This window comes from Brachionichthys hirsutus, chromosome 6 (assembly GCF_040956055.1).
Source record: "Brachionichthys hirsutus isolate HB-005 chromosome 6, CSIRO-AGI_Bhir_v1, whole genome shotgun sequence".
Classification (NCBI taxonomy): Eukaryota; Metazoa; Chordata; class Actinopteri; order Lophiiformes; family Brachionichthyidae; genus Brachionichthys; species Brachionichthys hirsutus.
The window spans coordinates 8,916,896-9,052,353 of NC_090902.1; the positions used below are offsets into that span (position 1 = coordinate 8,916,896).

General features: G+C 44.1%; 18 protein-coding genes across 19 annotated transcripts in view; 13 read left to right on the plus strand and 5 right to left on the minus strand.

Moving 5' to 3' along the window:
• Positions 1-7,342: 7,342 nt before the first annotated feature.
• LOC137895375 (homeobox protein CDX-1-like) lies at positions 7,343-10,375 on the plus strand. The gene is made up of 3 exons (XM_068740860.1): positions 7,343-7,679; positions 9,186-9,334; positions 10,190-10,375. Exons 1-3 carry the CDS (start codon positions 7,343-7,345, stop codon positions 10,373-10,375), a joined length of 672 nt encoding a protein of 223 aa, XP_068596961.1.
• Positions 10,376-16,749: 6,374 nt separating this feature from the next.
• Positions 16,750-18,995, minus strand: LOC137894940 (arylsulfatase I-like). Its single transcript, XM_068740415.1, has 2 exons — positions 18,685-18,995; positions 16,750-18,145 (listed from the first exon to the last, which is right to left on the minus strand). The coding sequence occupies exons 1-2, from the start codon at positions 18,993-18,995 to the stop codon at positions 16,750-16,752; spliced, it is 1,707 nt and encodes a 568-aa protein (XP_068596516.1).
• A 5,270-nt stretch (positions 18,996-24,265) lies between these two features.
• LOC137895297 (uncharacterized protein DDB_G0286299-like) lies at positions 24,266-29,892 on the plus strand. Its single transcript, XM_068740778.1, has 10 exons — positions 24,266-24,373; positions 24,997-25,049; positions 25,122-25,189; positions 25,585-25,661; positions 26,720-26,813; positions 26,903-26,958; positions 27,068-27,221; positions 27,973-29,106; positions 29,189-29,298; positions 29,403-29,892. The coding sequence occupies exons 1-10, from the start codon at positions 24,266-24,268 to the stop codon at positions 29,433-29,435; spliced, it is 1,887 nt and encodes a 628-aa protein (XP_068596879.1). The 3' UTR covers positions 29,436-29,892.
• A 257-nt stretch (positions 29,893-30,149) lies between these two features.
• Positions 30,150-33,903, plus strand: tmco6 (transmembrane and coiled-coil domains 6). The gene is made up of 12 exons (XM_068740310.1): positions 30,150-30,240; positions 30,754-30,860; positions 30,939-31,051; positions 31,127-31,310; positions 31,395-31,499; positions 31,592-31,683; positions 31,788-31,904; positions 32,031-32,145; positions 32,496-32,676; positions 32,850-32,941; positions 33,074-33,241; positions 33,355-33,903. The coding sequence occupies exons 1-12, from the start codon at positions 30,150-30,152 to the stop codon at positions 33,478-33,480; spliced, it is 1,491 nt and encodes a 496-aa protein (XP_068596411.1). The 3' UTR covers positions 33,481-33,903.
• Positions 33,904-34,218: 315 nt separating this feature from the next.
• Positions 34,219-36,861, plus strand: LOC137895050 (membrane-spanning 4-domains subfamily A member 4D-like). The gene is made up of 6 exons (XM_068740530.1): positions 34,219-34,466; positions 34,561-34,671; positions 34,862-34,918; positions 35,041-35,184; positions 35,313-35,426; positions 35,790-36,861. Exons 1-6 carry the CDS (start codon positions 34,347-34,349, stop codon positions 35,838-35,840), a joined length of 597 nt encoding a protein of 198 aa, XP_068596631.1. The 5' UTR covers positions 34,219-34,346; the 3' UTR covers positions 35,841-36,861.
• Positions 36,862-37,106: 245 nt separating this feature from the next.
• Positions 37,107-39,712, minus strand: aldob (aldolase b, fructose-bisphosphate). The gene is made up of 9 exons (XM_068740583.1): positions 39,628-39,712; positions 39,013-39,125; positions 38,715-38,926; positions 38,573-38,627; positions 38,275-38,435; positions 38,089-38,172; positions 37,824-37,998; positions 37,544-37,743; positions 37,107-37,328 (listed from the first exon to the last, which is right to left on the minus strand). The coding sequence occupies exons 2-9, from the start codon at positions 39,122-39,124 to the stop codon at positions 37,233-37,235; spliced, it is 1,095 nt and encodes a 364-aa protein (XP_068596684.1). The 5' UTR covers position 39,125; positions 39,628-39,712; the 3' UTR covers positions 37,107-37,232.
• A 1,859-nt stretch (positions 39,713-41,571) lies between these two features.
• LOC137895109 (fructose-bisphosphate aldolase B-like) lies at positions 41,572-44,819 on the minus strand. Its single transcript, XM_068740594.1, has 9 exons — positions 44,703-44,819; positions 43,661-43,773; positions 43,363-43,574; positions 43,221-43,275; positions 42,923-43,083; positions 42,735-42,818; positions 42,470-42,644; positions 42,190-42,389; positions 41,572-41,974 (listed from the first exon to the last, which is right to left on the minus strand). The coding sequence occupies exons 2-9, from the start codon at positions 43,770-43,772 to the stop codon at positions 41,879-41,881; spliced, it is 1,095 nt and encodes a 364-aa protein (XP_068596695.1). The 5' UTR covers position 43,773; positions 44,703-44,819; the 3' UTR covers positions 41,572-41,878.
• Positions 44,820-47,231: 2,412 nt separating this feature from the next.
• On the plus strand, positions 47,232-55,000 carry rnf20 (ring finger protein 20, E3 ubiquitin protein ligase). The gene is made up of 21 exons (XM_068740241.1): positions 47,232-47,402; positions 47,502-47,570; positions 47,650-47,748; positions 47,861-48,008; positions 48,089-48,274; positions 48,376-48,491; positions 49,015-49,161; positions 49,252-49,326; positions 49,412-49,531; positions 49,668-49,847; positions 49,950-50,085; positions 50,170-50,291; positions 50,385-50,541; positions 50,645-50,945; positions 51,710-51,827; positions 52,465-52,614; positions 52,697-52,909; positions 53,199-53,324; positions 53,471-53,611; positions 53,693-53,797; positions 53,983-55,000. The coding sequence occupies exons 1-21, from the start codon at positions 47,232-47,234 to the stop codon at positions 54,157-54,159; spliced, it is 3,057 nt and encodes a 1,018-aa protein (XP_068596342.1). The 3' UTR covers positions 54,160-55,000.
• A 171-nt stretch (positions 55,001-55,171) lies between these two features.
• si:dkey-74k8.3 (voltage-gated monoatomic cation channel TMEM109) lies at positions 55,172-57,739 on the plus strand. The gene is made up of 4 exons (XM_068740552.1): positions 55,172-55,223; positions 55,761-56,037; positions 56,910-57,012; positions 57,265-57,739. The coding sequence occupies exons 2-4, from the start codon at positions 55,771-55,773 to the stop codon at positions 57,618-57,620; spliced, it is 726 nt and encodes a 241-aa protein (XP_068596653.1). The 5' UTR covers positions 55,172-55,223; positions 55,761-55,770; the 3' UTR covers positions 57,621-57,739.
• A 7,264-nt stretch (positions 57,740-65,003) lies between these two features.
• gdf9 (growth differentiation factor 9) lies at positions 65,004-67,466 on the plus strand. The gene is made up of 2 exons (XM_068740780.1): positions 65,004-65,391; positions 66,553-67,466. Exons 1-2 carry the CDS (start codon positions 65,004-65,006, stop codon positions 67,464-67,466), a joined length of 1,302 nt encoding a protein of 433 aa, XP_068596881.1.
• A 1,372-nt stretch (positions 67,467-68,838) lies between these two features.
• Positions 68,839-70,302, plus strand: uqcrq (ubiquinol-cytochrome c reductase, complex III subunit VII). Its single transcript, XM_068740523.1, has 3 exons — positions 68,839-68,900; positions 69,558-69,729; positions 70,133-70,302. The coding sequence occupies exons 2-3, from the start codon at positions 69,576-69,578 to the stop codon at positions 70,225-70,227; spliced, it is 249 nt and encodes an 82-aa protein (XP_068596624.1). The 5' UTR covers positions 68,839-68,900; positions 69,558-69,575; the 3' UTR covers positions 70,228-70,302.
• An 812-nt stretch (positions 70,303-71,114) lies between these two features.
• hspa4b (heat shock protein 4b) lies at positions 71,115-78,367 on the plus strand. The gene is made up of 19 exons (XM_068740832.1): positions 71,115-71,379; positions 71,977-72,034; positions 72,243-72,383; positions 73,159-73,281; positions 73,455-73,554; positions 73,642-73,775; positions 73,885-74,129; positions 74,247-74,323; positions 74,405-74,556; positions 74,672-74,778; positions 74,900-75,033; positions 75,411-75,595; positions 75,701-75,796; positions 75,992-76,147; positions 76,271-76,396; positions 76,665-76,772; positions 76,866-76,985; positions 77,187-77,348; positions 77,511-78,367. The coding sequence occupies exons 1-19, from the start codon at positions 71,273-71,275 to the stop codon at positions 77,715-77,717; spliced, it is 2,538 nt and encodes an 845-aa protein (XP_068596933.1). The 5' UTR covers positions 71,115-71,272; the 3' UTR covers positions 77,718-78,367.
• An 815-nt stretch (positions 78,368-79,182) lies between these two features.
• Positions 79,183-81,372, plus strand: gnpda1 (glucosamine-6-phosphate deaminase 1). Of its 2 annotated transcripts, XM_068740270.1 has the most exons (7): positions 79,183-79,266; positions 79,478-79,609; positions 80,103-80,200; positions 80,290-80,472; positions 80,585-80,769; positions 80,931-81,105; positions 81,194-81,372. In XM_068740270.1, the coding sequence occupies exons 2-7, from the start codon at positions 79,482-79,484 to the stop codon at positions 81,253-81,255; spliced, it is 831 nt and encodes a 276-aa protein (XP_068596371.1). In that variant the 5' UTR covers positions 79,183-79,266; positions 79,478-79,481; the 3' UTR covers positions 81,256-81,372. The 2 variants fall into 2 exon arrangements, with proteins under 2 accessions (XP_068596371.1, XP_068596370.1); XM_068740269.1 differs by lacking the exons at positions 79,183-79,266; positions 79,478-79,609 and having other exon boundaries at positions 79,685-80,200.
• A 434-nt stretch (positions 81,373-81,806) lies between these two features.
• Positions 81,807-86,697, plus strand: LOC137894631 (NEDD4 family-interacting protein 1-like). The gene is made up of 8 exons (XM_068740081.1): positions 81,807-81,975; positions 83,137-83,230; positions 83,668-83,807; positions 84,079-84,166; positions 84,410-84,534; positions 84,631-84,697; positions 84,918-85,026; positions 85,384-86,697. Exons 1-7 carry the CDS (start codon positions 81,940-81,942, stop codon positions 85,022-85,024), a joined length of 657 nt encoding a protein of 218 aa, XP_068596182.1. The 5' UTR covers positions 81,807-81,939; the 3' UTR covers positions 85,025-85,026; positions 85,384-86,697.
• Positions 86,698-86,738: 41 nt separating this feature from the next.
• fgf1a (fibroblast growth factor 1a) lies at positions 86,739-91,282 on the minus strand. Its single transcript, XM_068740082.1, has 3 exons — positions 87,860-91,282; positions 87,440-87,543; positions 86,739-87,319 (listed from the first exon to the last, which is right to left on the minus strand). Exons 1-3 carry the CDS (start codon positions 88,023-88,025, stop codon positions 87,113-87,115), a joined length of 477 nt encoding a protein of 158 aa, XP_068596183.1. The 5' UTR covers positions 88,026-91,282; the 3' UTR covers positions 86,739-87,112.
• Positions 91,283-91,325: 43 nt separating this feature from the next.
• On the minus strand, positions 91,326-102,080 carry nr3c1 (nuclear receptor subfamily 3, group C, member 1 (glucocorticoid receptor)). Its single transcript, XM_068740181.1, has 9 exons — positions 101,333-102,080; positions 100,885-101,278; positions 93,913-94,070; positions 93,633-93,749; positions 93,229-93,510; positions 92,920-93,064; positions 92,507-92,637; positions 91,966-92,123; positions 91,326-91,478 (listed from the first exon to the last, which is right to left on the minus strand). Exons 1-9 carry the CDS (start codon positions 101,979-101,981, stop codon positions 91,326-91,328), a joined length of 2,187 nt encoding a protein of 728 aa, XP_068596282.1. The 5' UTR covers positions 101,982-102,080.
• Positions 102,081-105,367: 3,287 nt separating this feature from the next.
• On the plus strand, positions 105,368-113,994 carry LOC137894869 (BTB/POZ domain-containing protein KCTD16-like). The gene is made up of 2 exons (XM_068740345.1): positions 105,368-106,193; positions 113,543-113,994. The coding sequence occupies exons 1-2, from the start codon at positions 105,368-105,370 to the stop codon at positions 113,992-113,994; spliced, it is 1,278 nt and encodes a 425-aa protein (XP_068596446.1).
• Positions 113,995-125,194: 11,200 nt separating this feature from the next.
• sh3rf2 (SH3 domain containing ring finger 2) overlaps positions 125,195-135,458 on the plus strand; it is an 11,050-nt gene continuing 786 nt past the window's right edge. Inside the window, exons 1-9 of the mRNA XM_068740508.1 lie at positions 125,195-125,626; positions 127,243-127,524; positions 129,173-129,268; positions 130,285-130,677; positions 133,898-134,019; positions 134,286-134,456; positions 134,561-134,835; positions 134,935-135,221; positions 135,304-135,458. The exon at positions 135,304-135,458 is cut by the window's right edge and continues 150 nt beyond it. Of these exons, the coding sequence (XP_068596609.1) occupies positions 125,195-125,626; positions 127,243-127,524; positions 129,173-129,268; positions 130,285-130,677; positions 133,898-134,019; positions 134,286-134,456; positions 134,561-134,835; positions 134,935-135,221; positions 135,304-135,458 (2,213 nt within the window). The remainder of the gene's footprint in view (positions 125,627-127,242; positions 127,525-129,172; positions 129,269-130,284; positions 130,678-133,897; positions 134,020-134,285; positions 134,457-134,560; positions 134,836-134,934; positions 135,222-135,303) is intronic.

Sequence of the window (135,458 nt, forward strand, 5' to 3'; positions counted from 1 at the left end):
CAAATGTTGATGCATTGGTCACCGGTTCCTCTGCACATAACCAGTTAACCATGATTGTCATTAGCTACATTCTTATCTTATTATAATGATAATGATAATAATAATAATAATGAAACCGATTTTCTTCAGAGTTGTTTTCTAATGTCCTCTCTCACTGCACTGCAGCTCCAGAGCTGGCATGTTTTTGTTGGACTGGACATCTCAAACTCCAGGGAGAGTGAGTCTTACTTCAGAGAAAATTGATGGAGAACAAGAATTTCTACTGAAAATAAGATGTTTTTTTTTTTTTACTTTACTTATCCAGTCACTCAGACCTGTCCAGGGGAGGAGAAAGTAGACGGATGTTTTACTTTAGCGAAGGTATAAATATTATGTTGTAATAGATCTAAACTTTACTTACAGATTTAATAATGGGTTTTTAAGAGCGTGAGGTTCTGTCAAAAACACTTTCTTGCTGAGAGTTGCCAGACAAAATGTGTAAAGTTTTCATATCAGATTGCTACGCATTAAAAGGTAGTTAGCCTGTCTGAGGGAAATTTCTCATTATGGACAAAGAAGTGCTGATAGGAAGGTATTTCTTCATTACATTAGATATTAAATACAAACAGGCGACACAAAGTTAAAGCTAAAAAATAATATCCTCAGTTATTTGACAGGGTTTTAACACTCATCACCTCCAATCATCTGCCTGGATTATAGGTATGGTCTAATCAAATCCGATTAACAGATTGCAAATTTGTGTTTGCAGGCTTTCTGGAGTTTAACATAATGTAAGATGTAAATACTCAAGTGAAATATGGAGTCATTTTTACTCATTATGTTTGAACAGGGTCTCTCTCTGCCACCTTTGAAAAAAGGAACCTTTCTTTGCTTTTTAGAACTGATTTTGAGAATGGAGATGAGATACAGCTGCCTACTTATCGGCTCAGTGAGTGGGTGGGATAGTAGGAAGGGGGGGGGGGGGGGGGACCAGATGGACATGCAGCCGTACAGGATGCTGTATCACAGAACCACTTAGGTCCATTCATTAAAGCTACGGTACATGAGTCAAAGAAGCACATTAAAGAAGTAACAAACAGAGGGGTGCAAAGCTGACAGACTCACAAAGCAACAGCTCAGCTCAAAAGTATGAGTGAATAATTATGAATCACCCAGTGAGTGACCACCGAAGGAAGAGACTTGCACAAAAAAAAAAACAAGATCAATTTCAACAAAAGGTTAAAAATAATCATGTGACTGTGCTGGCTAGCAACAAACAGCTGTGCTTTCAGGTCAGAGAGAAAAATGGGATGAATGTGTTCCGTAACTCTCTGCTGTGTTCAAACGGTTACATTTCACCACATGTGGGCCAAGTCCGACTCCTGGCATACTTTTTTTGTATGGTCATAATGTGAAGCATATTTCTCAGCGTAACTGGCATGTGGACAGCTTGGAGAGCCAGGAAGCAGCTGATGACGAAGGATTAGGTCTGGGCCCGGGGAACGGGGCCGACTGGGCCGCGCGGTATCAGGCCTGGGTAGAAGAGCTGCGCTTCAGTGCATACCAGCAGCCTGACGCACGGGGAGAAAAATCCCCACCACTCATGGGACCAGAGTACCTCACTTGTGTTTTACAAATTCATGCCGCCTAAGATATACGCTGACAAGACTGGATGATGAAGTCTACTTGCTTTTATAAGTTGATGCTGTTCAATAAGAGGCATCCAGATGACAGTAAAGGTATTACATGAATGTAATCCCGTCGAATACCGCCGATGATAAAAATATGGCATGCATCCAGTTGCATAAGAAAATTCATGGGCCGAAATATCCATGGGGTCGGAAAAGTGTTCCAAGCGAACCTCCGCGGTGTCGAGGAGAGCGAGCTCCAAATTCCACCATTGTTTACATCTTGTGTAACTTCAGACATCCCATATCAAATAGGTCATCTTCACAAAGATGGAAGTGCAGTTAACAAATCCGATGACTAAACACCAGCACGCACAATTGGAAATGCTTTCAGGTGCAAAACATATGGCGGGATTAGAGGGAAATGACATGCATGCCAGGAATTGTTTTAGTGTAACTTATTTATGCACTAAAACCTTTTCTCGTGATAAATGTGAGGAGATGTTTTGACTGATTTTTTTTTTGTTTTGTTTGTGCGTCTGCTGAGCTCAAGACTGAATCTCATTTGCTTTTAAAGGTATGTGAGGCATCAACATTTATCCTCATACATCTTATCTCTAAAAGGAGATCCATGCTCAGCGAGACAGGCCGCTGGAGACACTGGCTGATTCCAGGTTTGACATCGCTGCAACACAGACACAACTTTTCCACGAAGCTTCTGCATGTAGTTGTGTAGAGAATATTGACTTGGATTGGGCCATTCACAGGGGAGGAAAGATACTGATGGTTCGGCGGTGAGAATCGTGGGTTCACTCAGGATGGCCGAAGAGGGCTGTATAAACAAGCCCTTTAGCAGTGAAGCACAAAGTGGAGTGCATACAAACAGCCTTTACAATGCAGCCCAGTGTGTGTGTGTGTGTGCAACCCTGAGATGCCTCGTCAAACGTCTTCTCTCGAGAAGAAGAGCGCAGATAAACACTGTTAAAGTGGCACTATGTACAAACCGAAAAGGCGTCTATATGTACAAACATCCAGGCCGTCGCCGTGTTGATGTTTGAACAGGCTCCTCACACTCTGTCACGCCGTAATTCATGTTGTGCACCCATTCAAGGAGCAAACACAAATAACGAGACATTGTCATAAACTGAGAATTCACGCAAGACAACCGACGGCTATTAAAACAAGAGGTTTTTTTTAGACGTTTTATGAATCCAATCCAGTGTTGTGAAGATGAGGTGCATCCTCAGTGCAGCGATGAAGATTAATCTGTCACAATGGACCTCATGCACAGGGTAAGTCCATTTTTACCACATTGTCCAGTTTATCTAAGTGTCGCAATGACTAAAAGTAAAATCCCTGACAGTTGGAGACAAGTAAGACAGCCTTACCTTCAGTGGCCTTACAAGCATTGACAAATCTTCTTCTGTCTTTCTTTCCGAGGAGCTTTAAGGCCGACAGTCAGTCTCCTCCTTCTGAAACCAGGCCAGCTATAGTTTCTGCTTCAGATGTACAGATCCCTCAGATGTCCAGCGTCTGAGGTTAATCTCTGCTGTCCCGGGAGTCCACTAGAGGAGGTGCCGCTCTGAGGTCGGCTGTTTGTTTAGTCAAATCACAGTGCCACGGGGGTCTCCTCTCTCACACTCTGAAAGCGCCTGCCCACCGTTCCCAAAAGAAGCGTTCCCACTGGAGACATGCACACACACACACACACACACACATGCACCCTGCCTCCCTGACACATTCACAGAGGAGAGTGGTCCAGCCCTACTGAAGCAGGAGGAAGAGTGAGAGGAGGAAGGGAGGGGGGACGTGTAGTAGAAAGCAGTTGAGGGAAGTAAAAAAAAGAAACCAATGAACAGAGGAGGAGAACAGACCAAAAGAAAACGTCTAGTTGCAGATAGTTTTTTTTTTTTTGTGAGGGTGTTTATGAAGCAGCTGAGACTCTCCCAGGCTGGAGTGATTTGCTTATGAATGGAGGTGAACTGAGACAGTCTCTATTGGCAACAGCAATCTGGACCACATCTAACCTCGCCAATAAAAGAAAAGCAGGCTCAATAAAAAGGAGGAGAACGAGTGACAGAAAGAGTGAGAGGTCCAACCATGAAAGACGGGGTTATTGGCAGAGCTTCTGGTGGCCTGCTTTGGAAACAATGGAAGTCTCAGTTTCTGAAGAAAAGAACTTGATTTATATAATCGCAGCGTTGGAATCAGGTGTGAACGAGTTTAAACAACCAGGATATTACATTCTTTTGGGAAACCGTGTTTCCTTTATGTTTACATCTCTTTTTATCTTTTTTTATGTCCTCTCTTTTTCCACTTCTCACAAAAGACAACTCGACACCTCCCCGTGTCCTCAGCCCCCTTCTGTCTCCGTTCGCCACTCATTCAGCCGTCTCTCTTTCAATTGCATGCGGGCACATGCATAAACACACCGTGCAAAATATGTCTGTTTTCTGTATTGGCACTCTCCCAAATGCTGTCCTTTCCCAGGATATGAAAGGATAGTTTGAGATTCATAACACAACTCTGCAGCTAACGAGGGTCTTTTCTTTCCAACAAAGGGCCGGGGGGAGGCAGAGGGGAGGGGAGAACAGGGGGGCTAAATTGGACAGTAAACATGTTCTCCTCTAATTGTGAAGGCAAATCTGAAAGTCCTGCCTGCAGTAATTAGTGCGCCTGTGTTATTAGATAGGAGGAGAGCAACGCTACACATGCTTGCCCCACCTTCACATTTATTTAGTTCTCTCTATGTAATCAACACCTTCATGGAAAACTGTCTAGTAGGAACATACTTCACCCAATCTACTCTTGTATATTAAATTAAAGTGTGTCCCCAAGATAATACAGCAGGAAATTATGTAGCAATGTTGGTTTCACATTATACAAATACCTCTCCACATACAAACCTTAATCATCTGGAAAAGAAAAATAATCTGCAGAAAAACACAGCCCTATCTGGCCAACAGACATTTGGTGTTGCTATCTAAATGGTAATCTAAGTGTAGATGTTTTGAATGCGGCAAAAAGAATTCAACCAGTTCTTACAGATCCATTATAACAATTTTATATCTCCCCGCCAAAACACATCTTTGAAGTTTTCTTATTGTGATGCCCCTCAGATCGTGTATTATAGGTTGCCTGTATACTCCTCTCTGTTCTGCCCTCTGGTCATAAACGGTCTCTGTGTGTCTGTGGCTTACAATTCAAAAGAGTTGACACAAGATGCTCGCCTTTCAACAGGTGTGGCTTGACTTTCCAGTGCTTTTCTCCTGAATGTGTGTGTGTGTGTGTGTGTCTGGACAGAAATAACACTGAGCACCTGTAGTCTCTGCTACCTGGAGGGGATGCAAAGCCACTACGATGTCATAGTTGGGTTTGCATCAAATCAAATTTGCTTTAAATCTGAATGGCGCTTCGCAGGAAATATTTCTGATGAATAGATCAAGCCAAAGAGCTGCGGGGTGGTTTGTTTTTAGACAGACTAGGGACGTATTTTTTGTATTTTTGTTGGAAAACCATGAAAAAATGTATTTGTTATTATTGCTTTTTTTTAAAAAAGAAGAATCTTTTATTGCCAATGCATGCATGCAACACACAGTAAACACACAAAATGAACTTGCATTTACACTCTAAGATGTTCCACTCTGAACAATGCACAAACATACATATGCAGAGATGAGACGATCGAAATCACCTCGTCTCACAGTCATAAAGGGGTCCGATATGCGCTATCATACGAAATGTATGTACATTGAAAACATTTATGGATTCTAAAATCTGTTATAAATATCACCTCTGATTCACTTTTACTTTTAATGGTTGGTGTATAAAGATACATAGAACAATTTGTAACCTGTTCATCATCATCCTTATAGATATCATCTCTGATGCCAGATGAAATAAAAGCACATAGGCAAGGAGAAACTCTCTAGAGCTAAATGTTTATTTGATTAAGTGATGCTCTATTGGAATCGGACGTTAGCTCCCGATCAGGACTCGGATATTTATGGATCGTTATTGTCATTACTTATTGTCAGATCTGGAGTTGCGCTGTGGCACAGAGTGAGACCTCTCTACTTCAGACAGAGATGGTATGTATTAAAGAAGTATCGGATCGGGACTCGGCATCGGTTCAAAATCAAATGACTCGGACTCGGACTGCAGAGTGTGAGCAACAGTGGGCCATACAGGAAGGTTGACTGTGAAAGATGAAAGTCGTGTTTGGGCACCTACAGCAGCTCTCATTCAAACACATGTGAGCTTTAAGAATCAGTGAAACGAGGCTATGAGTCTCTTATTAGTTCCCCCTCAATAACCTTGTAACAACTCCAAGGAGACTAGTGGGAACTGTGTTTATGCTGTGCTATTTAAACTATAAGTCTCCACATATGCCGTCACCCATCATTTAAGTAAAGGTTAAACATTTAAACAGCTGAGGTCTGCATTTTTAGCACACAACAGGAGCATATGCTTTAAGGTTAAACTTTTTGGAAGTATGTATATTTTGAGGCAGATAATTCTGTCAAGATTGTAGATTTTCACAAGGTCTAACGTGTACTTTAAATCGTGAAAGATTGTCTTTTAATTTTTTTTTAGACATGTTGATTGTATTTCAAGCTTTTTGTGACGTGTCTGATGTTGACATTGCACTTTGCTTAATGCTCAGGCCAGCAGCACTTTTCTGTCCATTAACATGAGCCTCCTTTATGCTAAGAGCTGATCGCCGTCATAGTGGACAGTGAGAGTTCTGTCCGATATACTAACATAAATATTTTATGAATGTTTGGTGGACTCTGACGCAGAGGAACCCACAGACAAGCTCAAACAAGTGGAAGATGCAGATGAATGTACAGCATAATATTCAGAGTGCATCAACTGATTCGGAAGTGACCAGCACATGAGGTTAAAAACATTGGTCATGTGACTGAAAACAGAGTTTGTGCTCCAGGGTTTGAGAGAAATTGCCTGGTGGTCAGGATTTTGCTGCCCTCGTGTGGTAATTAAGCAAAACATAATAATAATAAACCAAATTAACAGCTGATTTGAATGACCAGTTTCACTTTTGCAGCAGAATACGGATATAATAATATCCTCCTGGGACCCAGCTTTGGGTTACGCATGTCATCTGTAATGGACGAATGTCCACTACCGAGGACGTTCTAACTGGCTGGGTCTCAGGAGGATATTAATCACACTAGACATGCAAATGGAAACAAACAATAAAGGCCATATTCCCACACACTTTAACGGTACCGGTCCCTGGATCAATAATTTGAGTGCAATGAACAGCGTTTGTTCTTTTTTAACTTTTTGGAATGGAGTCAATCAATCTGCACTTTCAACCCACCACACATTTCTCTTTAAATCTCACCTGATCCCTGTGCACGTGCTTGCATGTTGGCGTGCGTGTCACCTCACGTACACCTTGCAGGAGTGAATACCACCGGGGGCATATTAATGACCTGAGTCAGTGCCATCACGGCGTCGAGTGGGTGGCTCTCTCAGGTAAGACGTGACGTCACCGTGATACTTTTGAACTCCTCGGCAGTAAATCTATAAAGGTGTGTTGTCTTACTGCTCAGGTAGCCGGGCAGTAATAAGCCTGAACCTTAGACTGAAGTGAAAACAGAGTGCCAGAGACAGCTGGGAATCCACAGGGAGGCCTGTCATGCGCCAGACTCTTTGATTCACCTGAGAGTCAGCCTAAGTTTACCTGTCGGAACGAGGACACCGGTATGTACAACTCACCGTCGGCCAGGTACCCGGCTCAGACGGTGTCGCTGAGCGCTCAGTGCATGACGCCTATGTATGACTTCAGTGGTTATCAGTACTTCCCTGGGCTCGGCGACCCATCTACGACTGCCTGGAACCCGGTCTACTCTCCACGGGAGGACTATCACTACGGGTCGAGCCCCGGCACCGAGCAGATCAGCTTCTTCTCCTCATCGGAGCTGAGCAACACACCCACTGCTGCTGGAGGGGGGTCGTTCACCCCTTACAGCTTTAACTCCGGGCAGGATCTCCTGTTCTCCAGGAGGAGACCGTGTGAATCCATCAGGCCGACGACCTCAGGTGGGACCCGATTTCTCTTTGCAGTAGGAGAGGAAAAGTAACATGTATTGCTTCTGAAGTGGTATGAACTCTGGATAACCAGGTAGCGTCACTGACAGCAGCTCAAACTCAGTGTAATAATTTCTTCTTGATTTTTTTTTTAACCTTTGTTTAACAGGGTAAGTCAAATGACAATTAATTCTCTTTTTCAATAACAACCTGGACCTAAGTTGCATGTTTTTGGTCTTGGGACTAAGCCGGAGAACCCGGAGAGAACCCACGCAGACACGGGGAGAACAATGCAAACTCCACACACAAAAGCCGCGAGTTGGATTTCTTGCTGTGAGGCAACGGTGCTAACCACTGTGCCACCGTGCTGCCCAAATGATGATGCTCATAATAAAGAAGGCATTTTTATTAGGTACAAGGTAGGTTCTTTGGTGCAGGAATGACATTCAGACTGCATGCCTCTACAGTTCCCTTTAATTCAATCGAGCCTTATTCAAAATTAAATTCATGGCTCTTGCTCCATTATTTCAGGTGACAGAATCGGAAACAATTTAAATGTGGCGGCTCTTCACTAAATTGCATCACCCCTATGTCTGAGTTTTGTCTTCAAGTGCTAGGAATTATTCTATAAGAATTAATATACATTGCAAACATAACTTGTCCAGATACAACAATTCGATGGGATCCATAATTTTTGGAATAACCATCCTCTCACAAAGTTTCATGTTAATCCATTCAGTGGTTTTTGTGTAATCCTGCCGACAACAAAATAAACCAACAGACAGAGCTGAAAACATAAATCCCTTGCTGGAGGTGAAGAAACCTTTGCGGTTGTGTAGGCGTAGGGCTAACATGGATAACGGTAAGACGTGCCTTCATAGACGGGAGCAATTTCAACATGCACATGGAGTCATAAAGTCAGACTGACGGCACGCACACACACATTCATCAAGCCGTTCGCCTGTCCCTTCCGGCAGAATGCTGTGAGATGTCAATGCAAAGCTAACGCTGGAGCCTGCATGACGTCTGCAGACGTGTAACTCTCCACCCTCTCTGTCCACTGGGTGGGTGCAAATGGGTGACACACTGGCTAGATAAGACAAGGACTGCAGGAAGTCTGCAGAAGCCTGACGAAATGTCCTCCGAGACAAATCATTACAGCCGTACTTAAGGCTGTGTGTGTTGGGCTGCCTCGATCGATGTTGTCACGTGCTCAAGATTTTAGATCAATACCTTTGACTCACCATTTCCGAAGAGTGTGTGTGTGTGAACATGTGTGTCAATGAATAGCTGCCTGTTTAAACACCCATGTAAACACTGCTTGCATTGATAAGGAGAACCACTGATGCAATGTAGAGGGGAGACTTTACACAAGCAGTCAGTGTGATTGATAGAGTTGATGAGGTTTTAAGTGGCGCCTGAACTTGAACATGGTGCCAGACAGCTTCATATCAGACCCCCCCCCCCCCCACTCCCTGCATGAGCTGTCTTAGTAAATCTTTGTTTTGTGTGTTTAAGGAGGGAAGACTCGCACTAAGGACAAGTACAGGGTTGTGTACAGTGACACACAACGCATGGAGCTGGAGAGAGAGTTTCAGTACAACCGCTACATCACAATGAGGAGGAAGACCGAGCTGTCGGTGGAATTGGGTCTCTCCGAGAGACAGGTGAGGGGACGCCACACCAGCTTGAGGTTCAAGGTAGAGAAGTAATGTGGAGGACTTTTAGACAACACACAAAGGAGAACAGGTCAATGTGCTTTTTGACAGCGCACAGAGCCTCGTACGTTACACACGCAAAAGGCAATGAAATTGACTGGACGGGACTTTCAGGATGGCTTCATTCATCCAAAGATAAAGCAGCCTTTAACGTTTCATGGTCATTAGAATAAACTTGAAAATCCAGTCAATATTAGAAGCTATTCTACTCAATTTCAGATGCCCCCCCCCCCACAGAATATTACACAAAAAACAAAACAAAAGGCGTATGCAGTTTTTTTTTTTTATCAGAACATGACCACTATTTCCTGTTTTTGTGAAACAGTTTCTGCCAAGACATGGAAGTTCTCTTTGGCTCAGGAAATACCAACTCTGTCCAATTAAATTCTGCTGAGTAGACATGGAGTATAAATAAATATACAGTAAGAGAAACTGTCGACTAAATCTGAAACACCGCCTTTATAGAAGGGGACTCAAATGTAGTCCTTCTGAATGAAAAAGGCACACACACAAAAGTTTAGGGATTTAATCATGCATGCTCTCTTTGCATTAAATATCACCTTAAAGTATAACTGTCTTTTCTATCAGAGAACATTTAGGTTACATTATATGTTAGTAAATGTTTCCTTGCTAAATTCAACAAAATCCGTTTGTGATTTTACAAATTGTGTTGGCGAGAGTTTTTTGTATGCTAGTGTGCTTCCCCCCCCCCCCCCCCCCCCCGCAAATGTCAAGGGTGTATCTATCTGGAAAGTAATTTAAAAAAAAACTCTCATCTCATGGTCGCATGTCTGCCTGTTCCAGGTGAAGATCTGGTTTCAGAACAGGCGTGCCAAAGAGAGGAAAGAAAGCAGGAGGAAACTGCAGCATTCCCAGCAGGCGTCCACAACGACCCCCACCTCACCTGTTCACGGTGGACCCGCTGACACCCAAGCTGCTGCCAGCCCCAACAGCAACGTTTTGTTGAATGCAGTATCGGAGGAATACTAGGTGCATTTCACAGGGAAGACTCATACATCTGGAAGCATGAGCAAAGTGTTTTATTTTTTATATACGTTTCCACAGAATATATGAAGATGATTCACACACACATGATGTTATTACATTACACCTCCTGCCTTTCTCAATGACAAGCACTTCACATCTGACGTAGTGTTCACCTCTACTGGGCACTAATAGAAGGCTGTAATGTGATCATCATCAGCAGCACCAAGATACTGATTTTATTTACTTGTGGCTTTCTTCAAGAACTGCGGGGTTACGATGACTGAAGGAATTTTGAACGTTAGCCCTTTTTTTTACATAAAGGGATGTAGTAATAGGTGTGTATATATTTGTTTAGTCTGAGTATTTTCACGTATTCTGAAGTACCTGGTACTGCATATGAACAAGGAAGCCAGTAGTCCTTCAGCTGTTTCCTGTGTTTTAACTGCGTGAGGAGATGCATCTCAATCCGAGGCTTGAGCCATTAAATGCACGAGAGAATGGATGAAAGATTGATTCTGGCCACACTGCAACAACTTGATGTTGCTTTTCATTTTCACTTTTTAGGTTTTTGCTTATCTTTTTACCGAACCATTTGTGTCTAACGCCAACGCATCTGTTTCCGTTCACACTGTCCCACATGAAGCAGATGCACCGCTAGAATGTCGAAGTTCTAATTTCAGTTTTAATCATTTTGTTGTAAAGTACTTTTCCTGTATTGTTGTCAGGTCTTTATTTTTTATTCAATCGCAAGTCGCCCGAGGCTGTTATTCAATGAAGAACGAAGAATCGACACCAAAGATCTGTCTGGAATTCACAGACAAATATACCGTTGACACAGCGAGTTTGCATCACATGAATGTGTCACGACAATCACAAAATCACCTGATATTTATGAGGGACAAAATTCATGTTTAATTGTCGGCAAACAAATCTGTCAAGCGCTACGGCTAAATCGTCTTATTTCCTTCGCTATCTTGTTTTACACTCTCTACATAAAAGTAAAAGGTTAACAGGTGAAACAATAATAAACTATTGGATATGCTATGATCATATGAGATTCATGAGGTGGCAGAATTATGCTGGATCATAGGATCAGTTTTATTGCACTGCATTTGTCCTGTGTAAATTATTTACTGTAGATTATGTCAGTTTGATATTGAAATGGGATTCGTTTGGAAGTCGTAAACATCCGGTTTACAACTCTGTGCATGGTTGTTAACCTTTAGCCTCAAGCCATCAAACCAAGCCAATCAACTTCTGTCTTTGATTAAGCTCACAGCAACACATACTGTAGCGAAACCCGAAATAAAATTAAAAAAGGATTAAAAACTCATTGATAATGAATCAGGTGGATTTACTTTTAATTAAAAATACAAATCATTCAATATACTGCCCCACACTCATTTTACAGAGCTGTGAAGATTGCGTTCTAAAGAGTTGTTGTAAATACATGTTTCCCAATGACTTGAGAAAGAAACGGTGTCCTTCCTGAGGCTCAAAGGTTTGTGTGTAAACGGGGTTATTCCTGCAAGATGTCCAAAGGAGATGCATCGATACGATTTAATGAGCATTTAAATTGCTAAGCAGTCACAAGCAGTAGCTATTTGAGTACATGCCATGTTACCTTGAAGTAATGAAATCTGTACAGAAGCTCAAGTTCTATAAGACTGCAGCTTGATGTAAAAGACATCTTTACACTAGTATTGAGCTTTGGTTCAGCGCTGGCTGTTTATCTTTACATCCTGTGTTGCTCAACACACCGTCTTCTGAGATGGGCATTTAGTCATTCTGAAAATGTTTTTGTAGAAGAAACAAGAAAACCAAATGTCTCAAGGATATTTAGATAAACTCATAAACTGGATCTGGCAAATGTTATTTCTGCTATCTCACACTCTCATTGATTTCATCGAAATGTAAGATATTTAGAAACCAAATTGTGTTCCTTTAAGTTCCTCTTTTTTGTAAAAGAGAACAAAACAACAATTCACTTTATTAAAAGACATTCCTCCTTCACAGCTGAGTCACTATAGGAAGAGCAGCAAAGAGGAAACATTTGAAATAACCACAATTATAAATGTGTGTAGGTGTGTGTGTGTGTGTAGAAGCGTTAACATCATGGAAATAAGCTGCTCTCTGAAGACTTCCTAAGAGTTTTTTTGGGGGGCCAGATAACTAAAGGAAGCTCGTTGTGCTGAATAGTAGATTGGTGCATATTAATTGATTTCATGAGTATTGACCCTCAACTGATTCATCCTCCTTGGTTTGACAAAAACACTTTTATTTAAGTAAAGACAAACTTTATAACTTTGACATAAAGTAAAGTCGCTTACGTAGATCACATGTAAACAAGCATGAACACATTGATTTCATTTAACAAAATGTTTCTTGTAGGCCTATTGTTGAAGATTTTAGGAAAAAAACAACAATGCAAAGACAATGTAATTTAAGAGTTTCATCATTATTGGAATTACAGATAGAGATTTTGAACTTTGATACGCTATAGGTCCTTGTAAATTATTAATTCATTCACCTAATGCAAAATCTTGGTCACAGGATGTGCTGGCGCCTATCAGCAGTCAACGGGCCAGAGGCGGGGCACACCCTGGACAAGCCGCCAGTTCATCGCAGGGCAACACAGAGACAGACAATCATTCACTCACACACACAGTTATGGACAATTCATCGAGGTTGCATGTTTTTGGTGGTGGGAGGAAGACGGAGAACCCACACAGACACGGGGAGAACATGCTGGATTTGTACCTGCGACCTTCTTGCTGTGAGGCAACAGCGCCACCCACTGCGCCACCGTGCCTTGCAAATAAGACAACAGCAATTGCAAGTGCAGTACATCAAATAAAAAAAGAACCCGGCTGCTCTGCCACGGATCCAAAGTCGTCCTGACAGACGCGTCCTCATCCGTCTCTATCGCTGCGGTCTGCAGAACGGCGCTGCATTACCTGGCTATACGGACCTGAGCGTACACATGGTTGTCTCTGGTTCCGTCAGCAGCCTGTCGTAGTTGATCTGAAAATTTGACCTGAGTGTACTCCACCTCCACTTCTGCTTTCTGTGCCATCTGCCGGCCCCGCTTCTCAACAATCGTAACATTGGCATACATTTCCTCCTGTTCCGTTTTATCTGTTGCAGAGCAAAAGGGCGATGAGACTTGGTTTGTAAGTTGTCTTTAAATTATGTCAATAGAGAAGAAACTGCATGCAGTGGTGTTTCAGGAAAACAGTCATTTTGTTTGTACCTTTGCCGTTTTTGTTTTGCCTCTTCCTGTGCTCATAGAGGAACGCTGCCCCGCCAACCAGGAGAATCACAAGGGCACTGAGCAAACCCGCTGCTATTGCCAAGTGTTCTGTTTCGGTAATAAAGACACAAGAGAACATGCAGATCTTCAAATCAGCAAACATTGCAGCGGTTCAGAGACAGAGAATCAAACATGGGAGCGGTAACGAGTGAATCGACTCGGTTTTTACTTACTGAACCATGCAGCACCTGAGGCTGATGTTGTTTGATTGGAGGATGTGAAATTAGTGGACACAGTGATGCCAGTCTCCTTACCCCCAATAGTGGATGTTGCTGGTTTAATACACGTGGTGTTGTCGGGTTCAGGCACCCACTGTGCTATGTTTGTCCCATTCGACAAGGTTCCGTTAATGAATATGAAGCACAAATGGAAGGCACGTGGTTAATTATCAGTGGCACGACCATCGAACTGTCTGTTCGAGTTTTCACTTACCACAGTTAGCTACGCACACTGCTTTAATCTCACTGCTGACGTGATTGCTGACAGAGCAGACCAGTCGTCCTGAGACGCCTTGCTTCAGAGTGATGTTGTTCGTCTCCTTGTCTCCCGAGAGGAGCTGATCTTCTGTCAGAGCGTGTCCATCCAGTGTCCAGCTGTAACGAGGACTGTCTCCTCCCCCAGAGGAGCAGGACTCCTTCATCTCTTCCTGGGACAGACACTCATAGTCCAGCCTGACAGAGGACACGGGAGCTGAAGGAGACACAGATGGCTGTTGGTCAATAGTACAGGTTCTAATGGATAAAGAGTCAGTGTTATACTGTCGATGCATGGACAACGTGAGACAGTCTAGATGTAGAATATGATAGGAATGTTTTTAATTACTTAATTCCCCAAGAAGCATTTACCTTGAATGGTCAACCGTTGAGAAGCTGACTTTATATTCTTTCCATCTAAATCAAAAAAATTAAGAGTATATTGACCGTCGTCAGTTCTGCTCAGATTTCTGATCAAGAATGTTCCATTGCCAGGTGTGAATGAGGATCTATGTGTTATATTATTGAATCTAAATTTATTGTTCCCCCAATCTACTATTGTAGCTTTGTTTTTTTTCCACTGGAAAACATTTATTCCCGAGGTGCTGTTCATTAGGCGGAGAACCACAGCTCCTCCCAAAGCTGCAGAACACTGATCCCCATCCTGCCTGGCATCACAGAAGGTTTCAACACCTGGGAAATGAGAGTTGGTAGTTAGTAACTTGTTAAACTGTCTCTTTCCAGCAACGCTTTGAAAGAAAGGCATCAATTGTTCTACAGGTGAGCATCACACATAAGGTAATGTTGAGCTACTGAAGTACAATAATGTGAACCAGTCAAAACATTATGAACCTCTGTGTTTTATAACAGAACCTAATTAAGAAAGGATAGTTGCCAAATATTATTAACATATTATAATGATACTAGAACTTTTTTTCATCTTAAAACTTTATTCTAATGAAATTGATCATCAAAATAATTTGAGTTCATGCTTGTAATCCTAAGGGAAATTGCACAATGGTTTGAAAGGCATTTCTGTTTTTGCCATTGCGCTCAGAAATGTACATTTTTAGACAAATATTTTTAGAAACATTTGAATAATTACTTTCAACTGCTATAGTCAGTTGATTCTCATAACTTATCAATAAAAGTGATCATTTACTCATTTACTAACATCTGCTGTTAGTGCTACTAATATTATTAATGGCTATGCCTTAGGCATGGCTACACTGCAAACAATACCTGCAACACGCCTAATCCACATAATCTTACATTTTATGAAAATGTTTGTTACTAATGCAGGAAGTTAAACTGCTCACCATGACAGACTCTAAGCAGCATCACGATCACTCCGACCACACCCTTCATGTCTCTCCTCTGTGCAGCTGAGCCAGTCAACAGTTTTATGGCAGATCTTTATGCTTCTTCCAAAATCAAGCACGCACACCCCACCTCGAGTGTCCTGAAGGGTGTCCTGTCTCAGAGGAGAATGCATGAAAACTCAAATAGAACGTTGATGGGAAGAGAAGAGACAAGGAAGTGCCATCAGTTTCACTTCCCGTTTTGGTCAGACCAGAAGGCTGGCTGGGGTGTGAGTGGAGGAGATGGAAAACATTTATCTGTCTGAAAGAGGATTTGAGAATGAAAGCTGACATTTTCAAGGTTTTAATATTTGAAAATGAACAAGGCATTGACTAGAAGTCACCCAGTCATTGAACAGCACAAGTACGGCACAACAACAACAATAGCCTTCGCCATTTGTTGTTTGTTTATTTTGCTTTTTGCTTTTTTTTGAAAGCCTTATGTAGCAACATTGAAGAAGATGAAAAATGATCCAGAATCCACATTTCAATAATCAAAATTATAACATTATCAAATGGCTTCTTGGCCCAAGATCCAAGAATAAACAAAGTTTCAACTAACTCTTGTTGACAGATATATTTATATACAATAACTGATGTATTCAATGCATAAACAAATACGACACACACATTATACGGGCTACCCCAGTAAATTATTACAATGGTCTGAATTTCTTTCTACATCATATAAACAAACGATTATACTGGAAAAATAAATTTTAGGCCGTGAAAACGACTGTAACTAACAGATCCTCTCCATGCATATTAAAACACAAATTGAAAACTAAATACGAGCCATACTTAATAGTGAATACTGTATACACAAATGTTACTTAGCTAGGACATAAAGCGAGTTAAACCCAAACACAGCCTGCAGATGTCGTCCTAACACAACATGACTAATGTGCTTCAGCATCAACGACTCACAAGCCGGACAGACGACATTTAGAGATTAGGTACTAGCCATCCACTTTAGGTCTTTAAGCAGCCAACTTTATGTCGACGTAGAGGTAGTTGTCAGTTATGGTCTTTGCAGTTGGCTGCAGGTGATTTGTTCAGCCGATAAAGTAATATTGATTGAACTGATTCCCCTGTAGAGACAAACATCTGCAGCTCCAACTTGGTGTGAACTACTCAGCTGAATCTGGAAGAATCTTGGTTCCATGTTCCAAACAGAGCAATCCTTCTTGCAGGCAGTGTCACATGACCTCTCTCTCAGCCATGGCCTTCCTATATCCTGTTGGACATGATTCGAGTGTTGAGTCTCCTGAAGAACAACCTGCTTTGAGACAGTTTAAACTTCTTCTTCCAGTTATTGTTCTTTTTGTGAGCTGTGTCCCAGCTATCTTCCTCCTCATCTCCGACCCAGGGCACCCAGGCACCTCCGTTCAGGTGGGGGTCAGCCCGTAGGTCCTCTGACGGATACCTTACTGGCACTGCAGTACGATTGTAGTACACCAGCCTGGCTAGCAGCTCTTTGACCACATCCGGTCTCTGCTCAGAAAGGTCAAATCGCTCGTAGGGGTCTCCGGAGATGTTGAAAAGCCACACAGATTTCCGGGGCTCGGTGTAGCGCTCCAGGTCCCACCAGCCACTCGGGAAACCTGGAAGCATCTGTGGGGGTATCCAGTCTCCATAGCCAGGGTCTCCCGTTAGGAGTTTCCAGTCTCCAGCTCGTATGGAGGCCTGAACAGCTGTATTCCAAATCCCATATCCTCTCTGCAAGGAGCCGCCACGTGCATGGTTATACAGAGGGTCAATATTGTGGAGGATCTCCAACCTTGGCGACTCTTTTCCCTGGCTGATGGCGTCCCAAACATTGTATCCGTCCACTCCTTCTGTCAGGGACTCATTGCCACCTGCTAATCCCACAAGTGTGGGGTACCAGTCAGAGATGTGCACCAGCGCTTTACTCACCCTCCTCTTCTTCCTTAACAGAGGGCTATGGATAAACCCCAGACCCCGGACACCCCCTTCCCAGTAGGTGCCTTTGCGCCCTCTGAGTGGCCAGTTACTGCCACCGGACAAGGGCTGGCCACCATTGTCAGTAGAGAAAATAATGACACTGTTCTGGTAGTAGCCGTACTTGCGTAGAGCGTATGTTATGTTCCGCACAGCCTCGTCTACAGCTGAGACCATGGCAGCATACTTCCTACGCGCCACGTTCTCCAGCCCTCGGTACGGATAGACGTACTCCCGAGGAGCCTGCAGAGGTGTGTGGACAGCTTGGAAGGAGAGAAAGATGAACAGCGGCTGTGACAGTGGATCGTGGGTCGCCAGGAGCTTGCGGACTCTCCGTGTGTAGAGATGGGTGGAGTATTTGCCCCTCTGGCCCCAGGCAACTGACTCCCCTTCATGGAGGTCAAAGCCACACAGCCCAGGACCATCACAGGAGTCATAGGTGTAATAGTCCACGCTGCCAGTCAGGGAGCCAAAGTAGGTGTCAAAGCCGCGCCGCGTAGGCAGGCACTCCTTCTTGTAGAAGCCCAGGTGCCACTTACCAACCATGTGGGTGGAGTAACCGAGCTCCTGCAGCCTCTGGGGGAGAGTAATCTGGTCAAAGGGCAGGCAGTTGGGCTGGCGGGGTCGAATAATGGAGTGCTGTAGGCCAGTGTGAATTTGATACCTGTAGGGTTAATGATTAAGTTATAAACCGGCCCAACTGATGAATAGGCAATTACACAAATTAAGTTGAAGATGGAAAAAAGACACCCCACATTAAGAGCTGTGAAAAGGTTTGTGTCCAGACCTTTCTTTTTTTTTTTATCTGTCTGTTTTGTTTGTTGTTTAAAAAGTGAATGATATAAGTACTAAATAAGACAAATTATCGTCTGTCTCTATTTTGATATTTTCAGGTTGATGCTAAATATTTGTAAAAACCCTCAACCTAACCCTAACATTTTTGCTTTTTCATTCAGCAACAATTGATTTGTTTTTTTTTTATCTCAGTGAGATTTCAATTGATAAAGAACTAAATAACATATATTATTTGTTTTTAAGCCATGCAATATAATCATTGTCCTTTGATTATATCAAAACTATACTATGCATAAAAAGGAATATGCACTGCAGTTTTTTTTATTAACAAAATAGAAAGGTTTACCTAGTTTACAGTATAAATCAATAGTCTAATAAATAAATCTAAAAATAACAGTAACACTTTACCTGCCAGTGATGAATTGACTGCGGGATGGGGTGCAGATGGGCTGGATGTAATAGTTCTCCAGCTTGACTCCATCAGCAGCTAGTTTGTCTAGGACCGGGGTCTTGATATCCGAGCTGTGGTAGCCGATGTCGTTGAATCCCTGATCATCTGTCATGATGAAAATGATGTGAGGAGGAAGTGGGACAGGTGACCTGTCAAACGTTCGGTCGGGCTCGTTCTCCACCCGGTTCGGACTAATCAGGTCCCAGGTCAGGTACCCGAGGCTGAGCAGACTCATCATAGAGAACCCGGTCAGAGCTGTTGTTGCCATGGATCCTGTCACTTAATATCAGTCAGACTAAAAAGTTATCAGTCAATGTCATTCAGTGAGGATGAAATGATTTAAAATTCGCCCCTTAATTACAATTAAACATACGCTTCACTCAAAGGAAACCTAAACTTCCATCCTCACTGGATCCCTAAACTGTTTGTGTCGCCCTTGAACACATTTCTCCTTCCCAAGTGATGGCATAAGCCCCGCCCATTTGCCTTGCTGCCTCACTGAAATAACATCAGCCCCCTCCAAGCAACAGCACAGAGCTGTGTTGCTAGGAGTGTTACATTAAATATCTTGTGATGTAGTTTATATGCAGATGGTGCTGATGTGTTGTTGTCTGTTTGATTGTTTGTTTGAGGATTTATTTATTTTATTTTTATCATAGGAATTTGACTTCTATTATAATTTTTGCTTTGATTTGGGAAAACTTCGTACAGCCCTAACCTTCTCGTCGTTCTTGCACCTTCTTCATGCCGCTTGGATTGCAATGAAACTTTGTGCCAAATTTACAAATTACTAGAAAGTAAAATAAAAATAAAAAACTGATTCCCCTCTGACCTGGTTTAGCGTGTGGATGACTGACTCACAGAGAAACCCTCACACAGGAAAACAAGGCGTCTGGGTGGAAACCGGAGTCTCCCGGTATGTGGTGCCCTACAAACACACACACTGTTCCCCGACTCGACTACACTGCACTCACGCACACGCTTATGATTCCTGCTGCTTCATGAGTGATGTTAGGTCAGAGGCAGGGCGGACGCTCCTGACTCTGATACCGTCTCCAATCAGGTGTCAAAGAAACACTTCACACGTCATCCAGAGGGTCAACAGATCACTGCTGGACCGCACAGACTCCGCCACCGCCGCCACCTCAGTGTGATCCTGTGTGTTACTTTACCACGTCTCGTCTGCAGCATACAGCTTCACCAGTCTGCAGATCATCTCTGAAGGGAGGGAGAGCAGCGGTGAATACCCGACTGAGAGGACTGATTATTTTTTCAATGTTTTATCTCATGTTTCATTTATGTCTTTAGAGATGGTCACTGTAGGATTCTTTGTTTCAGTGTTCACATTGTAACAGCACATATTTTAACATTTTCACAAATGTATCTTTAAATATGGCATCAGTAGTAAAAACAACAAGTATCTGTATCATCTATTATTGGGGATATTCATGAATCTAGGAGACAAGTGTTCTCATGTATTTACACAACTATTTTATCTTACTATTTTTAACAGTTTAGTTTTCATTGTTTTATATATTTCTATTTTTATTATTATGTTGTTGTTTTTTTTACATGATATTCATGCCAAAACAATATAACAGTAGTGTGTCTCTGTGCTTTCTAGCATTTCATGTGCTTATTGTGAAATAATAAGAATTTTCCTTTCCTTTTATGGCTTTGTGATGTGTGCTGCATGGACACTGTAAAAAAAATTAAGTTTCAATAAAACTTTTCAAAAATTTCAACAATCTCAAGCTTGGAGAGAAGCTATAATGTTTTTATTTTATATGTATTTATGTTTATTTGAAATAAAAAATAATTGAAGAAATTCAAATGAAATCTAATGAAACTGAAATGACACTGTCTCTGCAGCTAATCTTACCGAAATCTATTGGAAAAATATGATTCTTAAGGTGTGACATGGCCTGACAGACTTTGCTGGAATGTAAAATATCAGGCAAGTAAAAGAAGTATGTGCCAACAGAGGGGTATCGTTGGGGAAGGGTGGCAGCATTTCAACCAGGTCAAGTCAGGAAATGGAGACCAGAGGGGGGGGGGGGGGTAGACTGAGGTGCACCTGAAGTTTTATGACCTCATGTTTATTTGTGTAAGGAATGGCTTTTAAAGAAGTCCCATAAACTGAAAACCAGCGCTATTGCGCAATCAAAACTAAGGGCTCAATGTCATTGATGTATAGTCATTTTACAATATATAATATGATGAAATGTGAGAAATAAAATGAAAACATCAGAAACACTATTCTAGAGGTTTATTAACTGCAGCATCTGAACAACTCACCAACAACACAAACAGCACACGACCCAACAAAACAACTCTCACGCAAACATTGACATGATGATGACTGCTCGTCGTCTGAAGTCTGAGGCGGGCAGATACCACATACAGAGCTTGCATCACACAATCACTGAACCCGACTGTTAACAGAGAAATGGTTTGAGGGGAGCCTTTTCTGGAAACAGCGACCTTACAATAACCTGCAGGGACGTGCTTCATTGACCATTAGATGTTGCACAAATATCATAGCTGGTTTCTGAGGGTTCTTTTCAGTATTTTGTGTCTCGTGATTTATTTTTATGCTATTGCTCAATGCCAAAATAGTCCAATAATAAAGGAAAATGTTTTATTAGCATTCGTGTAAACTGCAGCTGTGTAATTCTGGCAATTCAAACAGAGTAGCAGGTCATGTCAGGTATATTAAAGAAGGTCACTCAGGTTTATTGAGGCATGCTGTAGTCATACAGAGTTAAAGTTTTCACTTCATTTTAAATCTATGACCTTTATTTCTTCCTTTTTGCTCCTTCTTCTTCTTCTTCTAAGATGCATTCAAAAAAAAGAAAAAAAATAACAAGACAGTAGAGCCTTTTCAAAATTGTCGTTTTTGTTAATCTTTTGACCTGCTTGTTTCTGAGGATAAATCTTTTACAGAGTAATTTCAATGAACTTCAAGAGAATAAGATTAAAAAATCTATAAATTCATACGCCCTTTTATCTCTATTATTGATTAAGCAACCCTCTCTGAAACGTTATATTTCTTATGTAGGTTGCTGAGCCCTTTTCTGGGACCCATGAACTACAATAATGGGCTGAGAGGGAAGCAGAGACTGGGGGTGCTGCTGCTGCTGCTGCTGCCACCAGATGTTGGCTTTGGCAAAAGGATGAGGTGCTGTTACTGAATACGGCTGCTCCCCATCACCGTGAACACTACGCCCTTTCTAATCAACAGTGCCCTGCCAGGAAACCCACACATTACCTCCCCTCCTACCCCAATTTTCTAATCTGAGTAGGACGTGACTGAGGTTTTCGTTCTTCCTGTGCACCAACCTCCGGACTGAAAAGTTTGCTTCAGTAGAACTGCATTCAGGTCGTCACCTGTCCATAACATACAATAGTGCCTTTGTACTAGAGTTTGCCCAAAATACCACTTTTCAACATCAGTTTATCAAATTACAGGAAAACACAGATCACATTTTTTTTTTTTTTTACTCTCACTTCATTTTAGTTGCGTTAGTGTAAATGCCAAAATCACGTTTACTGACTTAGAGGCACAGTTGTAACTGCACGGCAATCAAGGGGCAAAAACAGCGGAACAAAAGTAATTGGATGGTGCAATATATACACTTAATATGAGTTCTCCCTCCTTGTTGGTTCCAATAACAATTTATTTTATTTTATTTACATTCTTTCAATCATCAAGAGAAAAACTTGCCGGGGTAATAATAGTATCTTTGTATTAGGTATGAATTAACCTTAAAGAAGTTTGATTAAAATGATTTTACTACTTTCCAAAAACTGAGATACACATTAAAGGACCCCAGTAATCCCAGTCCTACTGAATGTTTTTGTAGGTAATTGCCAGCAGAATAAGTGCAGATGTGAGCAGCTGAACATATGGAATGTAGCGGTAAATGTATTTCCTGTGAAACAGAGTACCATTTACAAGAGTACTTTGTGCAAATATCCCAGTCATCTTTACTCCAAAATGTCATTGAAGCCAAGGGAAACGCTCAACTCCTTTTTCCTCGTGTACAAGGGTGTAACCATTCCCACTGTCTACCTTATATTTGCTTTCTATAATACCTACAATACACTAAATAATAATAATAAATCATAAATTACATTTCACATTTTACAAATTGTTATTCTACCATAAAACCTCGGTGGTCTATGCCCATCAACAGTCCGAGAACAGGAGATGAGTCAGCCTCAAAGCCAGTTGGCTTTGGCAAACCCACGGTGTGTGTGTGTGTGTGTGTGTGTGTGTGTGTGTGTGTGTGTGTGTGTGTGTGTGTGTGTTGAGGAAGGGAAGATGGTGAAATCAGACTTGGTGAGACCCACTGAGGCCTGATGTTGAGTTTGGGATACACACTGCTTTCCTTTCCAGGTTTTTCTTAGTGAATGAGGCTCTTTCAGGTCTCCCAGCTCCTGCTGACCTTGTGCTTGTCCAACACTCACATACAGTTTGACCGACGGTCTCACCACCAGCTGTCTCGGCTCCGCTGCCTGGCAGCCTATTGTGCCCCGGCACCTTTAATTTCTTCCCGAACTAATCAGCTTTTACTCAAACACACCTGATCAATTAGAGTTTGACTGGGCTAATTATGGATCGTTTTGCTTTGTCTAAGAATGTTATTCCAAAATAAATACATTTAGAAAGAAATCTGAGTCAAGAAAGGGCAGAGTTACAAAAACAAGATCTGAAATGGCAGCCAGAAGGAACAAGAAGAAGTGATTTATTTTATGGATAGATAACATCTGTGTTAATTCCATGTGAGACAGCGCTCTACGTCGGTGGGGGGTCTTTTCATTTGTCAACGTTCAAAAGGGAATGAAAATTCTAGAGTTCTTTTATATAATCGTAAAGATTATATAAAAGATTGTAAAATGTGGCCACCTTTTGGCCCCTTAGAACATCCCGGGTCTGTTAAAAAGAACATGTTCTTAAACTAAACACCTTTTAAGGTTAAGAGACAAATTAATCACTAACAAATCAGTTCAATAGATTTTGTGTAATTGGTTTAAAAAGACCTACCTAGCGATATTAAAGAAATGTAAAAAATAGTTCTGGATCCACAACAAAACTGATTTTGTGCTTTCATCACTAAATGTCCAATGTTTCTATAACGTTGTTCAAAGCGTGCCAGGTTGTTTATGTGCAATAGATTGATCTTTATAGGTCTATGCGGTGCATTAATAATAATAATAATAATAATAATAATAATAATTGTACTGTACTGCAATTACTTCAAAATTAGTATTTTTACAGAGTGCTATAATTCCACTTGAGGAAAAATCCCCGGGTGTAAACAACCTGCATTCGTAACCGTTTCACGGAAGCACTACAACTCCCATGGTGCATTGCAGCGGTAAACAGAACGACTTCCTGAGTTGAAAGTTAAACGTGTCCTCTCTCCACATGCGGATTTTTGCGGTCGCGCCGTTGAGCCTGTACTTACTATGTGACCCGTTTTGAACTGAAAGTTCCGTTGTTTTTGACCATTGCGTATTAATGTGCCGAGTATGTCCGTGAACGCATCAAAGCACGAGCTAATCCACTTGATCTTCCGCCATTTGAAAGACCACGGTTTCCACTCAGCTGCGGATGAGCTCCAGAGACGCAGCCCACAGGTCTACACTGTACACACGCACGCACACACACGCGCGCACACACACAGAATGCCACACTGTCTGCCAGTTTTAAATCGTGACTACGCCTTTAAACGCATCGTTACAGTCTGACAGGTGTCTTCTTGTTGTTCTTTGTTCTTTGGGGGGTTTGAGGAAACTGTTAAACTTGACTGAATCCAAACCAGTTCGTTCGTTTTATCTAAACTTCATAGAACTCAAAGTTAGAATGAGATGTGCTGCCCGCAGTACCTTTATTATTGGTTGAGCAGTTAAAATAGTAAATCAGGGATGGTATTAGTGATGCAGTCATAACAATAAATATTTTTTTTCTTGTGGATTCGGTTATTGGTTTTAATAGACAGATTATAGGTGATTTAGATGTTCCATTTAATATTATCTATCTTTGTTTATCACAGATGTAGAGCAGTCCCACAGGTTTGTAATTGTCAAACACTGTTATTATTATGTACTGTAATTAGTCAAAGTATCTCATTTAAAAGGATCTATGAAATGGATTCATGTGTTAATGATGGATAAAGTACTGTAATGTTGGCAACATTTATCGTGATTAGTAGCTACAACCAACTCTCTAATCATTCACTGGTTTGCATTGGTGCCTGCAGGTGGAGACAGAAGTATCGACGACACTATTGGACATCTATACTTCCTGGATGAAGTGAGTTACCCTTGATTTGATTTGTCGGTTGTGATGATGTGAGCGTTGTCTCTTCTCTGTCGGTGACTCCAGAAAGAAAAGGAAGCGAGACCCTGCACAGCACGCCAAGCATAAAGAGCAAGGACAGACCCGGGCTGAAGGTATGACCGGTTTGTTATTAAAACTTCAAATGCATCGTATGAAAAATCATCACTGAAGCACGGCGTTATAAACGGAGAGAATGACCTCGCCATTGCTGAAGGAGGGAGAATCGCTGATCTGGAAGCAAGGCTCTTCAGACTGATTGTCTCATGAGTCTCAGACAAACTTTTTATTTGCCTCCAACTGGACTAAGGTCGGTTCTGTTTGTTATCCAAAGCGTGTTATTGTCTGTGCTGTGCACTTCTCTGTAAGTTGAAGGACTCTGTGCATTTTTGTTTATGCCTTAAAGGTCTTTAAGTGGGATTTATAGAATACGTATGTGCCATATGATGTTTTTGATTTCTTTTTGTTTTGTTTTCTCAACTTGCTTTAACCGCAAAAATCCTAACTGCAGCTATGGCCAATCAGAATCAAGTTGGGGCCAGCAGTGGCTCTGATGGTGAGGAGCTGAGCCAGAGTCTGCTGCCACAGGTAGGATGAAAAATGCAGTGAATGCACGGCGACAAAAAAATGCTGACGTTGTATTTACTCATGCATTGCTTGAGTAAATGTGAAGTGCTTTCAAGTTGTTGTTTTTTTATGTTGATGTTACAGACGCCCTCCTCTGACAGTAGAAAGCCATGCCCTGTAACCCCGATGAAGCCAGCGGCTGCAGCAAAGCAGGAACCGGGAAGTCCATTCAGCCCTGTAGCTACAGCGCCGGGCGAGTCCAGTGAAACCACCAACATATCAGAGGGAGAAGGAAGTACTCCGGCTCTGGTTGGTGTCATCTCCACCGTTGCTTCATTTCTAATTAAACAACATTAAAAGCATGAAGAAAGGGCAGCGTGGTGGCGCAGTGGATCGTGCTGTTGCCTCGCAGTGAGAAGGTCCTGGATTTGAGTCCATCTGTGACCTTTCAGTTCGGGACTTTGCGTATTCTCATGTCTCCGTGGGTTCTTTCCAGGTTCTACAGCTTTCTCCCACCACCAAAAACATGCAGCTCATAGGTGAATTGGTCACTGGAAATTTTCCGTAGGTGCGACTGCGAGTGTGGCCCTGCGATGAGCTGGCGTCTCATCCAGGGTGTGCCCCACCTCCCGGCCGTGCTTTTCGATGTCGAAGTCTCGCTGGGTTCCTCCATCACCTCAGAGTGTGGTTACGCTTCAGATTGGAGTTTCACTTTTCTCCGTTGAAGTACAGAACAGGAAGCCGGGGCGTCGCGAACGCTCAGCGAGCTTCCTCTGCAGTTGGTTACAATAGCTGAAGATTTCTTCTCTTTGACATCCTTTAACACTTAGGCGGCAAACAGGAAAAAGAAACCAAAAGGTCGGTTCAGCACGAAGATACATCAGACGTTTCAGTTCTGCTAGATATTTAATCCGGTTTGTTTTTTGAAATGAAGATCAACACTGGAACAGATGGACTAAATGAAGCCTTGGTTCAGGCCTGCACGTGGTCATGCTGGCCTCTTCATGCTTTGTTTTGTCCTTGTTGTCTTTTATAAAGAGCAGCCATGTTCTTAATGCTTCATGCCTCTTAAACCAAAGGCTACCAAGACCAAAGCTGGAGCGTCCTCCACTCAAGTCAGAACTCCCAAGAAGAAAGTCAGCCGCACCTCTGAGCAGGAAACGCCAGCCGTCGGTATGTTCAACGGTCTTTACTACAAACACAGAAGAAGAAGAAAGGAATGACTGTGCACTTTAATACATGTTAACCTATTTTCTGTTCAGGCACCCTGAGGAAAAGGAATAATGAATCTGAGAAAAGTGAGATGCAAAAGAAGAGTGTGAGTTGTTTTTAAATCACAATGTATTTATTTTTATGTGACAGCTTCTAATTTTAGGCCTTGTCCTGATTGCTCAGTTGGCTGTGCTTCCTTTTTTTGTTCTTTTCAGCCTGCACCAGTGAAAAGGAAAAAAGGTGAAAGTAAACCTCCAGTAAACGTCATCAAGGAAAAGAAATCCAGAATGGCTGCAGGAGGAGAAGCTTCTGACTCGGACAGCAGTTTGGATGTCGAGAAATGGAAGAATCTGCTCCTGCAAATGACAGGTTGTGTGTGTGTGTGTGTGTCGCTGTTTGTTGTTATTTTACGTTACTTTTTTACATATCTATTCACAGAAGATTGATGTGATCATCTGATGAAAGTTGGGTTTAGAATTCTTTTAGTAAGCATTTGGTCCGATATCAGTTTCGGGGCTGCCTTTAGGCACGAAGCACGTTCTGATATTTTATTGAATTTGAACCACATCCTGCTCCAAGCCAGTGAGTTGGGCTTCTTTCCCATTCACAGTTTGAGAATAGGATGAAATCATTTTATCCCAGAGGACTCTAATCATTTGCTTTTTAAAATAAATCTGTTGAGATTCTAAGTGGCACTGAATTTAGTCACAGATGAGGCTTAATCTTTATTGTCGTCCTTTTGTGTTCAACGATTAAATATGGTTGTTGATGAACATAGTTCATCGTAGGTTCTTTTATATACAGCACATAAATTGGCCAAGACCAAAGAAATCAGATGACTCTTGGTCAATGGAACTGCTCGGGGTTTGGGGGGGAGGTTTCACATTGGAAAGAGGCAAAATAAACTTTGGACAGCTGGTTGAATTTTATTTTAAAGAATTGAAAAATGCAGAAAATAGATGACAAGACGAGAAAGACCCCCGAAAAACCCAACCATCACAAACAGATTCCATTAACAGCTGTTTTCAGAAGCTACCAACGAGAAACAATGAGTTTCCTCTTAAGGCTTTGTGTCACTGATGCTTGTTCTTTGTCCTCGCTGTGTTTACTCCGTCCGCAGATGCTGATGCAGCCAAGATGGACACAGTCAATGCTCTGGACTGCTCTGCGTCTCCACCTAAGAAAAAGAGAGTGAGGAAACCACGAAATAAGCCTCCCACAAAAACAGATAGCATGGTTCAACAGAACATGACAGAAATGCCAGCAAAGAATACTAGACCCAAAAAGAGCAGAGCAAAAAAGTCTGAACCTGTGACTTCCACCATCGTAAGCCAAGAGCAGAGCATCGACACTGAAACGGTCAAACAGCCAACGCAAACAGCGACTCTCCCCTCGCCAAAACAGACAATGAATGCCAAAAGGAAAGCTGTGGCTCCACGTGAAGAAAAAACTGATGAGACGTTGTCTAAACCCAAGAAGAAGAAAAGGGAGACAGCCGAAGGGAGTGTTAAAGAGAATAAAAAGGAGACTGGTGAAAATGGAGAAGACCATAAAGGGAAAAAGAAAATGGAGAATGAAATCATGGAGCAAGAAATTGATGATGAAACTGTGAAGCTGAAAAAGAAGGGAAAAGGACCAAAGGAGAAAGGAAAAGAGGCTGAAGAAGAAAGGAAAACGATCCAAAAAGAGAATGTTGATAATGAAGAAACTGAAGAGCAGATATTACATGAAAAGAAAGCCAAGAAAAAGAAGAAAAGTCATCATGAGGAATATTCAGAGCAGACAGCCGAAGAAGACAAGGGGAACAAGAAAAAAATTACTTTAGAAGCAAAGTCAGAGCAAAAGATTGAAGACGACAATGAAAATTTAGAGCTGGTGGCTGAAACTGTGAAAGAAAACACAGAGCCAGTAGTCAACGAAAAAGAAGTCAAGAAAAAGCAAAGCGAGGAAAATTCAGTGAGCAGAACTGAACAGTATGAGAGAAAGAAGTACAAAAAGACTGCTGAAAGTGAGGAACAGTCAGTGCAGATAGTTAAAGAAAAGAAAAAGAGAAGAAAGGATAAAGGTCATCATAATGAGCAGATAGTTGACGAAAACACAACAGAGAATTCAGAGAGCAGCGATAGGAAGATGGAGTTTGAGCAGAATACTGAAGCGAATGAAAAGAAAGAGAATTCTTCTTTGAAAAATGATTCAGTTCCACTATTTTCACCCAACCCTGAAACGCCAAGTCCTCAAATCCAGAAGAAAAAAAGTGTGTAGTCCCACCACTCCTGACAAACTGTAGTTTGGTTGTTTCTGTCTGTTTTTTTCACTTGTTAATTTCTTCTCCTCAGAGAAAAGCAAGTTGAAATCAGAAGAGGTTCAAGAAACACCTGTAGTTCCTATGCATGACCCTGAAGCGGCACGAACCCTGCTAACACCCTCACATGTCAGCCACAAAAAGGTATCTCCATACTTTTCTCTTACAGGTTGGCCATGTTACTGGTGTTTGAATTTTAAAGGGTGATTCTTCATTTGCTTAAGTAATTTTTTCTTTTTTTTTCACAGAAAAGGAAATCATCCAAGTGCTCCAAGTCATGAAAATCTTTGATTCTTTCACTTGAAAAACAGAAATGAGGAAAAACATTCCTTCTAGATATAAATATATCTTTTCTTTATTTTTTAAACTTTTGGTACTTTATTATATACTGTATGTCTTGCCCCACAAGGTGTGGCACACTGTGACATATCTAATTTGTTATCTGCTGGGTTTTTTTTTTTTTTTTACATGATATTTGTGAATACGTAATAGTATGATACATGCTATGTTTTATTTTATTAATTGGATGATCATTGAATTTTGTCTCAAACTGTTCGTCTTTCTAAAGGTTTTACACTATGGAGTTTTTACTATAACAGTAATAAACCTGAATTAGATAGTCTGTCCTAATATTAAAAAAATAATGTATCACCATTTTTTGAGTTTTATATATTTTTTTAAATGATGGCAAATGTTTGGGATTTTGTGGTATTCCTATGTTTGTGAAAAGCATGATTTGAGCACATTTAAATATTTTATACATGCGTTGAACATTGTGCTTTTAATACAAATACATGAATACAAATTTAAATGTGTTTGTGTTCTGGGTCAACTTGTCTGCCGGCGGTGTCTGCTAGATGGCGCTATAGCTGACTAAGGTTAGATAGAAATCCATCGAAGAAGAAGGGAAACCTGTTAAATCGTTGAGTGACGTATTACAGCGCGCGACAGACGACTGGTGGGAACGGCGTAATATTTCACCAGAAATAACCAGAATGTGGAGGCTGGGCAAAGTTGGTCACAAGGCATCTCGGCAAGGCACCAGCACGCACGAAATTAGGTCAAAGTGGCGAGAACAAGAAAAGGGTGAGTTTTTACATTTTAGAAAATGGTTTTTTTTAACATGTCGGGGTGTAAATATGCTGCACGATAAATAAACGAGCAAACGAATAAGGTACGGCCTCGTCTGAACGGTTCGTATTAAGCTCTCACGTAGAAAAGGTGCGACAATATTTGCATGAATATGAACGCCATTTAATTAAAATAGCTAGACTAGCTTAATGTTAATTTACGGTGTAAAAGTTACATTTAGTTAGCTAGGTAGCAAACCCCTAAACGTTTAAGATAGCTATCGGTACGTGTCTACTAGCTAAATATTGTGCTAATTAAAAATAAGTTATCTGCTATCAGCTAACTTGATATTCACTAACTCTTTAAGGTTGTTTGATTTTTAAAGAGTTCCAGAGACATGCATAATGGAAAATCATTAAAGGTCCCTTAAATATACATTTTACTATCTTCAAAAAAGTGTGGGAGATGCAAGTGTAAATGAAGTCGCTACACAGAGGCTGTCTAAAAGTGATGTTTATCACACTGCAGAACTGAGACAGGCATGGAGGGAGAGAAAACTTGTGAGCAAGAGACTCATTCTAAATGATGAAGACGAACATCTAGAAGAAATCATGGACAGAGAGTCCACGGAAAAGGTGATTCATTCATATATATTGCTTAAAGGGGTCGTGTAATAATTGCCATCTGAATCTGCCCCCCCCTCGTGTCCTTAGGACGTGGTCGCTTTGTTCCAGAATCTTCTACAGCGCGGGCCGGAGAGGGAGGCCTACCTGAAGGAACTGGCTGTCGCTCTCCGCAACCCGTCGGCACATCCCACGTTCATCGGGTACGGCGACAGCTTTGTTTCCCAGATCGTATGACTTCAGAGGACGTTATTGTCTTCTGTCTGTCTTGCCTCTAGGCAGGTGAACAGCATGCATGCTGTGATTGGCTTCCTCACTGGCGCTAACGCTACGTGCCGTATGGAGGCCATCAGGTGTCTCCACGAGCTGTCTCACTCGCCCCACCCCAACGTGGCGTTGGCTTGTCTGCCTGCATCCCCCTACCTGCTCACTTTCCTTTCAGGCCAGAGTGCCAAGTTCACGGTGAGTACCTGCTTTTAACAGTCAGTGTATTCTAATGTGTCCTATTTAAAGTTTTTTTTTTTGACATTACACATGTGTACGCAGGAGCTGTGTCTCTACACGCTCGGTAATTTATGCCCGGAGGGGGATCACGTGAAAGAGAAGCTCTTGGCCCAGGGACTCGTACCGGCGCTGGCCCACTGTATAGAGGTAATGTCTTGTAATGATCCTTAAACACCGACGCTGTTGCTTACTTCAGTGTTAAATGAAAAACGTGTCTCTTGACGCTCGTCTGTGTTCAGAACCACAGACATAATCATTTAGTGGTGGAGGCTGTGGGATTCGCCTTATTTCAGCTCCTCTATGCCAACGACGGAGCGGAGAAAATAACTAAGTAAGCGCTCTATTGATCCACCGAATTATCTCTCTGTATACGCTTCTGAGTATTTTGCCCCGATGAAAGGCAGTCGGCTGTATCGTCCTCCTCTGTGTCCACAGGATGGTCCTGGCGTCCAGCTTGCCTTTAATGGTGATATCGGTCCTAACTCCTAACCGAAGGTTTGCCGTGGCGCCTGCCATCGAGTGTGCGTGGTGTCTGCACTACCTCGCCAGCAGGTGGGAGTTGAGTGTCGGCGTAGTGTCTGTTATATTTGCTCCGTTGTCCTTGTATTTGATTATTCCACCAAAGGTGTGGTTCCAGTTCTGATTCTTTCTCTCTCTGGCTTTCCTTTCGCACCGAAGCGTCGAGCACGGTGGAGCGCTGCTGGCTCACGGGGCCTTGTCGCAGTGCGTTGCTCTGTTGGTGGCTCTGGGTGGAGTGATTGCTAAAGGAAAGAAACACGAAGGACTGGAGCTTGTAAGGAACGTCGTTGATCGAATCTAATACCTATTCCTTTATTAAGCCACTTGCTGTTCAAATGCTGACTGACAGATTTGAGCCATTGATTTTTCTTTATGTACCTGTAGCTGTTTTTCTGATGCGTGCGTAAATGAAGGCGTACAGATATTTGCAGCATTATTGAAGGAAACGAATCGGTGACTCTTGTACTGGAATGTAGAAAATCAAAGTATTTTCTAAACGAAGCATTTCATTAGAAAATCAGCCAAAATTCAGAACGCAGTATCCGCCTGCTGACGCAAACCTGTCGCGACAAAAATGATTTCTGGCTTCTGAACTGACATTTCCAATGTGTTCTCTCGCACTAGCTCATCTGTCCTCTGCTGAGGTGCGTGGGGAACCTCGTGTCCTCCTGCTCGACTGAAAACCTGAGCGCTCACGTGGCCGACGTTCGCATTGTGGTCGTCTTGAGCACGATCGTAAAGGTCTACCTGCAAACCCAGCCGGCGTTGGCCAAAGAAGGAGCCTGGGTGCTCAACAACCTCACAGGTTTGAGCAGTTTATTGGAAGTAGCATGATTTCCTCTCTCAATCTAAGACTAAGGTTTCTGCACCACCCTGAACGAAAGGAGAACGGGGGGGTGCAGGAACAGGTTCCACCTCTAGAGGATTTACATGTTTGTTGGGAGTTTGTTCAGTGCATGTTGTGTCTTGTTGCTGCAGCTCACTCCAGTACTTTCTGCTCTGCTCTGATGACTCACAACTTGATCCCTGGACTGATCATTCTTCCCTTCTCCCAAGACATCAATACCATGGTAAAGCCAAACACATGGTTATGATGACTCATGTGTGTGTGTCTGTGTGTGCGTGTGTGTGATCTGCTTTTTTATAGTCCATTTCTCACACCATGTTCTCTAAAGCTTGCTTGTCCTTCCTGTTGAACTTAGATAATGAGGGTTATAGCAAACATCGTCCACAATAAGAAGGAGTTCTGTGTCCAACTGGCCCATCTCGGGCTGCTGCCTGCGCTCTGTGCCACGCTGAGAATGGGCCACCACGAGATGGTGACCCTGAGTATGGATGTCCTGTTCATGCTGATAACGAGTGCGCCGCAGGTAAATTGGTGAAACCGTCACGGCTATGACGCTGCGCAAAGAAAACAAAGAAATGACACTTTACCAAACTGCTGTCAGTGTGGAAGCTTTTAGCAAAGTTATTCCTTCCCCAGGTGGCTGAGGCGTTTGTGAGACAAGGAGGGCGTCCCCATCTGGAAGCCATTCAGTGCAGCAGTGAGGGAGAGGTCCGACAAAAGGCCACGCATCTCCTGGAGCACCTACTGCCCGGCTCAGCCTAGAGCTCGCTGGGGAGTTTTGTGCAATTTGTCATTGTCGAATTTGTACTAATTGCAAATGTGTTTTTATTGCATATTTATGCAATCTGTGTAATGAAGTGAATATTGAAGGTCATTTTTTATACCTTGAATGGTGAATATTGAAGGTCATTTTTTATACCTTGAATGTTATCTGCTGCTATTTTGATCTCCTTCAGTATTGTGATCACTGGTATTTTAATGTGTATAATTGTATTTTTGTAATACCAGAGATTCGGTATGTTTTCTCACGTTGCTTGTGTAAGAGGACAGCTGCAGGATGTACGGGGGCTGGATTTATAGGAGCTGTAAATATCTGCTGGAAACACATTTTTTTATATTTATGTATTTTGAGCCAGTAATGCTCTACCTTTTATGACGATTAAATATTTATCACATTGTGTTTTTCTTTGTGGTGATAAGTCAAGTACGCTGTTATATTTTAAATTAAACTTGAACCGTGTGATGAAGATGAGGCTTGAATGTGATGGTGGTTCAAGTCTTCCATCTCAAGACATAAAAGTGAGACAATCCGGAACAAAACACTTTAAATTTAAGGTGCAGCCTTTAAATTATTTAATCCAGTTACTGATAACTCCCTTCAGATATTTGCTGACTGGGTTGTATTGAGCAATACCCCCCTGCCCCCCCCTCTCAGATTTCCCCACTTCCTTCCTTTGCCCCGCCCGCAACATTCCCTTCCCGTCATTGTTCGCACGGCTCCTCTGCACTAGCTCCGTTACTTCTACTTTAAATAATAAAACGACTATTCCGTCGCCTTGGATCTACTTGGGCTTTGTAGTTTTGCTTCCTCTCGTCCAACTTGCCAAACGTTCTCGTGTTTCCTGGCGATGGAAGGTCGGGAAACAACAACAACAACAAAGCATGGGAATCCGGAAGCGGACCAAAGGCTGCTGAATTCCAGCAAACCTCTTCATCGCTTCGTCCAGAAAGAACCCAGAAGTCTCGGGGTAACAAATCTAAAACTAAACGAGTATTAATGCCTCGGATGAGAGGAGATTCATGCACCAGAGAGCAGCTCTCATCCATCCTTCCTCCCCCCAGATTGTCATCTTGATCTTCGGCTGTGCTGAGCTGCTGATGGGGATTCACCTGGCCGGAGAAGAGCTGCAAACTTCCAGCGAGCTCTACACTCCGTTCTGGGAGGGAGTCCTGGTACACACGTTGCATTTATTCAGCCTCAGTCATGTGAATGTTAGAGAATGGAGATCGATCATCTGTCGGTGCGAAGAAAAGGACTGTTTATTTTATTAAGTCAAGTGTGCGGGGTTTAAAGTACCCACGTAATCTGTACAAAAGAGTGTATGTGATTTGTTATTTTTTTTTAATGTTTTTCTTTTTTAAGTTTCTTATCTGTGGAAGCCTGTCAATCTACACGGAGTTACATCCATCCAAGAAGATGGTAGGAAGATATATATATACACAAATACACTGTATATCCCTGTATATATCACCGTATGCTGTTATTTAGTTGTCGTCGTCCTCTCTTTCGGTCCTAATAATTCTCCACCTGTTGTTCCCCAGGTGACTGTGTGTTTATCCATGTACGTGGTCACTATATTTGGAATTGTAGTTTCAGTTGGCCACAGAATACACAGCTTTGCCGGTTACACCTACAGTAGATATAGATCCTGGGGGGAAAATGATGAATACTACTCGTACAGAGTGGTGAGTTTAAGCATGTATTTATTAAACTGAACAAAAATACACATTTTGTTTAAGTATATATTAATTTCTATAGCTCGCGGCGCCTCAGGCAGCTTCACAGTCTTACAGCTACTTCTGTCTTTCTTCAGAACCAGGTGTTTTGTGTCGAGGCGATACTGTGCACTTACTCTCTGTGCGTGTCGGTGCTCCTCATCTTCCTGTGTGTCATCTCACGTTTAGCGCTGAAGTCCACACGCACTCAGGTAAGCCTGCGTTTCACTGTTACTTCATTTGAAACGCGTGAAAAAGAGAAATTCATGAGTGAAATCTAAACCCTTGGCTCGAGGCGTACTTGACCAGTTTGCATTTTTTTTAATATTGGGATGTTTTCCTATTCAGCCTTTATTTTACAAAAAAAATAAAAAATAAAAAGCCTCTGGGAATAAAAGCAGCAACCTCAATAAGCAACATTAACAATCGGTCAAGAAATCGGTGAAAGAAATCTAAATCTAAAAACAGCGTGACAAATCTCAGCAACCCAACCCAATAGCTGAAGCCATACAAGTAACTAACTGTACTTACCGGTAGTTACTTCTGACTAGCTGTGTCATTCTGTTGATCTACAGGTGATTCTGCAGTGCATCCCAGCCCCGCAGAGTGAGGCGACGTCAAACTGACACCTTTTTTGAATAATTATTATTATTTGAGAGAGACGGAGCTGGAAGAAGGGAGAGGGAAGTCCGGGCTTCCCTGCGCCCGGTTGAAGATGGATGCATGGCTGAGCGTTCCTGCAGCACACTTACTCTGTGAAAGCCGATGATTCTGTACCGATATTCTTTTGTTACATGTCAGTGTTACACTTGGAAGCAGGAGCTCCAGCTGGGTGGTGGAAGCCGCAACATTTTACACGCACTTATAAGGGAACATTAAAACCACTAGACTTATATGCACTTATTGTGTGGGTTAGAAAACACTTTGGTACAACACTTTCAATCAAATGCTCAAGATTAGGACCCAAGTTGGTACTGATAATAATCAGTGGTCAGTTGATTAACTCTGCAGTGAAGTTATCGTCTAACCCTAATGCGCATTAAATAGAAAATAATGCGCAGTGTTTTCTGTAAAGTACGAGAGAGGCCCATCCTTTGATATTTATATTAAAGTTCATCAAAATTATATTTTCCTACTGTCCCTTTTTTTTTATTGTTGGTCAGTCACTGTAAGCCTGATCCTTATGCAATCACTATTTCTGATCATTATCTACAGTATTATTACAGTATGTGCAATTTAGACTAGCTTCCCATGATGTATACGATTAGATATTTTAGTGCGACTCTGGATGAAGAAGCAGATTGTTTTTTTTTACCTGCGAATGTGTGAAACAGTGAGAGAGACATCCTTGAATAATGAAGGCCCGGGTTGTGGCTGCTTTTTAGATCCAGCTTCAGCTTTCGCTTTATCTGGTGCAATAAATGTGATGTTAAAGTGTCTTTGTTAAAAATAAACGGAATAAATTAAATGATTCTTAGAATGATGATGTTCCTCAAAACATACCACAACACACATCAGACAGTTTGCACCTACGATAATTTAACTTATTAAAATATTGATCACATATGTACACGTTATCCTGTCTGCAATTAGATTTCAACACACCAAATTGGACATTTGCTAAATGACAGTTGAATTATTCTTGTGCTCCCAATCTAATCAGCATCAGAACTTTGCTTGCTCTGACTCACGTTGGTGTTTTAAAAATACTCTGTTTTTTTAGTGCCTCTTCTATTCTATTCCCATGTTTGATTTCCCTTTGAGTTTTTACTTTGATCATTGGACTTTGTCTTACAACCCTTCCGTATTGTATTTCCCCACAACTATTGGGTAAGCGCTTTGGCAACACTGGAGCCCAAATGGCAGAAAACCGGCAACCAACAACATTTGAGTCTTTTCATTTATTTGCAGTCACTTCACCGAGTAGACAAACAGCAGTTCAAGCCTCCCTCTGGTGTCGGCCTTAAACGGGAACTCCATGTGTGTGTGTGTACTTTAATTTTTAATGTTCACAGTCTCTAATAGAGATAGCTGGCAGTGTGCAGAGACTCCATAGACGCCTGGTCAGCCGAGCCGGTGGGCTTGTACTGCCCTTTGGAGGCAAGGCCATTGATCTGAAGAGAGTTAGGGCAAAGTCAAATGGAAATGTATAATGATTAAACCACAGTATTGCAACTCCGAATTTCTAATCATTTACAAATCAGCGGGATAACGCAAGACGAGAGACATGCAACAGCCCGTTGTGTTCACAGTTCACAACTTCATTGTGAACCAATAACTGGCTTCCATTCATGTTTAGAAATAGCTGCTCACGCCTTCTGAGACTTACTTTGGCCCTTTTGCAGAAAGCGTCCTGTGCAGCTTTCTTGTTCGCCGCTTTACCCTGCCAGGCTGCGAGAGCCGAGGCCTGGAGAGCACGGCCGTAAGAGAAGGTCAGATTCCAGGGGCGATGGAGGGACACCTGGTTGATGGCGTTCAGGTTGAGGGAGGCCTCCTCCTCACTCTGACCTCCGGACAGGAAGCAGATGCCTAGAAAGACGCAAAGCACCTTGGAAATACGGAGAAGTCCTCCCTCTGTTAAATGGAAGGTCTGGCCTCGGCACACTCACCGGGCACAGCAGCGGGGACAGTACGCCTCAGGGCTGTTACTGTAGCCATGGCAACCTCCTGAGGAGAGTACTTTTTGGGGCAAGCCTGTCCAGCAGTCACCATGTTGGGCTTCAGCAGAGTCCCCTCCAGGTACACGTGGTGGTCAGACAGAGCCTTGTACACCGCAGCCAGAACCTAAAAGGTGGACGGGCTCATTTATTGCAATGCATTATGGGCCGCTTTAAAATATTACGTGGCAGAATGACTTAAATCAGACGAACCAACCTTCTCTGTGGCAAACTGGCAGCGCTGAAGATCATGATCTCCATCCGGGAGGATTTCTGGCTCCACAATAGGCACGAGGCCATTCTGGTGAAGCACAAAACACATCGGTAACTCGCACCCAACATTTTTCACACTCAAAATGCGCGTCGTTTTTTTTTTTTTTAATTGGCACATGGCCGTAAACACCTTCTGGCAGATGCTGGCATATCTGGCAAGGACGTTGGCATTCTCGGCAATCGCAAGAGAGGATGGACAGCTGTCCGAGATCTTGAGGACACATCGCCACTTGGCGAAGTCGCAGCCATCCTTCTTATACTGGGCGCAGCGGTCGGCCAGGCCCGTAAGACCTACAGGGACGCGGTGAGACACAGATTAGTAGAGTGGGAGAACCTTTTCTGCGTCAAGTTGCTGAAACCGCCACAGAAATGTAGAGATTTGGAAGTAAATATTTCCTTTCTTCTATGCTCTGAATTGCATCTCGTACCTTGTGTGGTGGTCTCGTCGTCTGTTCCGCTCAGGACAGCCGTGCCTTTGTCCACCTGATGAAAGAGATACAGACAAAGCCCCCCAACTTAGAGAAAGTCATCAAGTAGAAGACTTCCAACCTTCTCTTACACGGTCCTCACCTTGATGCCGACAACAATGCCCTTCTCCTTGATGACCTCGGGGAAGAGCTTGCCGTTGTCTGACTTCTGATAGAGCGTCTCATGGAAGAAGATGACCCCGCCTACAGAGTCAGAGATGGAAGGATCGGAGGAGAAAAGAAGATCACGGAAGGAGCGACGGTTCTCCTCGGTGTTGTCCACGCTGATTTTCTGGAGACGCTTTCCCATGGTTCCTGGCGGTAGAGAGCGCGTGCAATTATTGATCTGCACACACTTTGCAGGCCGCCTTCCTCCATTGACGGAGAACTTGGGACCAGACCTGTGGACTCATCTGCGGCCAGGACTCCCTTTCCTGGCGCCACGATCCTCTGAGCGATGTCGGAGAGTTCCTTCTTCTCCTCCGGACACAGGTGCGGGAACTGGTGAGTCATCCTAAAAAAAAATGTAAGAGACAAGTTACTTCACAGGAAATCAGAAACGCTACAAGACTGAGGAAAGTATGCGGAAGGCATCATTCTCCAAATACAGCGAGCGAACGGATCTCTTGTGCAACGTCTGTAAATATTTGGTTCATACGATTGAACTTTGGCCCTCACACAGATAAGTCCTGCATTTATGTATAGGACGCAATAAATGTTCAGTCGACTAAAAGATACGTTCTGATTGGCTGAAAGTATATTTCAAAGTATATTTAGAGTTGCAAAAGTACATCTCAGCCGATGGTGGGAGGGTTAATGCGCCAAGTTAACGCAGTTGTGCGAAGTTTCTGCCTGCTGGAAACGTTCGGGTTTAACCCCATTACATGCTTCCAATCCCGCACGCCTCGAAACTGCAGGAATCCCAAGCGCGCAAATTGTTGCACACATGAAATGCCTCCATGCGTAATCTTCAGCGGTAAGAATATTTAAACGTCTCCAGGTTTAAAATGACTCACCTGAGAGGGCTTTGTGCAGCTGTGATGCGCAACAAAAATGACAAACGGCTTCCGTAGTCTCTTTTCTAGAGTCGGACTGAACGAGGGAGGCTGGGGACGCTGCGTAAAGCTGTATTTATGTCCTGCGCGCTCGAGTCGTGACGTGACGTGGCGGGGCGTGGAATCACGCTATCGCGGACTGAACTGGCGGTGTTTACGCGGTTTACTGCGTCAATACGCGTCTGTGTACTAAAGAAAAGTCATGTCCGCAACTTGGCCGATTAGTTGAGGACGAAGGGAACATGAATGTGTCGCTTGAGAAGTTTGAAATGTCTGAAAACAAGCGACACCTCCATTTTATTTATTTTTGCTTCATGTTGCTTCACGATGACGATAGAGATCTGCTGCGATGTTGCAAATCAGGTTCCTTTGTTTCCTTGTCCTGGTGCAACCGTTTTGTGCAACATGCTATAATAAACCTGCAAGGCGTATGCCGAATGTGTTTGCATGATTTCATAAACACGTGTGCAAATCAGATGTTAAAACACTAAAAACTAGAAAACAACAATCAGAGATTGCAGACCCTCCCTCCAATAGACTGTTCGATCTTGTGAGACAGTAAACAGGGCTTCCGGATCAGAGGAGCCAAACCTGCTCTAGCTTGCTGCTCCGGAACGTACTACAAGACTCCTTCTGGACTCTTTTTCCCATCATGCCATTGGTGTCCTTCCCTCTTAAAGTGGCAGTTTACAGCACAGGCACAATTCCAGATGTAAAAATAATTCTAGAATCTGGATCCAGATCCGGATCAACGCCATTCTCGGGGAGGACCGAGCCACGGACAGAACCTTGCTTGTGTAAAAATTTCAAGTCGATTGGGTTACTAGTTTTTGAGTTATGCGCTCGGACAGACAAACAGACAAACAGACAGACAAACGCACCCAATTGCAATACCCTCGCTTCCGCTTCGGCAAGGGTAAAAATAAATTACTGCACTAGAAGTAATATGGCAGAAGAGTACAGGCTTTCAGTGAGGGCCTTAATTTACATAAGGGCTTCAACAGATAGTGATATTTGAACCGGTGGGATTGAGAAAACCTGGTTTTGCGTAATCTGGACTATGCTCTCTGTGCAATGTATTTAGTGGAGTTACGTTTCTGTCCTTCAATCTCTTTTTTTCCCCTGACTACCAAACTTCTAAGACATTTTAAAATCGGCAAGTCCTGTAACCACCAAGCTGAACCACAAGTTAATTTAGAATTTACATAAGTGAGGACCACCACATTTTTCAAAAGGGAACCATGTAATTCTTTTATTCTCTCAAACATCAGGATCTGTTTTTTGATTGTACACTTTCATCATTTTGTTTCCTCCTGAATGGATTTACTGGGATTGTAGGCCAGCCGACCTTTAAATGTTGCGGTAAATCTACCCGGGTAGGTACGGCATCAACTCTTTGACGGACCACCATTCTGTCAGCAAAGCACTGTCAGCAAAATGAGAGCTGCATACCGGGGACCATGCTGGAGGTTGCCTGTCAGCTCGCCCGGTGTTGAACACCCACTGCCTGTGACGTTCAGGCCTTTTTGCCCTTGTTGGGGAATCTGTAATTGTGATATTAACTAATATGACCTATGATGCCACATCCTGTATTAAAGGGAACATTTTATGAAAAACTCACTTTTCCCATGTTTCTACTCTAATATTTGGTGGTTTCAGGTCATTATCAACCAGAAAACTGCTAAATTAAACAATCCAGTCAATCCTGTGTAGTTTGCGTAGTTCTGTAACCAAGTATTGAAACACATCCGACAGTACTCTCCCCCGTTGTGACGTCGCATCATAGTCTGTATCATGATATCACGGGGGGAGCATGATAGGTCTGTATCATGCTTCCCCCGTGTCTGCGTTCCGCTCTCCCTGTGGCTCGTGCACGTGTCGAAGAAGAAGAAAAACAGAGTGGATAAAGTTTATTTTTGGTGGTAATGTTCCGGTAAAAATTGCAAAAATGTCTTAGTGTAAGCTAAAACATCACCTTACCGGTTACCATGGTGGCGTGCCTGGGAACTGCGTTAACTTGTGGAAAACGGGTATAATATGTGACCTTTAATCAGTCCTTCTCTCCTATCTTATTTTTGGTTTGTCGTCAGGATCTATGGCCTTGTTCAACACTTACTTGTGAAGCGTAATGCCCATAGCCTTACTTTTATCATGCTTGTAATGATAACAGTTAATGGCGTGTGCGTACTTTAATTTTTAATGTTCACAGTCTCTAATAGAGATAGCTGGCAGTGTGCAGAGACTCCATAGACGCCTGGTCAGCCGAGCCGGTGGGCTTGTACTCCCCTTTGGAGGCAAGGCCATTGATCTGAAGAGAATTAAGGCAAAGTCAAATGGAAATGTATAATGATTAAAACACAGCATTGCAACTCCGAATTTCTAATCATTTACAAGTCAGCGGGATAACGCAAGGCGAGAGACATGCAACAGCCCGTTATGTTCAGAGTTCCCAACTTCATTGTGAACCAATAACTGGCTTCCATTCATGTTTAGAAATAGCTGCTCACGCCTTCTGAGACTTACTTTGGCCCTTTTGCAGAAAGCGTCCTGTGCAGCTTTCTTGTTCGCCGCTTTACCCTGCCAGGCTGCGAGAGCCGAGGCCTGGAGAGCACGGCCGTAAGAGAAGGTCAGCTTCCAGGGGCAATGGAGGGACACCTGGTTGATGGCGTTCAGGTTGAGGGAGGCCTCCTCCTCACTCTGACCTCCAGACAGGAAGCAGATGCCTGGAAAGACGCAAAGCACCTTGGAAATACGGAGAAGTCCTCCCTCTGTTAAATGGAAGGTCTGGCCTCGGCACACTCACCAGGCACAGCAGCGGGGACAGTACGCCTCAGGGCTGTTACTGTAGCCATGGCAACCTCCTGAGGAGAGTACTTTTTGGGGCAAGCCTGTCCAGCAGTCACCATGTTGGGCTTCAGCAGAGTCCCCTCCAGGTACACGTGGTGGTCAGACAGAGCCTTGTACACCGCAGCCAGAACCTAAAAGGTGGACGGGCTCATTTATTGCAATGCATTATGGGCCGCTTTAAAATATTACGTGGCAGAATGACTTAAATCAGACGAACCAACCTTCTCTGTGGCAAACTGGCAGCGCTGAAGATCATGATCTCCATCCGGGAGGATTTCTGGCTCCACAATAGGCACGAGGCCATTCTGGTGAAGCACAAAACACATCGGTAACTCGCACCCAACATTTTTCACACTCAAAATGCGCGTCGTTTTTTTTTTTTTTTTAATTGGCACACGGCCGTAAACACCTTCTGGCAGATGCTGGCATATCTGGCAAGGACGTTGGCATTCTCGGCAATCGCAAGAGAGGATGGACAGCTGTCCGAGATCTTGAGGACACATCGCCACTTGGCGAAGTCGCAGCCATCCTTCTTATACTGGGCGCAGCGGTCGGCCAGGCCTGTAAGACCTACAGGGACGCGGTGAGACACAGAGTAGTAGAGTGGGAGAACCTTTTCTGCATCAAGTTGCTGAAACCGCCACAGAAATGTAGAGACTTGGAAGTAAATATTTCCTTTTCTCTATGCTCCGAATTGCATCTCGTACCTTGTGTGGTGGTCTCGTCGTCTGTTCCGCTCAGGACAGCCGTGCCTTTGTCCACCTGATGAAAGAGATACAGACAAAGCCCCCCAACTTAGAGAAAGTCATCAAGTAGAAGACTTCCAACCTTCTCTTACACGGTCCTCACCTTGATGCCGACAACAATGCCCTTCTCCTTGATGACCTCGGGGAAGAGCTTGCCGTTGTCTGACTTCTGATAGAGCGTCTCATGGAAGAAGATGACCCCGCCCCCGCACTCAGAGATGGAAGGATCGGAGGAGAAAAGAACGTCACGGAAGAAGCGACGGTTCTCCTCGGTGTTGTCCACGCCGATTTTCTGGAGACGCTTTCCCATGGTTCCTGGCGGTAGAGAGCGCGTGCAATTATTGATCTGCACACACTTTGCAGGCCGCCTTCCTCCATTGACGGAGAACTTGGGACCAGACCTATGGACTCATCTGTGGCCAGGACTCCCTTTCCTGGCGCCACGATCCTCTGAGCGATGTCGGCGAGTTCCTTCTTCCTCTCCGGACACAGGTGCGGGAACTGGTGAGTCATCCTAAAAAAAAATGTAAGAGACAAGTTACTTCACAGGAAATCAGAAACGCTACAAGACTGAGGAAAGTATGCGGAAGGCATCATTCTCCAAATACAGCGAGCAAACGGATCTTTTGTGCAACGTCTGTAAATATTTGGTTCATATGATTGAACTTTGGCCCTCACACAGATAAGTCCTGCATCTATGTATAGGACGCAATAAATGTTCAGTCGACTAAAATATACGCTCTGATTGGCTGAAAGTGTGGCGTTGGGAATATGGGGCCAAACGGTCCGACCTTTGCCAACAACGCCACTTCAGGACTTGCAACCTAAAGATCTACTTAATTCGTTCCGTTGGTCCCCAGCTCGTTTTAGCAGGTTTCCCCAACCATAGGTCCGCTCAGTGACGACCAGCACGGCATTCAACAATTCCTAACATTTACCAACACTCCAAAAACAAGCTTTGCGTTAAAAACCCTATAAACACGCAAAAGAAAAGGAGAGACACGACAGTGACAGTCTACGACCAACCCGCCTCCGAGACAGGGAAAACACAAATGAGGACCTGGAACGGGAGGGGAAGCACCTATATACGCCCCCCCCCCCCCCCAATCAGTGGTAAATGGGCCACAGGTGCTCCCTCCCACACCTGCCTGCCCAATTAACTCCAATCATCCGGTTACAAAAGTATATTTCAAAGTATATTTAGAGGTGCAAAAGTACATCTCAGCCGATCGTGGGAGGGTTAATGCGCCAAGTTAACGCAGTTGTGCGAAGTTTCTGCCTGCTGGAAACGTTCGGGTTTAACCCCATTACATGCTTCCAATCCCGCACGCCTCGAAACTGCAGGAATCCCAAGCGCGCAAATTGTTGCACACATGAAATGCGTCCACGCGTAATCTTCAGCAGTAAGAATATTTAAACGTGTCCAGGTTTAAAACGACCCACCTGAGAGGGCTTTGTGCAGCTGTGATGCGCAACAAAAGTGACAAACGGCTTCCGTAGTCTTTTTTCTAGAGTCGGACTGAACGAGGGAGGCTGGGGACGCTGCGTAAAGCTGTATTTATGTCCTGCGTGCTCGAGTCGTGCCGTGACTGTTACAGGACCTGACGTAATGCTTGTCAGCACCGACACGAACAGTGACGTGGCGGGGCGTGGAATCACGCTATCGCGGACTGAACTGGCGGTGTTTACGCGGTTTACTGCATCAATACGCGTCTGTGTACTAAAGGAAAGTCCTGTCCGCAACTTGGCCGATTAGTTGAGGACGAAGGGAACATGAATGTGTCGCTTGAGAAGTTTGAAATGTCTGAAAACAAGCAACACCTCCATTTTATTTATTTTTGCTTCATGTTGCTTCACGATGACGATAGAGATCTGCTGCAATGTTGCAAATCAGGTTCCTTTGTTTCCTTGTCCTGGTGCAACTGTTTTGTGCAACATGCTATAATAAACCTGCAAGGCGTATGCCGAATGTGTTTGCATGATTTCATAAACACGTGTGCAAATCAGATGTTAAAACACTAAAAACTAGAAAACAACAATCAGAGATTGCAGACCCTCCCTCCAATCGACTATTCGATCTTGTGAGACAGTAAACAGGGCTTCCGGATCAGAGGAGCCAAACCTGCCCTAGCTTGCTGCTCCGGAACGTACTACAAGACTCCTTCTGGACTCTTTTTCCCATCATGCCATTGGTGTCCTTCCCTCTTAAAGTGGCACAGGCACAATTCCAGATGTAAAAATAATTCTAGAATCTGGATCCAGATCCGGATCAACGCCATTCTCGGGGAGGACCGAGCCACGGACAGAACCTTGCTTGTGTAAAAATTTCAAGTCGATTGGGTTACTAGTTTTTGAGTTATGCGCTCGGACAGACAAACAGACAAACAGACAAACAGACAGACAAACGCACCCAATTGCAATACCCACGCTTCGGCGAGGGTAAAAATAAATTACTGCACTAGAAGTAATATGGCAGAAGAGTACAGGCTTTCAGTGAGGGCCTTAATTTACATAAGGGCTTCAACAGATCGTGATATTTGATTCTTTTATTCTCTCAAACATCAGGATCTGTTTTTTGATTGTACACTTTCATCATTTTGTTTCCTCCTGAATGGATTCACTGGGATTGTAGGCCAGCCTAACTTTAAATGTTGCGGTAAATCTACCCGGGTAGGTACGGCATCAACTCTTCGATGTACCACCATTCTGTCAGCAAAGCACTGTCAGCAAAATGAGAGCTGCATACCGGGGACCATGCTGGAGGTTGCCTGTCAGCTCGCCCGGTGTTGAACACCCACTGCCTGTGACGTTCAGGCCTTTTTGCCCTTGTCGGGGAATCTGTAATTGTGATATTAACTAATATGACCTATGATGCCACATCCTGTATTAAAGGGAACTCACTTTTCCCATGTTTCTATTCTAATATTTAGTGGTTTCAGGTGATTATCAACCAGAAAACTGCTCAAGTAAACAATCCAGTCAATCCTGTGTAGTTTGCGTAGTTCTGTAATCAAGTATTGAAACACATCCGACAGTACTCTCCCCCGTTGTGACGTCGCATCATAGTCTGTATCATGATATCACGGGGGGAGCATGATAGGTCTGTATCATGCTTCCCCCGTGTCTGCGTTCCGCTCTCCCTGTGGCTCGTGCACAAGTTGAAGAAGAAGAAAAACAGAGTGGATAAAGTTTATTTTTGGTGGTAATGTTCCGGTAAAAATTGCCAAAAATGTTTTAGTGTGTGCTAAAACATCACCTTACCGGTTACCATGGTGGCGTGTCTGGGAACTGCGTTAACTTGTGGAAAACGGGTATAATATGTGACCTTTAATCAGTCCTTCTCTCCTATCTTATTTTTGGTTTGTTTGTAATGATAACAGTTAATAGCAAAGCACTGTGGTGCGAAAGACTCTTAACCTCTGCCATCTTTGTTATTAGCTGCCTCCCAGCATGTTCTGAATGTTTAGCAATGTAGGTTCTCCTCCAGGACAGAGGGTGGCGCTGTTTCCTCACATAGAGAAACCCACTCGGTAGGAGAACGCTTCCGTTTCCGAGAGGCAAAGAGCCGCATCTAACAGCAGCCACAGAGGGATTTCTTTTTATATTGATAAAAAAACAAACGTTTGCATTCATAGCGGTACGATTTCTGTAATGTGTTAATGATGTTGATAATATTTCAGATCAAGTGCATCGTCGGATCTGATAGGAAGTTATCTTGAGCGTCTACAGTACTTAGCAATATGCTAACGTTAGCCCAACAGTGCACTGACTAATTCAATCGGTTTGCTCAGTTTTTAAATGATATAAATACTTTTGTGTTTAATCAGAAGTGAATCACGCAGAGAGCAGATACGCAAAGTGTCAGAGTAAACACAAATGCAGTTTGGAACGCATCCCGGTAACTTCGTGAGCAACTTGTTATGATCAGAATCACCCGCGTCATTCCTTATTGTCTCTCTTTTCTTTCCAGGGATGTCGGGACAGAAGCGTCCTGCAGACCCCAGTGGTCCCTCGTCCTCCGGTGCTCCCCCTGAGAAACGCAGGGAGAGGGAGGGAGAGGACGGGGGACCGGGAGTCAGCGCTGCTGCCGGGGGGAGCACCGCGGTGGAGACTGTCATCAAGCTGGGAGGAGTGTCCAACTCAGTGAGTCCCCTGTCCCCGTCCCCGTCCCCCATTGTTCCACTATGCTGTTACGATATTTATTTTCTTTTTGTGTTCGTGGTTGAATAATGTCTTTTTCAGGAAGAACAAGACATCAAGGCTCTCCAAGCTAAGAATAGGAAATTGGGGGAAGCTCTTGATTTAAGACAGGTGAGCCAACTCAAATACTCCACAACCAAGAAGCTGTGCTTGTTCGGAGAAAAATAGAATTTTTTTTGGGGGTTCTCAGGTGATTGAGGATGAATTGCGGGAGCGAATTGAGAGACTGGAGACCCGCCAAGCCACTGATGATGCTAGCCTTCTGATTCTCAATCGATACTGGAACCAGGTAAAAGTTCAGACGAGGAAACCGAAGCCAGATTCACTTGTTAAAAGTGATCCGTCTTCTTTCCTACACAGATTAAATAGTCCTAATGTGATGCTGTTCTTCTTTCCCTTAGTTTGATGAAAATGTTCAACTTACCATCAGGCGCTACGACAGAACAAGCAGTGAACCTGAGAAATGTCAAGCAGGTGAGGGACGGAACCTCAAGCCGGACACTCCAGAGCCTGATGGAGACTCCAACCAGGAGAGGGCCAAGGACAGAGGTAAAAACTGAGCTGGACACAGGCCACAATCAAAACAGACTCGACTTAGCCCCGAAACCTCTTCTGATGGTGTCACTCAGGCCAACAGGGAGAAGCAGCAAACTCTTTCCTGGCCACGCTGGCAAGCAGCAGCAGCGAGGAGATGGAGGCCGAGCTGCAGGAGAGGGTGGAGTCCAGCCAGAAGCAGGCCGCCCACGTGGTGGAGATCTGCGAGTGTCTGAAGAGCACCGTGGACCGGCTGAAGGCAGAGCGAGACTCTGGACGCGGTGAGAACAAACGGACACGATGAGGCACAGCTGGACTGCATAACGGATTTAGTTTGTGTGATGACAGCCGTAAAGTGTGATTCTGTTGCTTTTCATTCCAGAGGGGACTTTATGGCTGGCAGCTTCCAAACTCAGTGCCCTCCTGGCCACTGAAAATGAGCGATTGCAGCAGCTGACAGAGGACCTGAAGCTGAAGCACAGTCACATGACAAGTGAGGTACAAATTCATTCGTCCTCATTCCTCGCGTTTCTCCTCGGAATTGAATGAAAACGATATATGGTTGACCAGTACAAGAGAACAACATGGCAGTGTTTAGCGACACTGAAGATCTGCCATCATTCAAGTATTTCAGGCAACGTTTTATAAATGGCTTCCAACAATAAAGATCAGCGGTTTCAAAACAAAAGAGCCAGGAGCAACTTTTATTGAGAGAGAGAGAGAGAGAGAGAGAGGTGTTGTTACTCAAAGAAATGCTGTTCTAGGTCCAGCAATCATGTTATTAGCGCAGATAAGGAAGGAGGTCGGGATCTCGCTGTTCCCAAAAACTATTTGTGGGGGATAAGACTGATTGCTACTCCCCACTGAGTGCAAGCAAAAACAAAAAACGTCAGAAAGAGTCAGAAGTGAAAAGTTCACTGGATGTCTCGCGCTGGGCCTCAAACTTAGCGAGTACATTGTTCAGTATTGCTCTGTGAGCGCCTTAAGAAGCGTAACGCGTCTCCGTCACTGCCTCGTCCAGTCCCGGCCTCTGGGTCGTGCAGCCAACAAAGCGGACCAGCGCGTGGGCGAGCTTCAGGTCCTGATCGAGGAGCTCCAGTGGGACACGGAGAAGATCCGCCGGCGGGAAAACCGACTGAACGCACACCTGATTGAGATCCTGGAGAGGGTGAGGACGTGTTTTCTGTGCGTGTCATGAAAATGTTCTCACGTTTGCACCAGAGAATGTTGTACCCACTCACCTGTAATTCACCCTCAGGTGAACAGCAAAGGCTACAAGGTGTGTGGTGAGGCCAGCAGCGTGTGTGGGACCATCACCATCAACAAGAGAAAGGTAGATCTCTTGGTTTGAAAGATTTGGTCATGAAGTTGTTACATTCTACACTTGCAAAATTGCCGTTTTATCATCTCCTTTAAAGTTTGAAGAAATGAACAGTGAGATGGAGGAGAATCGAGAGCTGGCAGACAATCGCCTCACTGAGCTGCAGAAACTCCAGCAGGACCTGCAGAGTGTGCACCAAGAGAACAACAGCATGAAGGTTCTTCCCTCAGTCCTCTTGACTCGAATACGTAGAAACAAACTCAAATGATCCGGTTTGTCTGCGCGCGTTCATCAAACGTAATCACTCTGCATTCATCCGAGGGACTTGATCGCTCTCCTCTCTGCGCTCTCAGGCGGAGCTGCTGAGTCGAGCGGAAGGCTTGGTCAAAGACACGTCCGAGTATCGCTGTCTGCAGTCGCAGTTTTCCGTCCTCTACAACGAGTCTCTGATCCTCAAAGCCCAGTTGGATGAGACACGCGCTCGTCTCAACACCACCAGGACAGCGAGGCTTCGACAGCTGGAGCACATGGAGGTAAGTGTGTGTGTGTGTGTGTGTGTGTGTGTGTGTGTGTGTGTGTGTGTGTGTGCGCGCGCTTCACCTTTTGTCCTCTTCTTACCCCCCGTCTTTGTGCAGAACGACGAGGTGGCTCTGCAGAGGAAGGTCCGTACGGAGGTGTTCCAGCTGGAGGACACGCTGGCTCAGGTCCGGAAGGAGTACGAGATGCTGCGCATCGAATTTGAACAGACTCTCGCTGCCAATGAGCAAGCAGGTGACGAACGGCGTTCCGCCGCGACGGCGCCTGGATCCTCCGTGCGGCGTCTCTTTGATCCTGTGCTTGGCCTCGTTCTCTCAGGTCCCATTAACAGGGAGATGCGCCACCTGATCAGCACGCTGCAAACGCACAACCAGCAGATGAAGGGGGAGGTAGTGAAATACAAGATCAGACTGAGAGAGGCTCAGTCTGAGTTGAGCCAGGTAGCTCGCCGAGTTCCCCCCTCGCCACGGTAAACGGAGTTTTAGTTTGATTTAGGATTAAATGGCCGCGACACTTCTCTGCCGCCTCTCTAGGTCCGTGCCTTTAAGGGCAGCGCCATCCTTCAGTCCAAGTCGGGCACGGAGATTGACGCGAAGAATGAGACGACGTCTCCGACGGCAGCCGCGCCGGGGGAACCTGCGATCAAAACCGAGCCCAGCGACAATGGCGCCCCCACACCCGTCCGCCCCGGTAACCGGCAGCAGCCGAGATGTTCTGATGGTGGTCGCTGTGATATCCGACTGTTCTGGTGGTGGGGGGCCCCCTCACTCACTTTGGCTGTGTATGTCCGCAGGAGCCGCAGTGAAAATAGAGCCCGGCGTGGAACCTGAAACGACTGCAAGAGTAGAGGAGAGGGAAGAGAAGAAGGAGAAGGAGGAAAAGAGAGAGAGGGATGTGATTAAGAAAGAGGAGAAGGAGCGGGAGAGGGAGAGGGAGAGGGAGAGGCCGACCCGCAGCAGCGTGATCAAGGAGGAGAAGGAAAAGCCCGGCGGCAGCAGCCATCCCGAGGAGTCGGTCGCAGAGCGTCCGTCTGCGGTCGGTGGTTCAAAGAGGAAGGAGATGGAGCAGCTGAAGATCATCAGAGCAGAACTCAAGTACGTCTGATAAATAGAGAAAGGAAACTGGTGTGTCCCCGACCCTGTTCCTGCCACAGACCGGTTTCATTTCCACAAGGGGGGGGGGTAAATAAAAAAATAAGATAAATGTAAATATTGCCGCTGAACCTTATATTACTTGTAATAACGATGAAACAATCACACCAATATCGACTCACCACAACAAGCACAAAGAACGTCTTCTTTCAAAAAACATTCCAAGTTGTCTTTGAGTCCGGGGTCCCTGGTCTCTGTGTTGAAGCAGTTTTGAAGGCTTCCTTGCCTTGTTTTCTAGCTTATGATCATGCATCATGCAGAGCGGACTCGGTGTGCGAGTCACCTGTAGATAAGCTCGTATTTATGTCGGACTCCTGGTATTTCTTTGAAGTCGTCGGCTCCTTGGTTGGAATTTTTCCTTTTACAAAGAAGATCTCCAAAGACGTTTGTTTTTGTGTTTTACTCATTGTCGCTAGTTTACGGGCTTATTTTTAAGCGTCTTGGTGTGAGAAGATTCACTTGCGAAATTTGCGGCTGAGAAAGTCCGGTCGTTTTTCAAAATAAAACACCAGTCAGACTCTAATAATCAATACAACGGAAACTTATGAATGATTTATTCTTTCTGTGTGGCCCGGCACCAAGCCGCAGACCGGTGGTTGGGAACCCCTGAGTTACAGCACGAGTTCCTGAATCAGCATTTCAAGGTTAAAGCCCCGATGGATTTCTGACCCTGGATGTGCTTTTTTATGTCCTTCTTTGCTGTGCAGGAAAGCCCAGGAATCCCAGAGGGAGATGAAGCTGCTGCTGGACATGTACCGCTCAGCACCAAAGGAGCAGAGGGACAAAGTCCAGCTCATGGCTGCGGAAAAGAAGTCCAAGTCAGAGGTGAGCAACTCTGTTGTTCTCTTTTCCTCACCTCCGTCGTGATGTTCTGTGCAGTTTCTCCTTGTTTTATTGGACACAGAAGTAAAAACCAAAGAATCTAAAATGCAGAAGGCTGTCGTGTGTCTGCTTGAGCATGCTTAAATGTGTGACTCCTTGTTGTTGACCATTCATCAGCCGCATCTTCCTCTTCCCAGGTTTTTATTTTGCCCTTACCTTCATATTAGAGCCGCTTGTATATGAAACACGTGGTATGTCTGTGTGTGCGGGGACTTGTTAAACTGACAGGCTTGTTTGACTCACTGTGTCTGACCGAGGTGACAAATAGTAAGACGAGATGCCATATTTCTGTTTAAATTTCACAAACTTGCTCAAATCAAAACCACCCCATATAAAAATATATGCGGAAGTGTTGCTTTCAAGCAGCAGGATCATTCTCCAGCACACGGCAAAAAGGTTAAGCCATAGTTTGAGTGTCTTCGTGATGTCATGGCCGTAGAGACCGGGATAATGCATGCACGGTTGTGTTTTAAGAATACGTTTGCTGTTGGAGGTTGTGTTCCTATGAAGACTTGAGAATCAGTCCAGTGCATTTACGGGGATCCTTTCGGATAATGATGCATAATGACACTGATTCCAGGGAGACGAGCTGCGGCAGAGACTGAGGGAGCTGGAGGAGCGGGAGAGGAGGGAGGGCAAGAAAATGGCGGACGAAGAGGCCCTCAGGAAGATCCGCTCTGTGGAGGAGCAGATCGACATCCTCAACAAGAAACTCTCCATAGCGAAGCAGGTGTGCAATAATGCGCTCCGTTTTAATCGCATGCACAAATGGAGGCCTCCGCTGACGCCGTCCCGTCCTGCTCCCTCTGCAGGAGGAGGACGCGCTGCTCAGCGAGATGGACGTGACGGGACAGGCCTTCGAGGACATGCAGGAACAGAACGTTCGCCTGATGCAGCAGCTCAGAGAAAAAGACGACGCCAACTTCAAGCTGATGAGCGAGCGGATCAAGTCCAACCAGATCCACAAGCTGCTAAAAGAGGAAAAGGAGGAGCTGGCGGATCAACTGCTGACGCTAAAAACTCAGGTGAGCCACCACTCAACAGTGAGGGTTTGTTCAGGCATGTTTGGGGCGGCGGCTGCCTGTTGGCATTTATTTTCTTGATTTGAATGCATCATGGATTACATTTAATGACAAAATATACAATCACGTTAGCTTTGCCGCAAAAGGATTTGCCCAAAAGTAAATAAAAGAGAAATATAATCTTCATGATTTATGCTGTCACGTTGTTGCTCTTTCGCCTCTTTAGTGTTCTAGCTTTCATCCCTTTTTAATATTTGTTTATGACTTCATTTTTTGGGGGGGGGATTATCAGGTTGATGCCCAGCTACAGGTGGTACGGAAGCTCGAGGAAAAGGAGCGCCTCCTGCAGGGCACCATCAGCACTGCAGAGAGGGAGCTGGCTTTTCGAACGCAAGCCCTGGACATGAATAAACGCAAGGTAAACCGCCGGCCTCAGTAGAGATGCCACGCCTTTAACGGCAGTAAGGAGATTCAGTTTAAGCCACACGTTAAAATACTGACCGTAAATGTTCAATATGTGAAGACGGGGGAAAACTGAAATCATCCAGTCTGTTCACGCTCCAGGCTCAGGACTCCGCGCTGCTGTCGGAGGAGGTGAGGAGCCAGCTGGAGCAGGTCCAGCAGAGACTCAGTCTGGTGAGGGAGGAAGTTGTCGAGAACAGCATCTCCAGAGAGAAGGAATCCTTCAACGGCAGACGGGCGCAGGTAAGGACTCCGTAAATTTAAAAAAAAGGCAAGACGGAAGAAGGTGCAGCTAATGCGCCGCTGTTCAACGTTGTGTTTCAGGAGGACATCTCCAAACTCAGGAGGAAGATTGAGAAGGCCAAGAAACCGGCGGAGAAGATCAGCAACGGCGACGATATTCTAAACGAAGAAATCAATGATTACAAGGTGGGTTTCCTGGAATCTCGGACCTGCTGTAGAGTTTAGGATGCGTTTTCACAAAAGCCACAGCTAGCTAGTTAGCTTAGCTTGGAATGGAAGCAGTTCCTGACTGACGGCCGGGATGCGTCTTCATTCTGTATCGACTGCTCAGATTGTTCTCTTAACCCCTCCCCCCCCCCCCTCTCTTCCAGGCACGTTTAACGTGTCCGTGCTGCAACTCTCGGGTGAAGGACGCCGTGCTAACAAAGTGCTTCCACGTCTTCTGCTTCGAGTGCGTCAAGACGCGCTACGATACACGCCAGAGGAAGTGCCCCAAATGCAACGCCGCCTTCGGCGCAAACGACTTCCACCGCATTTACATTGGCTAACTAACGCCGCGGTTCTGCACGTGTCCGCTGGCGAGAGAGAGAGAGAGAGAGAGGAGTCGGCGGGGTGAACAGTCGTACAAATGCTGCAGGAGAACGGGTCGCCCACTCGGAGCTTGTCCCCCCCCTCCTCCTGGTTTGTACTGAACAGGATCGGTGTGTTGCAACTCCAGTCGGGTCACAGTGATGCTCACTATTGAGTGCGTTTTAACTTTTCAACATCTCCTCTCCATCCGGTGTGGCACGCTTTCAGACGTTGCTGCAGGAGGGATGTGGAGAATGTGATTGTGACTTTGTGCGCACGGAAAGTTAGAACAGGCAATTCAATAAATCAGTTTACAAAGAAAGATGGCAAGCTGGTCTGGACTGCATTCCTTCAGCGATATGCTGATCGAAATTCCTTTTTTTTGTTTTTTTTTTACCCTATACATTTCATGAAACTCAAGTGCAGTTGTTTTATAAAAAAAAAGGAATGAAGCCGTATCAAAAATATCAAAGGTTGTAAAAAAGAAAAATTCATGGGTTCACTCCGGAATTTGGCAGTTTGCTCTTTTACACACGCCGACCGTTCCATTCAGCTTCAGTGTAATCTATCAAGTAGTTTATAGGTAAGTGAACTCGATCAGGAAAGCCCCTTTCCCAACGTTCAGAACGGTGGAAAAGATATTCCTGAGTCCACCTCTGAATCCGGATCCGCTTCAGAATCGAATGGCTTCCTCCAAGCTGCAGGCTCAAGGCCCCCCACCCAGTCTGACGGTCTGCCTGTCATCCTTCTCTGTGGCGTTTTGGTGCTGTTTAACTTTAGACTCATGACATTTGCCTTAATGCTCTGTATTTACTGCCCTACACGTTATTAAACTGTCTTTTTTGTCCATTTTACTTTCCTCTTAAATGCTTATCAAACCCTTGAATTACCACATCTTTACATTTTACATGGAACATAAAACCACAAATCCCAGTGTTGCAAATCTGTGTTAATCTGGCCCCGCCTCCTCGCGTTTGGGTTTGGGTTTGGGTTTGGATGAACCGCTCGAGGACGGGAGCGTCCGTCCCGAGGAGGCAGGAAGGCAGGTCTTAACTCTTGCGCAGTATAAAATCCTTCCACGCAACCTCCGAGACAAAGGAACACGCAGCGCGTCCGGGTGCCGCGCTCCGGTCTGGAATAAGAGGCTTTGAGGAGGCCCGGCGTCACCGCGCTTCGCTGCTTTTTACGCGCAAAGTTGCGCCTTTCGGACGCGTTTCTGCTCCGTGTCTTTGGTTTGATCGCGTGTTTCGGTCGCCGCTGGATTTACTCCTGAAGGTTTTATTAGCAAATGCAGCCGCTGGTAACGACGGAGCGATCCGGGATTGGGTGCTGAAGCGCTGCCAAAGTTTCTATTTAAATACTGCTCTTACTTTGAGTAGTTTAACCCCCCCCGTTTCAAATTGGAAAGTTGAATCGGGTTGCGTGCTGCTTTTCCCCCTCGTATAAACTCTCGCACTTGATTCAAGCCGTCTTTACTTTTTTTGGCTTCACAGGCCTGTCTTGAATCTCCTAACGCGAGCTGCTCGACTTGGGTCTGGCGCGCACATTTTTATTTCGTTTTTCTGTCATTGTTCTCAAGTTCCCCGACAATGCTATTTTGCGCGTCTGGCTCTGGGCGCGGTGGAGGGCATGACACGCGTCGCCTTTTCCTGCCCATCTGCGTGTTGGTGTTCGGGTTGGCGCTGGGCTGGGCTGGAGCTGAAGCAGGGGGGGTGGACAACCCGTCCGTGGATGGCCCGTCCGTGGATGACCCGGCCGTGGTCACGCTGCGTACCCTCGTTACAGGAGCCTGTCAGGAGGTCCATCGTTACGCACAGTCAGCGGTGGGAAGCGGCGTGATGCGCTCAGCAGCTCAGGTACACACTTTGTGGCACACACAGTTGACTTCCTACTCTTTTGCTCATATCCTGTTTAGGGATCAATAACTGCATCTGATCAGTCTTTTAACTCTAACCCTTTCCCAACCTGCCTCACACACCCCCCTCAACGTGTCCATCCCGCCTGACTGATTTATGTGCTGGCATGTTGCCTGAATTAGTTCGGCGTTGCCTCCGCTTGTAGCTCTGAGTGTGTGTGTGTAAGGTGTGTGTGTGTGTGTAAGGTGTGATCTTTGGAGGCGAAACTAAGACTAATCCCTTCCCGTTGTGGTTTTCAGTGAGAAAATCCAGTCTAATCTGGGCCCTTCATCGACTAAAGTAAAATCATAGTATTGTCCGTTTAGAATAATACGGTCATTTTTTTTATTTGAGTGTGTTGTTGCAGTTTTTTGTCTTTTTGAATGTATTTTAAATGAATTTTACTCTCGCTGAGAGACAAATCTTGAGCTCTTGTCCTGACGTGGAATGCCGGCCAGTCCTCGTGTATGTTCTCGTGTGTCGAGCAGCAGGTGCAGATAAAATCGGTTTCACACTTATTGAGTGTCCGCTGACCTGCACCGACGAGCTTGAACGTCGTGTGTCGTATGATTGTGGGTGAGCGGCGGCTGTGCAGGAACAGAGAGGAGCGCGCTCACCGATCACCGATGCAGCACGTCTTTTATCTTGAGGTGCAACTCGGCAGCACAAGACGAGTTCTGTGTTAATGTGAGGACCAAGTTTGAACTTTTGGATCAGCTGCAGTCACGGTGCTGCACAAGCCAGGCTTAACCTGTGCGTTTGGAGCCAATGGGATGCGTCTCTACTGTAAGTTGTGTTTAGAGCAAACTAAACCTTTTCCACTCTCCCAACAGTTTTTCAAGACGGTGATCCGGTTCCTGGCTGAAGGCGCTGCCAGTGGCCTGAATGTCATCGCTGTTTACGTCACCGAGATCCTCAGGGTCACAGGATTCGATGGTACGTTCCGGGTTGGCCCATTTTTGTGTGTTTATGCGACTCAGCTACCGAGGAGTGTGTGTTTTGGCATTGCTCCATGTTCTACTTCCTTTTCAATTGTGAGAATGAAACTATGTAGATGGAATCTCTTTGCCACGCCTTTTTTTTAAATTACAAATATTTACTGAGTTTTGCTTCTTAGGCAACAGGCGAGCATTTTTGATGCTTTATTGCTATGAAAATATGCCTCAATTGGGTTTTCTCCTTCCGTAGTTGCCCGGACGATGCCCCGCTTCACTCCAGAGGGCGTGACTGCAATTGCCCAGTGGGGTCTGGTCACCCTCATCGGCTACTGGCTGCTGACCGTCATTCTCCAGCTGCTGATTTGTGTGGTGGGACGGGTGTTCTGGCTGGTGAAAGCGCTCTTGGCGCTCTGTGTTTTCGGACTGATTGTGACCGACAGGAACGCCTCCACGGACACTACGGCGGTTCGGCTGGGCGTCCTGGTGCTGGGATGCGTAATTTTGACTCTGCTCACTTCAGGCTCTGAAAAGACTTTGTCAGTGGACCGCCGTCTGACTTCACTGGAGGGCCGGCTGAGGGCCGTAGAGAAGAGGAAAGCAGAATAGTAGCGTAAAGGGTGAAGGAGTTGGGATGAAGAATGGTGATTTTAATGTTGGTTACGGAAACGGTTTCTGATGCTCACACACAAACTATTATGGGGAATAAAGTTTCTAGGAGTTTTAAATGAGAAGTATCTTTTTGTTTGAAGGCCAAACCTGATCTGATTATGATTAAACAACTAGAAACTTAGATATTTATCTGTCTAATCTTGCAGCTCAGCGATAATGTAGGTGCCGTATATGACTGCCCTGGTGACGATTCAGAGCTGATTCAAAAGGTGAAAGTTGATTTACCTGTCAATCCACATTCTGTCCTGCAGTCAGACAGGAAGACGACGCGTGCCTCCGTCAGGTGGCTCGACTGAGCTGAAGAGATGAACAGCTGCTGCTTCTCTGCATCAAAGTTCGACCTCATACTGGTCTTAGTAAAAAATCAGTCAAGACACCAACGAGGGAAATGGGTATATATATACTCTGAGGACCGTGGATGTTATGAAAATACAATCAGCTAAGGCTAATCCATCAAGTACATGTTAAGATGAAAATGTTAGAACACTAAAGGGAAAAGTAAGGATCATTTTGCCACTCCTAATCTAGAAATGACAAAAGTTCAAGGCAATTCTTTCAATAGATAAAATAGAAAAACTAGTCTGGAACAAACTGGATGGTCTCCCGGAAGCCTTCTTGTGCCGCTCCATCCGAGTGGAACGATCTGACCTTGATGCCGGAATGATTTTCTCCTGTACGTTACCCCGCAAGCAGCTAAACTCACTTCTCTCCTGCTCATTGTGTTATTGCTGGACTTTCATGTCATAGTGGCAGAAAGCTTTACTGAAAAGCAAGCAAGCCCCAAAACTTTTCATTCTCAATAGAATTTAATATGAATATGAGCCGACAAATAAAAATACACACAAAATAGCGGATCAGCTTTCAAGTTTAAAACTTTCCAAGCCACAAAAAAGTAAAATATTTCATACTATTTAAAAATATGATACAATCCAGACATGCACATTGATATATAAAGCTGAAGGCACATGCCGGTTAGAAATGCCGGTATAAATAGAGCTGGCAAAGCTTTCCAGAATTCCATGTGTAATGAAGTAACTTTGACTCCAGTTTGAGTTCCCAGTCTCAAGAACATAAAAAAGCAAAAAAAATTATTGCCCGAGAGTTAGTGAAAACATTAAATATTTCCGAATAACAATTTCCAGCAACAAATGTTAAATTATTAATGTCTGTGTTTCACTCCTCTCTACTATGCCCCATTGACAACGAACCTACAGCTCCTTGTGCATTCAGGAGGATGTCAACATAAAAATCTAGTAATACTGCAGTCCTCAGACTTTGATCCAATCACATTTATGGAGGTATTTCTATAAAATAAAATAGGATATCTTGCTAAATTAATTCATAAGTCTGGTCACGTGTCAGCATAATTTGACTGACATCTTGTCTCTTACACACTATGGAGGTCTTTAACTCCTTAACTTCTGATCGTGTTTACTGTGCGTCTGACTGAAATGGCTGCGCGTTCCAGTGACAAATCCCGATTCTGATTTCTACTCTGCATCACGTGGATGTTCAGTGCACTCGCGAAAGGAAGTTGAGTTTATCAGAGTTATAAACGTGACAGAGATTGGTGTCCGAGCTGAGTGGAGCAGAGGCAAAGGTCAATCCTTTCGGGTCAAACGTCGCCCCAGTGTCAGAGGAGAGAAAGTCAGATCTTATCATGGCTCGCCGGGCCGGCAACCTGGAGACAGAGGAGAACAAATATAATGTAAATGTATGTGTGTTGTTCAATACAAAAATATATTTGACAGTTTAGTACCGTCAGCAGAACGGTTTGTGAAGTGCTCAACACAAACGGTTAATACCCACATTGACGTTCAAATGAATCATGTAATGTATTTTGTACAAAGAACAAGGGCCGTTCCTTTGTCCCCAGGCCATTGGTTAACCCGTTTATTGCATAATCCTTTGTTGCCCGGGCATTCCTCCTATCCCCATGTCTCGCCTCTGCTCTACCTGTTTAACTGTCAACACGGTCCCGCAAAGGCAAAAGGTTCTCCCAACATACCGTAAGCAAGAGCCATCAGAAGACGGTCCCACCCCTAGCGCTCCCCAAATCACGGAGTGTATTTGCGTGAATAAAAATTCTTTAAATTAGCAATCAGTTAGAAATAAATAATGTCACGATAATGAACAGTAAAAGATGTATGCATGTATGTAGGAAAGAAAAGATAGTTTAGATAATGTGCTTCAAAAAGGAACTACAGGTTGTTGTTTTTAGGATAGTTATACTTGAGTCGTATCCATGGAAATGCTAAAAATAATAATAATAAAAAATTCTAAATAGTTAAACTATCCACACTGAAAATACCACAGGTTCTGTATAAAAATAAAGTAATTAAAATACCAAAATAGCCAAAAGGCTGCACACTTGCATAAGAAAACTAATTTTAAATATGAGCCTGTGACTGTCGCTTAAAGAACAGACACGGCTCAACGATTAATCGGGTCTCATCTTAATGGCCTCCAGAAGTGTTGACCAAAGTCGCATTCTCTTCAGCTTATCGACATGCGAGTTACCAAAGCATTTTAGCCTCATGCACCCCCCCCCCCCCCCGGGAAAGTTCTGCCCAGTACACAGAATAACATACCAATGGTGTAGAGGAGGTCATTTCAGAATCGTTAGAAACAGTGGGACCCAAGTGGGTTTGAGCAGGTGCAGCAGAGAAACGTGGGCCCACTGGGGCAACAGAGAAATGTGGGCCCGCTGGGGCAGCAGAGTAACTTGGGCCCACTGGGGCAGCAGAGTAGCTCTGGCCTGCAGGTTGACTCTGATCCTGCAATTAAAGTAAGTATGTTGAAGTCAAAATATTAACACATAATGAATATTGCGTATGAAAGCCCACTTGAAGCAGTACTTGAAGCAGTACTTACATGGCGATAGACAGCAGGTGGCAAAGTGGACCTTTTGGAGGAGCTCTTTTTACAACAACACTTTCTGACACAGCAACAGACGACAATGACTCCGAAGATAATGCCGCCAATAATGGCAACGTACACCAATACAGGAGTCGCTTCTGTAAGAGCGGAATACAGGGAGGGGGGGGCAGGTTAGTTTCAATCTTTAGCCACTGGTCGCACGCTTCTCCCATTCAGAAGCATAAAACGTGCTGCAGCTCACCTTCTTTTACCGACACAAATGCCGTCTGGGCCTGGCGGCCTTCGGAATCCTTGAAGACATAGGAGCCAGCGTCTGCAATGTGCACAGGATCAATCTTGATGCCCCCGTCCACAACCGCAATTCCCTCTATATGACTCCTTGCATCCCAGGCATTCAAGACCAGAACTCCTTCGCGTGTCCATGCTTTACTTCGGGTTTCGTCCTTGGGGATAAAATCCACAGACCACGAGGAAGCGCTGGATGGATTTTGGATGAGGAGCCGATCATTCACCTTCACATCGTAGTATACTTCGTTCTCTGCATTTGACAAAGGAGCAGACAGCATAAAAATGCATTCAGATTATAGTTCAGCTTCTGTCAAGACCATAACATTTACCTTTCACTTTAAGTCGTGACCTAGACAGCAGACTGTTGTCTTTTGCCCTGAAGTTGTAGTAGCCGTTGTCCGCCTGAGTGAGGAGGGTGAGCCTCCAAGAATTGTTCCACGGTTTTCCTCGGCCCCCCTTAGAAGCATCGGGGTCTGTGCGATTCCACCGGACCGTCGTCTCGTCTGGAGATTCAAGACCACTGTACTCCAGAAACTCAGCCTGTCTAGGAATGTCAAAGGAGTACGAGTCGCCGTAATACCTGACTTCAGTAGGAGTACAATCTGAAAAAGCACATTAAGAAAAGGGTTGCACTTATACCTCACAAAAATATCTGTAAATGGCCAATAGGAATACATATTTACACATTTACAGATGGAATAGATTAACAGTAATAAATGTCCTCTCACCCGAGATTCTCAGACTGATGACATCACGGGTAATACTAGTATATTTAAATGTTTTTGAAAACATTCCTGCATCGCTTGCTCTCAAATCTGAAAGCTCAACTGAGCCGGAGGAGACTTTGAAGCGTGGGTCCTTGATCTGAATCAATGAACAAGACAACGACATTAACTCAGGACGCAACTCATCCTGTCCTTATATCAACAGTAGAAATTCCTTCATTTGCCACATTTGAGATGTTGGCATCCGTTGATGCACCGCAAGTTGCTCACCTTCCCGTCGTCCAGCACTAGCCTCCTGGAGCCCCCCTCACTCGGAGTGAAGTACAGCTTCTCCCCGAACGCAATCGGCTGGTAGATATCTGGTAACCTGTAGCTTCCGCCGTAGCATTTCTCTACACGACTGACTCGAGCAAATGAACCTCCTGCCGAAAAGACAAATGGGGAGAAGAGACACGTGGAGGGAATATTGTGGTATGTATATTCACAGTGAAATTAGAAGAGCATTCTGCATTCTTGCACCTTAAATAGTATTATTATTGTCATTATTATCATTAGTAGTAGTAGTTAGTATTTCTAGGAAAAGATCTACAATGTAAATATTATGTTTACCAACCTAAGGAGTTCCCCATTCTAGCCAACAAAGCTATTCTGACACTGCTCCCGTTTTCAACCACATATCTGTGTGAGCTGAGCTTCTCAAGCTCGATGGCGATAAAAACTACAAACAGAGAGACTGAGAGCTGATGAGGAAGAGCTTTGTGTGTGTCTTTCTACCATTACTGCCAGGATATCCATTTTGTTTTCATCAAAACAGCCCCAGGTTTCCCACTAAGTATAAATACATTAAAAAACTATATTATTAACTCTATATATTATAATAAAGGTCATCTAATCTAATATGTACCGTGTTAGAATGTCATTTTGTGTCATTTTGGTTCGTGGTGTGCCGCAGGATTTTGTAAATGTAAAAAGTGTGCCGCGGCTCAAAAAAGGTTGGGAAACACTGCACTATGACAACTATTGATGATGCCCTCCTGGATTAACTGTCACCAAAAACTGAATAAACGGATCGTGGCACCGATTTCTTCAGTAAGAGCCCCGAAATGTTACAGAAATTCCCAATTCACCCAAGATAAACAAATGTCACAAGTTGTTGTTGTTTTTTTAAAGCCTGTAAAGTATTTTCTGGCTATGTGCGCTTCCTAATTAACACATTTCAGCGCCATCCCAAATTTCCTTCGGAATCAATAAAGTATTTCTATATATCTATGCATTAATTGTTTATTCTATATTTATGTTTCCTGTTTTTATTTACTATTCACATGTTCCACTTGTGTTTTTAATATACGCATGCGCAGCACTTTGTGTCAGCTGCGGTTGTTCTAAAGTATTTTATAAATAAAGTTGCGTTGAGAGAAACTAACGCTTGCTGCTGTGGATCAGGTTCAATTAAACTAAAAGCGTTTGATCGTCGGTACTCATGACAGCGGCGCTTGTTTTGCGTGATCAGATACGTAGAAGAAGAATAAATATGTATTTTTAAACAGTTTTAAACCGAACAGTCGACAATCATTCCTGTGTTGGTTCAACATGTGGGGAAATGTTCACAGTTTTTACACGTTGATTCAACCCGGGAGGATGAAAACTCACCGAACAACACGCAGCAAGCAGTAAAGCCAAACAGCAACATGTCCTGCAGAGGGGGGAGATATTTTAGATCCTTGTTATCAGCGGTTTTACGTCCACCGCGTTGCTTTAGCGTCAGAGCTGGACAACACTGCATGTCGAGAGTTCAAGACAAGGCGTTTAAATGTAACTTACTTGCGAAAATATTTCCCCGTGTTGCAGTTTGTCTAGTGTGGTGTTTTTCAAGACAGGAAAAATAAATTGGGCGAGGCTACTTTACGCATACTGCGCGTCATAGCTGCGCCATTCTATGCGCAAACTGCGCATGTACGGTTTCACTGCCCGCTGGTGGTTCCCGGTCCGGAAAAAACCGGACTGTTATGTCCCAAGTAAATGTGTTTATTTACATTTGACCTCATTTTCTTTTATACAATGATGTATTTCATTCAAATTCAAATTATATACATTTATCTGGCCTTAAGACTTAAATGTAATGACTATACAAGAATGCTGCAGCTGTTATATGCTGATAATTAATGTGATACGTATTGTAGATTTATCCTGCAAAGAGAAACACTAAACAGATTAGCATAAAGGTCAGGTCATGTCATTTCACGCAGTGTAGACCTAGTTTCAGTCATTTATTGTAATATTTTTATAATATGTATTATTCTTAAATGCATTTTCTCCAGAAAAATAAGGTTGGTCGTATTTAGGCCACGTATTATTAGCAAAATGTACTTAAAGGGTTCCCTGACCCTGACTATAATGGCATGTTAGCTCTATATTATTTATTATGCTGCCAAAATCATAACTATGAGTGATATAGATATAAATATACAGTATTCCATTAGTTATATTTTTGTTTTAACATATTTTGCATGTAGGGCGCCATTGTTGTTTACGTCGCAAGGCATTCTGGGATGTGACGGCAAGTGGTTGAAGCACCCAGCTCTGTGGTATTGAATTACGATATGTACTGTACCTTTAAGGAGGCGTCGCCTTCTTATGACGTCACCAGGCTGCGCCTTTGTTGTTGTTGCCCTTTTTTCCGTTCCTCAAGCTTTTTTCTGTTGCTTAATAGTATTTGGTGGTGGTTTTAGTGGTGCCAACTATTTATTTCATGTTTGAAAAGCTAGTAGCCGTAGGCCGCTGATGAAAATGTTTTTTATTTCCATTTGTGATGATATTTTTAATTGTGGCAGTGTTGGTCCTCCATATGTAATGTGATATACTGGGGAAAGTGTTGGTTTTACGTGAGCATAATAAAAAAAACCTGAATCATAACATTATTATGGATGTTTGTGTATCTCGTGATACTATACTTCATAAAAATTGAATGTTAAATAGTCAAACTAATGCTCATACACACACATGTTGTAGGAACCGCAGGGAAACCTCTTACATTAATGCGTTTTAATCTAATATTTGTATGAACATTTACATATTCTTGCAAACCTTAATATGACGTGTTTCTCTTTGCACATTTCCAAATCTCTGTACACAGTTAAATATGATGACAGACCAAATGAAATCAAATTAAAACTACAAAACTGTCCACACGTCTCTGTCCTATATTCACGTCTTTTCTCGCGCATTTCCGTGTCACTTCGCTTCTCTTCTTCCTCAACAGCTGTAATTCTTCCTCAACGCGCCTCTTTTCCTGATACAGTAATATGAGCGGCGGCGCTGATTGCGAACACCTGCGCGTGTTGAGCAGCGGCGCCACGTGCGTGGTCCGGTTGACCTCGAGCTCCCGGTGGCGCGTCTCCGTAGGATCCGACTGGTTTCCTTGTGTATAATGGAGAGACCCACGTCGGTGTCCGCCGTCTTTCGTTCGTCCCTCGCGGTTGTCTTGCTGCTGTTGGTCCCCCGCGGCTGCCCGGTGCTCACGTCCTCCGTGTCCGTCTCCCACGCGTCTTCCTTGCCCAGCCTGCCCGGATTCACGCATCATCCTCACGGTGGCGTCTTCTCCCCGCTGCTCAAAGCGCTGTCGGAGCACGGGGGTGCCAGGTGGAACCCCCCGGGCCTTAAGAAAGGGGTGAAGCTGGAGCGCAGGTACGTGAAATATCTGACCGAGGTTTACAAGAAGTCCTCCAGAGGACGGAGGAGTTCGGACGGGAGCGGGATCTACAACACGGTCCGGTTCATCAAGCCGCGAGAAGAGTGCGTGGCGCGGAGTGATGAAGGTGAGTTACCTCGGCGAAACGGGTCAACTCCTCAGATTGGCGGGATTATAGTGAACTGCTAGATTACCGTGATGAGTGTTGGCTGTGTGCCATCCATGGACGAGCCGATTGGATCTGATCCAGAAAAAGGGCTGGATTGTGTATTTTTTATTTTTTATTTTTTTAGGACATTGCAAGTTAAATACTTGAATCATTTTTACCAGGTAAAGTAAAACTACACGACAGAGTTTTGTGGAACTGTCTGGAAGAGCAGGCAGTTTCCTAAAAAAAAGCCTAGTATGACCATTTGAAGGCACGCATGTCTCTTTATCTTGACGCACCCATCCACTAAATTATGTGGAATTACATTTTGTAGTTTTTGCATAACTGAGGAAAATATATAAAAACTGCTGAACATGAAAGGATTGCAGTATTCAGTCCTTTTTATCTGGATCTGCACCAACATTTTACTCGGTTCTTCCCAGGCTCATCCAAGTTCCATCGAAGCATGTCCAGTAAAAAAAACTTTTTAGCCATCCTGCTAACAAACCAACCAACCAAGGGATGGGGGGTGAAAACAAACCGCCTAGGTGGAGCTGATAAAGTAATCAGAATACTTTATTAATTCCAGGGGGAAATTCCATCAGCAAGATTGCTCCACTCAATGAAATCAGACATCGACATTATGTACAGAGTGCATTAATAGAAATATGAAAGTATAATACAAATGTAAAAAACAATAGAAGGTTACAATGATGCGTTGTATATTTTAATTGCCACAGGAAGGAACGTTTAGTTTTTGAGCGGGGTGGTCTGTCTCATTGTCCAAGTGCTCCTTTATTTGTGTCGGTAATGCCAAAATCTAATATGAAGACTTTAAGTCTGTTAGTTTTAAATGTGCACGTAGGAACACCTGATGCTTATTCAGGTTTTGAAGATCCATTTGGGTTTTGTTCATAGTGGATCTACAACATGAAGCCAACTCCTTTCATTGAGTTTAAACTTCTGCGCTGTGGGGGGGTGGATGGCTGGTCAGTGCAGATTTGATGGCAGTATTTACAAGCTAAGACGGTGCATTGTTTAGTCAAGATTCTGTCAAAGTGTTGTAAGGTCATCAGCATGTTGGACATTTGTGTCATTCTTCGGTAATGTGCGCTTTATTTTTCTCACACTCTCCTTCAGACAGTTTCATGCAGGATCTTTCCTACAGCCTCGATCAAGTACAGAGTAAAGAACGGCTACTGAGGTCTGCCCTGCTGTACGACAGTGATCCTGCGGCGCCCATTAAGTCGGCGTGCTACCTGAGCATCAAGAGGCGGGAGCTCTCCGACCGGCGTCGGCTGAGTCCCTGGATCCACCACACGGTAAACTTCCCAGCCGGCCCAGCCGGTCGGAGGAGGAGGAGAAACTGGGTGGAGGTTGACGTCACCTCGTTTCTCCAGCCTCTCCTAAAGTTACAGAAGAACATACACCTGCTCTTCAATGCCACCTGCCCAGGTGATCAAAGAGGTGGAGATGAGGGTGGCAGAGGCCCCCAGGAGACGGCCCTGAGGTCCCCTCCTCTGCTTCTTTATCTCAGCGACGCCAGTACAATCTCCCAGCAGACGTTGCTTGTCGACGCCAAGGCGGGCCAGCGGCCACCTAATTCAGAAAACGCACTTCACAAGCAGCGGATTGGACGAAAGAGGAGACTGAGGAGGGAATCTGCAAGGAGCAAACAAGGTGCCAAAAGTCTGGATATCCAACTGCCGGAGTTGCTGCCAAGCTCGAAGTTCCCAACAAGTGACTGTGCCTTGTACGAATTTAGGGTGCGATTCAGTCAGCTTAAGCTGGACCACTGGATTGTCTTCCCACCCAAGTACAACCCGAGGTACTGCAAAGGCGTCTGCCCGAGGACCCTGAGCTCCCTCTATGGTTCGCCAGTTCACACCATGGTGCAAAACATCATCTACGAGAAGCTGGACTCCTCTGTTCCCAGGCCCTCCTGCATTCCCTCCCATTACAGCCCCCTGAGTGTCATGATAGACGAAGGGGACGGCTCCGTTGTCTATAAGGAGTTTAAAGACATGGTTGCCACCAGGTGCACCTGTCGCTAAACTAGCTACCACTATGTCTTCTGTCTTTCTTACCGGCTGGAAACGTTAACACAAACTTCTTAGACCATCTCGGCAGTTGGATTCTATCCAAATATCATAACCTGAACAAAAACTAAGTGATATCGGAAATGTATAAATTTGTACATGAAAGAAGTTTGATCTGGAGCAGGTGTCTTTACTTAAAGAGTATTTTATCCTCAAGAAAAAGAGTTGACTTTTCATTTTTGTTCATGCGTGATGAGAAAAGGGCGCACGTGCATCCTATTCTCCAACTTTACGGCATGTCATTGGATTCCGACACATTCGAAGAAGAAAATGTGAGTGTTGTATGATTTATTTATTTATTTTTACGTTTTTTTTGTTAACTTATTTTGGGTGGGTGGTCATTATTTAATTTAACACAGAAAAAGTTTTAAGTATATCTGTTCCTGCAAAAGATGAGAAGACAGTCACAACCTTTTACATATCATTTTATTCCTGGGGATAATAGACAGGTTGGACAGCAGTTGTCTTCATAATATCGAGAATGAAAGTTGTCAATATTTCAGTGTGTATTTATTACTTCTGGTCACTGAGTGACTGCATACGTATGGATTGACTGCATATGAATTTTGTACTGGTTGTGTGACCACATGTATGTCATATCTATTTATGTAAACTGAATGAACTCACTGTGTGTCTGTGCTCAGCTTAGGGGAATCTCAAAAGAAGTAAAAAATACAAAGGCATATTCTCTGGAATGTTGGAAAATAAAGAACTTGCATAAACATTTTCTGCGTGCAGCGGACATTAAATGCGAAGGTTAGTGCATGAAAAAAACCCAATGTTTGAGTATTCATTTTGTGTTTTAAAGCACACGAGACAGATTACAGTTGTACCTCATGCATAGTGATAAAATGATGTGCGCAGTTCTCCATCACATTGTGATGCTTACCGGACATGCACTGTTAATGCTTTCATGAAACACACGATGTGTTTTACCTTCCTGGTATTGGAGTTGCAACAGGGGTGTAAATCACCAGGTATTATCCCGAGCCCCGAGGCAAGAACAAGGGCGAAAACTGGATTTTGATTGAATACTTTTCCGACTTGTCCATTTAATCTGCTGCAATCCACGGCACGTGACGTACCTCACTAGGGTACATTACTACATTAATGGTTGATGATATATGTTTAAAAACATCATTTAGAAAATTGATTAAAAATTGATTAAATTGAATCACTATGTCCCAGTTGATTGGTGGCAATGGCGTTTGTGGCGGTATCTGAACTATTTATTCATGGTTGCAAATAAGCGCTCAGTTGACCGAGAGCCAACAACTCCGGTCCACCAGATGGCGCTACCAGCCTCAATGCTGGCAGCCAGCCGGAAGACGGCATGAAGACTAATACGAAGGACACCGGAAGTTCAGGAGTCACTCCGACAGCAGTGAGGTGAGTGTCGAAGTCCTGGATTAAACGGTTTAGTTCTGTTTTTAATCGTCGAGTGGTGTTTGATTGATCTGTTTATTGTAATACGAATGACCTAGATTTAGTATATTTCTTTGAAATTACCAAAATAGCGTACCAGCCGCGGAAATGTTTGTTAGCTAGCCTTGTGTTAGCTGGCGATGCTAGCTAGTCCTGGTGATATTTTACTGATAGGTTCCGGAGCAGCCAGCCTGGCACAACATTTTCCCAGCAATGACCGTCATTAAAATGATCATACATTGCATACAGTCCGTTATGATTAAACGGGATCCTCTGAAAGGCTGCCCCAGTTTGCTTGGAGCATGATGCGCGAATTCAGTTTAAATATTATTAGTTCTGCTATGAAGAATGACCAAAAGGGAAGATGATGACAAATGATCTGAGGGGCGTCACTGGTCACGAACCAGAAAGTCTGTGAGGTAGGCTTGTGCAAAGTCTCGAAGCGTATTTAAAATTAATTGAAAATATCCTTACACGTATTATTCTGTGTAGGGACATCAAGCTATTGGTTGTTTTCAGAAATGGATGTTAAAAATAAAACGCTGCATTTGGTGCTAATTATGCTTCATTTTACATGCTCTTGAATGCATGTTGACTTATTTTTGTCCGTTTTAATTTCAGATCGACTCGCAGGTGAATATGGGTATGCACTTTGGAAACTTGGCCAAGGTCAGACATGTCATCACCTACAGTCTGTCCCCCTTTGAGCAGAGGGCATTCCCCAACTACTTCTCAAAGGGCATCCCGAATGTGTGGAGACGGTTCACAGCTTCTTTCTTTAAAGTTGCCCCACGTGAGTTGCTGAACCGTTTGTCTGTCGAAGTTCAAGCCACTCATCATTCATACATTTAAATATGATGTCCATGGAATTATTGAATTATGAATGATTTGCCATCAAAATGTTATATATGCTGATTTTTTTTTGCAAAGAAGGCATTTTTTATTTTCAGAAAGGTATTGGTTAATTGGAAAAGTGTTTATCACAATGATTCAGAAATCTTAAGGAAGCTATTTTCAGACGGTCTATCCAAGATAAGATCCCATTGGGTTTTACAAATTTGTGAATTTCACCCTTTAATGTCTTGACTTAAAAAAAACAAAAAAGAGGGGGGGGGGGGGTCATACCTTTTTATTTATTTAAAGATGGTTTTTCTAGTGTTGCGTTTGTTAAGTTGTTTTATCCTTTTCCTTTTCAGCAATGATTTTGATGTATGTGACGTATGCCTGGGGCAACAGTGTCAATCAGCAGAGCAAGCGGAAGGTTGCTGCTGACTACGAGAATGATGAATAAACTTCTGTCACCCTTCTGAGAGCTGCCTCTGCTATTGATTACAACTCTGCTTCAACAATAAAGATGAAAATTATTTATATGAAGTCAGTCTTTTCATTCAGTGCTCTTCTGTTAAGGAGATACGGTTAATGCTGCAGTCATACAAGTTTCAATAAATATTTAACGCCAACGTGATTCGTCTAGTTTTGATCAAAGCTTAATCAGGATACGACTCCGTCATTTATTATTTCCAATTTAGTGACTTCCCTCTTATGTGTCTTGATATATCTATGTTAATATAAACTGAATATTTATGGATTTTTGGACTGGATTGTAAAGTAGGAATGTTAAGATGATGCCACTTTCTGATTTTAACAGCGCGTTTCAATTTGTACAATATTTGCATGTCTCCATTTTGACTAGTTTTCAATGTTATTTATAAGACAAGTGGTTATAAGCTTTTGTGTCTGCATTTGGATCAACGGTGTTAATAAGGATGAAGCGAGGACAGCATGGAAGAATGAGAAGGATTTGTTCAGCTGATGGTTGGAAAGATGTTGAGATGGTTTGGACATGTCTGCAGAAGAGATGATAGTTATGTAGGGAAAATGATGCTGAAGATGGAGCTACCAGACAGGAAGAGAAGAGGAGACAACCAGCGGGGGCGTTTATAGATGCAGTCAGGACCCCGGAAGGACACGCAGGTGTGAGGAGAGGAGAGAGAGGCTTCTGGAAGACGATCTGTCCCCTGTGGCAACGCCGAAAGGAGAAGACATTTCAGGTCTGTACCTGCTGCTGTAAGGACTTTCCTCGCCGTTGGGTGGCGCAAGAGAGCAGGGTCTACTAGTGCGCTGCAATCGGACGCACCGCCAGCAGAACATTCCGGAACGCCTGTCACGCATCAGCCGGCGCACCGCATGCTGCTGGTCAGATTCATGGAACAGGAACAAGGGCGCATCACCGTCCACTGACTCGGAACCCACCGTCACGCACCAGCGCCGAACCCGCTCCGCTCCCCCGAACCTACCGGACTCTCCTGCCGTCTTTCCCCGTTGAGCCTGCGAACATGTCGGTTGTGGGGTTCGACGTCGGCTTCCTGAACTGCTATGTAGCCGTAGCCAGAGCCGGAGGGATTGAGACTGTCGCTAACGAGTACAGCGACCGGTGCACGCCGTAAGTCCTGTTAAACACAAGCTTTTAAAGTAAAATGCGCCTGAATGTGTACTAAATGTGGTCGCCATTTTAAAAAAAAATTAAGTTCATATTGCTAGCTAGCTAGCTTAGCATGCTAAGGAACCTCGCATCAGGAAACGGCATGGTATTGCTAAAGCTAATGCTAGATGGACTAAACCCATTGTGAGCATTGAGGGGTCTTGGCGCTCCTTTATTTGACTGCGTGCTTCCCGTAATGTCTTAGCCCACAGATATTCCCCGTGTTGACGTGTATAAAGTGTAATAAATGACCTAAATATTCAGGTTACGGGTTTCTTTTTAATTATCTTCAGGTGTGATGAGTGCATGATGAGAGGAGGGCCGTCTGCTAGCTGCCAATATCGGCTCGATCAATCTGCTGTACTTTTATGTTCAAGACCTCACTTCCAAAGACTGAAACGGATGAAAAATATCAAATGTATTATTTCGTAACAAATTGTAAGATGTATTTGAAATAAGCGTCAAAATCAGGTGCTTTCTTTAAAAAAAAAAAAAAAGCGACATCGTTATAGAATGACGGATAACAGAATTGTACTTTCTGTTTTTTTTTATTATTAGAGCCTGTGTTTCTTTTGGACCCCGGAATCGATCGATTGGTGCAGCTGCTAAAAGCCAGGTATGCGTTTCGTTGGAAGTGGAATTGATGCTCCAAGGTGTGGTACAATTATTCCATCATGCATGGCGTGTGGTCGGGGCTCGGTAGGGATGCACGCAAACGTCACACCGAGCAGACGCATAGAAAAAGCATTCAAGTCAAGAGTGTATTTTTTATTTTTTTAATTATATGCATATAATTAGTGACATTTCTTTTTTTCCAATCAAAGGTGGTCACAAACTGTAAGAACACGGTCCAAGGCTTCAAGAGATTTCATGGGAGGGCTTATTCGGATCCGTACGTGCAGCGCCTCAAAAGCAGCTTGGTCTACGACGTTGCGCAGATGCCTACAGGAACAACTGGCATCAAGGTGGGGAATAAACTAGGACAGTCAGAACGATCACGGATGTACCACATGTTGTGCTTGTTGCAACCAGGTCACACTGGATTTCTTTTGTTTCGTTTTATTATCGTAATATTTGGTGATAAATGCAACAAACCGGTAAGGAAAATGAACTCTTCCAAGAAATTAGCAGACTTTGATTCAGACGTGTTTATGGTAAATCTTTCTTGATTTAGAATTGTTCATGCCAAAATGCTTTTAACAATACAAACAGCATCTTGGATACTATATGTATGTACTGTATACACATTTAAAGATCAACTGGCTGCTCAGCCTTTCAGAGGGAGATGACTGAACTCGATTACCTCCGCCAAGGAGGTCGTGTTTCTGACTAGGCTTTTTCAAAGAGTCACATCTTGTAAAATAGGCATTCAATTCACTCCCCAGAAAGGAGTCCGGTATAAACTATCATGCAAAATGTCTTCTGGATTGGATCCAGAATGAGGTCAGGAAAAAATATTACATTTTAACAGTGAAAACGGCATTTATAGATTAAAAAATCAGTTAAAAATACACAAGTGCTTTTTTAGTTTGCAGTATATGTTCCAGTAGATGTTGAAATTTTAACGCAGAAAATCTCAAGGACGTAAATCATTGCTCACTACGTCTGTGTTTATGTGTAGACTGTTAACCTTGAAGATGCTTAAAATTCTGCATCTTTAAACTTCTCTAATTTAAACTTCTCTAAACTAGATCTCTGGTTTTGTGATCTAATCTCTCTTGTGTGAACGTTTCTTTAAAGGTGTTGTATATGGAGGAAGAGAAGGTGTTCAGCATTGAACAGGTGACCGCCATGCTGCTGACCAAGTTGAAGGAGACGGCGGAGAACGCTCTTAAGAAACCAGTGGCTGACTGCGTTGTGTCTGTAAGTACTTGACTCGAGCGGAGTCCCCGAGGAGTCCCGCGAGGGGTCCCCGAGGAGTCCCCGAGGAGTCCCCGAGGAGTCCCCGAGGAGTCCCCGAGGAGTCCCCGAGGAGTCCCGCGAGCGGGTCCTCTAGCTACGTAATGAATCCGTTTGTGTTTTTGCGTTGTGAATAGGTTCCCTGTTACTACACCGATGCTGAGCGGAGGTCGGTGGTGGATGCTGCTCAGATTGCTGGACTCAACTGCCTCAGGCTCATGAATGAGACGACCGCAGGTCCGTGCTTGGTGTTCCGATGCGGCCATGTGGATCAGCACGAGTCCTAAAAGATGCACAATTTGATGTTTGCTGTTTTCCTTCCAGTTGCATTGGCATATGGAATCTATAAACAGGACCTCCCTGCTCCCGAGGAAAAGGCCAGGAATGTGGTGTTTGTGGAGCTGGGCCATTCTGGCTACCAGACATCAGTGTGCGCCTTTAATAAGGGCAAACTCAAGGTGTGCAAGACAAATGAACATTTTTTTTTTACGTATTCGTTTTGCTGTCTTGGAAAGACTTTGTGTCATTCCTTCAGCTCGATCTCTTCCTCTTCTCCACGCCTCTCAGGTACTTGCCACAGCTTGCGACCCAGAGTTGGGCGGAAAGGCCTTCGATGATGTACTTGTGAAGTATTTCTGTGAGGAATTTGGCAAGAAGTACAAGCTGGACGTCAAGTCGAAGCCAAGGGCTCTGGTCAGGCTCTACCAGGAGGGCGAAAAACTGAAAAAACTGATGAGCGCCAATTCCTCTGACCTTCCGCTGAACATCGAATGCTTCATGAACGACATTGATGTCACTGGGAAACTGAACAGGTAGCGCAACAGCGACTCATTAAAAACTTGTATCGAGTTTTTTATATGTTTGTTTGTATTTTTTGTACTTTGGACATTTCATTTGAGAGCTTATGTTCACGTTTTCTCTCGCGTCAGGGCTCTGTTTGAAGAGATGTGTGTCGACGTTTTGGCCCGAGTGGAGCCTCCACTGCAAAGTCTCCTGGAACAGACCAGTGAGTACCTGGAGTCCTTCAAAATGCAGTACACCCAAAGCCCATTACATCTTTCCAACAATAAAATTTTTGTTCCATTAGAACTGAAAAAGGAAGACATCTATGCAGTAGAAATAGTGGGCGGGGCTTCCAGGATCCCGGCCGTCAAGGAGAGAATCAGCAAGTTCTTTGGGAAGGAGTTGAGCACCACGCTGAATGCTGATGAAGCCGTGGCGCGAGGATGTGCCCTGCAGGTATCTCTTTACCCATTCCTGGTCCAAGTTTTCCAGTGATGGAGTGAGGTGGGGGGGGAATCTGTGTCCTTTGTTATTGTGACTGCAGTTCTCATTGAAACATTTGTCTGCACAGTGTGCCATACTTTCACCTGCCTTCAAGGTGCGCGAGTTCTCCATCACAGACGCCGTTCCCTATCCCGTCTCCTTGAAGTGGCATTCTGCAGCAGAGGAAGGATTAAGGTAGCAAAAAATATTTCTGTTGTATTATTTTTTTCCCCCCTTATTCCAAAGATCTCAATTATTGAATATTGGAATAATAATAATTATTATTCACTTGTTACTTGTATTGTTCACGTTACAGTGATTGCGAGGTATTTCCCCGGAACCACGCCGCACCCTTCTCCAAAGTGCTGACCTTCTACCGCAAAGAGCCTTTTTCTTTGGAGGCCTACTACAATTGCCCTAATGAGCTGCCATACCCCGATCCTACTATTGGTAAGAAATAAAAGCCTCCTGACCCAGTTTTTACATTAAAAAATAAAGCATGTACTAAACAGTTTCAACACTGGTAAAGCTTTTCCTTCTCGTGTCTGCTGAGGGTTTCACATTTGTCGTATCGGTTGAGTACTGACATTGAGGGCAGAGATAACGTCGCAGTTGCGTTTGACGTCTTTATCAATCTCATCTTGGACTTGATGATTGCGTTTCGCTTCGGCAGGTTGTTGGGCAAGTATTTACTCGCCTTAAGTAGGGTTTCATTTTTCCATCGCTCCCAGTGACGCCTGGAGCCGATGCCGACGCCTCCTGAAGTTCATTTGATGCAGGAGTCGATGCTGAGTTGTGAGCTGTTTTTTGTTACTTCCTTCTCACAGGTCAGTTCCTCATCCAGAAGGTTGTCCCACAGGCATCCGGTGAGAGCTCCAAGGTGAAAGTCAAGGTGCGCGTGAACATCCACGGTATCTTTAGCGTTTCCAGCGCCTCCCTGGTTGAAATACAAAAGTCCGATGGGAACGAGGAACCCATGGAGGCGGAGCAAGCCAATGACAAAGACGGAGAGGTACTTTGCTTCAGATATCTGTATTTAGGTCCGTTGGCTCCGATTATCAGTGTATTTGTACTTGTCTGAGACATAAAGCGCGTCTGGGTTTTCTTCCTCCTGAAGGTCAAGATGCAGACGGATCAGGATGAGCAGCAGGTTCTGGGAGACGGCCAGAAAGAGACTGAAGACAAGACGCCACGGGAGAATGAAGAGATGGAAGTAAGATGTCTTAAACAAATACCAGTTTCTTTCCACAGCATTCCACGGCCACATTAAAAAATGTGAGCACATTTAATAATGCAGAGCGAATGAACATCAGCTGTTCTAAGATGCTATCCTGTCGACACGTCTTGATTATTTCTTTTATGTTTTTAGTATGTTTGAAATGTTTGGATGCCCACTCTGTTACCTTAGACTATCCCAGAAGAGGGCAAAGGCGAGAAGAAGTCTGACCAGCCTCCACAAGCCAAAAAGCCCAAAGTCAAAACAAAATTGCTGGAGCTGACAGTTGAAAATAGTCCACAGTGGCAGCTTGCGGATGACATGCTCAACCTTTTTGTAGAAAATGAGGTAAGTAAACATTCAGCCAGCGTGGACAGCCCATCCCTAAATCCACCCATCTGTCGTCTTTAATGACTCTGGATCTATTTTGAAATGGTCACCGGTTACAGTTGCTGTTTTGATTCTCCTCAGGGTAAGATGATCATGCAGGACAAGCTGGAGAAGGAGAGGAATGATGCTAAGAATAATGTAGAAGAGTATGTGTACGACATGAGGGACAAACTACACGGGATGCTGGAGAAGTTTGTCAGTGAATCTGTGAGTAAAAAGGTCACCTCTGTCCCGGTGTGAGGAAAGGACTGTAGGAACGGATTCGCTCGTCGGATCAGGTCCTTACGAAGGATTGTTAATGTTTGCAAGTGATCACATTACATTTGTTTAGATTTAATTTAAGCTTTTATTTATTTTTGGTGTCCATGCATCGTTCAAAGAATAAATAAACACATCTGCATTTAGCACAAACTAAGGACCTTGTCATTTCTCTGCCACTGGCTCTCCTTTACATTTTGTGCTATTATGTTTCCAGGACCGTAACGATTTGTCACTGAAGCTGGAGGATACTGAAAAATGGCTGTATGAAGATGGAGAGGACCAAACCAAACAGGTGTACATTGATAGACTTGCAGAGTTAAAGGTAATCATCACTTTTGTTAATTTCTTCTTCCTCTATTGACCGATTGGAGTATTTTGGTTTTGTTAACGGAGGCGTGGTTGTTGTTCGGTCTAGAAACGCGGCCAGCCCATCCAGGAGAGGTACGCCGAGGCTGAAGAGAGACCCAAAGCCTTCGAAGAGATGGGAAAACAGATCCAGCAATACATGAAATTTGTTGAAGCATACAAAATGAAGGTAAAACGTTACAGTACATAAAAATTGGTGAATGCACCCTGGGTGAGCCGCTAGCTTAGTGTAACCAATGCACCTAATTCGCATGTTTTTGGTAGTGTGAGGAAGCCAGAGAACCCACGCAGACACGGGGACAACATGCAAACTCCTCACAGCGCTTACCACTGCGCCACCAATTATTAAGATGTCTCTCTTGATTTCCAGGAGGAGCAGTATGACCATTTAGAGGAAGCAGATGTGACCAAAGTGGATAAACAGACCAACGACGCAATGATCTGGATGAACAGCGCCATGAACCAGCAGAGCAAACAGAGCCTGTCAGTGGACCCGTCTGTCAAAGTAAAAGACATTCAAGCTAAGACGAGGGTGAGTAGTGAGTCACGACGGCGAGAGAAAATCAAATAGAAAGCAGCTACATGTGTAATATAGATGTGCCAGATGCTGAGACGGTTATAAATGTCCAATAACTGTAATGGACGCGGCAGTATCTCGTAGAATAAAATCATGTTTTCTTAATGATATTTCCAGGAGCTGTTCTCTGCTTGTAATCCAATTGTGACCAAGCCCAAGCCCAAAGTCGAGCTTCCCAAGGAAGACGCGCCTGCAGAGCAGAACGGGCCTGTCAACGGAGAGGAGAAATGCCAGGAAGAGACTGCAGACAAGGGAATGAAAGAGAACACGGGCAACCCCACCTCAGAAACCTCAGAAGGCAAGCCTGACATGGACCTCGATTAAAGCAACTCAGGGGCCTCCCTGAGCGACGCTGAACAGGGAGCTAGTTGTTTCGGTGTGAGATGCAGCCTGGGTGTGTGTATGTGAGCAGGTGAACGTGTTCCAGGAGCTGCACCGCACGGGCGGCGTGATTAGCGCACGGAGCCCAGGTCTCGGTGGTTTCTCTGACATCGCATGCCCTCTCTCTGTCGGGATTACATCATTCAAAAGCCAGCTGCAATAAGCCTGTTTGATAATGAGCGCTGTACACATGATGGTGTTTATTTCTGTTGTGCTCTGTAAGTGTTCTGGTCTGTGTCACGATATGGTTTTAATAAAGTTATTGAAAGGCACGTATAGGTTTTTTTTACTTTGTGAAGCCTCACCCTGGGCATATTTAAAGTAATTTATCCTGTAGAGATGGGCCATAGGAAGACGCACACACACACACACACACCCACACCCTTTGCTGCATTTCTGGAATGGATGAGTGATGAAGTTCTGATTTCAGTGATCATGGATGAATTTTTGAAGGTCACTTTGAGGTTTTCTTAGAACCAGAAGAACATTCTGAGAACATAGATTCCTGTCTGAGGTAATTGGTTATATTTGGGGATTTGCTTCGCTGCATATTGCCATCACTAAACGAAGAAATTAAAGTAAAGCAAACTGCATCAAGTTTTTTGTGTTGTTTTTTGCTGCATGTATGTATAATTTGTTTTTCGAGTTTCACAGTTTCAACTGATGAAAGGAGGGCAGTACTGCTGTTACATTGTAATCATGCGGCTACAATATACAAACAGGTAATGAACATGAAAGCTGTGAAACCACAGAGTTGTTTGTTGTGAAGCTGGCTAAACAGGAAATTCCTGCGGTCACCTGTAACCAAAATTTAGAGCGTATGTCTGAGAACCTAAATTTGGATTTGATGGATTTGATATGGGAGTTGGCGAGATATCTCTAAGGATCAAAGGGTAAACAGTTGTACAGTATTATGAGGGTTTTATGGGCTTAAATGTACCATTAATTACTGGGTAAGACTGAATCTAATAGTAGTAGTAGAAAAATACCCCGGTTTGTTTAAAAAGTAATGTAAACAGCTCAAAAACGTGTGTACTAAAACCTTAATGGTCTCTTATCTATTAGCTCTGTAGATTCGTTTTTAGCTGACGGGATGTTTTTGCTAATCTATCTAGTCAAAAGACGGCGAAACAGCAGCACCGAAATAAAGTTATATATTCCATGGCGCCGCCAGAGCCCGCCCACTTTGCCCCTGATTGGCTAACCCTAATATTTTTTTACCCCGATCCTTACCAATCGTCACTTCTCATTACTAAACCTATCACTGACCAACCAATCAACAGAAGAAGGGCGGGCCCGTATGAGCGACGTAGGGTTCGAAGTCGTTCTGTGATTTCTAGCTTGCTGACATTAGCTAGCTAGTATAACGGTAGTAGCATAAGTTCGGAAATCGTCACCTCCGTGCTGAGTGGGGGGTTTTTAGTTCAAGAAGAATCACGTGATCCACCCGGATCCTGCCAGCAGCGAGCAAAAGCTACAAATTGTCCAAGGTGTACGTGTTTGTATGAATTATTTCGTAATGTTTTATTGGCGTCAGTTGTCGTTCTTTTGCCTGCTTCTTTTAACAACCCATAAAATGCAAAAAATATAATTCAATGTAGCCGGATGTTGTAATACCTAGATGAGTCTAAAGTCTGTTTAAGGCGTGTTTTTAATTTGTTTCCGAGCTCCTTCAGTCACAAGCAACCCGTTAATTATTGCAGGACGATGAAACTGATCATCCTCAATGATTACGATCAGGCGAGCGAGTGGGCTGCAAAGTATATCCGAAACAAGATCATACTGTTCGAACCTGGGCCGGACAAATACTTCACCCTGGGTCTACCGACAGGCGAGTACGAGCAGGAATGGTATCCGTTGCAGCTGTGCTTGCAAATATTTCCCAAAATCTGCTGATTCGTTGTAAAAAAAAGAGCAAAAAGATTTCTAAAAATCTATTAATGTTCAAATTCGATTCAGATTTGTGCACATTTTAAGATTCGACCTAGTCTTAATATTGGTCACAGTTATACAATTTGAAAGGATTTAAAATGTTTTGCAGAAAGTTGTTTTGATGCTTGAATCTGCTCCTGTCCAAAATATATTTTTTTCTATTGTTGCTTTAAGAAACAATATTGAAAGTTCAGAATCAAACAATGCGTCATTCAGACTGGAAGAAAAGCATGTTGTACATAAACTGCATTTCGCACCAGTATTGGTACGCATTATTTCTTTTGCAAAAAATAAATCCGACTTTGCTTTGGAGCCTGACGGAGTGTCCATTCTGGGAAGGACTCCTGCCATATTGTACTGTGAGTCCGCTTTTGCTTTTGCTTTGTTTTCAGGAAGCACCCCTCTGGGTTGTTACAAGAAACTGATTGAGTACTACAAAAATGGAGAACTCTCATTCCAGTATGTAAAAACATTCAACATGGATGAATATGTAGGTATGTCTTCCTCATTCTTTTTCCTAATTAAAAATGGTTAGTAATTATTTAGAGCTGTGATCATGTTTTAAATCCTCTTGTACCTGTAGGTCTTCCCAGAGATCACCCTGAGAGCTACCACTCCTTTATGTGGAATAACTTCTTCAAGCACATAGACATAAGAGCAGCGAACACCCACATCCTGGATGGCAATGCTGCTGACCTGCAGGCAGAGTGTGGCGCCTTTGAAAATAAAATAAAAGCTGCTGGAGGGATTGTACTGTTTGTCGGAGGTCAGGAGGTTACAGTGCTGACAATGAAAATACTACTTACCGGTACTGAAGTGGTTTTGTGGTCATTGTTGAAGCGGCAGTAATAATTCAGCCATGCCTTTTGTCCTGCCAGGTATCGGGCCAGATGGCCACATTGCTTTCAATGAACCCGGTTCTAGCCTTGCGTCCAGAACTCGAGTGAAAACCCTGGCGAAGGACACTATAATGGCTAATGCGCGATTCTTTGATGGAGATCTGGCAAAAGTGCCCACGATGGCACTGACTGTGGGGGTGGGCACTGTCATGGATGCGAAAGAGGTTAGAAGTTGACCCAATTGTTGACAGTATGTTTTTGCACACTCTATTTTCCCTCTCCTTCATATTTATAAGAAGTTTTTTTTGTAATCATATGGTAGGGAATGATTGTAATTTGCTGTCAATGCCCAGACCAGTTAATTGGTATTTCTATTTCTCAACAGGTCATGATTCTCATAACCGGAGCGCACAAAGCATTTGCCTTATACAAAGCTATAGAGGAAGGCGTGAATCACATGTGGACAGTCTCTGCATTCCAGCAGCACCCGCAAACTGTGTTTGTTTGTGACGAAGATGCCACGTTGGAATTGCGGGTCAAAACTGTGAAGTACTTTAAAGGTGAAGCTAAATTGCAGAACTGCTGTGCCATTAATACGTTCAGTTCAAACGATCACAGAGCGCGTGCTGATTCCTGTTCTCTCTTTAGGGATGATGCACGTGCACAACAAGCTGGTGGAGGCGCCGATCTTGGGGCCGAAGAAGAACTGAGAAAATATCTTCCTAATTCTACTAAATCAACTAACATTCCATTGTTTCCTTCATCTTCTGGTGGCAATGCATTGATGAACCTGCAACAGATTCTAAAATGCAGGGGTTTGATGTTCTGATCATTTCTGATTATGCTTTGTAATAAAGTGTATTTGATTGGTATCTCGCTGTCTCTCTTTCCTCAGGCAGCCGTCCACTTGACTTTTAACTAAATTATATTGAGAGTTGTTTTTATTTTGTTTGTTTTGACTGCACTACATTTGGCTGACGGCTACTGTTGGAGGTTGCTTTGACAAATTCAAGATATAAACAAAACCTATGGTCGATTCAGTATGATGGGATATCAGCAAAGGAGTGAAATAAATGATAGTATGCATGTATATATTTAGAATGTCTGTGCTTAAACAAGCGGCAGCATTAGAAGCGTCTCTCACGCGTCATGAGTGCTATAATACAGTAACGAGCACAAATGACATTTCGTAATTGTAAGATTTCCTACGGCTTTGAATGCGGCATCAAAGTCTGAACCGTCCTGGAGTCACAAGGGGTGGACGGAAGATGGCCGACTAGGAAGCAGCGTTAGAGTCTCTATTTCGTTGACGGAGATTTATCTTAAGACAAAACATATTCGCGACCGAATCGGGAAAAGGACGTTTGCAACCCCCCCTCCCCTCTTCAAAAAAAATGGCAGAGCAAAACAGCAGCGTCAGATATCAAGAGGTACGTCCCAGTTTGGTAGAAGGCTAAACGATAGCTTGCAGCTAACATTAGCCGAATTAGCTAACGCCAGTCAGCGTAAGCTAGTCACCGAGCGGAAGACGAGGTCTCGCGACATTTGTTCACCGAGAGCGAGAGGCCCGAGCAGCCATGAAGTGTCGTTTCTCAGTGTATCAGAAACAAAAACGCCTTAATTTAGATGCGCTGGGAGGTAGCAGGTGTGATAATATTAGCGTGTGTTCACTAATTGTTGGCGAATAGCGAGTGTTGCTTTGGATAAAAGAATGTCCGGACGATTCTTCATCAGTTTCGAGTCCGCGTTGACAGTAACTGAAACTAAAGGGAGGCATTTCGCTGTGTGTTAAATGCTACCGTAGTAGTAGTAGTAACAGCAGTAGTAGTTAGATGTTACCATAGTAGTAGTAGTTAGATGTTACTGTAGTAGTAGTAGCAGTAGTAGTTGGATGTTACTGTAGTACTAGTAGTAGTAGTAGTTAGACGTTACCATAGTAGTAGTAGTAGTAGTAGTTAGATGTTACTGTAGTACTAGTAGTAGCAGTAGTAGTAGTTAGATGTTACCATAGTAGTAGTAGTAGTAGTTAGATGTTACTGTAGTACTCGTAGCAGCAGTAGTAGTAGTTAGATGTTACCATAGTAGTAGTAGTAGTTAGATGTTACTGTAGTACTAGTAGCAGCAGTAGTAGTAGTTAGATGTTACCATAGTAGTAGTAGTATTAGTAGTTAGATGTGATAGGAATGGTTGCAGCCCCAACTGTTAGTACCACTTGTTGCACAGTAAATTAAATATAAATAAAATCTTGTCTTACTCTAAGGCGCCTGCTATTCAATTTTTGGGTAGAAAACGGACCGATTTCTAGTTATAGATGAATAATATGGACAGTATATATACCGTAGTATATATTTAATTCAAATGAGTAAGGTTTTTTTTAATACATTTATATTGATAAATCATAAATTTGCATTAACAATAATAAATAAAACAATCTGTGGATGCAATATTGCAATAAAGCTGTACTTACAGCGGTTTGCAGTACAGTTTACACTTTGGTTCATATTCAATACATCTAAAGGGTGACTGAGCCTTTCTTTTCTTTTTGATTATTGAATGAACGTTTTTCACTGTGCTGACGTTCATTTCCTCAGCTGGTCGATGAGGAGCAGCCGGTCCAGTCGGCCTCGGGGGGTCCTGCCCAGGACGCGCCGCCGCCCTACTGTAGCGTCGCTGCAGCAAACGCAGGTAAAAGAACTCTTGATTTGGAAATAATTCAACGACACAGAACCAGTTTAAGTACCGGTAGTGTGTCCCCCCCCCCCCCGCTGGATCTGGGAGCAGTAATTTAGTTGTTTCCATGCTCCCCAGATTGATTTTTACTTTGACCTGGTTTAGATGCCGACCGGGGAGCAGAGAGAAAGGCCTTTCTGAATAGTCGGATGTTTCTAATCTAATGTCTTAAGAGGCCGAAGGGCATCGTGTTGCATAAATTTTGCCTTGAGCTCTTCCTGATTACGTCCGTTTATCGGCCTCAGTGCCTTTTGTGTTTGAACAACAGCAAGGTATATTCTGTATGTCTTAGTGATATCTACCCCCAAAGATCACACAAACCGTGTCATCAGGATAAAACAAGACCTATGAAGTCCTTTTGTTTATTTAGTTTATTCTCTTTGCCTCGACAGCCTTCTTTGAATGCAAGGAAGATGGAGGGAGGTTCCCCAACCCTCCGTCCTACAGCGTTGCCACCACTTTGCCCTCCTATGATGAAGCTGAGAGAAGCAAAGAAGAGGCAGCGATGCCCCTGGTCTCTGGACGAGTCACGGTAAAGCGCCACAGCATTTAGAAGCTCAGTGCCCGATGCATCAAGCACCGTGTCGTATTTACCTTTGATGCATCGAGCACCGTGTCGTATTTACCTTTGATGCATCGAGCACCGTGTCGTATTTACCTTTGATGCATCAAGCACCGTGTCGTATTTACCTTTGATGCATCGAGCACCGTGTCGTATTTACCTTTGATGCATCGAGCACCGTGTCGTATTTACCTTTGATGCATCAAGCACCGTGTCGTATTTACCTTTGATGTCGTTGCAGGAGGAGGACTTTGTGGCGAGGGACGACTTTGACGACGCTGACCAGCTGCGAATAGGAAATGACGGCGTCTTCATGCTCACGTTCTTCAGTAAGCAGTCGGTCTACTTGTATTTACGTGTGTACTTGTACTGTCTCATTAGTGGGTGGTTATTACCTCGTCGCAGTCGTCGTGTCTGACGGGGGTTCATCTCTCAGCAGGACGTTTCACAAACTCGTGAATGTGTTTCCTGCCGTGCCGTAATAAAGGATCTGAACACACCATATATGGGTTTAAGATTTACTTTATTGCCGTGCTTGGTTTCTTTCCACACATAATTTGTTTCGTCACCAGTGGCATTCCTCTTCAACTGGATCGGCTTCTTCTTGTCGTTCTGCCTGACGACCTCAGCCGCGGGCCGATACGGCGCCATCTCTGGCTTCGGCCTGTCCCTCATCAAATGGGTGCTTATTGTCAGGGTGAGTGAATATTCACCGCCGCCGGCTACGACGCAGGACCGTACCGTTCTGACGTTCGTATGGTCACGCTTCTGCCCTTTCTTCCCTTTCTTCCAGTTTTCGACCTACTTCCCCGGCTACTTCGACGGGCAGTACTGGTTGTGGTGGGTTTTCCTGGCCCTCGGTAAATGAGAAATATTATATGCAATACTCTCTACTGTTATCAGTATAGTACCTGGAATTTACTACCAGTGCCCAATAACAGTAATAATATGTTTTCCGGTACTTCATGTCGTCTGTAGTAACAACATTTATTTTATTAATCAATAAAGTCAAAGACTGAATTGGAACAAAAGTCATGTTTCAAAGGAGGAATTGCATCGACTTCTTTTCTTTGTCATCAGGCTTCATGCTGTTCGTCAGAGGCTTCGTTAACTACTCCCGAGTGCGTAAACTGGCCGACCCCACCTACGGCACGCTTCCCCGGACGAGGGTACTCTTCATTTATTAGAGGTAAGGTCTGTTGATGCGTTCGCCCCCCCCCCCTACGATGAGCGATGAGATTAGGACGGCGACGGGGTCGACAGAAGAAATCTGCCGTGACTGATCACCTGCCAAGTGGCATTAAATTAAACATTTATAGTAAATAATAATGTTGGCATCATGGATTTAGCGATGAAGATTAAGGGAGAAATAAATCACTCGGCTTGTGTTGATCATTCTTAAAGCAAACGACCCCAAACCACTATTTGCTAGTATTGAAAAAAAAAAAAAAAGTATTGTTCAGTAAATACAGGAAGTTGTAAGTGTCTGAACTTGTTTGCGTATAAAAGCTTAACCTCTGATGTTCTTTGCCTTCCTCAAATTCAGGTTGTTGGACGTGTAAGAAGTGGACACAACCGGAGACGCTTCAGGAATCTGTCAAGCAAGTTGTAGATAAAGACATTCAGGAATGATATCACTTGTTTAAATTTTGTTTTGAAACTTCATTAACATTGGTAGTCCCTTAACGTACTCATTAGTGCAGAATGTGAAGTGCTATTTACATCTCTGTCTGTAATGTGTAAGTGATGCCTTCTGTCATTCGACGGTAGCGCTCAGAGCATGCATCTGTCCTGAAGGTCAGCCGCAGGTATTTATTAATTCAGCTATCTGTAGATTCGCCACAGCATGCAACAGCAATTAATTTGCACTAATCTCACTTAACGGTTTTATGGTGACTATTAACGATCTCCGATAGGACATGCACGTGAAGAGCTTCGTCTTCATCAGGCTGTAAATGCCGAAAGGCTTGATTAGACCACCTGTTGGCTTTAATTAGTGTTGTCCTTTCTTTTAGCCAGGAGGGGGCACTGTTGTCTCCTACTTTTCATTAAAGGCCCATTGAGACGTAGTTACGCTTATGGTTGTGATTTGAACACAATGTCGGTGACAGAAATCTGTCATTCTGTCTGACTTTAAATTGTTTTGCTCTACATTTAATCAGGAAAACGACCACCTGGAAATGGCCGAGTTACTAATGTGGTTGGAGATTATAAAATCTAAACAGGCTGCAGCTCGGCTCCGAATGTCCCGTAAATTCAGCAGCTCAGTTTGGACACATTTTTTCTGCTTCATGCCTTAAAAAAAAAAAGAAAAAAAGAAAATCTCATTCAGACGTAACACCTTTGGGTTTTCCTCGCCGCGATGCTGCTTGTTCATCTCATCCATGTGAGTAAAATAACTCTGATTCCATTTTCAGGTGGGTTTTATTTCAAAACGTAAGTAACCAATGGGAATGGGAAATGTTTCTTCTCTTAAATGACTCGAGGGGATAAAATGTCCGATTTGAGCTCTTATGTGGGGTTTCAAGAACATTATCAAAGAATGTTGTATGCATGTGCACTTTTACAATCATAACCGAGTTAAACCCAGAAGACGTTCCCATCGTTGTTTTACATCCCGACCATTTTAACACGAGGACTAAATGATCAGCGGTTGCACGATTGTTAGAGGTTTATGTTATTCGGGGGGGGGAAACGGAACTCTGTCAGATGCAGCGAAACGAACCGTTTGCCTCATCGGTAGATGACACATCCATTATTCTCATTTCTATGTGATGTAGAGCTGCAACTTTGAGGAGTTGTTTATGAAACTGTACAAAAAAAATGTTTAGTGTTCAATAAACGTCACTTTCAGTGTGCAGTTTCTGCGTTCTCTGGATTGACTGCGGTCCCTTACGGTGATGTGTGAACATTGTGTGTCCTGCAACAGAACCTTTCTGCACGTTTACTGGTTCGCGTTGTAGTTTTATTAGAACCAAATGTAACTGTGTAGGGAATATTAGATAATTTTGTTCTTCAGAACTGTTCTCTGCCTTTTGGACAACCCAGAATAGACCACAGAGCAGAGGCTAGAAAGCACATGGCATCGTCATGGCAACAAAATTATCACATGGACTGTCCAGTTTACTACAATTTAAGAGAAAAATCACAACTTTTCTAACGTTTGTCTTCCTGTAAGTTACAATTCCCCCCAAAAAAGAAACTTCACAGACATTTGATCATCACTTCATGTCACATCTGTACTTTAACAACTGCGCTATGGAGCAGCTTCCCATCTATTCGCTCCCCCGGAGCCGCTCAAGCTGTCGGGGCAGAAAGAAGATGGCCTTTTGTCCGATGTGAGTCCTGGGCCCCGGCTTGGGTTGTCCGTTCTTCTTCAGTGCTATGTACCAGCTGCTGTCCTGATGCTTCTGGGATCGGTACGTATTGTAGTGGTTCTCCTCCAGCTTCTCCAGGAAGTAACATTCATCACCGACTGTGGCCTGAGGAGACAAACATCAACAGCTGACAGGCACCTCTGTGATTCACCAAACTTTAGATCAAGACTCTAAAAAGGGTGAATTATGTATGATTCGCTGCCGCGTGGATCTTTCGGTACTCACTGAGCTGTACAACAGTCCCTCATCACTCATGGCCACATATCGCCCGGCTTCCGCTCCCTGGATGACCACGACGCCTCGGTCAACGGCTTGGAGCCTTAAAATAGCTGAAATGACAAAAACGTTTGATTTTTGGACACGGCTTCGTTGAATCGAGGGGGGGGGGGGGGCTGTGGGGCCTTCACCTGGAGGTCCCGTCCCGCAGAGAGCCATTATGGATTGAATTAATATTGATGAGACTTTAACACGGTCCAGCCCGCATTTCTAAATTATTTTTTATTTATAGTTGCTGTAATTCAAGCTTAAAGTATATAAAGTATACATCTCTCTCCTCCTGCAGAAAGTCCAAGTCATTGAATGCATCCTGTTACAGGCCTGGTCTGGTCTGGTCGTGAAAATGCGCAGCGCCGCCGCAAGTCTTACTGTGAATGTCCCCGCCGTCCCTCTGTCCCCGCACCGTCCCGTCGGGCCGGATCTGAAGGTGATACCCTCCATTCATGCAGAACAGCCGTGTGAGCCGCCGGTAGTCCGGAACCAGCCCGAAGTCCACCGACGGAAGCTCGGACTCAAATCCCTCTTCATCCGCCATCCCACCGAGAGGAGGAGGAGGAGGATAGGAGTTATCATCGGCTTGTTGTTCCCCCTGGAGCGGTCAGGTTGTTGACAGCTCGTGAACGCGCGCATAGAGGCTGGATGCGCGCGCCCGTGGTGATGCTGAAGCAGAATAATTGATCTCCACCTGATTTATTAAACAGCATCATTCAACACAACGGCCTATGCCATAATACGCAGCTTCAACCGGTCGTTAGACGCAAACCAGGTGTCAGAATGGCAAAGCGCATTTATTGGATGAATAAGTGCCACGTGTGATCGGGAAGTGTCTTTACAACGTCTTAACAGGTGAACGTGATGGCAGACAGATTACAGTTCCTGCTTTGAGAAGTACCACAAAGACAAAAACCTTTGATCAGTGGAGGACAAAACAATCAGAGGGACAAAACACACCACATGTATGTACACATTCAAAACGGTTTAAGCAAAACATGTTATTAGAGAAAGCAAACACCATGAAACGTGATCTGCCCCTTGATGATTCTCAAACGTTAATGTCTGCATATGTTTTATACAAAATAGACTTTAAAATAATATTTGGGTAGTGCAAATCTTTTTTTTTTTTTTTAGATTCAAGCTGGTTAATTACTTTCACAGACAGTCTTGCGTGAAAAAGACTTTACTCCTATTCACAGCATTACACAATTTGACCAAAGCCTTTATGTTAGTTAAAAAATAAAATAAAAATGTGTAAAAACAAAGATCTGTACATTTGTCTTCTATATTTAGCTTACACGGACTTCTGTTGAATTTGCACTTGGCTTTGGTCACTTTGTATCAGTCGGCGCAGACCGACCGCCGACTCGGTGCGCTGGTTTCTCTAGACATGAAGTGAATCTCTTGTATGAAAATAGCCCCTACTTAAAATGAGAGGAAGCAACTATTTCTGCTCACGTGATCATGAGTATCTGTCGGTTCTATTGCATATTCAGTTGGCCTACTCAAAAATGTTAAAAGTAAAAATAAAATAAAAAGATAAATTTTCAAGCTATATATATATATATATGACTATAATACCTCATTGAATGCACAGCAGCAGCAGAGCTATGGATGCGCTGAATGTGAAAGTAACCCAGGGCTTATTCCTATGCGTTAATCCAAGTTCCTTTTATCCATTAGAAATAAACAAGAACATTTGAGAATGAGAAATGAAAACGATAATATTTGCCTGAGCCTCGGTGTGAACAGCGACCGTGGCAGCAAAGTGAAAGTGAGAAATTAACCTGACAAAGTAGAAGATATAAAGTCAGGAAGCAGACGCTTAGGGATCAAAACATCAAAGTCTTTGCTCCTTAACGCCAGGACATGGACATTCCAACAACCTGAGCACGGGAGCGGTTCAACGCGAGTATTGGAGAGGCTCAGTCGCATACAGACGGCAGGATGATGAGGCATTTCCCATATTTAAGCGCGCCAGCGAGCGCTCCTGTTCTTTTAGCCTGGCGGGGCATCGCCGTTAATCTGTGAAGAACAAGCTATTTGTAGTAAACTCTTTCTCTTAAACCTGGATTATTGTTGTGCTGATGAGAATGTTCAAACACACGACAGAAAGGGAGGAGCGCCGTCACGATTTGTGACGACACATTTAAGTGCTTTGGGCTAATCCAGACACCTGAAACCGGAGCTTTTCATCTGCCCGTGGGAAACGCATCATTTCAATACTGGAACATTTCCTCTTCTAACTTTCAGCGTCACAAAAAGCAGACGAGCAGTTTGCCACTGAAATAGTTCCCCCGAGGAAAGGATCCAGTTTGCTGGCCCCCCCCCGTTAGAGACGCTACATTTAAACTGTGAACTGACTGAAGCCAAGTGCTTGTCAACAATGGGGGGGGGGGGGGTCTATCTAATGTGGAAATATGCTAAAGGTACACATACAATACGACAAGAGGCCTACGGGACATTACAGAACAGTCTAGGTTAACAGGAGGGGGTAGCAGCGGTGAGGGGGGGGGGGGTTATCAACTTGGAACAGCTTGGGATTCTGGGTAATTTACAGACTTGTTAGTGGTTAGGAGCACATTAACTACACAGATCGGATTTAGTGAAGGATCCTCAGAAGCAGAATCGTGACTCGAGAAACAAGAAACTGAAGGATGGCTATTTCCCAACTAGTCTGAGCCATGCTAGAACCCGAGGAATCAGCTTTCCTGAAAGATGACACAACTTTTATAATGAAATAAAATATATATCTTTTCTTCTATGATTGGTAGACGCAAGCTTTCATCACACAATCCATTCTTATTAGGCAGGAAAGTGCTAAAATACACATTAATTCTCCACCTTACAACCAAAAACAAAACCAGGACAGCATAACAGTCTCATTTTGCCTTTAGCAGAGTAAAACACGCACCCATCGCACTGCTAGATTTGAGTATGTGTGAGCTGGCATGAAAGGAAGCAGGATTTGAATATTCTTAATGGACAAGGATCAGATTCTACCGAGGATGGACTGAGCTGCCACTTCTAGGGTTAAACGCAGTCATTAAAACGGAACTGCCTTTAACACAAAACGTACAATCAGTGTAAAAGGAAGGAGGACCATGGCTTAAAGAGAAGCTCACCTTGAGCAGGTACATAGAAATCAGTTAAGATAATATTTGAAGCAAAAAAAGGCACGTTTCTTTCCCTTTTATAATAGACTTGTGTAAACCTGGAGGTCCGCTTGCTGGAGAAATCATCCTTATCATGACGCAGGTTGATGAAACATGATTGCTGGTTTGAGTATCAAAGCAATGATTATTATCCCCCCCCCCCCATGTGACTGAGAAACAGTTATAACCTATAAAAACTAAAAGCGAAAGACACAGCATGTTATCGATTAAGCTTCGTTACCTTCCTCGGTAACAATGACCTGGAGAATCGTAGAAACTACTAGAAGCTGAAAATGTAGAAAATACTATCAGAACACGAACAGAAATGTGTTTCACCCATTTGAGATACTGCTCTGAATTTGAAGGTAAGAAACCTGAGACGACGGGGATGTTAAGCCTCTTTTCTCTTGATAATATTTGTAGTATTTCCTACATGCGAGACACTAAATCTTTGCTCAACAAACCCTCTGTGCTCGCCGTTTGACTTCATAAACATCTCATCCTCTCCTCTCTCTCTCTCTCCAGACTCATGACGCAAAGTATACTTGCTCCCAAAAACATCACTCGCTCCTCACTGCGGATGCTCAGTCCTTTCATCGTCACTCCTGAAGGAGTGGTGCGGGGCGGGGCGGGGCGGGGCGGGGCGGGGCGGGACTTTAAGGCATTGTGTCCGTTACTGGGTAAAATCATCTCTGGTGGAAGAGAAGAGGTTTGACGCTCCCAGCCTTGAATTTGGGTAACTGGTTGCTGATGATCTCTGCCAGCATCTCGGGGAACTCCACGCTGAGGGATTTATTCACAAAGGTGTAGAAGCAGAAGCTGAGCAGTCCACCGACCATCTGCAGAAACACAGACGCACGCGTTGGGGGAGAACGACAGAAAACACATTCGCTGAAGAAGAAATCTATTTAGAGATCACTGGAAGTGACGAGCTCTACGGATAAAGATACAAACTATTCAAATACAGACATTTACGGTAGCTGATTTTTCTGGGGGGGTAGGAGAAAGTTTTATGCTACTTAAGTTCCTATGAGCCTACTAACGTCATGATAAGCAAAAGAGCCATGAAGAGCCCAAAGAGATCAGAAGAACTTGTGTTGAAAGTCCTCTGATTCTGTCCAGCAGCACCAGGAGGCGTGGCTAAGACCACATAGACCCATAGGGGGCGTATGAGAGCAGTTTTCTCATAAAAGATGAAAGTTTTAAAAATGATTATTGAGATCAATCACAGACAGCTAATCGCTGTTAAGCTGCAGACAGCTGCTGATAAGGCGAGGTTAACGCCGGCGTCTTGCGCTCCGCCTTTGCGCGCTCCTTTCTCTGTACCTCGTGCATCGAGTCAAGCAGCTTGGTGAGCTGATAGAAACGCTGCCAGTTCTGGCTGGAGTTCTCCTCGCGCTTCACGATGGCCTTCCCCAGTTCCTTAATGTACGACATCCGAATGTCATCGAACACCGCCTGGCTCTTCAGGCCGTCCTTCGGAACTGCAGGGAGACAGGGGAAGGGGAAGGTCAACGTCCGGGACAGAACTACAGGACTAAAGGAGGCCTGTGCGAACTGGGAGCCGGGCCTGCGTTTACAGCTTGAATTCTTTTGCTCTACCTTACTTGGTTTCTCCTACAGACGACCACTAAGTGTCCCTGACTGGTGAAGTTTGGCCTGTCTTTATTTCCTGCATTAAAATCTATCGGCAGGCCAATTCTTATTTACGTTGATGAGCTGAGAGTGTGCTGTGGTGTTGTTTTTGTCCTGTGCATGCATGACACTATCTCTCAGTGCACTGCACAGAGTACTGGCCTAAAACACAACACCGCATTGGGCAGGAAGGTGCGGGCAGCTCTGCCGCTGAGAGGTGAGAAAGTCTGACCTGTGCTCAGTAGCAGCAGGACCTTCATGCACAGATACTCCTCGTGGGAGACCTGCAGCCGGACAAACTCGTTGGAGATCTTCAGCATCTGCTTGCACTGGTCGGCCATGTAGGGCAAATTCATCCGGTCCCTGGTGGGTTTACATGGAAAGGGTTTTTATTGCGTCATCCTTCATTCATAGAGCTGCTTGTGGAGACTTCGTAAAAACAGATGAAGGAGCAGCTTGAATGTTCAAGGCCTCACAAGGATCAATTTGTGGATCCACGTGTGAATCATTCTTTCAAGCATGAGATTCAGTAGATGCTTGAAAAGACGTGACACTCATCAGCAGGAAGTTAAAGACTAACCAGTTAACCAGCGCCCGATCTATAAACACAGTACCACCATATTCCAGAAGAGGACGGGGACATACTCGTTTATGACGAGGTCTGGCGCGAAGCACAGCATGCTGCCATTGCACTGCTGGTAAGACCTCCAGCCCAGACCGAAAGACATGAGGAAGAGCCAGGAGCACTGCAGCAGAGTCATCTGATCATCCAGGTGCAGATTCCTGAAACCTGAGGAACATGAAAAGACGCTTTGTGAAACTATGACAACGGTTTAACCAAGCTTCATTCAGATTTAACCTGGTTTAACAAATACGCCTACATGTGGAGTTCACACCAGAGGGCGCAGAGCCAGAATCTGTGGTACGCCACAGTACACTCACTACACCACCGACCTGGGAGCGCCTTGGCCCACTTAACGGCAGAGATGACCTGCCGGCCACCCAGCCTGTTGAGCGTTGTCATGAGGCGGGTGGAGGTGTCTGGCAGGGTGCTGTCGTAGCCAGCGTAGATGGTGTCTGGCTCGATGGCCTTCAGCAGGGACAGCATGGTGGGAACTAGCTGAGGCATGCACTTAGGGACAAGAGAACGGGCCTCGATCGGCGGACGGGTCGTCGGCTCGGGCGGGTTGCTCGGCAGGGACCCCTTCAAGCGGTTCTGCTTTTTGGCTTTGCGCGCTGCACAAGAGAAAACAGGCGTGAGGGAGTTTAAACTAACAAGTGAAACCAACAAGTCTCGAAGAGTGCATTCACCCAAGGGTAGTTATCAAGGGTAGTTATCAAGGGTAGCTATCAAGTACCTTCCAGGTTCATGCCGGCCATCAGACACTTGCGGTAGCGACAAGCCGGGCAGTTCTTCCTCCTGATCTTGTCTATTATGCAATCGTTCCTCCCAGCACACAGGTAATTATGCTGCCCTGAGGGACAAACAAGACTCATTACTGTGGCAAACACCCCAGGGACGAAAAACTAATTAGCTGTAGCACAGTCCTTGAAGTGACCATAAAATTCAAAGTGACTCCGGTATTGGAGTGAACATATCTGACAAAGATCGATGATGATCAAAGCTTATCACAGTACCTTCTACTGCTCTTTTGAAGAACACCTTGCAGCTGCCACAGGTGAGGACGCCATAGTGACAGCCAGAAGCCTCGTCAGAGCACACCAGACAGATTTTAGTTCCACTCTTTCCTTGTGCAGAGGACGTAGCGCTGACCGCTTCCTGTCTGGAAGTAGGACTGTGGAGGTGGAGACGGTACAAAAACATCAGATATGTGGTAGTGCAACATATTTATATACAATATAATATTGTTTGGATGCAATAATACTAATACATGCAAAGATAAAGGAAAAGTGTGTCAGCAAACCTCAACAGAAAAAATATACACGTCTGAAAACTTTGGAAAGATGTGGGACATGTATTCAGCACTTTTATGAGATCACATGTTTTTATTTATAATTAAATGGAGTGGTGTCAAATCATTTATTTGTTCATTTAAAAAAAATGGTGACATTGAGAAGGGTCCTGTCCTAAATACTGGGGTGTTTGTGAAAGAGTACCTCTTAATTTATTTTTTAACCACTCAGTGAGCGAGCAGTAGTTAGAAATGCACGTTTTCAAAACAGCCACAAGAGGACTCCAGACTCTGAAGCATCCTCATCGGAGGACCACACCCCCTGTCAAGGCCAGTGGCCGTGCAAAAGACACTCCCACCATGACAGGATATGGTGGGAGCGCACACAACTGAGCATGTCTGTCCACAGGTCCACAGGTCCACAGGCTGCCGCTGCAAAGGCAGCAACTGTGGTTGCTTACTGCCCTTATACTGCCCTCACTCTTAGTTATACTGCATGCGTGTAGTGAGTCACAGTAGCAGTTCAAGAAATATCCAAGAATTTTAAATATTTGTCTTTATGGAACCAGTGAGGCCGAGTGAAAAATGAATCTGCCCTAAACAAAAAGTCTGCAGTTGGATTCAACACATCGAGGCCCGATTACTACCGGCAGTTACTGGTAGTCAATGACGACCACGTTGAAGCAAAATAGTTTACAGTTTTAATTTATCTTCTGCAAATTTTGACAGGGTTTCCCCAACGGCTTAGAGAGCACGGAAAACAAAAGCTCTTTGTGTCACAGCAGAGTGGGCGGCAGGGCTGAACCGCTGATTCGGTCGCGTATCAAAGACAGAAGGGGTGACTGATGAAGTGTGAATGTAGAAATATTGCTGATAGAGCAATATGCTACACCCGTTTATCAGCTTCAGTACTGTAAGGAGGGAATATTACAATTTGGAATGCAAATCAATTTGTCATTGATCTGGGACCCCACATTTACATTTGATTGCTAACCATAACTTTGCTTGTGAGATTTGGAAGAGTGTGAGTGGGAAGACAATCAGCAAAGGGCCTGTAAAATGCCCCTTTTCTAAGAGTAAAAAAAATGACATGCCTTTGCTAAACTTCTAAAATAAAGAAATTAAAATCTATTTAACCCCATATCTATTTTCTATCAAAACACATATAAATATGAATGCATTATTACTGAAGACTGCATCATTGGACCCTGGTGTAAACATGTTACATTGAAATATAAATAAAGGAAATATTCCACTTATTCTGTCATCGAATTTGTTTTCTCTGCTGTTAAACACAGCGGCCGGTCATGTTGACCCTTCCTTCGCATTAATCCATGCAGCTGCTGGTACATGATTCGTCCTTCTTTGCAGGCTTACATTTCAGCTGATTCTCACCCAGCTGTGTTTTCATGTCTCTCGGGTGTAACCATGACCCGAGATATTTATTATAACCACCTTGTTTAACCTCGATTGATTGATATCAAAATGGCAATGATGATGTTAGTGGGTGTGGAGGGATCTCCCACGTGCATGATGTCGGCAGGGCAGTTTGATTAAAAGGGTTTAGGCTACTGGTTAAAATCCAATTACCGGTAAGTGAAGTTACTACTTTCAAAACCCAATTTTATTTATGGTATTCAACTAAATCATAAAATATGTTCCAAAATTAGTTTTTGCAGATTGTCGTCAGTCAAAACAAACGCTGTGTGGTAATCCGTGGAGACACAGTTTCCGATTTCTGAACCCATCTGCTGAAGTGAGAGCTCACCATTGACAGGAAGTTCTTGCATTCCTTCAGAGTTTACTATCGGGCAGCTCGTAGCCACAGCACAAAGGCTTAGACGCCCCCCCGAGATGGGCCTCGGCTTCAACAAGGACAGCGCTGAAAATGGTGACTGCCTGCGTCTGTAAGGATGCGATCAATCAGCCCAGGATTTAATGAGCCTCTTTGCACACTTATCATAATAACTGTGGCCCAGTGTCCCGCTTAACAATTCCTAATCTTCTTTTAGCTGCGAGTGTCACGAGCAGCTTGGCAGGTTCTCGCTGTCCACACCCTGCCCTCTTTTTCAGTTCAGACAAACAGACCGTAGAACACATGTCAAACTCACGGCCAGGACGAATAACCAAATTGATTCAGTTGAAGAAAAAGCACTTTATCAAATGTTGAAATTTAGCATTTCAGGTCAAAAATATTGCAGGTACTTGACAGTTCGATAAATGTAAAATCTGTTTGAGACGGGACAAAAGATCTGACTTCATTGTTCTTCTCATTTGAAGAAGAGCGCAGAGGAGGAGGAGTAGAAGGAAATGATCCTTACTTAAAATAAGTCACCAAAATAGAAAGTGGAACTGGTCTGCACGTTCTGAATTGTATTGCACGTAAACACCAGAACCACTTCTATGATAGAGTGAAAGGCCTGGGCCTCATAGGTGAGCAGCTATAATTGTACATAAATACTGATTGGCTTAAAAAAACCAGAGAATAAACATAACCCTTCACAGCGTACAAGAAAAACATCCGCAGATCATTTGTGGCTTCATGACTTGAAGCCACAATGATGTGGAGGTGGGAGGCGGATTCCCAACCTTGAAAAGGAACCGAGGGCTCCCCGCTGCTACTGTGTCCATGACCGTAATACTTTTAAACTGGTTGCCACTGAATGCGGGAGGAACATGCTCCAAAAGTCTGACTTTGCTGAATAAAAAATACGGGTACATATGACACAGACAACATGCAGCAGTATGAAAGAGCATCTGATCCCTCCTGATTTCTTCTATTCCTGTGGATATTTCTCATCAACTATGTCAGACTTTCAAACAAAAATTTCAGATAAAACTAACGCCTCCAGGGTAAACACAGAATCCAAGTGAAAAGCTAGTTGTGCAACCTTTTGGAAGCAACAACTGCAAAACAAACACTTCCAATAACTGGACAGCAGTCTCTGACATCACTGTCATGGAATTTCTGGCCCACTTCTCTTTGGAGAGCTGCTTTAGTGCCGCTACACTGAATGCTTTTTTGAGCATGAACTGCCCCTTCCAGGTACCTCCACAGCATTTCTACGGGGTTCAGGTCTGGACCTTGACTACACCACTCTAAAGCTTTAACTTGTTTTCTTTTGAGACACCGATACGTGGACTTACTGTTGTGCTTGGATGCACTGTCGGCACAACCTAGATGTCCTTGGGATTCAATTCAAACACTGATGAATTGACACCTTTAGAATTTCCTGGTACACAGCAAAGCTCCCATTATGGTAAATTATCCCGACCCTGAAGCAGCAAAGCATCCATTTACGACATGACAGTGTCACCTTGGTACCTCATGCAGCCCCAGAGGTAGCATCTCCCTTGAGCCGGTCCCAAGCCCGGATAAATGCAGAAGGTTGCGGCAGGAATGGCATCCGGCGTAAAACCTTGCCAGAATGAAGCATGCGATCGACTAGAAGGTTGATTTGCTGTGGCGACCCCTGACGGGACAAGCCGAAAGCGGAAGAAGAAGTGTCACGTATAGATGCCACGTTCTTTCTGTTGAAACCAGTGGTAATAGGACCCATCTTCACCTTCTAACCAAACCTCTAATGAGCATGAAGTTGTGCTGTGATGGAATTCACATGTGCTTCAGTGCTCTCCCGTGGATGCCATTCTTGCCAAGTGTATAATGAGACCACGAACACTGGGCATTGTCGAGACAGGCCTGCAGTTTGGATCTTTTGAAACTCCAACAATTAGCCTTCGCCAAGCTTTGGCGTGTCAGTTGGAAGTCCTACAAGACTGTTTAAGTGATGATTTAACTCAACAGGGCAGTTATTGATCAGGCCTGGGTGTACCTGAGCCTACCTTCAACCAGTTTGGTCGTGTTTGGGTTTAATTTCTAAAGCATCTGATGCATTTAAGAGGTGCCAGCTGTGGGCAGGCGGGAAGCAAAGTAGGTCAGAGGAGTGAGTAACTCATGGCAGCCTGCCCGCCACAGCAAACCGCGACACACCCACATTCACATGCATGTGCAGACCTACACACAAACGTGACACACAAGATCATAAAGGGAGATTTACGGCAGGTGAGAGTCTGTGTTGACAATGCAGCACTCAGACGCCAATATTTAGCAATCAAGGAAACGGCTTGATTTTGTATTTCCTTTGGGAATAAAATAAATAAAAAACTACAATAGCTTATAAATAGCATAACTACCTGCACCAAGGAGATTATGTTTTTGACAGCATGTGTCTGTCTGTTAGCAGGATTTTGGAAAAACAGCTGGATGGATCAGGATGGTGCGCCAAATGCTTAGTTCTGCCACAGCATGCCATTGGTCAAAATGGTACTTTATTTGCTATGTTGGGCATGACATTGCACAAATTGTAAATGCAAATCTAACAGCCAATAAATAATTAGCTGTTGCAATTTGCCAGCTCCCATTAGCCTGAGCAGACCAACATAATTAGTGTATTATGTTGGTCTCTAATCTGAAGATGTTTTTGGTTGACTTTTTTGGGGTAACGCCACACTACAACCATGGCCTGCTTTTCCACATCATGTCTACACAGGTGTGTGATTCACGGCCGCTATTGCCTTCACAGAGGTGGAACAAAACAGAAACTTATTTTGCCTTTGTTGCATTCATGCAGACCTTTAGGGCAGAATAAATGTGTGATAGTTCTGCTGCAAGTAGGCTGTGTAAACGGTGCAACCGACTGTGGTCGCCGTTATTTCTTCTGCATGACGGGCTGTCTGGTCTATCAGAATCAGAATACTTTATTAATCCCAGAGGGATTGGTGCACCTCACATTACTGCCAAGTAATATTATCTATATCAAAGCAAGGAGAAGCACACCAAGCTGATCATTTCCTACATACATTTTAATCCGAGTCAAAAGATTGTTCCATTGTCCAGTCCCAAGTTCAGGGTTGTTTGCGTGGGTGAATGCAGGTTGGATGTCTGGAATTCCCCTGTCTTATTAACAGCACAACCTTTTACTAGTACTACCTCACAAAGCAGGACTCGTATGTTTATTACCTAACTAGGTTAAACCAGACCTTTAACTCAAAAACACAGCTCGGTGGACGTGTGAATTTCTAAAAATAATAATAATAATATCCAGAGGTGTCAGTTAGGCAGAGCATTCAGCGGGCATCAGAAACACAGACTGCATTTTGGAGCTTACTTTCTTCTTTTGGCCAGGGACTTCATTTAACTGCACTGCTTTGTGATTTTGATTGAAATAAAATGACTTTACAGCGTGAATGGAAGCGTGGGGGTGTTTTTCACAAGCTCACAAACACACACATATACACCATTACTGCTTTGCTTGCTAGATGAAATACACCTACACATCAATGAATTCAAGCGGTGGCCTTTTTTTTTGCATTGCTAAAATCTTTCGTAATGATTAACTCAATTCAAGGACAGTATTTTTTTCAGAAGTCACGGGAAAAAAAATTCATTGTGAGTTTTTCCCCAACAGGAGCTGAAACCCAGGTCGACGTTACTGTCAGTATGATCTTTTGTGCTGTTTTAGTCAATGTTATGTGAAGTTTTACAACAGAAGGCGGACATTGAACGCTGTAATCAATAGGGTGTGCCTGAAAAATGTAACGTATAGTACAGACGTATTTGTTCACAGCTCTCAATGGAGGAGGGATAATGGTGTAGGCTTGTTTTTCAGGGGTAGGACTTGACCCCCTACCACCAATAAAAGGACATCTTAATATGTCACCATATAAATACATTTTTCTCTGCTTCCAACTATGAGGGTCCAGTTTGGGGAAGGCCCTTTTCTGTTCCAGCATGACTGTGGGCCAGTGTTCAAAACAAGATGCATAAAGACACGGTTTGGTGAGTTCCACTTGAAACAACTTGACTACTCTGCCCAAAACTGTGACTTCAGCCCCACTGAACAACAATGGAATGTACTGTAACATGGAATGCAAGTCAGGCCTTCTCACACAACATCACTGGCTGACCTCACGAATGCTCATCCGGATGAAAGACCAAAAAGTCCCAGACTCACTCAAAAATCTTATGGAAAGCCTTTCTTGAAGAGTGAAAGCATTCATAGCCGCAAAATGATCCACTCTATTTTAATGCCTAAGGATTCAGAATGAAACTTTGAAGATTTAAATACACATTTTTGAAAAATATCAAGTATATAAACATTTACTTTAAAAGTGTAATTGGTGTAAAATATTCCATAAATTCTACTTAAATAAATAAAAGTTGGAAAATAGCCCTAGGGTTTTGTGAATGATCTGCACAAATTTTCAAATCTCAAAATGTAGGAATTTTTAAATCTGAGGATTAAATATATATCAATACAAAATTTAGTAGAGATCTATGATTTCTCGGTTCACACGGATTCTCTGAAGAACATCCAAGACCTGAATTTACTGGTCTTTAGGATAGCACTCAAATCAAAGAAGCCACTCAGATGAGAGATAAAATGTCTTCAACCAACCTTAAGAAAGTCCAGTTCATCGTCGTTCTTTTTCTTTCTCACATTGGCTTAAGTCACAAACTTCGATTCAGCAAATGATGACACTTATTTAACATGTTCTGAGGCGACAGCTTTGCTGCAGCAATCAGGAAAAACACTTCTGTTCTTTGAGAAAGAGCTTTTGATGTTTAGTGTTGTTTATATAACTCAAGCTATGCTACAGAGTATTTTCACAAATGAAAACTGCCTAAATGTCTTACCTAGAAAAGCTGATGGAGTTGAGAAAAGAGGGAGACGTTGAGAAAGCAGTCTTGTGCACTGATGAGTTGTCGCCAACAGTCTGGTCTATCAGTCTGTTCCAGGCCCCACTGATGGTTGTGACTGGGAGGTACGTGCTGGAAACCATCTTCTGATCCTTCTGCTGTTGAGTTTCACTGCTGCTGGGGTTGACTCCGAAGTGGTAGCTCTGTCCTCCAGAAGTGCTGACCCCACGGATGGAGATGGGGTTCGATTTTGGGACGTCTGTGGAAGAGGTGCTGCTTATTTGGCAATAGCTCTGCCCTGCAGAAGACTTCTCCTGTTTGATCCCACTTGGGGTGCAAAGCTGCATTAAGCCAGTATCTTTTTCTTTCTTCACCAACACAGACAAAGCGGCTGAAGGGGTTAAGGACGCAATTGTGGGTATGCCGGAACACGACATATCTGGACTTGTTACATTGCTGCCATTCAGAGCAACAGAGACTGCCCCACTGCCATTAACGCTCTCAACCATGGCAGGTTTTACGTCCCTCTGTGAGCCAACATCCCCAAGCAGGGAGTCATCAGCGAGAGAGGACAGAAAGGCATCATCTCCCACATAAAAATCTGAGGGTGAACCAGTGAGCTCAAAGTCTTCAAGCAGGTCCAGAGCGTTGTCACTGAACAATTTCTGTTGCATGTCCACATCTTTATCGATGTGCTCAAATGTATGATCAAAGTAAATGGGGTCCTGGTCACCTTTATCCATGGAGAAATCCTCTGTTTTCATTGGGAAAAAGTTGGGATCAGTTCCCCCAATCAGTGAATCCATGGAGGACTGGGTAATGGCTACTATATTGGCTTCCAACTGTGGCAAATTTTCCCTAAAGTTCTGACATCCAGCTGCAGTAGTGGTCTGAAGTAATTGCTGCTGTAGCTGAAGCTTCTGATCTTTGGTCAAAGCCCTTGAATCTGAACTTTCCAAACACGGGCCTGTGGTGGTATTAACAGAGGTAAGTTCCTCTGGAAGGGGGCTGTTGCTGAGGCCGTTGGGCACCTGTCCCGGCTGCATTAATGGGCTGGATGGAAGCACGACAGACGTGGCGGAGGTGAGCGACATGGCACTGTGAGGAGCCACTATCAACAGACTTCCCTCCTCAGGGCTTTCAGCGCGGACCACTAAATGGCCATCTCTTTGAAATGTTATTTTCTTCACTCCGCCTTTGTCCATCTTGATCTTTTGGGAGGGGAGGGGGGGAACAAAGCGCATCATAACCGTGTTAAAACACAAAAAGAGAATTTCAAACGTAACTATAAATTAATATCAGTAGTTTAAACGGGTTTCAAGCTGTGCGCATACGTAGAGAAAACGTTGGATCGCAACAAGACTGGGGAAAGTTCCCAAGCACGCCCTTGATAGCAAACGAAGCTAAGCGCTAGCTACTCTCCTGTCAGAAAAACACAGAGGCGTTTCAATAGTATAGGCACTGCACTTGCAGTAAACAACATAGCATTGCTACGCCGAGTCGTGCTTTTCACGTGTTCGACGTTAGCCCATTGCTAAGTGTTAGAAGGCTAGGTTGTGACGTAGCAGGCTAAAAGTGTCTCATTTAAATCGAATGGCGTTAGTGGTAACGTTAGCCTGCTAGCCAACAATAATGTTAGCAGCTATACTTCATGCTTACTGTTGAGTTTTCTGCTTTACTGTATTCTCGAGTAGCTTATATAAGTATTTACCAGTCAAGACAAATAAAGCTGATATTTACCCTTGAAATGACCGACTGCTGGCATGTGTCCACGGGTCGTCTGTCAACATTGTTTTGGTTGAAAGTAGCCGTCCACGCAGCACTGACTCGGTGCTCGTTAACGCGGATTCTCTCGTCGCATCATAGCTACGTGGATTGATAAAACAACAAAACACGCCAAGCAGTGAGCGTTTTGTTGTTTTTAAGTCTTCCGCTTCGATTTTTGACGACAAATTCTCACGCGTCGTGCACTGAGCTATGGTGATTCGTAGCTAGCCATTAGGAAAGTAAAGCGCTAACCTCCAGGAAAAACATACAAAATGGAGACCTAAACCAAGCCAACCCACGGGGGCCTCGTCGCAGCCTGCAGCGCCACCTGCTGGCCGTGTCGAGCAAGTGTTATGTTTAACGAGTTCAAAGCATAAACTCGGTTGAAACCGTATGAATGTGACAACATAATGAACATAGCACGATTTATACTCCAAGTGACCAAATTTAACATTGGAAACATAGTCATAACTAAACATCATTCATTTACCAAATAAAATAAGTATAGTAAGTTAGGTCAACATTGCCGCCTGCCTTTCATCTCTACACTGATGCTGCACAAGGACAAGGACAAACAGTCTACAAAACATTACAATCTTATGTGTAATGTAAGCAGCGAAGCCTCACATCACAGGAAATGAGATCTGCTCACTGTAGATTTAAATCCCCACTGTTTGAATCCCACTCAGTCCCCCATGGCTGCTTAGCAACCCCGCTCCAGCACAATATACTCTGAATTAACAGGGTAAAAGCGTGACCACATGCCTCCTCAAAGCCAGGAGTCAAGGGTGTTCTCCAATCATCAACGCCTCCTCCCAGCAGTGCAGGAATAAAGGACTGATTTATTACAACATGGCCTCAAAATACAAAACACAGGAAAGAAGACAGGTACAAACTGCAAGTCTGGTGATAGTGCTGCTATTATGATTCGCTATTTCAGGTTGACGTCCACACATATTCCTTTTTATATATAACGTATAGCTTGATGTTGTTATTCAATTGCTTTTAGATGATGGCATGCACTGTTAACCCTTGCACCTTACTTTTTCCAATTGTGAATTTCCAGTATAGTATCTGGCTTCAATAGATTGAATACACCAGTAGCTCTGTGACAAATTCACCGAACAGGCTTTAAGTAATAATAATTAAAATCCCTTGTCCCCCCGGCTAAAATAGAGGGGTATTCAGACCGAGTCCCTCCTTTCTCTATTTGGAATTAGATGCAAAACTTCAAAGAAACATGCACTTTATGGGGGGGGGGATGTGATGCCAAAGTGGACATAAACATTATGTTCCTCCTGAATCCGAATGCACACGTCAGGTCGTAATCAACACTTTGTTGTATTTGTAAAGTATACCATGCATGTTTTAAATGAAGTACCGCATTAAGGGATGAGAGCTGTCTGAGGTGATGAACTGAGAATCGACGGACAAATTGACGAGGAAGGAAAGGATCGATTCTCATGTTTGGGGTGGAAAAATGTTTTTCATAATGTTGCTTGGAGTTTCAGTCCAGTGGAGAAGAGCGTGCACGTCAACTCAAATCTTAGTTGATCAAGTTAAATGTTGAGCCTCTCTGGGCAGCCACACACAAACACATATGGTAGTTCAGTATATACTGTACATGTATACCAGCTCTTTCCACGCACAGCTGTCTGTCACGAGCCGCTGAGCAAAAAGCAGCGTGAGGCAGAACCCTCACCCGCCTCTCGTGATAAGCGCGTCAGCTAAAAGCATTAAATGTAAATGGGAAAGCCTTCTGTGAGGATTCAGGAGTAGGGATTAAAATCCTCCAGGCTGGATACTGGAACACTTTCGACCCGAAACCTCTCTGCCAGGCCCAGATGTAAGTCGCCTGTGGATAAATCCAAATCGCACGAAATACGGCGCATGATGAACCGACATTAATTCCTCTTTATGTCGATCGTCTGCTAAAGTCATTTTTGCTTTAAGATGATGTAAGTCATTTCTTCATGGGACGGCTCTCTCTCTCTCCCTCTCTCTCTCCCTCTCTCTCTCTCCCTCTCTCTCTCTCTCCCTCTCTCTCCCTCTCACACGCACACACAACATTATCTTAAACCTCCTGCTGGAACGAGCATTTTCGCACTCAGCTGTTTTGGAGAGATGGATGCGCACAGAAGACTCGCCACCCTCCTCCTCCTCTCTGCGAGCTATCTCAAGGGGGTTTTTCAACACCGTCCCTGTTGTCAGAAGTAAGGTGGGGGGGCAGAAAGATGGTATATTCGCGCCCATTTTTCAATTAATCATGGACTGATGGGACTCAACTCGAAGTTCGACGCACAGTTGCAATAATTTCTATAGAAAACTTGCGCAGAAATAGTTTTTTTGTCCCCTTTTATTTTTGTTGTTGTTTTCTACTATTGTGGGACATTTCAGAATGAAGTGCGGATTCTATTTCTTTGAAGTCGCAGCAGTGACCTTTCACAGTGGGATGTCTGTAACGCGATGCTCGAGCAGCTGGTTATGATAATCGATTCTGGATGCACCGTGGTGCAGGCGCGCATTTACGCATGGGGGGGGGGGTTAAAGGATCTACTGTAGACACACCTTAGCATTGCTTGGTGCTGATGCGGTGGATGGAGTTAGACGACTAAGTGAATCAGCATCACGCAGATCCACTCCACACGCTGAACTTCTGGGACGCCGCGCTCCAAGACGAGACTCGCATGGGAGATTTAACAAAAAATAAAAAATGGCACTGAGCGAGAATGGCAAGACGCAACCTACAAAAGAGCAAGGCGCGCTGCAAAACCCTCCATCGGATGTGATTGAGCTGAACGTGGGCGGGCAGGTGTATTACACGCGTCACGCCACCTTGGCGAGCGTTCCAAATTCCTTACTTGGAAGACTATTCTCCAGCAAGAAAGAATCTTCAAACGATTTGTCCCGGGACCTCAGAGGACGGTTCTTCATCGACAGGGATGGCTTCTTGTTTCGGTATATTTTGGATTACCTCAGAGACAAGCAAGTTGTCCTCCCCGACCACTTCCCCGAGAGAGCGAGGTTGAAGAGAGAAGCGGAATATTTCCAGTTGCCGGATTTGGCCAAACTTTTGTCGTCCGACGATCCGAAACTATTTCCAGACGACTTCTTCACCTGCAACGACTTCGACGACGCGTCGCAGGGCAGCGATCAGAGGTCTTACCCCCGACGCGCCGCGGACAGGAGGTACGGCTACGTCACGGTGGCTCTCAAAGGCGTTTGCGCCGCGGGAGGGAAAGAAAGCCAATCCGATCCCAAGCCAAAGAAGTTACCGAGGATCTTCATCAGTAGTCGGATTGGCTTGGCGAAAGAGGTGTTTGGAGACGCGCTGCACGAGAACCGGGATTCGGACCGACCACCGGACCGTTACACCTGCAGGTTCCACCTCAAGATTCGACACCTGGAAAGGGCGTTCGACATGCTGTCAGAGAGCGGCTTCCACATTGTGGCCTGCCATTCATCCCTGGCTGCGGACTCCGTCATTCATTACGCGGATGACCGAGTCTGGTCCAATTGTGCTCAGTACATCTTCTACCGTGAGTGGACATTTATTTCATTTTCTCACCGCTTATTCCGCTATCGGGTCACGGGCCAAGCTGGAGCCAATCCCAGCAGTCAATGGGCGAGAGGCAGGGGACACCCTGGACAAGCCGCCAGTTCATCGCAGGGCAACACAGAGACAGACAACCAGCCACACACACACTCACACCTACGGACAATTTAGGGTCACCAATCAGCCTAGGCTGCATGTTTTTGGAGGTGGGAGGAAGCCGGAGAACCCGGAGGGAACCCACGCAGGCACGGGGAGAACATGCAAACTCCACACAGAATGGCCACAAGCCGGAGACAAACCTGCGACCATCTCGCTGTGAGGCAACAGTGCTTACCACTGCGCCACCGAGCCGCCTTGGACATTTATTTCCATCTTTAAACACCCCATTTCTGGCCTGAGGTGAAAGTGAAGTTACACACTGTAACACCAAAATGTAGGCGAAAAATAATGAAAGAGCCACCCCCCACCCCATAATAACCCAATCCAGACATCATCATATTATATGGGGGGGGGGTCCTCAATAAAAGTAGTGCAAAGTATATCACAAACCATAAGAAACCTCATCTTATTTTATTAGAATATGCTAGACTTTGATGTAATCTTAACATTTATTTATATTTTTTTAGTGTTTTTCACCACTAGGAGTCATAATCTAATTGTCCCCCGTCCTTGAGTCTTTATTTATACCTTACAGTGGCTGTCGAATTGCTCACAACCGTCAGGGGAGTTGAGTCACACAAGGCTGTTTCCTTTGAAGCACACATGCATGCATCGCCAGTAAACACACGTTTGTGCTCAGATTTCATGGGTTATAAATGATGCACCAGTTTACAGCCCAGTTTCACATGAATGCCGCCCCCCTGCCATGGGGTTAACAATGCTGTTGCAAAAGTGGTTCGTTCCACGCTTCATTATTGTGAACGAACCCAGGTCAAGGTTGGAGGTGGAGTTGGAGGGGGGGGGGGGGGGGGAGTGATGAGGAAGATGGGACATATGGTTTGCTAATGATTTAACAGTCTCTGGCTGCACCCACAGGCAGGTAGGATTTTTACCTGAGTCATTCAAATTCCTGGAGCCTGGCTTTTGGATGGAGCTTCATGAGACCTGTCCATGGGGAGAGAGAACTGAGGCAGAAAGAAGGAGGGCACGAGATGCAAAAATAGATTTAAGTAAGCGTCAGACATGGAAGTTCATTGGATCCGAAAGACAAGAAGGAAAACTTTGTGTTTTTTTTTTGTGGAAGAAGAATAAACTTTCACAATAGAAGAGGAAGGTGAAGGGAGGCAAGCACGGGACAAGCAGCAGGAGACTGAGACCTACAGTCAGGATGATGGATAGACAGGCGGTAGAACCACAGCATCCTGCATCCACTCTTAAAAGTAAGTGTAACCTGATTTTGAATGTGGGACACAGGCTGGCCTAGGGCGGGTAGTCCTAAACGAAGGATGCATGTGGACAAGTGCACCTTTGGGGTGGGCATGAAACAGCTGTGCTTTTGTTGTTTTCAGCAGACTGCTCTTCCCCCCCTTCCCACTCGATCACAGGCTCACGGAGTGAAACAGGCAAAGTTTGATCAGAGTGTAAAGAGAGCAGTCCGGCGCAGTAAACAAATGGAGAAACGCTTCCGGCCTGTCGCTTACTTTTAGTGTCATCCATGTTGGCCTTTTTTTTTTTTATTATCTAAATGCGTCAGTTGTTTTCTACCGGCCTCACCGACTCACACTATTAGTTTGGACTCCATAGTTTCCAAATACACGGTAGATATTTCCAATTCTAATGCATATCATCTGGATTAGCAGCTGAGGAACTTCACTCATAAAAATAATAATGCTATAAATGCTCGTCCTCCTCTCTTCCCAGTAGGAAGTGTGCCATTTGTGCTTCATTCTCTGACTAAAGCAAGTCTTTCTTTCAGGAAAAAGGGCACTCTCTCCCCAGGAGGCTTCACCGATTCAGCATTCATCATAAACAAGAGTTTTATTTGCATCTGATGTAATTTGCTGCTGAACAGGGGTCACGTTTTCACCCTTTAGATAACCAACTGAGCAAGAGAGAAATACATCAGAAGTGATAACCAGTACACACAGGGAGCTGAAACTGGTGGCACTGCATCTACAGGCAGATTTCATATGGAAGCCCCAAAAGCATCAAAATGTCCACTCAAAAAGTAGATAGTAAGACAAATATTTGCTAAAATGAAAAACAAAGAAGCCAATATAATAAATAAAACTGAGAGTTACAAGTTGATAATTCAATTTGAGATTTAATGGCTAAAATAATGCGATAAAAATAATAATTCTGACAGTGCAAATATTTTACTTGTCATTTCTTATCATTTTTTAATCAGCCTTTATCATTTTCATGGCAGAAAAGGCATTCCAGATATATATATGTATATAAAAAACAGGTTTCTCAGTGTATTAAAAAATATATTTTTTTGATGAGCAGTAGCAGTAGTTCAAATTTGGAAAGATAAATGCTCACCGATTTAAAGGCCCCTTTAAAATGGACATCTTGAAAAGGTTCTTTACAGTTACAACATTTTGTCTGTCATTTTGCACAAAGAAACAGCCTCTGTAGAGAGAGGGGTGCTACTTCATCAGCTCAGGGATGAAAACACGGCTTTTTGGATCCAGATAGGTTGGTGTTATTGTGTCTTTGAAAATGCACGAAGACAGAAAATAGCACAACTGGAGAACTGAAATAAAACAGATTTATTTCCAGTTCATCAAAACACTTTCAAACATGAAGGCTCTCAAGTGTTTGGGGGGGATTGGACGAGGCGGGTGTGCCAAACAAACCTAAAATCAATATAACAACAAAAGAGGGCCTGACTAACACCTTCATCTGAAAAAAAAAAAAAAAAAAGTCCCTACAATGCTTTTTGAAATGAAACGTTTCCTGAACTAATACAGAGGTGCCCCAAACTGAAAGTGTTTCCAGGCAACCATGAACTATTTTGAGTTTACTGCTATGGCTGCTTCAGCTGTGTTGTCCTCAGCCTCACACAAACCTTCCTCCAAGAAGTTTCAACAAGAGGTTCAGCAGGGATGATGAAAGAAATCAGCGACCTCCTCGGGCGTGCGATTTGCAGGGGTCCTCTGACTGATGATTGGCCCCGTTGACTTTGCTCAGCAGCCTCACTCAGCTGCGCAGGTGTCGACCAATCATTGCCGGCACCTGGAGAGAAAACAGGATCGAGAAAGAGGCAGAAAAACAAACATCAAACCCCTGTGATCAATAAGTCATAAAAAAAAGATAACCAATCAGGCGGATTTAGAGTTGAAAAACGTAATAAAAGTTGTGTTTCCGCCCGCCCAGGGCCTTTATGAATGAAGTACGACATTTCTCCTTTCTCCAATGGCAGAGCAAACCACCATTGGCCGGCTGGGAGCATCACAAACATCGAGCAGGGCTGTGCCACAGTGGCATCTAAAGAGGGGAGACATGTTGATTGAAGATGAAGAGTGATTACACTTGCCAGTCGTGCTTTTAATATAACTGTGCAATCTTAATTTGGGCTTCAAACGAAATGATGTGTGGCCACAATATCGCCTCACCAGTAAAAATAATCAATGGCTTTGGTGTCGCTGGGCTCCCAGAGATCCTACCTGGAGTCTGGGTGGACTGATATTACTTACGGGAGATGGATGGTGTTCCTGTGAACGATCCTTAAGGTGTTCGTGTGCAGGAGGATGGTGGCTCAGATATGTGCACTAGGTCAAGGAGACAATGTGGTTCGCCTTGTGAATATATGTGGCTTTACTGAAACCTGCAGCTACATAAGGAAAAATCACGCCATGAAATCAATCAATCAATCAATCAATTGATCCCTTTTGCAGGACCCCGTTGGTAGTTGGTCAAATCGCATAATTCTAAATCTTGACTTTTTAAATCCTCATTCTTATGCAACCGTTTCATCCCTCAAATGTAACTTCACAGCAGTGACCCGTATTGGATGAGCTTGTTTCGCGGTGCCTCTGTGTTGCAGCATGCTCTGACAGCTGACTCTACATACACACAATTTTGGAAAGCCCAAGCATGCTTGAGGAATCTATTCTGCACATGCATGCCAACAATGGTCCCAACGATGGCTCGTGATGGAGAACTTTAAATAGGATCTGTTGTCTCGTACCTCCTTGGAACGTCGCCTGTACCTGACAAGGGGAGGAGGCAGAACTGACCCTCTTCTTTCCTCTTGAGGCATCCTTCATGACAGGAGCTTGGTGAATACTCAGGACACCTCACTTTCTGTCTGCCTCATCCTGCCTCATCAGTGCTTGGTGGGTGTGGCTGTGGGTCAGGGGACGGGCCTGCAGGGACCGGCTGATACAGACATCTCAAACTGTCTGTGTCGCTGTCAGGGAGATACTCAGCGGGGCAGTCAACCTCTGACTCTAAGAGGGTAGAGCACCCGCTTGTCATCAACAATCAGCAAGCGAGGCCGTCACTTCCCCTCATGGAAGGCAGATTATATGAGCCGGGGCAGTAATGGGTCTGTGTGAGCAGCAAAGCATGCTGGGACTCCAGGGGTCACCCACGATTGCTGCTCTGTCTTAATAAGGCTTGCATAGTAGGCTGGTGAGATGGACAAATTCAATTGTGTGCAGATATTTCAGACTTTATTAGAGCAGGGCTGTTGCCATCAGTGAGGCCTTGCACAGACTGCTGAAGTGATACTTTTGGAGCAAATGGGACAATCTCAGTGAAACGGATTTCCCCTCACCCTGTCAGGACGGTCACTGCCTTTGCAAGACAAGCCCTTTTTTCGGGCTGCAAGGACACGCTGGCCTAATTTGCGAGCTAACAAGCATGTAAACCACACTCTTCCTAAGGCAGTGGCAGGATAAAATAAATGTGTGTAACTGGATCTGGAAGCAGGAGATTGGAAGAATGTGTCTAAAATCCGAGCGCGTCCACTCGGATGAGCTTGACGCCCTTGTTTGCATGCATGGATTTGCATATTCCACGTGTCAGAAAGCATTACCCCGAATACATACAGCTGTTTCCAGTAAACTAATCGGGGGGCCGATGCTTGATTTTTCTTTCTATTTGTTTGTTTTGTGAGTCTCGGCCAGGCTGTCCTACGGTAAGAGCTGAGCGGCGACGGAAGCATTTGAAGATGATTCACACCACTGAGCCCTGCAGGATTTTGTTGTGTTTGGGTAAAGAAAGCAAGCTTGTTTACGTCAAACATCCTGTCAGGTGTTTTTAGCCCCCCCCCCCCCCATCCCAATTTCTTGGATGTGAAATTAGGTTTTGTGTTAAAAATGCATTTACATTTATTTAGATTGAGGAGACATTTCACATCACTGTTGGGGTTCACATTTGAAAGCAGGCAGCTTTGGGTCACTTGAAGCAAAATAGGAAATAAATGGTGCAATTGGCTCCTGGTTATGCACAATAACAACATCCTCTTTTATTTATTCCTCTCATCTTTCATCATACGTAAGCATGACTAAGCTGCTCTGTCATAAAAAAAAAAAAGAATCAGACATTCTACATGAGTCAATTTAGGGCACAGGGACAAACTCACTCATATCTCCCAAGAAACCTGCTGATATTTTAATCATGCTCTGCCTTCAGACCCCACCATGTCCCACATTTCCACCATTTAAAACCTTATATTGGGTAAAATGCCATTTTAATCTAATATCCAGTCATTGGAATTCCCAGAAATCTTCACTGCTTAAATTTGGAGAACAGTCTTAAGATGGTAATGTGAGATTCCCGGTGAGAATCTCTCTGAGAAATCCACATCCTCAGTCTGATCCCAGGGCCAGACCCAGTCGTTTAATGTGCTTGCAACATGATCTCTGAGATCAATGACTTCTCTGAAAAGATACCAGAGGTTATTATACACACTTGTTTAAATGTACCAGAGAGTCACTACGTTTCCTGGCAAGGCTTTTAGCCCTTTCCTGTCTCGACTCTGAAGAGTCCATTAAAGTTTGACACTACGCCCCTTCAACCGAACACAGTCTCTGCTTGTGTTCTCTTACATACTTATTTTTTCATTACTTTTTGCAAAGTCACCTCTATGTCCATGCACCATTTCATGTATAAAACAATAAGTATGTCTTGGCCCTTCTCAGCTTGTCCGTGCCTTTAATACAATTCATCCTCCTGCTTATATAGCCTGAACATTTTATGATGCTATTATTGGGTTTTTGGCAAGTTTCCTAAACAGTTGCCCCTCTAGACCACAGCATCCATCCATTTAGAAACCAATGCTCAGCCTCCCGCCTCTTGAATCGCCTGCATCCATTTGCCTGGTGGTGCTCATCTGCTGGTTTCAGCTTGATTCATTTTCTGTGGGGGGAAATTGGTGCTCTGATTGGCCTCTTTACTCATGGATTAGCCATTAAAAAGCTGTTAGTGACTCTCTCACTATCGGCTCAATGCAATCATTGCACCAGAGATAAGGTCATTATTACAGTGTTTGCAGATAGGATAAAATCCACCCCCCCCCTTGAACTCTGTTCAGCATTTGGTGCATGCATTGGAAGGGGGGTAATGGACAAATGATTGCTCCCTCTGAGTTATCATTAGTATTGAATCTGTATCACTGCATTAGGAAAAAAACATTAAGAAGGTTTGAGCATTTGTGCATGAATGTACATTAGATTATCTTCCAGGGAGTGCAGACATTTTCAGCAGGCTTCTATCTGTCTGGTAATCTAAATAATCAAAAACAAAATGTTCACGAATATTTATCAGAATTGAAAGAAAGCTAATGTGTTCTGTGTTGACTTGAACACCATCACAAGCCAGCAAACATCTCAGTATAACATTTCTGCTTCGTAATTAAAAGTGTAGGCGGAAGTGGAAAATTACAGAGACGGTAAAAATCTTCTGCTTACGGTTCACTTCATGGCAGGAGGTCAGATGTCTGTGGAATAATGCACCACCTTCTTTATATGATACAAACTCGGAGACAAGCGTGGCTTTTGGAAATGGAAAAGGACACGCAGGGAGCCATATTGAAGAGCACGGAGCTGTGGGGTTCTCATTATCACAGGAAACAATATGCAAAGCCCACCAGCTTTATGAGATTCAGTAATTAAATGTCAAAGTCCAAACTTGTATGTTCTTAAATCTGCACCCTCCTCAACATCCACAAACAAGCCCCCACCTGTTCTTATTTAGAATTCATTTTGATACGTGTTCGCCATTGCAACTGTGGTGAATACAAGTGTGAAAACACAGCGTAACAGTTTCCTTCAATCACAGCTTGAATCTGCCAGCTAGCAGAGCCTTGTTGCTAAAGGAAAACTAGCCCATGTGGTCAAAGCAACTGATAAATGTGTATCTTTGTTCTTCTCCCTGCAGGCGGGCCCTCGAGGTGGTCGTCCTCTCACTGCGATTGCTGCTGCAAGAGCCACAAAAGCGAGCGTGAGGGAGAAAGCTGCACTTCCTTCAACGAGCTCTCCACTTCCTGCTCTGAGACCCAGTCAGAGGCCAGTTCTCCTCAAGGAACTGTGATCTGCGGTCCTGTGAGCCGGCGGCCCAACGCTCAGACCCTGGACCGCCCCATGCCGAAAGGCCCGGTTCACACGCTGCAGCAAGCAGAAATGCGTCGCAAGACTGACATGCTCCGCGTGAGAACCTTTGGGGCCCGCGAGCGAGAGGCTGCAAAGAGAAAAGCAAACAAGGATAAGATGACCCCAGAGCAGGAACTGGAGAAATGCATCCAGGACTTCCAACGGATTAGGATTCCCGAGCACTTTCCGGAAAGGAAGTATATGTGGCAGTCGGAGCTCCTGAGGAAGCACCGTCTCTAACTACGAGTGTGAAAAAGAAGGAAAGGGAGAGATGTAATGTCATGCCAGTGTTATTGAAGATTGTCAGACTTGCACCCTCTGAGACATGCATGAAAAAAAAAAGCCAGAGTGACTAGCTAAGCACACGAGATGCAAGGCAGTAAAGAATGCTTGGTTTGTAAATGGTGCACACCTTTGTGTATATAAGTGTATAACAGGCTTTCCTGCTGAGGCTCACTCGCCTCGGTCTCGGGAACCAGTCATTCTAAAGGCTACTGCGTCACTAGTTGAAGCAACAAAGCAACCTCAGGGGCAACATCATGTCAACCCATAGATCGATCGCATACTGTGTGCATACTGTGCATACTGTGTACATGGATGTATACCCAGACAGTGCTGACAGCCGACAGCAATGAAATATCACGGAACTTCACCGATAGCACATGTACGGCATTTCAAGTAGTCTTTGATAGCAGCACTGCATGTCATGCCACCCTAAGCATAATTATGCAACGTCAGACAAACTTTCAACTCACTATTTCGATGGATAAAATCGGTGCGTTATGACTGAGGGTACTTGAAATGAGGACAGCACTGCCTATAGACCCGTTTTTCATTGTAAAACATTTGCCCAATGTCGTCATTATGTGCTGATAGAAAATGTTGTGTAGGTAGAGTATATAATGTTGACCGATATTTAACTAATTCTTGATTGTACGTGTGCAATAACATCTAATAAATGGGTTCTAATTGTATTTGCCGATAGTGGACCTCTTTGTTTTCAGAACCTTCTTCTCCACATGGCCGAGGACTTCTGGTGTATCTTAAAGAAGACATCAGCTGACAGCCTTATAAGGAAAGAGTGTTGTTAATCAAATCAGGGTGATTTGGGGGTCGGGAGGGGGGCTCGGACACAGCTGAAAATATGAAAAAGGAAATGTCAAACTTCAACTCAAACAAAGTGTTCTGAACACATGTTTGGAATTTTATATTTTGCTGAATCATTTCTTTCCAACCTCGTGGAAAGACAGTGTCTGGATTAGACTTGACTATATAATAATCGTATCCAATAGTAATTTACTACTATATGTGACATGATTATATTCTTAATATGCAACATTATACTGCATATGTTATGGTATTTTAGAAAGGCAAATCTATGATTGATTTCAGCCTTCTTGTACTTCAGTGATGAGAACACGATCATGTGGAAATTAGTTGTGGAAGTTGTGGCCTATCTTGTCTTATGAACATTCTGCTGTTGTGCTAGACACAGAAGGTCAATTCCACGAGCACCAGCGAGAACATGCACGCTCGAGCTGAGCAATATTCAGTTTTAGATTGGTCTCCAGGGACATGTAGTCCCGACGCTGAGCTGTATTTAAAACAACGTGACCATGAACTCCTCTTCCTCCGAGATGAGCTGCGTAATCTTGCAGCGGGCGATTGAACGCTTGTCCACGTGGAAGAAAACATGCAGAAGTCGATGCCTGGGTAGCTATAGGTCATTTTCACGGACAGCATTTTCTCCGTGTCACAGTAGGAAAGCCATTTGGTGTAAATAATAAGTGAATGAGGGTTAAAAGGTACGTATCCCCTGCTCTCAGTCACAAGGACTCTTTAGGAGTCGGGAACAGAGCCGCCGTTCATCATCGTACTGGTAACACCTTGCTTATTCTTTCCAAATGTCAGCTTGGCCTATCGTAGCTAATGAAATCAACATATCAGGCAACTTGCTGGTTAATGAAACAACTGCTGTGTGCGCGCTGATGACTGAAGGGCCAATTATTTGCATGTTATTAAATCAGACTGCGAAAAATGAGGAGCAAAGTGCTTGGAAGGGGAAGCAATGGAGAACGGAGGCAAAAGCATCAGATGATGAGAAGGTTAATGAAACTAGCCAAGAGGTGAAGGTGATCCTACCTGGTTAACCAGACAAATACAACAAATTTACTTTCAGCAATAACAATGCCTTGCCTTAAATTGTCAGCATATTTTCACCAACCAATCAGACATCTTCATTTCAGATCTGTGGATCATTTTCTCAAGAACATCTCAAGGAAAAGGGGAAGCGAACCTTAGCTGTGCATCACAAGCACCGTAGAGAGTACTAATTTTAGCAAACAGATTTCTGCAGTGTAGCCACAATGCATCTATAAGGAGCAAAGCTTTGGGACTGTAGCACTGCAACCCCAAAAACAGTCTCTGTGATCCTATAGCTGAAGAAGTTTCTGCCTTGTGACAGTGAGTAATACGTGAATTCAAAGGACAACAAGTAAGAGTCATGTTATTTAGGTTATTTAAGTATTTAATTATATAGTTAAGCAGAGATGTAGGTTAGCACAAGCATGGAAAATACAAATAAAATCAGAATGTTTTATTTGTATTTGCATTTAAATTTTATTACATCAGCACAGAGCAGAAGCTTTGAAGGGAACTGTAAGATGAGGAATTTGTGGCCATTCTTCCTCCTCTCAGGACCCTGACATCTTCCTCTACGTTCAATAGGAACACAGTATTAAATCCCTCCATCTCTCTACTTTGAAAACCACGTCCATTTTAGATGCCATTTCTACTTGCACTTAACTTCATCAAGATTTAGTGACTAAATCAAGTCAATCTGTTTTTGCATATCAAATATATGCAAATAGTACCCGGCCAGGTCCAGCCGACCTTGCTGACATAGCGCACGGATTCACCTGAATGCAGTCGTTGCCACTCTGCTTTCCTTACAGATCAATAGCTTTCCTTGAAGATCAATCCTTGTCCTGGCCCTATACTGTCTTCATAGATGGTCGATAACCGACATCCTTTTCCTGAATGCAGAGCAACCTTAAACCTTCAATCAAAAAACATCACTGCACACAGCTCGACACTCTCATTTATCCGGAGGGGTTGCCTGCAGGCCTAGTAGTTCCCACGACAGCATTAGAAAGGTCTGACAGCGTAATTACAGACCTCATAATTACCCTAGCTTATCAGATAATAGAGGCATGTACAACCAGGCAAACAGAATTTAATGTTTCATAAAATGTTTTATATATATGTGGTTTGGGAGTGACTGAAAACCACAATGGTATTGATCTAAGGTTATTGCTGGATTGGGGGGTGGCAGGTACAGGATAATTTCTCCCAAGCTTAACATCTGGAATAGAAAGATGAAATGTGAGAGGTGTAGTTGCCTGCAAAGACTAAATATCAAAAGAACCAACATATCTATCAACTTACATCAAAGAACCAACCAAGACTGAAGATTTCTACCCTCTGTCTCGCACCTTTAGTGTTTGTTCAACATAATGGCAAAAATAGAAATATTCCCCAGACGATGTCTCTTTTTTCATTAGTAACAGAGATAATGATCATGTGTAAAAGCTAGCAGAAGTTCTTAGAGGGGACATATTACACTTTTCCCATGTTTCCACACTCATATTTTCCTCTATTTTTTCTTGACCTTCAAAATTAATTGCCTTTTTGTTTTGGTTCCTGTTTGTCTCCAAGTACACACTTACTCACACGTGCATATATGTAATACAACGGCAGGTTTCAGTCTATAGAGCCGTCCTATGAGGCATTACGTCCACAGTGAGTGTACTTTTGCACTCTTCCGGCGCCCTTCCTCCTCCTTCAGCTCACTGCACTGGCGCCAACACCGAAGTACAGAGATGACCGAGGTCTTTCTTTGTATAGTGTGTTCAATCGCTGCAGCGCCACAAGTTCTTTGATATTCATACAATCCCCTGTGGGATCCATTCTGCCTAATGCACTGCACAAAATCGTAGTTCTGAGTCTATCCCCTAATTGGACAAAATGTCTCATGTCCTGAGCGATGACTGGAATAGGGTGGGACACAGAATGCACCAGAATTGTACAACCTCCTCCCTGCGGGACCAGGCGCCCACGGCAGCTGACAGTGGGAAGAAACATTAGGGTGCAAGAGAGGGAGGCCACTCCATCGCCTGCTATGAGGTCAGTGAAGTAAACTTGAAGCTCCAGAGCATTTGGACAGGTGTTCATAATCAGTTTTTCTTTTTTACATCTCCCCTGGCAGGTTTAAGCAGGCTGATCTGCAGGCAGAGTGTCTTCCACTCATCATATTCCCCCCTCATTGCATTATCCCCTTCTCAAGGACTGACTCCAGAGAATGTACAGGCTCAGTTAAGATGTTCAGACCGGAAATCCCATCGCTCATAAATCACCTCCGGGGGCTACTGATCAGCGCCGCTGCGCCACAGAGTAAAGGGGATCATGGTATGTGCTGCTGAGCAGAGCAGAGGCTATTATAAATCAAAGGAAGAGTACAGACTATATTACTGAGGATAAAATATTGCAGGGCACTGTCATAAATGTGAAAAATAATGATTGTCTTTGAACTGTGATATCAGACATTGAATGCAGGTAAACAGTCGGGATGTTATGGATGACTTGACAAGGATTAACCTTCCTGGATGAAGCCAATCTGTCAGAAGATTGGGATTATGGAAGAACGTTTTTTATACTTTGAATTCATGATTGAGTTTTGTCAGATTGTTAGTGGAATAAAGATAGGGGGGGGGGGGGGGGGGGGTCACTTTTCTGTCGAGCCAGATTTTGCACGACCAAAATGTGCTGCACTCAGCTAATGTGTCGACCCATTAAATAATCAGTGGGGGGACATTGTCTCAGTTCCTCCCAACATTTTTCCAGTGCTTTGCAATTAGGAGAGCATCCCTCAGCCATACCTTGAGGTGTTTTGGCTTTATAAAACACCCTCAAATAGCCCCAGAGCACCTTTCTTCATGTGTAACCCTTTTAGCATATAAGTGAGATAAAGGCTCTGGTCACGGTTAATTTCTTTCACGCCTCTTAATGCCGGCCTCGGGAGAGACCTTGCTCTGAATGCATTACGGAGCGAATACTGGATATGGAAATAAGCTGACGATCATGCGTCACACAATCCAACAGTGAGGATGATTCTCGCTCTCAGTCTGTCACAATTCTTTGAATGTAATCTGATCTATTCTCAGTGATAATCTGTTGTATTTTAAGGATGGAGGTGCACAGAAAGACACAACAGAAGCACCATGTGCCAAAGTGAATTTTAAACAGCATTGTTTTCTCTAGATAAGTAATTATCTTATTGCCATCTTCCAGGATGTATTTTTTAAAGGGGTACCATTGAGTATTTTGACATTAACTGCAACAGGAATGTAAGAAAACACTCATACTACCCACAGAAATCCAGATTAATCCACCCAGAGATTAAATGTTGCATACAGATGGTGGGCATGTTGCACCCACCCATCTGACCTCCTAACACTGCTCTGTGATTATAAACAGGGTTTCTAGAATATCTGCACGGACACACAACATCATATCGTGCTGGATAATATAAAATTCAGTGAAGAAATTTTGCACACAAATGCACCAGTGTGAGGTACCATAAAACAAAACACTAACATCAATAAAGACAATATTTTTAGATTTACAACAAAGCCCATGCTAATAATAATATTCTATTTCTAAGATGACAGCTCATCAGGCAAATGTTGGGGTCTTAATGCCCTAAAATTCACTTATAGTGGATATTTTATATTATTTTCAATATATTTTTGAATGTTTTGAGAGCAAAGCACAAACTAAACCCCATCACACGAGTGTAGAGACGATGCACTTTAATTTCTAATGGAAACACGACATGCTAACAGCTCCGTGAGGCACAAACGCGTTTTGAGTGAAATGGTTGTAAAAGATGAATGCCAGCAGGCATGATGTACATAAATTATTGTGATAAATCAAAGTGCAGCATATCCTGAAGGAAATCTTAGTTTTACAAGTACTTGGTCCGATACCAAGAGATGGGTTTTTTTGCTCAATGAAGAAAAAAACAATTAAGGGCTCACAAATTCCAATTCAATGTCAGAGGATCATAATTGTGTTTTCTAAATCTGAGGGCAAACTAGTTTCAGTCATTATGGCCGACTTGGATTCATGACTTTAATTTCTTAAATTCAGGCTGGAGAATCATCTGTTCTTTTCCCATCAGTAAATATGTAGCGTTCGTGCTAAAGCCATGCTAAAATACAAGGCCCATGAACCAGTATCTGAGCTGAGCAGATCGTGCTCCTCTGTAGCAGTGAAAGGCGTTCAGAGCTCGGCTCTCTCATTAATCTCTATTGGCCTGTGTCGCCATGCTTAGAAAAAAAGGCAAGATTACTCCCATCTCAGCCTCAGACTCTCATTTAGCCACATGCGTCAAGCCATTATTCAGCCATCATAGGAAAGCAACAAAACAAATGGTATTTACCTCAAAGGCCATATTGCCACAGGGGGTAAAGGAATAGGGGGCGAAGGAGCTGCGAGAGGGAAAAGGAAAGTGTGACATAAACAAGAGTTTGAAAGTCGTCACGGAGCTGCAGTACATCTACTTCCTGGGATACTGTCAGGCTGTCATCTGTCATCTAACAACATGGCAAATGGCTGAAATGAGCTGGAGACGGATGTGACACAGATGTCTGACTTCGCCATCTAATCCTTCACTATCCTGAGAAAATGATGGGATGGCATTTCCATGGCAACAAACTGAGAGAGAAAAAATAATAATAATCCTGCAGACCCTGAAAGCCTGGGTGATTGGGTTTGATTTTGATTGTGGTATTAATCACAGCTGGCTTCTGCACCAAAGAATGACGGATTATTTCACCCAAATCAGGGCACTGATAATTAGTCGCCGTCATGAACATGACACACGATCTATCTCAGGCCACAATCAAGGAGCTTACTTATGTGGTTTTAAACTACAAGCTTCTTAAACAGCTGAATCGAAGCTTAACCTCAGCAGTGATGCTAATTACATTCTGTCTGTCGTTTAGCCTTAAGACCCGCTGCTGAAATATCCACATCTGGGTCGTTGCTTCTGAAGTCACCAGAGGTTGCACCTAATTGAGCGGAGCCAAGGTGAAAGTGGGGAAAGATGAGTGTGCTCTGTGAGCGTGTGTGTGTGTGTGTGTGTGTGTGTGTGTGTGTGTGCACATAATAAATTCACATTTCACAGCTTGATTAACTTTAGGTAAGGCAGACCCAGCCAGAGGAAATAGACGAGACTTAGGGAAAAACCTAATCCACGTTCCTATCAGAAAGGCTGAGACTATGACAGAAACTGAGTGTGACAGTGCAGCGTTCAGTTGCTGCTGTCTGAGCAAACGTATAAACCGCTCCAAGGGACTAGGGGCGTTTCTCAGTTTTGTCCAGCCTAAAGATGATATCTATAGTTAATAGTTGTCGTGATCTGGCCTCTAGATGGCATTCGGTGTCATCTTAATCACTTCTGACACGCTATTCATCTCCGCCATGACCGCATCCGGCACTGATGGAGGAATGCCACAGAGTAGTGAAGCGTGAGTGACAGAAGCGCTATTTTAATAGTTTCAATATTTATTATTTTTACATACTGCTTCTACTTGCATCCTTGGTCTTAATGTTTGTGGTCATCCTTCATATGATGACCCAACTGAACAGAAATTTTAATAGAGTGTTGTTGTTGTTTTTACTATTGATGAAGTGGTAGAAAGAGACAGAAAGGTGAGTTGCAAGTTTGGTTCTGGGGTGGGTGTGTAAAAGAGGGAGACTGGAGATCTGCTGCAGTGAATTGTTTTTTAAATTACAATTCACTGCAAATTTTGGTGATAAGATAGAGGACCCCACCCTACACGACTGTATCACGTTCAATAAACATCGGTCAATAATCAATCAAGATATTGAGGAACAAATGTTGAAGATCCATTGACTGCAATGTTGATGAAAATTTCAAACTGATCCAGAATTCAGGATCTCTTCTGGATCATCGCCAACAATTAATGGGGCTGAAATGTTTTTGTTATTCTATTAATAAAGAGGAATAATGGCAAACTCAGAATACAAAGATATTTTGCCGGGGTTTTTCTCCATTCCAAACTCTCATTTCCTGATGATAATGTCCTTTTTCCAGAATGTCTGTGTCTCGTTTTTTTTTTTTACACAAACCTCAGCTGTCTTCTTGAATAATTTGAAACAAGATTCATGTGAGGGAGACGTTTTCAGTAGCCTATTGTGCGACTGCGTGAGAGTAAGATAGAAAGATAATGCACTATAGTGAGGGGAAGAGGTGTCCTGTTTCGGGTGCTTCATCCTAGCAGAGGGCTTCCAGGCACACAAAGCTTGATTCATAGACAAGTAGGTAAACTGAGCAGCAACAGCCAATCAGTGAGAGGAAGGCAAGCAGGAAGATTGAAAGAGGAGAGCGGCTCAGAGATTGAGTCCCACCCCTCGGCGTGGGTTTTGAGTTGCGTTTAAGCAGAGGCGAGGTGTGGCGTGAAGAGACGTCCCTCTCAGCGCTGCTGATGTTTGCTGCCTGCAGTTTGGTAAGTTAAGCAGCTGTATACAAGCACACTCCCCAAGTGAGCACAGAGGGATTCACATGAGTCAAAGGTGGTCTTTAATAACATAATGGCCTACAACGCCACTCTGGCACCCAGAAACAAATAGGAGAGAAGGAGAGGCCCTTATTTTTTGTCTAAAATGAGCATCAAAATACTTTCATTCTTTAAATGCTTTGGGAAATCTTCAAATCTGTTTCAAGACTCCAAAGTAAGAATCGACAATTGAATTTTTTTTTTTTTTGTCAGTACCAAATGGGTGCGTCTGATGCATATTGGGAAATAAGTGAAAACGTTCCAAATTTCTTTTGGGTAATGACTGAAACAACGCCAGTGCTGCGATAATGAGCTCTCCTGCATACATACAGAGGAAGGGGAGCAACTCAGTGCTCTGTTCAGAAGTAAGAAAAGAGGTTGTTTCATTTATTTATCAAATGTAAAATATTTATAGAATTCAATCTGCTGGTGCAGGAGGACCAAACAGAACAAACTGTGGGTGGAAGAACTGCAAAGTTGCTTCTAATGAAAGCATCTGGTTGAGGACTGCCTGCTGCTCTGCAAAAAATATTTGCCCTAAAAAAAAACTTTTCCAGGCATTCAGAGGGATTTGATCCGAAAGATGACGCTTTGAAGGCCATTAGTATGGCACCTTGTTGTTGGCTGTGCTTTTCTGTCAGACAATGGGAGTGGACATCTCACCTGTGTCAAAGGTGCGGCGTCTACATAGACAAATACGTCACAAAATTGCAGATGTTCCGGTTGAACCGGTTTAAGCGGAGCACTGTGTTATTTCTCCAAACAGACTGGAGCCTTGTCGTGTTTACGTGACGAGCGATAGCTGCCCTTTAATGCTGTTGGTCCAGACTTTGTTTAGAAAAGAAACATGTAAAAACTACACTGACCACGTTTTAGGAAATCATGACTTCTGCGTTTTGCCAGGGAAGATGCTTTTTTGAATTAAACCCACCTGTACACCAAAAAAACAACTAATATTCCAACTTCAAAAGAGCAACCAAAGACAGGGGGCGGGGGGGAGACCCGGAAATAGAAGGGGAAAGCAGTGCTGAGACAGATCACATCCAATGAGTCGGCAGCACTCTCTGAGTGAGACAGCGTTTTAAATAAAACATGAAAGCTGGAGAGGAAGGCACTCGTCCTCACACAGCAACTTGTGACAAGCCATGATATTCTGAGAGACAGCACACTGAGCTCAGACCTGTCCCCGGGGACACCCGTCCCTCGTCGTCAGGCAGACTAGAACCATCAAGGAGCGTCCTTCTTCCCACAACATTCTTCCCACAACATCCACACGTTCCCAGGGGAGGTCAGATTGACCAGTGAGGCACTGATAAGATAACTTCCTACGAGCAGCAAACCACATTCCCAGTCTTTAGCCATTCCTGAATGGACCAGTCCAGTCATCAAGATGCTTACCTTCAATCCTGAGAAAACATTATTATAAATGATGCACTGAGAGAGAGAGAGAATAAGAGGGGGGGCAGAGGCTGTATGAACTTTGATATGAACATTTAAATAAATTATGGATAATCTGTCTCTGTCTCTGAAAAACCATATGAACATTTTTGGAATTCCCCGAGTTCTGCTGATGTGAAAAAAAAGGATGAAAAATTCATGCTTGCTTAAAAGATGCAAAAAGATGTCCTGGACTTTCACTGCACACCCAATATAGATACATTATTTAGTCTTGGGGTGGAGAGAGGGAATTTGGGAGTTCGGACTGTGCAAATGAAATGCAAACAAAGGGATTACAAACGTGTGCAAATAAATATCTCCACTAATAACTGCAATAGTTTTACACGTGATGGCTGCCGAATTAGAGTTCAGGTTTGATGTCAGGTTATTTTTCTCAGATTATTCCAGCACGACTTGATGACGTGTACACGTGGGGAAACTTGCAGGTGACTCCTGCAGAGCTGGTCCGTGAACGCACCAGCAGAGGGAGCCCGCGTCCCACGACGGGGCTGAAAACACTGCCCTGTTTTATTTCCCTGTTCGCTTCCAAGTCAAACATAAACAAATGGGGATTTACACAAAACCCACTGTGCAGACCGAATTGGGGTGGGGGGCGCAGATTTTATTTTATTTTAAAGATCCTGATTAACGAGCAAATTTAACGATCACAAAACTTTTATTTTGAAACTTGGGGTATATTTTTCTTCTTCTTCCTAATAATCATTTGTGTGATATTTTATCGGACGAATATGGCAAATATTTCCCGACATTTGATCATGTTAATCGTGTAAAAAGCTGATCAGATGTAACGATTACGACACTGAAATCCGACGCGGTTCCCGATGAATGAATCCGGTCATCGTCGAGGCGTTATCACCGGATTATTTCCAAGTCGACTCTCCACAGGTTGGTTTGATGTCGTCACAAATGAGGCCGTCGCCGACGCGACGTGCGCGGCTGACGCGCCTGCCCCTTCGTCCGCTCCGGTCTCCGACGCACTGCGTCATGGCGGCGGCGGAGAGAAAGTTACGCATTTACTAATCGGACTTTATGGACTATCACTCTGACAGTCTGCGCAAAGAGCGTGTAAATGTAAGTATTCAGCGTTTCCTCTGACTCTATGTAAGCGTCCCGCCTTCTGTGGAGGCTTCCTCATTGCAAGCCTTACCTGTTCAGACAGGTGAGCTGACATGACACCTGTTATCTTACCACAAGGCTCCTTATCGGCTTCCATCGAGCTTCTCCTTCACTCTAACGTCACTCTGTTACAGTGTTAATGTTTTGGTCATACATCTGGAACTAAGTGCTATAATAATAATATCTCTTTTATCGCTGTCTTCTTCTCTTTCCGTCCCAGTATGGTGGATTACAGTGTTTCAGGTACAAGAGAAGTTCTACAACAAAAGACAGCTGCCCATGTCCGAATGGAGGAGCTGCGTTTAATGGCCTTGCTGGAGTGTCCTCTGTGTTCTGAGCAGCTGGACGCGTCGGCGAAGGTCCTGCCCTGCCAGCACATGTTCTGCGTGTCCTGCCTGCAGAGGCGAGAGGCGTCCCACTCCCAGCTGCTCTGTCCCGAGTGTCAGGCTCCTGTCTCTGCGAGGACGGTGGAGGAGCTTCCGTCCAACCTCCTCCTTGTGAGGCTCATAGAGGGGCTCCAGGCCTCGCTGGGGTCCAGCAGGGACAAGGACGCAAACCGCTACTCGGCGCCCGCGGCCAGGGCCGGCTTGAGTGTCAGAGAGGATGAGCAGCAGCAGGAAATCAGAGTGAAAGAGAAGCAAGGGCCCACTGAGGTCAGTACAATGCCCCCCCCCCCCCCCCCCCCCCCCGAAACCTAGCGTTTTGACTGAAATAAAACAAGTCCTATATGGTTCTTTAACATTGGATACCAAGCAATTAATATTCAGGATCCCCAGTCACAGGAGCATTTCAGTTATAAATATGCTGGTTAAGTTTTCCCTCATTATTTGTATATGTTAAACAATCTTTTCAAGATTAGAAGATCAAATATAATTGCTGATGTTCCCCAACATGACAAACAGCACCTCTCTAGTGCATGGGAGATGTGTACACACATTCACGTGGTAAAACTATTAAACAGATTTTGTGTTGCCTTAAAAAAAATAAAACATTCAAAAGCAGGAGAATAACTTCAACTTGTAACTTCAACTTGTAACCATGGAAACAAGAGCTTCTCCTTCACTCCTTATTCAAATGATAAAAGTTACTTTGCAGGAAAAGGAATCACTTCAGTATTTTCTTTTGATTTTCATCTTCTTTTGAGTAGAAAAGCACACAGAGAGCGCAGACCTCCGCCAAGCAGCTCATTCCCCTCATAATTAGATTTGCACCGTCCACATGGTGATCTGGATCATCATCAAAAGGTTCACCACTGTGTGCTCACCCACCTTGCATGGGGTTTTCCATTTGACCGTTTTTCTTTTTGACTTTATCTGGTGTGATCTGAAAATGTTTCCTCTGACGGGTGAGTCAGTGATATTTATTTTTCCAAAGAACATAGGAAACCCTAAACGCCTCCCTGTTCTCAGCCCAGGGATGAAGGCCGAGGGTCAAATGTGATCAGTTACATTGATATGACTTGTTAAGCTAAGTAGATACGGTCCAGAGGACTGAACGAAATAACCGAGAGAAAACTAATGATCTATAAAATAATCCTTCTCTCACAGATTATATCATCACCAGAGTGATGGAGTATACTTAATCTGATCAAGCATAAAGTTTGAAGACCTTAAAGTGAGACTCTGTGCAGTTATCTGTCCCCCCCCCCCCCAATCTTTAAAGAGTAGAGTAAAATATCATTTATAAGAAAAGAACATCATGGACAGGAGTGAGTGGCGCATGATTAAAAATCTTTTTTCTGTGTAACTCATCTGTCTCTCAGTTTAAACTCAGAACAGATCACAGGATTGTGTTTCCCAGTCGGTAAATGTCAATGCTGACTTTATATTCTCTGCTGTGATGAGACAGATAAAACGCTTTTCTCAGTTGTCCCCGTTATGAACTTCTGGGACGTTTCTCTTTTGAGTTCATCCAAAGTTCAGTTGAGTTCTTGAGGCTGTTTCGCACCAATATCAGTCAAAGGTTTGAAAACTCCTTCAAGTCGGTGCTTTTTTCTTTTCTTTTTTTTCTAAATGCATTAACTGTAAAGTGTCGAGCGTGTTTCATTCAGCACAAAAATCTGTTCAGAAAATATTGAAGTTTGTCACACAATATTAACAAATGCCCTAATAATTTATTTAGCTACTGGACATAAGTGTAACAGGTTTCATGTTACAGGTGACTTACAGCACAGAATAAACCTGTATGTGTTTGAGAGTAGCCCATAGGAAGCCATATCATCATATAAACTACATGCACCAGTTTATTTGAGTTTTTGTCTACCTTTCAGCTCGTTCTCAGGGCTCTGATGCATAGCCAGCCAGGCGATTCGTCAGGTGAGCTGGCGTTCACACCTGGTAACGGCCCGAAACAAAACGTGACTGACAACAGGCACCATGGGAATCCCACCGACCCCGGCGCCGCGTCCAACGCGCCGCAGGCCGTCAGCCACATGCCTCCGATGCAACCCGTTCAGCAGCCTCAGCCTCCAGCTCTCTGCAGGGCTCTGTTCAACTTTAACCCCAAGGAGATGAATCTGGAAGACAGCCAATGTTTTCTCACCTTCCTCAAGGTCTGACTCTTAAACTGACCTGTTTTTAAGAATACAGAGTATTCTTTTTTAATTGGTGGAAGAAGACAAGCACTGCGCTCAAAAATAAGCTCCAGGAATTAAATGACACTGATTTGTAGGAGAGGAGATCCTTTTAAATATACTGAATTTACCGGGTGCTGTCATTTGATATATTTAGCTTGTTGGCTTAATACATTTGATCTGAAGATGAGCTGTATCAGAGTGTAGGTGGCGTAGACGCTCTGTTGAACAAAACCCTGACTAGAATATTTACTCTATTTATCCACATTTCATCACATGTACTGTCTTGATTTCACCCCGGCAACACTTGGCTGGCTTGTGGTCATTGACTAAACAATATATTGATTCCTGAAAACAACACTTTCACTTTTGAAAATGACATTCAGCACACGGATGGAAAGAGAATACACTAATTGTTGCTCAGCAGCCCCGTTCGGGTCCACGCCATTGTTGCATTTGCTGCTTTATAATGAGCACTAACTTTCTATGCCGTTGCACGGGCCAGCCTCTTTTACTATATAGCCTGCTGTAAGGAATGTGGCTTGCATTGTCTTTGCTGGAGGAAATAGAGATGTCCCTGAAAAAGGTGCCATGTTGACGGCAGCATATGTTGTTCAAGCGCGGCGTGTTCCCTCTCAGCACGTACCCTTCGTTCAGGTATTATCCCCAGGGCTAAAGGGGAGAATCTGCTTTTGTCAGCTGCCTCCTGTGGATGTTGCTGTCGCGGCCTTGATTTCACGCCAGACACGGTGTAGTGGGTATTCCCAATAGGAATTGCATGACTTCCGAAAGGTGCAGAGCCCTGGCAACCCAGGTGCAGCGGTTCTTTTTTTTTGATAATTTTATGCTGCAGCATAAAATTATGCTGCAGCAGAAACGGCTCATCCATGGGACCTTGAAGGCGCAGAGACCTCAGTTCATTGAGTCAAATATTATATGTGTCCGTGGTGAAAGATAAAGGGTTAGGGTCGCTTGGAGGCGGTAGCTGTACCTTCTACGGTAGAGCTGATGGCAGCAATGTTCAGGTCTGGTTTTCCCACAACTCTTTTACAGCATGTCCATGGAAATCCATGAGTTTGGCAATCCTTAGGTGGCTGTTCCTCAAGACTTACCTCGTCTTCCAGGGGTAACGTTTGAATGAAGAGGAGAGCAAAACCACTGTCAGTCATTAGCTTGACTATGTGAATAGCAGCGTAGCCCATTCAGCATCTCTCATGAGAGACCGTCTGGAGGCTCAGCTCCCTGCTGCAGTGGCTGTTACTTAACCCTGAAGGATTTCTATGGCAGTTATGTAACGGCCTCAGTATTCATGTTCCCGCCATCAAAGCACACTTGCACGCTGCTTTTTTTTTTTTTTCACTTTAATGCAGATGGTCAAATGGTTTTTAGAGCAGGGGCTGACCGCAGAAAGGATGTGGCCTGCAGACACGAAGGAAGTCGCTGCCACATTCTGCAAACTGTAGGTTCGGGGACTTTCTGGGCTGAGCAAATGCACTGTGGCATTGGGCATCCTGTGTGTGTGTGTGTGTGTGTGTGTGTGTGTGTGTGTGTGTGTGTGGTTTATATTCTTCTCACCTCTTTCTAAGAGGAGATCCCTCTGAGTGTGTTATTTATTCCGGGCTTATAGGGAGACATCCTGTCCGTCATCAGAAGGGTGGATGAACACTGGATGGAAGCCAAGCTCGGGGAGAAAGTTGGGGTTTGCCCTCTACAGTTTACAGAGGTGAGTTCTGACTGCCCTCCTTCTGTCTCCCCTTCCATCATTGTGAGTTGTGGCCTTTCAGGCATTATCGAGGTTGACACCTGCTGTATGGCACTTTGGTCTGATGGTGTAGCTCATGTCTGTAATGAACTGAAGAATAGATGCTGTCGCTGGAAGTCATTAATTCCAGGTCAGTGCCGAGGGAGGCAGTACTTTGATTTCCGTTCACATTTTTGAGTCATAAATTCCAGTTTGTCTGTGGAGCTGCGTGCTGCACATTAGTATATGACAAGGCCTTATTGAGCAACACAGAGCTTGCAGAGCTACAGCTGACTGTCATTTTTTTAACATGTACTTTCTGCTTCAGTGGATAAACTTCATCCATGTATTTTTATTTTTATTTTTATTCCAGTAATGGATTTAACAAGAAGCCTCATTCAGCGTGTTTTAGTCACTTGTCATCTGTTTCGCTATGATTCTTCTCTTGATTTTTCTTTCCTCTCATCCCCCCCTTTTTGGTCACCGTTCCACTTTTCCGAAAGCTCCGCCTCAGCTGTGCTTTCCCATCTTTTTCTTCAACCTCTCTGCTCTATTCTTTCATTATCCTCCTTTCTGAGCCTGCCTCTTCTTGTTTTGTGCAGCCGGGCGTGAGGACACTAATGCTTTCTCTGCCTGGGTAGCATATCAGACACATGACTGTGGGGAGTGAAAGCATTAGCCCCACCACCGTCTGCCTGTCTGTCTGTCAGTCTGTCTGTCTGCCGGGCTGTCTGTGCAGCCCTGCTGAGCGCCAGTCTTTCATTCCTGGCTTGTTTGATAAGTACTGGTGCTCCTGTCTTCCTGCCTCCCCCGCCGGGCTGTCCAACAAGTTGTAGGGGTGAGTGGAGTAGCGATAAGTGGGTGTATTTAGACAGGCTTCTCGACGATTAGTTGACAGAAGCAGGTTAGAAGAGAGTTGGCAGAGGTGTGACTAATCTTTGTTTGGATTCGTCTTGATTTCCACTTTAGTTGCTCTTCGATGCGTTCGTCTCTTTCAGCCGAATCCAGTGGCTGTCAGACTACTAGAGGGGAAAAATCGGAAAGCGAGTGATTCGGCAGAATTCTACCATCGGACTGGGAGTGGAGGCAAAGCCAAGGCCGCTGACGCATCCACGAGAAGCACGTATTACGGAGTCCCTCAAGTCCCAGCGAAGACCTCCATCGCCAATGCCTTGCCCCTCTTCAACCACTGGAAGCAGCCTGCGGCCAAAAGCGTCAACTTTAATCAGACTGCCAAAGGAGAGACGACCAGCATAGGCAACTTCAACCGTCAGGGTCTATCGCACCGCCTTCCTGGGCCTCCTGCCACCCGGGGCACCTCTCACCCCTCCAGAGTGAACTCCCAACGAATCAGACGCCACTCTGAGAATACGCACAGAAACCCGTTGCAGGTAAGTCACGTGCCGACATATCTTCCTTTATGCCTGCTGTCCAGAGAAGATCAAGCTATCGGATTCTTCTTTGTCATAATATTTTAACAGAACTCCATTTGACCTTGTCTTTTTTCCAAGAATTGGTTTTAACAGAAAACATGTGGTTGTGTTATGGCTGATGTTTTCATTGGAGTTGTTGAGGGATCAGATTGCTCTCCGGGGTGCGGGGAGGGAACCATGACACTAAGCCTAAGGAATGAATGCAAGTGATGCATCGCCCTTTGCTGGGTGTTATATTATTATAAAGCTCTCATAAAGTCTTCACAAATGGGAATAGTGGTAGAGGTGAAGTAAGTGAAGACCTGAGTCGAGACTTTTAAAGCTTTGACTCAGTAGACCTGGGTCGTAGAGGAGAGTTTTGCCCAAATGGCAGTCTAGCGGATTTTCTGTCCTTGGCTCAGATATGGAACGAATGCTTGAGGGAAGTCGTACAGCGGTTTTATTCCTGTAGAGGGAACATAAAAGCTCGTGTGAAACAGAACATCTCATGGCATTAAGTGTTTATGGCAGAATGTATCCGTGAATTTTAACTGTACTTGATACTGATCATTCATTCTTTTCATGTGGCCAACATTAACATCTGCTGCATATTTCATTTAGCAGATTAATGGAGCATGAACATCTCAATGAGACAGTTATTTGGTGGGCATTTTATTTATATTTAGTCAAGTGGCATGCAGTGAAAATACATTTCATATCTGAAATTGAAGCCAAATACTACCCAAGTGGAGTGCCGACATAAAAGCCTTCAAGTTTTCTCATTATTAACGCAATGCCAAGTGCCCCCCCCCCCACCTCCAGAAATAACAATTTCCTTTGATTCATTTCATAATTGATGCCTTTACCCTGTAATCATACATGTCACTGCAGAAAAATGCGAAACTTTTGGCAGGTTGAAGAAAAACAGTGAGAGGAAGGGAGGAGGTTCAACACTTGACAACAAGGAAATGTTGGAGAAAAAAAAAAGATGGCGTTGCACTGGGATGAGAAATAATAAACAAAATGTTCAAGCTGCAAAACAGAAGAGGAAGGGAAAAGAAAGATGAAAGATGTTGAGAGTGGGAGGCTCTGGAGTCTGCAGTGTGCTTGCTTATCTCTCATGCTGCTGCTGCTGCTGATGATGATGAGTCATGGGTAAAGTTTGTTATATAACAGACCTCTGCCTCCAAACATCTTCCTCCTCACTGAGCAGGTAACATTCGCTTTCACATCAGCGGGCCATTAATAGAAGACGAGCCATGCGCTGTGCGGAATTTCCTGGACAAATTACAAAGAAAGAGGCATTTTAGTCAAGTGCAATGTAAATTGCTCCCAGTCATCAGTTGTAATTTAGGATTTAACGACGCGTGTGAGCGTGTCTGTGTCTTCTGATTTCTGCCCTTTGTCTGTATTTTCAGATTCTTTTAGTATTTATTTTACATTTTGGGGCATCCTAGCCAGGTTTTTGCAAAGACTAAATCGGGGTTAGCAGGTGTCAGGATAGCAGCTATCGAATCCACCCTGGTGTTTTTCCATCAGGCTTTGTGTGTGTGTTCCATTAAAAGGGGTATTTGGTGCATCATTTGATCCTCTGAACCAGAATACTCCGGCAGCATCGGTTACAAATATGCCCGGTAAAAAGACAACCACATTCATGACACTGAAACCCCTGTTCCTAACAAAACCTCACAACCCATTTGTCTCACTTCCAAGTTCACAGCTCCGATTACATCTCCCTAATGTCCGCCGGCCTCAGTCATAAATGGATGTACTCTTTAAAGAACTCGAGCTTTGTGTGCCTGTTTGACTGAGGGCAGAGCTGTGAGTGACAAAAAACACACCAAGCAGGCAAAGCAGAATTAGAATGAGGATTTGCGGCTGTGTTTCTTTCTCCTTTAGGACATACCTGCTGTGCTGTTCTCTGATTTCCTGCTTCTTTGCTCTCATTAATGCCTCATTTGCTCTATAAACAGGCATTGAGTAATGAGCACGGGCCACTTTTCAACACTGTTCCAAACTACAGACAATTCCTGTGCAGAAATACCAATAACATCCTCTTGCTTGGTTTTATTTACGCCATTCGTACCAAATTAAACTTGATTTGCCACATTAACAATAGTCTCCGTGTAAATGAAAACACTTCTTCTGAGTTGTTGCATCTCGTCATCGCACGACGGCAGCATAACTGCAGCCGGCTCGCTGTGTCTGGCAAAAATAAGGAAAAGGAGTCATGCGAATAAAATCATTTATAAAAGTAGTCTTCCTTTTTGGTGTTTTGTATGAGGTGCAACATCAACGCATTGTAGCATAAAGGTGGGGGGAGCTTTAGCAACCAGGATCATGCACTCAACTAAAGCATTAATGGTGGCCTGGGGATTCTTCTATACAGCATGATCCTGGATTCTAAAGCGTCCCCCCCCCCCAGCATTACGCTACAATGCATTGACGTTGCACCTCATACAAACACCAAAAGGTTATAATTAAGACTCGGTTATTAGGCTGGCCAAAGGCTATTCAGTGAGGCAGAAGTAAATCAAGATGAAGTAGGAAGTAATATCCAAAGACACGCGGGCCTTGCATCATATAGGAGAGTGAACGGAGGAGCATCGTCGTCATCTATAGTTGTTTTGCATGATATCACATGAACTTTCCGCTAATTACAACCAGGACCATGCTCTATAGAAGCATCCCCAGGCCACCTTTGATGCTCCAGTTGAGCGCTAGTGTTGTGAATAGCAGCGAGCCGGTCATGTGACTTGAATGGATTTCTTGAGCATGTGAGCAAAGTGGTTTTGTGTTGCTGTATATTAGACCCCCCCCCCCCCCCCCCCGCTCTTATTAATCGAAATTAATCCACCAATCTAAGAACTTGTTAAAAACGTCTGTGACATTCCTTCGGTGTACAACTTATAAATGTGTGTGTGTGTGTGTGTGTGTTGGGGGGGGGGGGGGTCACATGTCCCAATAAAATGGGTCTCCCAACACCCATAGCACAAACATTGTGTCGCGGTTTTCATAGAGACATCTATATTTTAATTTCTTTATTTTGTTTTAGTTTTTATTCTGTCACCAATCACAGCTCTTAAGTATTTGACCGTCTGTACCATCTCAAGATTTAGGCCATGGATCGATTTAGATTTTGTCTTTTTAACAATTGTGTATTACATTGGATGGTAGTTCTGAATATTTCCATTTGCAGAGCGAGAAGAAGATGACCAGTGAGGCTCGGCCCACGATCTCTATGGCCCTGTTGAACCCCCAAAGATCCTCTGTGTCTGCGGATGGCAAAAGCCCCTCTACGCAGCAGATGTCCATCAGTGTGTGAGTAACTGCAACCCTATATTTCATAGTGTAAAATCAATCTTTATTAACATCAGTTCAAGATGTAGAAGGTTAGCAATTATCTATCCATGCAGCAAGGTATTTTTTTCATGTCAAGAAATCTTTCTTAAAAGTTGATTTTAGAGAATTAAGCTCATATTTCTAGATTTCTATGATTTTAAATCCTACTGAGCACATAACCGCCTGCAACGTGTCCCTACATATACTTACAAACTGTGGCAGTAATACATACAAACCCTCCCCAGGTGTGCCGTCCTCTACTCTTACAAACCACGACGGCCAGAGGAGCTGGAGCTGATGAAAGGAGAGATGGTGGGAGTGTATGGGAACTTCAAAGAAGGCTGGCTGCGTGGGTTATCGCTCAGGACGGGCAACGTGGGCATTTTGCCCAGTAACTACGTCTCACCTGTGCTCAGGTGAGAGAGGCTGGGATCCCTGGCTGCAGAAAGTGGGAGCTGGAATGACATTTGACCTTCAGACAGTAATTGAGTGACAAATTGTCCCGTTGTCTCACTTGCAGAACCTCGGCCAGACTTCTGGAGACCAAAGCAGCGAATGCGTCCTCGCAGCACGGCACAGTCATCGGAAAGAAACCCACAGCTGCCAAGAAACCTGCTGTGGTCCTTGCTCTTGATAGGGTCAATTCTGATGGAACGATTTACTCAACGGGACATGTCTCATCTGGGACAAATGGGGCGCAGCATGCGATGTCATCTGCGGCCACTGGAAAAGCATCACTCTACGGGACATCGCAAGGTTGGGATGCCGTGAGACGCATCTTTAATCCTCACAGAGGTGGGAGTTTAAAAAAAACCTTTTGTTGTACGTCTCTACTTAAGAAATTAAGACATTTTGAAGAGTTGTAAAATCATTTATTGAAATGGTCTGTTCCAGGTTCAAACCACACGTCCAACGTGAACGTCCCGTCAAACTCGCAGCATTTCACACAAGTGCGAGTATCTGGCTACTCACCTGCCCTGCAGAGGAAGAAAACCATCCTGTCCAACTTTAGTCGACCACTGGGCAGGATGAGTGAGCCAACAGCGCCCCCTGCTGCCGCTGGCTTGAAGGACAGGGACTTCACTGTTCCACATGAGACATTTTCACATGACAGACATCCGTCCAGTGGGCCTCACTCAATTCTTGTCAGACCTGACTCACACAAGAACAATATAGACAAGGTAATATTAGTTATTTTAGGACTAAAAGTTTGCATTGCTCAAACCCTTCGTGTGATCTCTGTTGAACATTTTACTTCCCTAGCCAGCAAAGTCGGTGCGGTTCCTCACAGATGAAGCCTCGCCTCCGCTGAGACCCCGGACTTCATCCTGGTCATCAGGAAATCATGTTCCATTCAACTCCAGCGCTGGCCCGCCTCCACTAGAGGTGTGGGCCCCATCTCTCACCCTGGGAAGAGA

What these genes read in the sequence shown, in the direction of transcription:
- hspa4b (XM_068740832.1), top strand. Translation starts at nt 71,273, where the DNA reads ATGTCGGTTGTGGGGTTCGACGTCGGCTTCCTGAACTGCTATGTAGCC. An exon ending in GCAGCAGAGGAAGGATTAAG is followed by an intron (nt 74,779 to 74,899) that starts GTAGCAAAAAAT and finishes TTCACGTTACAG; the next exon opens with TGATTGCGAGGTATTTCCCC. An exon ending in ACCTTTTTGTAGAAAATGAG is followed by an intron (nt 76,148 to 76,270) that starts GTAAGTAAACAT and finishes GATTCTCCTCAG; the next exon opens with GGTAAGATGATCATGCAGGA.
- LOC137894940 (XM_068740415.1), bottom strand. Translation starts at nt 18,995, where the DNA reads ATGGCAACAACAGCTCTGACCGGGTTCTCTATGATGAGTCTGCTCAGC. An exon ending in AGTCAATTCATCACTGGCAG is followed by an intron (nt 18,146 to 18,684) that starts GTAAAGTGTTAC and finishes TTAACCCTACAG; the next exon opens with GTATCAAATTCACACTGGCC.
- nr3c1 (XM_068740181.1), bottom strand. Translation starts at nt 101,981, where the DNA reads ATGTCGCTCACCTCCGCCACGTCTGTCGTGCTTCCATCCAGCCCATTA. An exon ending in GGCCGGCATGAACCTGGAAG is followed by an intron (nt 93,511 to 93,632) that starts GTACTTGATAGC and finishes TCTCTTGTGCAG; the next exon opens with CGCGCAAAGCCAAAAAGCAG. An exon ending in CCAGACCTCGTCATAAACGA is followed by an intron (nt 92,638 to 92,919) that starts GTATGTCCCCGT and finishes TAAACCCACCAG; the next exon opens with GGACCGGATGAATTTGCCCT.
- rnf20 (XM_068740241.1), top strand. Translation starts at nt 47,232, where the DNA reads ATGTCGGGACAGAAGCGTCCTGCAGACCCCAGTGGTCCCTCGTCCTCC. An exon ending in TGATTGAGATCCTGGAGAGG is followed by an intron (nt 49,162 to 49,251) that starts GTGAGGACGTGT and finishes ATTCACCCTCAG; the next exon opens with GTGAACAGCAAAGGCTACAA. An exon ending in AACTCTCCATAGCGAAGCAG is followed by an intron (nt 52,615 to 52,696) that starts GTGTGCAATAAT and finishes CTCCCTCTGCAG; the next exon opens with GAGGAGGACGCGCTGCTCAG.
- aldob (XM_068740583.1), bottom strand. Translation starts at nt 39,124, where the DNA reads ATGACTCACCAGTTCCCGCACCTGTGTCCGGAGGAGAAGAAGGAACTC. An exon ending in ATGCCAGCATCTGCCAGAAG is followed by an intron (nt 38,173 to 38,274) that starts GTGTTTACGGCC and finishes GTGCTTCACCAG; the next exon opens with AATGGCCTCGTGCCTATTGT. An exon ending in TGTCCCCGCTGCTGTGCCCG is followed by an intron (nt 37,744 to 37,823) that starts GTGAGTGTGCCG and finishes GCGTCTTTCTAG; the next exon opens with GCATCTGCTTCCTGTCCGGA.
- si:dkey-74k8.3 (XM_068740552.1), top strand. Translation starts at nt 55,771, where the DNA reads ATGCTATTTTGCGCGTCTGGCTCTGGGCGCGGTGGAGGGCATGACACG. An exon ending in TGATGCGCTCAGCAGCTCAG is followed by an intron (nt 56,038 to 56,909) that starts GTACACACTTTG and finishes CTCTCCCAACAG; the next exon opens with TTTTTCAAGACGGTGATCCG. An exon ending in CAGGGTCACAGGATTCGATG is followed by an intron (nt 57,013 to 57,264) that starts GTACGTTCCGGG and finishes CTCCTTCCGTAG; the next exon opens with TTGCCCGGACGATGCCCCGC.
- gdf9 (XM_068740780.1), top strand. Translation starts at nt 65,004, where the DNA reads ATGGAGAGACCCACGTCGGTGTCCGCCGTCTTTCGTTCGTCCCTCGCG. An exon ending in CGTGGCGCGGAGTGATGAAG is followed by an intron (nt 65,392 to 66,552) that starts GTGAGTTACCTC and finishes ACTCTCCTTCAG; the next exon opens with ACAGTTTCATGCAGGATCTT.
- LOC137895050 (XM_068740530.1), top strand. Translation starts at nt 34,347, where the DNA reads ATGGAAGGTCGGGAAACAACAACAACAACAAAGCATGGGAATCCGGAA. An exon ending in TACATCCATCCAAGAAGATG is followed by an intron (nt 34,919 to 35,040) that starts GTAGGAAGATAT and finishes GTTGTTCCCCAG; the next exon opens with GTGACTGTGTGTTTATCCAT. An exon ending in TGAAGTCCACACGCACTCAG is followed by an intron (nt 35,427 to 35,789) that starts GTAAGCCTGCGT and finishes GTTGATCTACAG; the next exon opens with GTGATTCTGCAGTGCATCCC.
- LOC137895297 (XM_068740778.1), top strand. Translation starts at nt 24,266, where the DNA reads ATGTCCGTGAACGCATCAAAGCACGAGCTAATCCACTTGATCTTCCGC. An exon ending in TCCAGAGACGCAGCCCACAG is followed by an intron (nt 24,374 to 24,996) that starts GTCTACACTGTA and finishes TGGTGCCTGCAG; the next exon opens with GTGGAGACAGAAGTATCGAC. An exon ending in CACATGTCAGCCACAAAAAG is followed by an intron (nt 29,299 to 29,402) that starts GTATCTCCATAC and finishes TTTTTTTCACAG; the next exon opens with AAAAGGAAATCATCCAAGTG.
- uqcrq (XM_068740523.1), top strand. Translation starts at nt 69,576, where the DNA reads ATGGGTATGCACTTTGGAAACTTGGCCAAGGTCAGACATGTCATCACC. An exon ending in TTTCTTTAAAGTTGCCCCAC is followed by an intron (nt 69,730 to 70,132) that starts GTGAGTTGCTGA and finishes TTTCCTTTTCAG; the next exon opens with CAATGATTTTGATGTATGTG.
- tmco6 (XM_068740310.1), top strand. Translation starts at nt 30,150, where the DNA reads ATGTGGAGGCTGGGCAAAGTTGGTCACAAGGCATCTCGGCAAGGCACC. An exon ending in GCCAGAGTGCCAAGTTCACG is followed by an intron (nt 31,311 to 31,394) that starts GTGAGTACCTGC and finishes ATGTGTACGCAG; the next exon opens with GAGCTGTGTCTCTACACGCT. An exon ending in GGAGCGGAGAAAATAACTAA is followed by an intron (nt 31,684 to 31,787) that starts GTAAGCGCTCTA and finishes CTGTGTCCACAG; the next exon opens with GATGGTCCTGGCGTCCAGCT.
- LOC137894631 (XM_068740081.1), top strand. Translation starts at nt 81,940, where the DNA reads ATGGCAGAGCAAAACAGCAGCGTCAGATATCAAGAG. An exon ending in CGTCGCTGCAGCAAACGCAG is followed by an intron (nt 83,231 to 83,667) that starts GTAAAAGAACTC and finishes TTGCCTCGACAG; the next exon opens with CCTTCTTTGAATGCAAGGAA. An exon ending in TGGTCTCTGGACGAGTCACG is followed by an intron (nt 83,808 to 84,078) that starts GTAAAGCGCCAC and finishes ATGTCGTTGCAG; the next exon opens with GAGGAGGACTTTGTGGCGAG.
- LOC137895109 (XM_068740594.1), bottom strand. Translation starts at nt 43,772, where the DNA reads ATGACTCACCAGTTCCCGCACCTGTGTCCGGAGAGGAAGAAGGAACTC. An exon ending in CGACGAGACCACCACACAAG is followed by an intron (nt 43,084 to 43,220) that starts GTACGAGATGCA and finishes GCGTCCCTGTAG; the next exon opens with GTCTTACAGGCCTGGCCGAC. An exon ending in CTTTCTGCAAAAGGGCCAAA is followed by an intron (nt 41,975 to 42,189) that starts GTAAGTCTCAGA and finishes AATTCTCTTCAG; the next exon opens with ATCAATGGCCTTGCCTCCAA.
- gnpda1 (XM_068740269.1), top strand. Translation starts at nt 79,828, where the DNA reads ATGCTTGAATCTGCTCCTGTCCAAAATATATTTTTTTCTATTGTTGCT. An exon ending in GATTGTACTGTTTGTCGGAG is followed by an intron (nt 80,473 to 80,584) that starts GTCAGGAGGTTA and finishes TTGTCCTGCCAG; the next exon opens with GTATCGGGCCAGATGGCCAC. An exon ending in AACTGTGAAGTACTTTAAAG is followed by an intron (nt 81,106 to 81,193) that starts GTGAAGCTAAAT and finishes TTCTCTCTTTAG; the next exon opens with GGATGATGCACGTGCACAAC.
- LOC137894869 (XM_068740345.1), top strand. Translation starts at nt 105,368, where the DNA reads ATGGCACTGAGCGAGAATGGCAAGACGCAACCTACAAAAGAGCAAGGC. An exon ending in TGCTCAGTACATCTTCTACC is followed by an intron (nt 106,194 to 113,542) that starts GTGAGTGGACAT and finishes TTCTCCCTGCAG; the next exon opens with GCGGGCCCTCGAGGTGGTCG.
- LOC137895375 (XM_068740860.1), top strand. Translation starts at nt 7,343, where the DNA reads ATGTACAACTCACCGTCGGCCAGGTACCCGGCTCAGACGGTGTCGCTG. An exon ending in CATCAGGCCGACGACCTCAG is followed by an intron (nt 7,680 to 9,185) that starts GTGGGACCCGAT and finishes TGTGTGTTTAAG; the next exon opens with GAGGGAAGACTCGCACTAAG. An exon ending in TGGGTCTCTCCGAGAGACAG is followed by an intron (nt 9,335 to 10,189) that starts GTGAGGGGACGC and finishes TGCCTGTTCCAG; the next exon opens with GTGAAGATCTGGTTTCAGAA.
- fgf1a (XM_068740082.1), bottom strand. Translation starts at nt 88,025, where the DNA reads ATGGCGGATGAAGAGGGATTTGAGTCCGAGCTTCCGTCGGTGGACTTC. An exon ending in GGACGGCGGGGACATTCACA is followed by an intron (nt 87,544 to 87,859) that starts GTAAGACTTGCG and finishes TTGTCATTTCAG; the next exon opens with CTATTTTAAGGCTCCAAGCC. An exon ending in AGGGACTGTTGTACAGCTCA is followed by an intron (nt 87,320 to 87,439) that starts GTGAGTACCGAA and finishes TTGTCTCCTCAG; the next exon opens with GCCACAGTCGGTGATGAATG.